Source organism: Monodon monoceros, unplaced genomic scaffold, assembly GCF_005190385.1.
Source record: "Monodon monoceros isolate NGI ecotype Baffin Bay Population unplaced genomic scaffold, NGI_Narwhal_1 Super_Scaffold_12, whole genome shotgun sequence".
Lineage (NCBI taxonomy): Eukaryota > Metazoa > Chordata > Mammalia > Artiodactyla > Monodontidae > Monodon > Monodon monoceros.
The window spans coordinates 27,088,282-27,227,498 of NW_021703768.1; the positions used below are offsets into that span (position 1 = coordinate 27,088,282).

A 139,217-nucleotide genomic window follows, 5' to 3' on the forward strand; every position below is an offset into this window, starting at 1 on the left:
GAAGAGATCGTGCAGTAAGCAAAATGAACCACCACCAACCACACCAAAGGCTGGTCTTCAACCAAAGAAGGTGATGTTGGGACTTCCCTGGTGGTGCAGTGGTTAAGAATCCGCCTGCCAATGCAGGGTACACGGGTTCGAGCCTTGGTCCGGGAAGATCCCACATGCCGCAGAGCAACTAAGCCCGTGCGTCACAACTACTGAGCCTGTGCTCTATGAGCCCGCGCACCTAGACCCTGTGCTCCACAACAAGAGAAGCCACCGCAGTGAGAAGCCCGCACACCGCAACAGAGAGTAGCCCCCGCTCACCGCAACTAGAGAAAGCCCGCGCGCAGCAATGAAGACCCAATGCAGCCAAAAATAAAAATAATAATAGTAATTTAAAAAAAACAACAAAGAAGGTGATGTGTATATGGTGGGACTGGAAGGGAGTCCTTTATGATGAGCTCCTTCTGGAAAACCAAACAATTAATTCCAACAAGTACTGCTCCCAGTTAGATCAACTGAAAGCAGCATTTGATGAAAAGCGTCCAGAATTACTCAACAGAAAACACATCATCGTCCATCAGGATAACGCAAGACTGCATGTTTCTTTGATGACCAGGCAAAAACTGTTACAGCTTGGCTGGGAAGTTCTGATTCATCTGCCGTATTCACCAGACATTGCACCTTCGAATTTCCACTTATTTTGGTCTTTATAAAATTCTCTTAGTGGAAAAAATTTCAATTCCCTGGAAGACTGTAAAAGGCAACTGGAACAGTTCTTTGCTCAAAAAGATAAAAGGTTTTGGGAAGATGGAATTATGAAGTTGCCTGAAAATGGCAGAAGGTAGTGGAACAAAATGGTGAATACGTTATTCAATAAAGTTCTTTGTGAAAATGAAAAATAAGTCTTTTAGTTTTACTTAAAAACCAAAGGCACTTTTTGGCCAACCCAATATGAATGTATCAAGTCAATAGTGAGCCATCCACTCTGCAGCATACCAGGGCTCAGTAAAGGAGGCCGGGAACATATTTCCTCATTCTAAGTTACCTAAAACCATACGGCAGTGCAATGGGATGCAATCACTTCTAATAAGGAATCAAGGCCAGGTTCTGTGTCACTGTTTCTCAATAAAAATATCTTCAAATGCTTCTCTGCTGGGTTCAGTGTTTATCAGATATTCAAAGATAATTAGCAATGCTTAATGAATTAATGGACCAAAACAACAATCATAAATGGCTGTTAACTTTAAGACGTTCAACAGGGGTTACATCTTTATGTAGATTTTCATTACTTTCATAAACAAATTTATCCCCATACTAGAATATTCATGTTATACATTCTTCTGTTAGCACCTACTTTTTAAGTACCCATGTGCATGCTTATCTCCCTCTCTAGGACAGTGTTTCTCCAACTAGGGCTTGTATCTATTAGTGGGTTGTAAATCAATTTCGTGGGTCAAAATCAAATTTTTCCATAATAAGAATAAAAAATATCATAAAGTAAAAAACTGGAAAAAGAATGACTGTTAACATAACAAAAAGAGAGGCATGTTGGCCCCCTCATCAACCTACCACACCATCTATGAAGAATTCTTGCCAAAATATCTGATCTCAATCTGCTTGAGCTGCTATGTCAACCTTCCAATTTACAGGTTGAATACCGGGACAGAGAAACATGTTAAATACCGGGACAGAGAAACATGTTAAATGACACCATGGGGATGCAACCAATCAAATCCTGACTGTGGGAAATTCTACAACACACAAGCAGCTCTGTCAACAAATAAAAATGGAATATTTTTGGTTTGTTTTGGGTAGAAGTGTCTGGTTGGCATGAGTTTTCTGAATTTGTTGATTCAGACTGAAGCAGGGCACTAGAAGAAACTTGGGTACGTCTGAGGCAGGGAGAGCCCAGACAGCCCGTCCTGAGGCTGAAGAACAAGAGCAAAGTCACGGTGTCTTCACAGAACCTGTTTTGCGTGTGGTCTGTTTTGGAGACGACTATGATTTCCATCCCAGGAGATGCCAATAAATCAAGTCTCTCTGAGGCAGCGTTCTCAAACCTGTGGAGCGTCAGATCATCTGAGGAGCCTGCAGACACTCAGGCCCCAACACAAGCCTGAGGAATCAGAGTGCGGGGGATGCAGCTCAGCCTCAGGTCTTGTAGAAGCTCCCCACATGATCCAGATGCACTGCTCTAGGTTACACAAGAGGGACTATTTTTGCATATGTAAATGCTATGAGTGTTTTGGTAACTTAGAAATTCTCATTGAGAGTTTTCACCATCTGTCATTGACAAAGAACTGAATTAAAGCACAAGTATTTTTGACAGGTTTATCATCTTTCTCTGAGGAAAGCAAAGCTATTCATTAAATGCAATCAGCTGTTAGAAAACTCTAGCAATCATCTTTAGTGCTTGGAACTGAAGCCAGCACGGAGAAGACTACCCTTCTGTTACGTCCGAGGAAGTATCATCTTCCGATAATAAAGATGTTATACTACCCCAAACTACCTACATACATCAATTCTTGAAATGGTTAGTGATATTCTTTGTTTACATTCCATAAACAAGACAATTAGGAGACATCTTTTAGAACTCTGTCCTACCCCAAACGCCCCTTCCCCAGACAACTGTCCCCTGTGCCCCACCTCCAGGAGAGAGTCACCGCCTCCCCATTACCTGCGTGGGCTAACAGACAGCAGTACCAGCAAACGGCTAATCGTTTTATCTCCCCATTAATTTGGCTGAAGGGCCAAGAGAAGCTAATCAAACTGGCTGCTTCAACTACAGACTCGCAGATTTGGCCACAAATATGGAGCCACAGAGAAAGCTGTTCTGCAAAGAATGAGACACGTGAAGAAGATACGTGGAGATAAAAGCCCAACCCAGACACATAAGCAGTCACAGCCTGGATTCCATGGCTTTCCAGGCTCTAGCGAGGCCCACCCTCGCCTCTGGCCCACAGTTCCATGAACCACACCTGTATCTTTATAAATGGATCCTCTCGTTAGCAAAATCTACCTACAGTGGTTCTGCTGATTGTCACCAACGGCATCAACTTAGACCAACTGCACTAACAACTGAGAAACCACAGATGACAGAATCACGTCATGCAGCATGTCAACGTGCAATATATCCGGGGGCCGCAGGATTAGGAATCAATGTCAGAGCCACCAATCTCACGAGTAAGACTGGCAGGGGAGAAGGGAAGCGGGAGCTGCACTGCCTGCTTCGTGAGCCTGAGTATTCGCGCCCAGGAAGGAGGCAGGGTCCCTGGTGGCTTTCCCTCACTAGAAATGGCAAAGGAAGACTGCCACAGACCTGCTCTCCATTCTAAAACACTGTCACAACATGGCATGTTCTCAAAGGGATGAAAATGAATCCACCAGAAGCATTTCCTGGGAGAAAAAAAAGGAAATGACTGGAGACATTTTCCCCACTCACCCTCGTCTTTGTAAAATGCCCCAGAAGCTTAGTACACATTTTTCATTTTAAAAGTAGGGACTCCTCTTCTCTAGAATAATGTTAAATACGTTCTGATGTTGGCAACAAGCTGCTGACCAAAAATTGATCTGTGAAAAGGGAAAACCCACCAAGCAGCTAAGTCATGGAGGAGTCACATATCTCATGAAGCGTGTGGGAATTTCAACACTGGCTAGGGTGACAGAAAAACCACCAAGATTCCTAACAGTGCTCGACTTCCTACTAAAGCTGCCACTATTCATCAGACTTCCTTCAGCTGCAGAGAGGGAAAGGAGAGGTCAGAATAATGCAGTAAGATACACACCGCTGCTGACAAGCCAGCATCCAAAAATAATCTAACCATCCAGTGCATGTGAGCCCCTGCCTCGAATGCCATGAAACAAATCACAAGACTTTACTTATCCAAAACACAGATCGTGCGGCAACCTCACCTATTTGGAACACTGCTGAAAATCACAAAGTGAAAAAGACTTCTGAGCAGTAAAGACAGGTGTGTCCAAGTTTGTGCAGAGCAATCAAAGCCCTCCCCAAGCTGTCAGTCCCAGCTTCCACTTCGACCAGACGCTTTTAACTATAGTGATAAGAGCCAGCATTTATTAAGCTCTATGATGTGCCAGGTAAGTATACTTCATTAGTACCTCATTAATCCTCACAACTCTAGGACTGGCGTTATCTCCATTTTACAGGTGAAGAAACTTAGGCTTAAAGAGGTTCAAGAACTTCCCTTTTATAGGAAAATAAGTCACTAACCAAGGGTTCGGCCCAAGCCCCGACTAACTCCAGAGCCCACATTCCTCGCTGCTGGTGTGTCCTAGTTCCAATAAACATGGTCTCCAGTTTCCTACCACAGAAGAAAAAAAGTCATCACAGCCATTGCGTATAACAGAAAACCAGTCTCCTGTTACAAAACTGATCAGAACAAATCAGAAAAATTCCCTTAAGAAAACCGTACTCCACTGTACAAGGATTTGCCTCATACAGGACAAAAGCATGTGAAAGCTAACATCAGCTACGCTCCTGAGAAGCTGCTGAGAAGCTGCAAAGCAGCCTGGTCGTTTCCATTCCACTGGTTCTCAAAAACTAGTTTCTTACCAAGTTCACATTCAGAATGCGCACATCTCGAAAGTGTGATGGACCTAGGGCCCCTCAGCAAAGGCACAAAAAGGGAAGGGCCCTGCCAGATGATCACTGACCTTGAGAAGAATGGAGCGGCGGTCTCTACAATGAAGCTCTCATAGGCCAAAATGCTTATAAATGTTCACATCAACCCTTCACTGCTTACAAGGGCTCTGAGTCAAAAACCGAAGTTGTTATTCTCGGTTTAATTTTATCCAGCCAGAAGGGCAAATTCCAAGAGGCAACGTAACATCCCTAAAGGTTCCAAAACACAATTTCCTTCTATCACATCTGGCACCAAGTGCTAAAAAGACATAACACAAACATTTTATTTCCTCCAAGTCGCTCCACTGGTCTAAAATGGACACTTAATACTCTGTTTTCTCCGCTAAAATAGAAAATCTGAGGGGAGAAATTCATTTGCATCTGCATATTAAGTGGGAATCCATGTGTATCTTTGAACAAAATTTACCTTCTTTTAAAGCAGAGAGTTGTATCTTTAACACAGCCTAGTACTGACAATTTAAGTTTTGTCTTTCCCCTGGCTTCTCCAAACTTCTCTCTGTGCATGTACTGAAAACAAATAATACAGACTTGAGGCCACAGTCCAAACCCAGCTCTGGTACCTACAGACATGAACTTGGGCTTGCCATTTAACCTGAGCTTTGATTTCCTCCTGTGTGAATGGAAACAATACCACCTCAGTATGAGGATATGAAGAGAAAAGGGTGTAAACACCTGGCATACATATTCAGTAAATGGGAGTTGTTACAATTGTTGGACCCAGCAGAATCTATGCTTCTTGATTCCTTTCTTTTTTCTCCTCCTTTCTTTTGATGACCAAACAAAGAATTCCAACATACTACTTAAGAGTTGCAATGATTCAAGATTCTGAGTAGAATAATTTCTGCTTCTCTCTCAATCCTGTTTCCCACATGAAACTAAATTGAACCACTCAGGAGGCTTCTCAATTCTTTTTTTTTTTTTTGTGGATCAGAAACTCCTGCAATTAGCAACATCCAGGTTGGTCCTAATTCCATTTAACTTGGACTGCACAGTAATATCTGAAGTCATAGAAAAAGAAACGGCACTTTTCTGTTAATAGGATTTGTTTTCTACAATGCCTTAGGTCCTGTCCTTTGGTGTCTTTTCTTCTGCAATAGAAAGTACTTTGAACCCACTATAAGACCAAAAGAGTAGGGCTTCCCTGGTGGCACAGTGGTTGAGAGCCCGCCTGCCGATGCAGGGGTCACGGGTTCGTGCCCCGGTCCGGGAGGATCCCACATGCCGCGGAGCAGCTGGGCCCGTGAGCCATGGCCGCTGAGCCTGCGCGACCAGAGCCTGTGCTCCGCAACGGGAGAGGCCACAACAGTGAGAGGCCCGCGTACCAGTAAAAACAAAAAAACACAAAAAAAACACCAGTCCTGAGAAGAGAAATAACCTAGAGGACTCCAGTAAGTCAGGGTATGCAAAGAGGAATCATAAAGAAACCCTCCCCTCAAAAAAAGTGAATGTTTTCCTTTACTTTGGGAAGCGACCTGTATGGTGGTAGGGAGAAGGCAGGAAGCACAGAACGGAGAGTACTCATCAGCTATGTCCCACAGCTCCTTTGCCTCCGTATCGTTACAGCAGCTTTCTGAACTCCACAAGAAAAACACAGAAAGAACAAATACGGAGATAATATTTCAAAGTTTTTGTTGTTGATCCGGGGAGAACGAGCATAGCTGAATGGAGAAGAGGGGAAAGGGTTAACAGTAAGGTACAGCCCACGTCTGGATGCGCTGAATCTGGACATGGATCTTTTTTTTTTTTTTTTGCGGTACGCGGGTCTCTCACTGCCGTGGCCTCTCCCGTTGCGGAGCACAGGCTCCGGAAGCGCAGGCTCAGCGGCCATGGCTCACGGGCCCAGCCGCTCCGCAGCACGTGGGATCTTCCCGGACCGGGGCACGAACCCATGTCCCCTGCATCGGCAGGCGGGCTCTCAACCACTGAGCCACCAGGGAAGCCCTGGACATGGATCTTAAAGTGGGTTACAGGACATGACGAGATTTCCACGTGTATGTTCTACTCCTGACCATGCTGAGTTCTCAATGTGTATAAGCTGTTGCCTTCATGGGCAAATTTACTGGATGAGTGATTAAAGGCTGTCCAACCTGACCTTTACAATTGGATGAGTAAATACAATCTCTTTGTCCGCCTGCTGATGCAGGGGACACGGGTTCGTGCCCCGGTCCGGGAAGATCCCACATGCCGCAGAGCGGCTGGGCCCGTGAGCCATGGCCACTGAGCCTGAGCATCCGGAGCCTGTGCTCCGCAACGGGAGAGGCCACAGCAGTGAGAGGCCTGCATACCGCAAAAAATAAATAAAATAAATAAATACAATCTCTTCCTTACTGACATCACAGATTACTACATCGTGACTCAGGGGTCACTTGCAGACTGTAGAAATCACAAGTGTCCACGCTATGAATGCCAAAGTGGCTACTTTCAAGGGCCAGCCCTTACTGAGGCTGAGAGGTGAATAATGATGACACATTTCTAGAGCCTTTGTGGCAGGCATCGTTGAAAGGGCTTTATACTTATTAACTCAGTTAATTCTCACAGCAAGCCTTGGAGTAGGGCTCTTACAGCCACTGTTACCTCCAACTCTGCAGACGAAGCAGACACCCAGCTAGAATGTGGTGGAAGCAGAGGTCAAACCTGGTAGCTGGCTCAGCCTGTGTTCTTACATGATGCCACACTACCTCTTCTGTGGAACGAACAAAGAAAGGAAAACAGGACAGAAAGATCAGTGAATGTATCTGCTAGACCCACCTGAAACCAGGTCAAAGCAAGCATCAATAAAAGAGCCCAGGGAAAGCCTAAAATTGTTTTGGAGAGGCAAACAGAGGCTGAAAGGACAGAAGCAAGAAAACAAAACACATCTACCCCCCAGGAGTATGGCCGCTACGTGGGGAAGAGCTCGGGGGCTTCCTCAACACCAGCTGAGAGTTCACCTCCTATGACTCACTCCACTGGGTCCTCCAAGGCCTTAGTCTCTGGGTGTCACCCCAACCAACCCTCGAGAGTTCAGCAGGAATCTTCGATGTACCACACTCCAGGGAAGGCTCCAACCGCAAATAACACTGCTATGTACAGTCTGGGCTACCCAGTGCTTCCCCCTTCAAGAGCATGTCATCCTAAGAGCCCCCCTTACACCTCCTTCTCCTTCACCCTCAGTACCCAAGTCCTTCACCACCAAATCCGATCAGTACCGCCCATTACATATGCCCACAACCCATGCTCCTCTCTTACCTCCACAGCACCACCCTGGTCCAAGCTACCATCATCTCCCACCCGGACCACTGCAACAGCTTTGCACCTGCTCGACCTGCATCTGCCTCTTTCTTACGCATTCTCCACCTAAAGTGGCAGTGATCCTTTCACAGCACGGTCTGCTCGGGATTACTGGTGGGAGGAGGGCAACAACCTGATAAAGCCTGCAAGGAGGCCCTGCACAGCCTGGTCCCCACCTCCTGGTCCACCCTGCTCTCCCACCAACCTCCTCCTCAGTCTGCATGTTGGCCACACTGGCCTTCCTTCAGCCTCTCGTACCTGCCAAGCCCCTTCCGATCTGAAGTCCAAGTTCCTTCTGCTTGGAATGCGTCTCCTTTCCCTCCTTGCCCTGTGAATCTTAAGTATCCATTGGACCTCAGGACAAGGGTCATTTCCTCTGGGGAGCCCTCTCTGTTTCCACGTTCTTACAGCCCTGTGTATCTCTCCCTCCTAGCACTTGTCATAATTGCAATTTCACATTTATTTATGTAATTATTTAAGTCTATCTCCCCACCAGTCTATAAACTCTTTGAGGGCAGGTCCTCTGACTGGTTTTTTGCTTGCCATATTGTCCCAGAATCCAATACAGGCCTTGCAAACAGTAAGTGCTCAGAAGATTTCGTTGAGTAATTTAATTAAGAATGGCTTTAGGTAATGAGAGGTTTTTAAAAACACTCCAGCAGGAACCAGAGAGACACATGGGAGGGAGATTACGGGACAATATCTAGGCTTGGGCTTTGACGTGGGTGGCATCACCAAATGCTCTCATCATACTGTAAAGAACATTCCATTAAAGGCTGTCATGTACATGGTATTAATCCAGAAAGACTAGAAGTCATGAAGCCTGTCCAGTAAGAACTGCAGGAGAGCAGGTGCCGTGGATGGGCCTGGCATCATCCCAGGATCTCCCAGGAAATTCAACCAGCATCCAGGGACAGCTGCCTCTGCACTAGCCCTGTTCTCTGGAGCAGCAGGAGCTTCTGAAACTGTCACCTGGTTTCGGGGAAGGGCCCGGAGTCCGCCTTAGCCCTTTGCTCCTTCTATCCCACTACCCTTCAACCCTGATCCTCCCTGCCCAGCTGCCTCATCAGGAAATGGTCACCACCGTGCTTCCAGAGCCATGACACGTGGGGCAAAAGTCCTTACTGACCCCAATTAAGTATCATGCTCAATGTGTAAGAAAAGAGCGCTAGCAAAGTACAGTTCTCTAACAATCAAGCAGAACTGGTTCCACTAGTTATGCTGACTGACAGACTTTTCTCTGCAAGAGGCCTGAAAAGGAACTCATTTGAAAATGATGCAAATTTTCAACAAATGGGGCGTTAAACGCCACCCCTGTGGTTTGTGCAGCACCTCCTGCTACTCCATCTGAGTGTGGACAAAGCTTGCTATTATGGCACAAAAGAACAGCAGAGACTGCGGGCACTGGTCAAAGAACGCCCAAGTCTTCAAAACTAGGGTATCTCAGTGGCCTGAATTCAGTTAGAACAGCGGCATGAACATAAATGGAGGGTAGTTCTGCCAGAGTGCGAGGATCAAGGTTGGGGTTTTTGGGCTAATTCCTATTTCAACATTTACCCCAATGCTATGGCTACTTTTTTATGTTTGTTTCTTTTAGCTTAAAAAGAGGGTAAAGGGCATGAACAGCAAGTCTTCCAGTTTCCGCACATTTTACCCCACAGGTCAAAAGGACCTACATCTGTTCCTGCTGCCGTGGTGAGTATCAACAATTCCCAGGACACGCAGCTGCCACTGCCCTCACATCTAAGAAACTCGCCCCGTGCGGAGCCAGAAGCACTCCTATTCTGGCCACGTCTGTGCCAGACGAGACGTGAGAACTGCCACCCATTCTCCAGCAAGCCTGTGGCCCAAAGGAGACACACCCACTGCGACCCACCTCATACAGGTGGCCCAGCAATTACGAGGTGTCCATCTGATCTCCTCTCAGAACTACGTCTCTGAGAAGGCGTGGCCCAAAGCACAGGGTTCCCATGAGCCTGTGCAGCGAAACCAGTGAGTCAACACTCGAGCCGTATGTCTGGTTACTCAGAGGTGCAAGATGATCCACTGCCAATAGATACCAATTCATTTCAACAGCTCCTGAGTAACCTAACTACCAAATGCCCGGTGTAAAAAGATGAAGAACTGACTTCTGCCCTTAAGATGTTTAGACAGACAAAAAAATAATAACTGGAAAACTGGGCATTCAGTGCAATAAACATTAGACACCTGCAGAAGGTTATCTCTACGCATCATCTCACTTAATCCTTACAACTCTTAACTGCCATTACTGTTCCCATTTTAGAGATGGGGAAAATGAGGTTGACCAAGGTTAAGTGAAGCGACACTTGAGCCTGGGTTTGCCTGTCTAGAGCGATGCCCTTCACTACAATAAGCCTGCTCCTGTCTGCCGACCATATCCTCCCCAAGGACACCGTTTCCTCTCCCTGGCCTTTCAGACACTCTTTCACTGACCGAACTGTCATTTCTTAGGCACCTGCTGTACCAGCACAGCAAAAGCAGACGTGAACACAAGGCACAGCCCTGACCTCCTCAGAGTACATGGGAGTCTGACCACAGCACAAGCAACAGTAATGACTCGTGTACACTGCTACGCTGTGCAGGAGGCCACAACAGCAACACAGCAGACACACCTATAACCGCATTCGGAAACTGCTACCCTCAGGAAGTGTCATTTAGAGCCCTGAAAATCAGCAGAAATGCGTCTGGGCCAAACGACCAACACTCTGGCTGGCTGCCCTTCCTCATCTCCTTTCTGGGCAGGGTCCACAGGACCTCTGTTCCTTGGAGAAGCTCTCCCACAACATATGCTGACAACCCTCCTCCCTTCAAATGTATCTTTACTCCAGATCTCTCTTCAGAGCTCCAGATCTGGACCCCAAACAGCCTCCTGGCCTCATGCACTGTAATGTCCCTCAGATCCTCCAAATTCACATTTCTAAGTCAGCTCATCATTTTCCCCCGCCCCTCGCCGAACCTGCTGTCCTTTGGACTCTGGCCCTACCGTACACCCAGCAGTCATTCTCAGCTATCCCCTGCCTCGCATGATCCTGTCTGCTCTGCTTCCTTAACAGTTCCAGAGTCCGTCCACGCCCGTCCTTCACTGCTGCTGCTCTTCCTTCCAGCCGCCAGCATGCACCTTGCGCACCCCCACGATCAGTCTTGCTCCCGCCATCCAGCCCCCGGCGCAGCCGCTGGACCCCACAGTCCGCTCTCCCCTGTCCCGCCCACCCAATTCGTCCAGTCCACTGTCCACATAGTTCAAGTCCTCTGCAAAGCTTTCTCGGGCCTTCCCTGGTGGTCCAGCAGTTAAGACTCTGCACTCCCAGTGCAGGGGGCTCAGGTTCAATCCCTGGTCAGGGAACTAGATCCTGAGTGCCACAACTAAGAGCCCACATGCCATAACTAAAAGATCCCGTGTGCCACAACTAAGAGCCAGCTAAATAAATAAATAAATAAATAAGTAGGGCTTCCCTGGTGGCGCAGTGATTAAGAATTCGCCTGCCAATGCCAGGGACACAGGTTCGAGCCCTGGTCCAGGAAGATCCCACATGCCACGGAGCAACTAAGCATGTGCACCACAACTGCTGAGCCTGCGCTCTAGAGCCCACGAACCACAGCTACTGAGCCCGTGCGCCTAGAGCCCACGCTCCGCAACAAAGAGAAGCCACGGCAATGAGAAGCCCGCGCACCGCAACAAAGAGTAGCCCCCGCTCACCGCAACTAGAGAAAGTCCACGCGCAGCACCAAGACCCAACGCAGCCAAAAATAAATAAATAAAATAAATAAAAATTACTACCTAAGTATGTGATTAGTGGCAGGTATTACTGACCTTTCCCACACCTCTCCGTTAGCTGGCTTCCTGAAACACATTCTAGTCTCATGAATAGGGCAGGGGCACATTCAAAGACAGACTTTAAATCGTAAGCCTTATCACTGAGGATAGAGACTAGAGACTAAGTGGATCTATCTACTGTCCTAGTCTAGGAAGCTAGAGAAATCAAAATAAGATTTGTTCCCTGGAGCTGATTCCCAGGGCTGCTGGTTCCCCGCTCCTGGCCAGGGGGCTCCGCTCCCTTCCGAGCCAGCCTGATCAGGTACCAGCTTTGCCACTGACCACAGCTCCACTCTACTAACCTTACACTGCCTTGGCAGTTGGATACAAGCAACAACTACTCTGACAATAAAGCATGTCAGCAGCACCTGAAGCCAGGGGAGCAGACATGCAGTAAGAGGCGAACTAACGATCGCTGTCTGGACTCAAGGTTCCAAGAGCACAGATGCGGAGCAGGGTTGGGACCTAGTCCTTAAGGACTCTGCTGTTTACTCATCATGCAAATCAGTTCTCAGTCACAATACATGTTCACTTCACAGGGCGAGCTGGGAACTCTCAAGAGCACTTCAGACTAAGCATGTTACCTGCAAAAATATATGTCTAACTCAAACACGGAAATATATAATTTGCTGGAGGTTTTACTATGTCCTGTTTCACATGTTCTACGTCATTTATTTTGACAACAGTCCTGTAAGGAATTTTCATCCCCACTTTACAGATAAGGCCAATCAAGCTCCAAGAGGTTAAATAATGTGCCTGGGCTCACAGGGCTAAATAGGTGGTGAAGCCAGAACTCAGGACTTCTGATACCAAGTTTAGTCCTGATTCTTAAACTGTGTTTTGTAAAAGCTTTATTAAGACATAACTCGGGCTTCCCTGGTGGCGCAGTGGTTGAGAGTCCGCCTGCCGATGCAGGGAACACGGGTTCGTGCCCCGGTCCGGGAAGATCCCACGTGCCGCAGAGCGGCTGGGCCTGTGAGCCATGGCCGCCGAGCCTGTGCGTCCGGAGCCTGTGCTCCGCAACGGGAGCGGCCACAGCAGTGAGAGGCCTGCGTACCGCAAAAAAAAAAAAAACAAAACAAAAACAAAAACAAAATATATATATATATACCATCAAGTGTCCCTTCAACTGTAACAAGTCTCCAGGACAGGGAAATAGGCAACAACCTCAGACAGCACCCTTACCCCAAGAGCTAAGCAATACTTACTCATTCTTGTAAAAAATAAAATACAGTATGTGTGTGTGAAAAAAAAAAAAAAAAACTTACTCATGTGTCATTCTAAGTCCTTTTTCTCACATTTAGATTTATTGCTTTTTTCCCCTACCTCAGATTTTTTCTTTTTGAAGGAAGAAAGTAACTGCTCACCAAGATCCAAACTAAAGCCCTCACCTGTTTTGACAGCTCATCATTTACTGAACAGCAGTGAAAGGTTTACTCATGCTTCTTAGCAAGGATCACTCTTACCAGGCATTCCCCAGGCCTTTAAATAATCCAAACACTTTAGCACATTCTCCCTATTAAGAACCTCAGGCTAGAGAGTAAATGGTAAGACCCACCGTAGCAGTGTAAGCCTCAGAACCCACAGATCTGACCTCAACAAAAAGCTGGCTTAATTCCAACAGAGAGGGTCTGCTCGCTTGTTGGAACGGAAGCTGCCTAAGGAAGCAAACAGCAGCTGGAGACACATCATGGGGAACAGCTGGGCTTCAGGTGTCCACACAGGTCACCAGTTTACCAAACTAAGCGCCACAGTGACAGCGAAAAGGGGTATTTTTAGGCAAAGCATCTCAGGCCAAAGCAGACTCTTGGGGCACAAAGACCAAGAGTAGAGTCAGCAATCACACTGAAGTTCCTCACCTAGTTCTCTACCTCAACTCCCCCAAATCACTCTGCAGGAGAAATAAAAACGACCTCTGAGTAAATGGAGTCCACAATAATGTATTTTATTTTTGTTTCTTTGTACTTCTTTGTAGCACATACCACAATCAGTGCCCACTCTCCTCCTTCCACCACTCCAGCCAGAATGCTAGCTCCTTGCAAACTCATCTCTGCATCATTGTCTGGTAAACTGCATCATGGACTTTAACTCTTTGTTCTTCTGGTAGCCAGGCCCTTGGTCATGTGACTTTGCAGGGACTTATTTTGGTTAACATTTGCCATCGTCAATGACAGGGATGTAAACAAAAATTAAAAGTGATATATTTGGAATTTATAACCCTAAGTAAGTATAAAAGAAAGTTAAATAAATGTTCAAATGTTGTATTCTAAAATGTTGTATTCTAAAACATCTAAAAAAAAAAAAAAAATGACCTCTGAGTGAAGCTCCCACCAGCTACCCACCCTCTGAGGCCCTCTCCAGGGATGGCCCTGGGCCACAGTCCATTCAGCCCTCTCTGAAGCCAGCCTGAGCTCCACAAGGCCACACTGAGTGGCCAGCACTACAGCCCTGCCCTCAAGGAGCTTACAGCTCTGTTGGGGAAATACGAGCCACAGACATAGAACAATTATACACAAAGGAGTAGAGAATAAACACTCAAATGGCATCACCAAAACCCAGAGCTACAGACAGCCTGTATCACGGCTAAAAGGAGGACGGCAGCTAGTTACGAGCAAAGACTTGAGAATGCAAAGAGGCTGAAGTAACAAGAGCCTTCGGTACTGCCTGGTCTGGGGCTTTTCACACTGTACCTCTCATACCCTCTCTCTTCTGGTCTTTCTCTATTGTGGGGTTTCCTTTATTATTTCATTTGAAATAGCAGTTCTCCACAGGGGCTGAAGGAAGAGATCATAGTTAACAGAAAGAACACAGGTCCCTGCTGCAGGTCCCCGCTCCCGCCCTGACACACACACACCCTTCCCCACCCCTGGGGCCTGTCTCAGTCTCCAGAGCAGCACTTGGGACAGTGCATTTTGAAAAAGTTGTTCAAGAACCACGCTGTTTAAAAAAAAAAAAAAAAAAAAAGTTCCTTGCACAAAATATGTTTAAAAACACTTGCCTATGGGCTTCCCTGGTGGCGCAGTGGTTGAGAGTCCGCCTGCCGATGCAGGGGACACGGGTTCGTGCCCCGGCCCGGGAAGATCCCACGTGCCGCGGAGCGGCTGGGCCCGTGAGCCATGGCTGCTGAGCCTGCGCGTCCGGAGCCTGTGCTCCGCAACGGGAGAGGCCACAACAGTAAGAGGCCCGCGTACTGCAAAAAAAAAACAAACAAACAAAAAAAAAACACTTGCCTAATCCAACTCTATAAATCAGGAAATGAGACCTAAAGAGGTTGAAGGGGCTCCCTCAAGGACACACAGAAAAGAAACAGCCAGAGCCCAGGGCTCCCAAATCCAAGCTACTTATCTTTCAACAAACCAGAAGCAGTCAGGACCTGGGGTTAGCCTGGAAAGTGCGTTAATATTTGGACCAGTGGTAGGGGCAGGGGGCATGGAGGACTCTTAATAGGAAAATGACACGTGAAGGCTGCGTCCAAAAGGAGCCTGGCCGTGATGGGAGGAGTGTCTCGGGGAGGGGGATGCAGAAGGGAGCAGTGGCAGGTGGAGAGACCAGGTAAGCAGCTGTGGTCGGTGGTCCCGGGCATGAGAGGAGATGCTAGCAGGAAGGGTGGCAATGGAAATGAAGACAGACCACCACAGAGGCCCCTCTCAAAGGGCACCCTGGGGACTGCGACTGGTTTGGACCACACGTGACTGGGGAAGGAGGGGGCCACTGGCAGCAGCTAGGAAGGTGGGAAGTGGAGCTGAACTGGAGTTTCAGGCCCAGGACCTAGCATGCTGCCCAAACCCCAGGTCCTCCTGGAAGCCCTTGAGACAAGGGAAGATACTGTTACAGGAGGACGGAGAGGGAATCCATAAAACAAGTCACTGGAAAAGAAATCGGTACCGGAGGGGAAATGGAAAGGGCGCCACTGCAGGTATGGCAGGGTCCGATAAGAGGGACAGCACCCCTGGCTCCAGACACAAGCCTCTGAGAGTGCAAGCGAAGAACAACGCTCGAAGGGAACGCAGGTCAAGTCTTGCCATTATCGGGACCTGCTCTGCTGGCCCAAGAAACAAACACATGAATGAAGACACACAGCTGCAGCTTCTGGGGTGAAGAGTAACAGCAACTACAGCAGTTAACATTTCATAAGTGTTTAGTACACGCCGAGTTGTGCTGACTTAGCAACTCTCCACGGATTGTCTCACTTAAGACTAACGTCACTTGTATGGGTTACTTTCATTCCCATCTCACAGGTCAGGAAACTGAGGCTCAGAGAAGTTACATACCCAGCTTAAATCCATACAGCAAGGGGCAAAGCTCTAATTCCAAAGCCATGCTCCTAACCCGCATATCACACTGAAAGTGAAGAGGGCAGCACTGGAATGTGCACAAGCGCTAGAGGAAAGGTGTCAGGGAGCAGTCATGGGGCTGTCAGAGTCTTATCACTGAAGCTAACTGATGGGACCAACAGCAGCTGCAGAAACACATGGCGCTGCCTTCTGTGCGTCCCCTCCTGGTCCCCCTCCAGAGCTGCTATGTAAATACCAGGTCAGCCGAGTAGCTGGCAGGGAGCTAAAAGCCTTGGGGCAGTAGCTTTTCCATCATCTTGGAGCAAGAGGAACTGGGGCAAATGAGAAGCTGCCTACAGGCTCACCGAGAGCCAGACGGACGCGTAAAGCAGCATCTACAGAAAGTAGGGAACAACAGGCGTGTCCCAGTGGTGCCCCTGGATTCTACTCTTCAGGACCTGCCTCACTTGCACCTCCGCGCACACCTTATACAAGGGGAGAGGACAGATGGTCTGACCACCTGGTCCCCACGCACCTGTAAGCCTTTCAAGTTGTGCCTCCTGCCTGCCCACTGCATCCTCCCCCACCTCCCCAGAGCGGAGCCCACGTCAACGCTGCCCTTTCCAAGTCCCACGCAACCTTCCAATGAGGCCAGATGCTGCGGAGAGGCAGCAGTGGGCCCTCCTCCGTGCCCAAGAGCGTCGTGTGCTCCCCGCTCATCAACAGGCAGCACCTACCTCTGCACGTCACGGCCATCTGTCGACCTGCCATCTCTCCAGCAGAATGTCAGCCTCCAGAGTGCACAGCCTGCCAATTTTTTTTTCACGCCTAATTCTAACACAGTGCTTAGCAAATGGTAGTGACACACTCAGTAATTCTTTTGATGCAAGTTCTTGTTAATAATAATAAAAGCACCTAGCAGTTGTTGAGTATCTGCCACGTATCACGTCCCAAGCTGGGTGTACATGGTATTTCTTCTCATGCTCAAAATAAGCCTGCCGGGAAGATGGGCATCCAGCATCACAGGTGAGGAAAGGGAGGCTCGGAGAGGTGAAGTCACACTGGGAAGTGGGTCTCAAGGAATTAAAGCAAAACATGAATTCAATTTTATATATGGAGAAAAGGTAGGAACACAGTGAGATTTTTCGTCTAAAAAACTGGGATCATTCCCTTCAAATGTATTCTCAGAAATCTTAAAAAACTCTCTCAGCAAAAGCAAAAGGAAAAAAACCCCAGCAGCTCAGGACTACTGCCTAAAACAGGGGTTGGCAATCTGTCACAAGGGAAAGGTAGACTTCAAAATATTTCACCACTGTGGCCAGCGCTTTCATACACAGGCCCTGCTTTTCTCGTGGCTGAAGCCATTCTCTCCCCCCAAAGCAAACAAGCGACGGTTTAGATGCCACCTCTGAAAGGCTGCCCACCAGCCAGGTCTACAAGGAATGACGAAGGGGCACAGGAGGGAAAAGCGTTTACATATATAATCAAAACAGCACAGTCTGGCAACTGCCTTTGATGTAGGTAAAGAGAATTATTACTCCCAGAGGTAATTTGATTTTATTTACTCGTATCTTAAGTAAGTCGTTGACCAGATGTGATGGACAAAATCTGGCCTATGATAGAGAGGCTCAGAAATGAGGGAAGCGAAAAAATAAGTCCACAGAAAGAATCTAGCAAAATGTCAAAGGCCAAATGTTAACAATGAAAAAAGTCAACTGCTAAATGTTCTCATTAGGTTTGGAATTTAAAACATAATCAAATCGGGCTTCCCTGGTGGCGCAGTGGTTGAGAGTCCGCCTGCCGATGCAGGGGACACGGGTTCGTGCCCCGGTCCGGGAGGATCCCACATGCTGTGGAGCGGCTGGGCCCATGAGCTGTGGCTGCTGGGCCTGCGCGTCCAGGGCCTGTGCTCCACGGCGGGAGGGGCCACAGCAGTGAGAGGCCCGCATACCACAAAAAAACAAAACAAAACAAAAAAAAAACATAATCAAATCATTCTCAAACGTATAAAAGAACAAAGAGAAGAAGAAAAGAAACTTTCGGAGATAGTGAAAAATACTCTAAGGAAGAGTTACCACAGTGAACTTTCCCGGCATGATACCATGGCAACAACCGCAACAACTAAATATTCCACTGTCATTAATACCTTAGCTGGGAAAGATCCTGTATTCTAAGATTGACGATTAAGTACTTTCTGAAACCATCCAGGTGGCTCCTGAGTTAACAGTAACAATGAAAGCCCACATCTCCTGAAGGCTACCCAGGTGCCAAGCACTCCGCTGAGGGCTTTGTGTGCACAGTCACAGTTCAGACTCATAAATGTTCACATATACCTATCAGATAAGATGGGTATTATTATTCCCACTGTTCGGGTAGAAATATGACCAAGGCTTAAAGGACTGGCCTCACACACAGCTAGCAAGGGAGAGCAAAGACAAGTGCTTGCTCTCCTTGGAGGGTGACGCCCAAGGTATGCAGAGGGGATTAAGGAAAGGGGGAAGCCCTGCGGCCCTTCCGGTTCTCGGGCAGCTTCGGTCCCTCCTGGAGTCCCTCTCCCATTTCCACCTCCTCTCTTCTGCCTTCCAAAGCAGCAGAATATTAGAGGTTAGCAGAATTATTCCAGTTCAGTCCTACCTCCTAATCTACCTCAAGAAGTTTACTGTAAATGATTCATTAAACTGCAAACCCACTGTTCTCCAAATAAAGCACATAAGAAGTCACAAGCTTAACTTGATGGGAAACTGAGGGAGGCTTCCTGCTGGAAAAACGACTCGAAGTTTCTGCTCTGCTGAAGCGAATCAGCGGTGCCACCTTCAAACACAACAACCGCAGGGCAGGCTATAAATTTTTACACATATTATGAGTGCAACCATATAAGACACAGATAAAGCCTAGACAACTAAAAAATGGAAATAACTGCTTTGGTTAGGGTAGCATAATTACGGGTAGTTTTATTTTTCTAACTTCCAAAGTCTGCAACATTGTCTTTATCATAAAAATAAGGTATACATCTTTTATAGTGATGAAAAAATTTTCTGACCCCCTAAAATTGAGTTCTCTCTAAAGCATGCTGTGACATAGAATGGCTTCACATGGAAGCAGTCAAAGGATATCAAACATTCTGTTGAGGATGTTCAGAGAAGGATCTAGAACTTTAAATTTCTAAGCATGCGTTCCCCACAGCCTAAGATTTTGACAGCAGTGCTGGTTTTAGCTTCAGAGACGGAAGCGGGGCGCAGAGAGAGGCTGGCTAAGACGGGGGCTGTCTGTGTGGCAGCTGCTTGATGGGCTGCAGGAAGTGTTGCTTGACAATAGCCTCATGACATCTTTGGTGCTCTATCTGCAGAAGCTGTGTGGTGTTGGATGGGACCCAGGGAGATGCCGCAGGAAGCACATGCAGGAGAGAAAAAGCGGAAGATTTGGACAGATCGTCAGGCTCAAGCCACAGCTAAGAAAGTGGTCATTTTAGGAAGAACTTTGAATGTCCTTTAATGGCCTGTTAAATCACTATGGATGACCTCTAAGCTGAAGGAGAAAATTCTGCCATTAAAAAATTAGTTTGGAATGGAGAAAAAGTTATACAGTCTTAAAGTAATGGGTCTAGATTTTGCTTTAAAAGGTATTTTTTACGGCTAGGACTGAGGAAGGAGGTCTGTTTTAGGCTAAGCCAATCTCCTCTCGTCATCGATCCATCAAAGTCATCAAAATTAGCGGTCCAATACGAGAGGGTTCCACCAAAAAATAATCTCAATCATTTCATCTGTTTTGGATCCCCAACATCTTAGAATAGTGCCTGGTACTAGTAGGTGCTGAATAAGTATCTGTTGAACAAATTAACCGTATCGCCAACGAGCCCCATATCTGCTCACAATCCCCTGGTGGAGAACCTAAAAAAGCCAAGAAAGAAACCGCTGCTAGAGAACACGAATGAGAAAGCACTCTAGCATGCAAACACCAGGCATGCCTATAAGCATGTTTCACTAATGATATTCCCTGCATTCACAAATAGAGGGATAAGAGAATGGCCCTGGAGTCAGAAGGCCCTAGTTTAAATTCTGGCAGCAACCTTCACCAGCTGTGACCCTGAGTAAGGTGCTTCTCTGGGTCTCACTTTCCACATCTACACACAAAAAAGAGAGGTAATGGTAGTATCTGCCACATAAGACAGATGAAGATGAAATGAGATAAGCAGTTTCTGGGACACAGAAGTGCCTAATGAATACCAGTGAATTCTTGGTTTGTTTATTTTGATATATACCTGCAGTCCTATCTCTGGGAAGAATTCAGGATCATGGGTTCACTTCTCCCCACCAAAAGAAATGGCCTTAAATGAGGAAGAGGCAATCGAATGCATTCTTTTCCCTGAGGGATCAATAAGAAGGAAAAAAAATCGGCTCGTAAATCTGGGTTTTTTGGACCCTTCTCAATCTTCATGTCTCTTCTTGCCTTTTCTCCCCACATCTATATAAAACCTTTCCTGAACTGCTGTGGGTCTGGCTTAGCCACAGGCACTGCTGGCCTCCAGAGACAGCTCTTAACTCTGTTCTACAATAACACTGTACCCCGGGCAGGGCAATCAACCCCGCTGGGCCTCATTCACATCAACATAACAGAGGAAGAGTTCAGGGGTGGAGTGGATCATATTTAAATTCTCTTCCAAGTCTGAAAATCCACAACTAAGTAATTAATAACTATTATTAGTGCATTCAAGTCAAGCACTGACCTAAACTCAACTAGAAAGTACATCTTAACCATATTTGGAATACCACACAAACATGGGCAGAAGTACAGCAAACTCTAAAAGCTGAATTTTTCCTGGTCTTAGTTTCAGAGAACAACACACAAGTACCCTGAGGCTTTTATTTGGCTCCCTTATCACAATGGAACCGGCTCTTATTAAATCAGAACTTTCTCTTAGGATCACCTAAGGGTCCTTTATTTACAAGCTGCCAGGTACAGACACTAAGCATTTCTAACCACTATGAATTACCAAACCCGTGCTTACAATTTCCAGGTAACTGAGCAGAAAACTGACAGTCTTAAAGAATCAGAATTGTCATTCGGCAGCAGAGAAGGTGACTAACTAGAAAACCATTTAAAAACCACACTACTGGGGTTTCCCTGGTGGCGCAGTGGTTAGGAGTCCGCCTGCCAATGCAGAGGACATGGGTTCGAGCCCCAGTCCGGGAAGATCCCACATGCCACAGAGCAACTGGGCCTGTGCACCACAACTACTGAGCCTGCGCTCTAGGGCCTGCGAGCCACAACTACTGAGTCCACACGCCACAACTGCTGAGGCCCGCACGCCTAGAGCCCATGCTCCGCAACAAACGAGGCCACCACAATGAGAAGCCTGCACACCGCAACGAAGAGCAGCCCCCGCTCGCTGCAACTAGAGAAAGCCTGTGCACAGCAACAAAGACCCAACACAGCCAAAATAAACAAACAAACAAATAAATACATTTATAAAAAAAAAAAACCACAATACTTTCTTGGGCTCTTCGCGCTACCTAACATCTCCCCATCACACTGTCTATCTCTGTTGAGGAAAAGGGGTCTAATTTAAAATGAAGTTATAGGTTAACAATGGGCATAGAAAGACATTTACAATATACATTTCTGATGAAATGGGCAGATTACAAAATAATGTGATCAGCAGTACTAGTCCCGTTTTGGTAAAAAACATATGCATACATCTACACACATATCTGACAGGATACATTCCAAGTCGTTAATAAGCTTATAATTTTTCTGTAAAAAATGTGTTTGCTTATCTATATTGTCCTATTTTTCTACAATGACCACTTCGACTTCTGAAATAATAATAATTCAAACAGGTGTTTTATTTAATAAGAAAAGTGGATCTGGCACCCAAACTATAACCAAACACCTCCCTGAAGCAGAGCTCAGCATCCAGGGTTCCCCTGCACAGAGGCACCTTGTGTCTGCGGCTAAGCTGGGGTGGAGGTGTTGAGATGTTTTTAAGTACCAGCCATCGGGTACCACCAAGATAGGCCCAGCTCTCTCCCCCCGTTCACTTCAGCTTCCAGAACCATCAGCTTCCCATTTACGCAATTTACTGATCTGCAACCCTCTGGGCAAAGCTCACAAAACATGACCAAAGATCCTAAATTACAGTTCAGGATTTTAACTTTCACATTCACTGATTTAGGAGAATCAATGACAGAAGAGCCAAGTTACTGTGGCAGAGATCCAGTTTTAACAGGTGAAGTTAACTCCCACCCCTCATTTTAGGCTGTCCAATGCCAATCCTTTCTGATCACAAGACGAAAAAAATAAGCCATCATGTTTATAAGCATCATCTTCAAATATTTTACCCAGTTAAGCCTTCTGTTTTTAATAGAAAGGGCTGGCTCTTGATAGCCTCTTTGGCATACAGAACGCAGCTGTTGATAAATCTTCTAAGATCTGATCAGCCTAGAACAAGTTCATCACCAGGCACAGGTATCATAAGGCACTTTGCACCGTGAAGGCGTGAAGGGTGTTCTGGAAGCTTAGTGATCTACCAGCAAAAAGGTGTGTGAGAAATTGCGACTTCCCAGCTAACAAAAACAAAGAGCATACAAAGAAGACAGTGATAGGCAAACACACGTGACAAGCAGTAAAGATGAGGGCAGTGTGAGGGAAAGGAATAGAAACAGCAGAATGACAGTCTTCAGAAAAGTGTTCTGAAGGATTCCTCCTCCTGAGTCAAGAGGTTACCAGACCCAGTGCTCTCAGAAGCACATAGGCTATACCTTGAAGCTGCTCACATGCATTTCCCATAACGTAATAGCTAGCAAAAGCTATACTGTACTTAACAGCAAATTGTCTCCTTACTCCCTCATTCCCTTATCTTCTAAAAACCATCCATGATTTAGGTCAGAGCCTTATCCTCTGTTACAAAATATTTTCTGAGACAGATTTCAACAAAGAAGCATAGTGTCTACACAGCACTATTTTCTTGCAAGAAAACAAAACTGCCAACTATACGGATCTGAAAAATGTGACCACTTCAGGCTTATTTTGGGGCTGAACCACTCCCCTTCCCTAATTATCCCTCAAAGGAAACATATCAGGAGCTGTGGTCAAAGAGGGTAAACATGTCTAATTACAACATGTGCTCTTGGTGGATAAAAAATCTGAACATTCTTGAACTCTGGCCACATTTCAGAAGACCTTCCACTTGTAGTTTAGTCTCCCTAAAGAGGAAAGGTTAAAAGATCAGCTGTGTTTCAACCAGGTCTCCATCAAAAAAGACACAAAGAGAAACTGACCACATTTCTTACCCTCCATACTACAGGAGAGCCTGCTGAATATGCAAGATGACCCTGACTCCTTATCAAGCACTTACAGAGGAAGTGGTTTTTATTTAAAAATTAGGACTAAAAATAAGACCCATTTCAAGAGTACTCTCCACTGGAAAAAAAGACACACATTTGAATTTAAAGATATATATGCAAAGGCTTCAGGCCACAGGTGGCCTTAGAGAAGCGGTCCTTGATCAAGCCCTCTCATCCACAGCCCACCTGCCTTTGCTCTACAGAGGTGTGAAGACAGCCGAAGAGTTTGCTAATGCTTCTGCACATTGCTGTTTAAAGTGCTGAGAGAGGAGCAGGAAAAAACCTTCAGAAATCCAAAATGAAAATGCATCTAATTAGGCATTTGGATTGGGAGCTATAGCTCAAGAAGCTCTCAGCAAGGCCTACAGGTTGTAACCTCTCTCACCTCCTCTCCTAGGACTCTCCCCCTCCTCCCCTGGATTCTGCAGGGCTGGTTTCCGTGATGGCCCTCCAACACTCCAGACTCTTCCCTCAGATCCCAAGCATCCTTCAAATCTTTGCTCAAATGCCACTGTGCAAGGAGGAGAAGGAGGTCTTTTCTTTTCCCATGATACTTTCAACTTCTAATATACCATATAATTTACTTATACCTATTTTATTCATTGTTTACCCCTCTCTCCCTCAGATAAGCTCCGGGAGAACGGGGATCTTTGTTTTGTTCATTGATGTATACCCCCAAGCAGTTTTAGAACAGTGCCTGGCACTGAGTAGGAGCTCAAAAAATATTTTCTGAATGAATGAATGAACTTGACAGTAAAACTCCAGGAGGAAAGCAGGAGGGGAGTCGAAAGGGTGATGGTGAGGGGGTGAAATAAAAGGGGGAAAAAGCGACAGAGGGGAATTTACAAGGAAGAGGTAGAGGCTGACTGAGGCCGGGACCGACCCACACTTTCTCCCTGCAGTGCTGACGGGAAGCGAGAGGCAGTGCACGGTATCCCGCCAGCGGCATCAAATAGCACTCTTAGAAGCAAGCAGCTGAGATAAGCAAGCTCTACAGACTCACTGAGAAATTCCAAGGGCAGGGCAGACCCGCCCGGACTGCAGGCTCTGGGCAGGTCCCCAAGGGGGTCCAGACGTCCCTGCGCTTCCCCTCTCTCGGTGCCCCAAACCCAGCTCCCCTCCACTGTAGCCAGGAGCGTGCCGGGCCACAGTACCTTCCCGGCTCGGGCCCCTTCACCTGGTCGCCAGCAAGCCGGGCCCTGCACTCGAGCACCTGCCTGCCCGCGTCGGGGATCCTCAGCCGGGCCCGCCGGGAAGCCCAGTGCGCCCCTGGGGGGCCTCACTCCGCTCGGCTTCCCTCCGGCACCCGGGCAGGAAGCGCCCGCGGCTCTTCCTGCGACGGGTAAGGGGCTGCAGGCGCCCCTCGCCCCTGCCGCTCCAGTAAGACGCCCCGCCCGCGCGGCGCCCCCTCACCTCGGGGCGCACGTACGACACGAAGGAGGGCTTGGGCGCCTTGGTGCCGCCGCCACCGCCGACTACCCCTTTCCCCAGCATACCGCCGCCCTGGGAAGCAGCGACGCCCGGGAGCAGAGGCGGCCGCTCGCAGCGGCCACCAGCACTGGCGGCCGGGGCTCCGCCCATCCCCAGGGCAGCGGCGGCCGCGGCACCGCCCGCATCCGGCTCCGCCGCTGACACCGCTCGCCCCGCCCAGGCACGCGGGCCCCACCCACTCCACGCGCAGGCCCAAGCAGTCAAGAACCCGCGGCCGGAGGCCACGCCTCCTCCGCTGGCGACAGGCCGGTCTGCCTGGCGGATACTAGCCTTCCGAGATAGGCTCCATTCCACCGTTTGCGGCAAAGCCCGCCCCCATGCGTTCTCTGATTGGCCAGAAGCCTCTGCCGGCCGAGCCCCACGTCAAGTCCCTTCTTGAATGAACCTGGACAGATGTTTCTTCTGACCAATCCAGAGAGCGTTCTCTCCGGACTCCCCGGCGATTGGATAGCAAAAATGTCGCCGCCGCCAAGTGATCCTGCGGTCACTAAGTTGTGGGCATTGGTTCACTGCCGTCGTTCTCTTCTTTTTCCTTGACGTTTTGGAATAAAACTTCCGAAAGTGTAGTGTATCGAATCTCACCGATTGAATGAGTGAGTTTCAAACCCCCATCAATGATGTTCGGGCTTACTATTTTAAGTGCAGACAAAAATGAGACAAACCAAGTGCTAGGCACTTAGGAATGGGTTTGAATGTTTGATCATAAAAGGCCTTGTCGACCTCATTTTCTGAAACTTTTTTGTTTTTAATCTTTCCGTTTCTAACAGAATATCAAAAGGCCTTAAGAGATTTCTTTTATTCACCCTCCCAAGTTATCGATAAAACCCTCATTTTTAGTGAAGATTGCAAAGAAAATTCATTTAAATTCGACATTTGGTACCAAGCATTATGTTAGACACAGATGAATAATACAGTTTCAGCTCTCAAGAAACTCAGTCTAGTGGAAAAAACTAATAATAAATATTTGCAGTTAACTTGCTCCGTGTCAGACCCTGGTAAGCATTAGTCTCGTCAATGGCTAATGCCCTTTACCCTCTTCATCTCCATGACCGCCCCCCCCCCCCCCCCCCCCCCCCCAAGCCAGGCCAAAAAAAAAAAAAAACTAAGGGAAAACGAATGTGCTTACTTTTTTTTCATCTCTCAAGCTTTTATATATTTATTTTAATAGATCTTTATTGGAGTATAATTGCTTCACGATACTGTGTTAGTTTCTGTTGCACAACAAAGCGAATCAGCCATATGCATACACATGTCCCCGTATCCCCGAATGTGCTTACTTTTGAAAACATAGGTCAGGACAAGTCCTGTGGTCTCATTTCAACCTGATTGCCATCCTTCAGCCTATCCAGTACAGCATGGCCGGAGCTACCAGAGTTGCACTATCCCAGTCCTCAAGAAGAGCAGAAGCAAGTAATTTGCCCCGGTCTCACAACAGGTCACTGACAGAGCTGGGATTCCAGCCCAGGTGTGTCTGATTCCTAAGCCCAAGATCCGAACATTATTATAATTACACAAATTAGGAAGAAGCACAATAAAAGAGTGGTCAATTCTATTTAGGAAGGCTAAGTCAGGCTTCATAAAGAAAGACACGCTCCTTAGGGAGGTGTCCGGAATGAAGTTATTTGTGGGGACAAATAGTAGCACTTTATATTTCACAGCAGTTTTTACTTTTCAAAGTGAAATGGCAGGGCAGATTTTTACAGTCTGAACAAATCTTTACATTCTGACTTTTCAATTTTCCATGATCTTGCACTGACCATAGTCAGTATGTTGGCGTGGGTGCCTGTGGCCAGGGCTTGCTTCCTGGCCATGCAACTAGTGCAGTCACACAGGCCCGCACCTAGAAGGGCTTGGGGCTTAATGCTCTGCGGTCGCGGCCTTCAAATTCTGAATCATTTTATCTTCAAATTTGTGTTTTTTAAGTGAGATGTGATGGGACGATGGAACAAGCCCAGGGGTCTTGAAGCCTCAGCTCCTGCACAGTCCTCTTGGGTGCCCACCCTGCCCTGGCACCCTGGCCCTCCCCAGCCAAACCTAAGTCTCCTGCTTACCTCTGTCAGGGCGGCAACCTGGCCTCATCATCAGAGGGGGAGTAGTGAGCGGGAGGTCTTGGGTTCTGCCATCGCCATCCACCCCTCCCCCCCACGGGTGCCTGGACACTGACAAGGAGATGATCAGGGTCAGGCACAGCCCCCCAACCCCTTCCCATGTCTCTGGGTGGGGTAAGCAGGCATCCCTGCCCTAGGTTGTCAGCTCCATAACTGTGCCCTTTATTATTTGTGTTCTTGGGCAAGTTACTTCATCCCTCTGTGCCTGTGATTCTGTCTGGGATGGTAATAACAACAATAATAACTATGTCAATGTGGCTGAGGACTGTTATGAAGATTAAACGAGGTAATCCAGGCAATGCCTGGTAGGCAGCAAGAACTAAACAGGTGCTGGCTGACGGTACAATCCCACCAAGCAGGACATAAATTACCCCCTTTCCAGGACTGTAGAAGGAGAAGAAAAGTAACTTCTGATGATGCTCTGTGGCACCTTGTTAAACAAAGGGGTTTTGTTTGTGTCCTTGTTTGTTTTTGTTTTTAACCTCTGGCCCAATCCTTGGACTAGAGATAATGGCTTTTATTTTTAATCCACCACATCAAATTTTCCTGAAATCATCCTGCGGTGTAATAATTACTTTATCCTGCTCTTCAGCATCCAATGGGTTTGCAATGTGACGACTCTGGAAACTTGATGCAGCCACTGTGTCCATACAGTTTCAGAAATCATAGCCAGCAAGTGAGGAACGGTGTTAGAGATGGAGGGTGGGGCTTCCCTGGTGGTGCAGTGGTTGAGAGTCCGCCTGCCAGTGCAGGGGACACGGGTTCGTGCCCCGGTCCGGGAAGATCCCACATGCCGCGGAGCGGCTGGGCGCGTGAGCCATGGCCGCTGAGCCTGCGCATCCGGAACCTGTGCTCCGCAACGGGAGAGGCCACGACAGTGAGAGGCCCGCGTACCGCCAAAAAAAAAAAAAAAAGATGGAGGGTGGCTGCTGCTTCCGGGGGCGTTTTCTGCTCACTGATGAAAACCCGCACTTTCTTTAAGGAGCAGGAAGGGGGTGAGGACAGAGAATAAGCTAACGTACATTTCCATCTCGCTCTTAAGGTTCTCCAGCTATCAGCATATTTTTCACTTGATCTTTAGGGCGTGGATCAAATCTCCTTGGGAGAGTCCCTCCCAACTGACTGAAAAATCCTTGTCATGCTGAGGTCAAATAATTCTCCATCTATTAATAACCGCAGATGGTGGCCCCTAGACCTTCAAATATTTTAATTTACACATATTAGTTTAAGGTCACTCCTTTCTCCTAATGCTGCCCTGAGCTCTCTTGGAGAATTATAAATAGGTACAAATCTTAGCTCACAAAGAAATGAGTGCCAGACCAAAGACAGTGCCGTTGCTTCCCACAAACTGAAGCCAAGTGTGTACTCCCACAAGGGGGGAACATTTTTCCTCCGGCAGGTAGTTAAGCCTGGATATTTGCATTTCCTTCTCCTGGGAGTCACTTGAAGCAGCCTACTTGTGTGTGTTATTCATCTTTATCTGATAGGTACCAGGAGCATAGTAGGGATTCAATAAATATTTGCACCTGAGTGAAAGGGTATTCGCTGAAAAGCAGCCTGGCCAGCAATTGATTAGTAAGAAGGGGAAGCAAGAATTCAAACTCTAGCATCCGGGTTAGAGCCTGCACTTTTAAAATCGCTTGGATACAAACTAAGATCTGATTTTTTTTTTTTAAGATTTATTTGTTTGTTTGTTTGGCTGCATCGGGTCTTAGTTGCGGCACGTGGGATCTTCGTTGAGGCACGCGGGATCTTTCGTTGTGGCACACGGGCTTCCCTCTAGTTGTGGCGCACAGGCTCCAGAGCACGTTGGCTCTGTAGTTTGCGGCACGCAGTCTCTCTAGTTGAGGCACGCGGGCTCAGTAGTTGTGGCACATGGGCTTAGTTGCCCCATGGCATATGGGATCTTAGTGCCCTGACCAGGGATCGAACCCGTGTCCCCTGCATTGGAAGGCCAATTCTTTACCACTGGACCACCAGGGAAGTCCCAGACTTGATTTTTTAAAAAATAAAAATGAATGAATGAATGAGTGAACAAATAAATAAAAGTCAAGGAGGACTAAAATGCACGTGTTATTTAATGGCCACGTGCCAAATTCCAATTTTAGCAAATGGCGAAGACATGCCTTCTTCTTTCACTGAAAATAGAAAATTCCTTAGCCTCTTGCTGCATCCATGTGTCTTCCAACCCTCCCCTGAAGATGGTGAGGAATAGATCTGGATTAAGAAGCATTTTGCATCGTTCTCTACCTTGTGGTGCAATAAAATGAGGACCTGCTGGGGAGACCCAGTGACTGTGAACAAGGGCTTCCTGATGATTTTTTTTCTTTCACAAACACAGAGCCTAAACTGGCCACATGGTAGGGGGCCTGATGAGCCTACTCTATGAACTGTATTCTGTCTTCTTCAAAATGAGACAGGCTGGGACCTGGGACCCTTTACTGCAGTGCTTGCACCTGGACAAGCATCTCCTCGTGGATCTGAATAAAAGAAACATTAAGGAACTAAAAACAACTACACGCATGGGCAGTTGGGGCAAATTTTGAACAACACAACAAAAAAACAAACAAACAAAAAAATTTTGAACAACATACAAAAAGGCCAAAACCCAACTGCCACTTCTGAGGTGGCAGAGCAAAAGCAGGGCTCTGCGCATGCACTCTACACACAACACCACCAACGGGGTGGGCAGACCACCCACGCTACCCCTCTGGCTACCCACCCACCCATCGCTACCCTCACTCCGTCTGCAGGCCAGCTCGCCCCGCACTCAGGGAGCAAGAAAGAGGACGTGCTACTTGCTCTCGCTCTCTCGTCTGGCCTCCTATCAACTTCTATTGCTTAAAGAGTCCAAGAACCTGGGTTGGTAACAAATACACAAGTTAACAGTCTGATTCGTTTATTTACTTATTATTATTTTTTAACATCTTTTTTGGAGTTATAGTTGCTTTACAATGGTGTGTTAGTTTCTGCTTTATAACAAAGTGAATCAGCTATACGTATACATATATCCCCATATCGCCTCCCTGTTGCGTCTCCCTCCCACCCTCCCTATCCCCCCCCTCTAGGTGGTCACAAAGCACCGAGCTGGTCTCCCTGTGCTATGCGGCTACTTCCCACTAGCTATCTGTTTTACATTTGGTAGTGTATATATGTCCATGCCACTCTCTCACTTTGTCCCAGCTTGCCCTTCCCCCTCCCTGTGTCCTCAAGTTCATGCTCTAGTAGGTCTGCGTCTTTATTCCTGTCCTGCCCCGAGGTTCTTCAGAACCTTTTTTTTTTTAAGATTCCGTATATATGTGTTAGCATACAGTATTTGTTTTTCTCTTTCTGACTTACTTCACTTTGTATGACAGACTCTAGGTCCATCCACCTCACTACAAATAACTCAGTTTCATTTCTCTTTATGGCTGAGTAATATTCCATTGTATATATGTGCCACATCTTCTTTATCCATTCATCTGTCGATGGACACTTAGGTTGTTTCCATCTCCGGGCTATTGTAAATAGAGCTGCAGTGAACATCATGGTACATGACTCTTTTTGAATTATGGTTTTCTCAGGGTATATGCCCAGTAGTGGGATTGCTGGGTCGTATGGTAATTCTATTTTTAGTTTTTTAAGGAACCTCCATACTGTTCTCCATAGTGGCTGTATCAATTTACATTCCCACGAACAGTGCAAGAGGGTTCCCTTTTCCCCACACCCTCTCCGGCATTTATTGTCTGTAGATTTTTTTGATTATGGCCATTCTGACCGGTGTGAGGTGATATCTCATTGTAGTTTTGATTGGCATTTCTCTAATGATTAGTGATGTTGAGCATCCGTTCATGTGTCTGTTGGCAATCTGTATATCTTCTTTGGAGGAATGTCTATTTAGGTCTTCCGCCCATTTTTGGGTTGTTTGTTTTTTTGATATTGAGCTGCATGAGCTGCTTGTATATTTTAGAGATTAAGCCTTTGTCAGTTACTTCATTTGCAAATATTTTCTCCCATTCTGAGGGTTGTCTTTTCATATTGTTTTTGGTTTCCTTTGCTGTGCAAAAGCTTTTAAGTTTCATTAGGTCCCATTTGTTTATTTATGCTTTTATTTCCATTTCTCTAGAAGGTGGGTCAAAAAGGATCTTGCTGGGGCTTCCCTGGTGGCGCAGTGGTTGGGAGTCCGCCTGCTGATGCAGGGGACGCAGGTTCGGGGAGATCCCACATGCTGTGGAGCGGCTGGGCCCGTGAGCTGTGGCCACTGGGCCTGCGCGTCTGGAGCCTGTGCTCCACAACGGGAGAAGCCACAGCAGTGAGAGGCCCGCGTACCGCAAAAAAAAAAAAAAGAGTGTTCTGCCTATGTTTTCCTCTAAGAGTTTTATAGTGTCTGGCCTTACATTTAGGTCTTTAATCCTCATTTATTCATTAAATAAAGGTTTACTGATGGTCTGTCGTGACTTGTCTCCCAGCCTCTCCCAATAAGACTGGAAGCTCTTGAAATCAGGGATGGTCTCCTCTGTAACTCCTGGGCAAGAAGGAGGGCAATTGTGCAATAGCCATCAAAAATTGTGTTAGGGATTTCACTTCTAAAAATGTATCGTGAAGAGCCACACATGTGAAATGCCATCTATCCAAGCTTACTCACTGCAGCAATTTTTGTAACAGCAGAAGATGGGGGAAAATCCTAAATGTTCATCAGTAGAGTTAGGTTGAATAAATTATGGTACAGCCATAGAATGGGACACTATGCATCTGTAAGAAAGAGTGAGAAAGTTCTCTAGGTAGAAGCTGTAAAGTTGAGTGGTTAAAAGCAAATATTCTGATGAAAAAGAATGTATATATATATGCATAACTGAATCACTTTGCTGTACAGTAGAAATTAACACAACACTGTAAATCAACTCTACTCCTATAAAACTAGTTTTTTTAAAAAAGCAAATATTCTGGAGTCAGACTGCCTGGGTTTAAGTCCTGCCTCCCCCAGTTACTAGATGCATGACCTGTAGGCATTTATCTTCTTGGACCTCAATTTTCTTGCCTATAAAAATGAGGATGGGCTTCCCTGGTGTCGCAGTGGTTAAGAATCCGCCTGCCAATGCAGGGGACATGGGTTTGAGCCCTGGTCCGGGAAGATCCCACGTCACGAAGCAACTAAGCCCGTGCGCCACGACTACTGAGCCTGCGCTCTAGAGCCCGCGTGCCACAACTACTGAAGCCAGCACACCCAGAGCCTGTGCTCCGCAACAAGAGAAGCCACTGTGATGAGAAGCCCACGCACTGCAAGGAAGATTAGCCCCCGCTTGCTGCAACTAGAGAAAGCTTACGGGCAGAAACAAAGACCCAATACAGCCAAAAATAAATTTAAAAAAAAATGAGGGTGATGAAGATTATAGTGGCACCTGTAGACGATGTATCATAGGCATGTTGTGGTGATTAAATAAGTTAATAAGTATAAAGTGTTTAGAAAGTTGGTACATAAGGTATGAATGCACATTCAGTGATCAAAGCAAGGTGCCCAAAAGTATACCGAGTAGGCTACCGTTTGTGTAAAAAAGAATGGAAATAAAGACTACATATACCCAGCTCTTTATGTTTCCATAGAACATCTTTGGATAGATACAAAAGGAACTATGGCATTAGTGGTTTTGGAAGGGGAAAGTGGGCGTTTGGAGGAAAGACTGAAAGAAGAGTTTTTACTGTACACTCCTTTTATCTTTGGATTTTGAACCATGAGAATTATTACCTAGTGCAACAATAAATAAATTAACACATATATATGTGTGTGCGCATATATATATATATATATGCATACACACACACAGAACTATCTCATGTAATTTTTTTAAAGTGAAAGTCCATAACATAAAATTAGCCATTTTAAAGTGAGCAATTAAAACACATTGAATTTTAATTTAAAAATAAGAGTTTTTAATAAGACCTTGCCATTTTCTGTCTCTGTTGGCTTGGCACTGGTCTCCAAATCCAGCAAGGTCTACTTCCAGTGCCACCACATTTTGACATCTTCCTTGGAGACTGCTGGCACCAGTCTCGACGTCTTCTGAATTTCTAAGCACCTGGAATCTGTATGCTGCTTTGACTTGAATATGTCCTGGAGTCAGTGCAATGGGTCCGCGTCTTTGTCTTCTTCCCTAGAGCTGTGCCAGGAGCTTGTTGCAGTCAGAGGTGGTCCCCATGCTTCTCCATATTCCCTGCAGTGCTATCCTCGGTGCTTTGACGAGATTATTGGATGGATGGATGGATGAATGGATGGATGGATGGAAGAGGCTTCAGGACCTGGCTGAACCCTGGCAGCCTCTGGACAAGGAAACTGTGCCCTCTACAGGACTATTTTAAAAGTGGTGATGAGGCAGGTGTCCTCAGCGCAGGGTGGGGAGTTAACGTCAGCTGGGGAGCTGGGGCACGGGCTGAAGGGAAATGACAGAGGAAGAGGCAGAGCCCCCGAACTCGCTGTCCTCCTCCACCGGTGGACTCATTTTCCGAATCCACGACCGCATGAAACATGCAGTAGAAACTCGGCTTAGGTCAGCGGCTGGGCCACCCCCAGAGGCTGTAGAAAGACTCCCAGAGCTGGAAAAATTTCATTTTGAAGAGTCATGGGGTTCGGGGGTGGGGAGGAGTTGTCACAAAACCCAGAGAGGGCTTCACTGGTGGCGCAGTGGTTGAGAGTCCGCCTGCTGATTCAGGGGACACGGGTTCGTGCCCCGGTCCGGGAAGATCCCCCATGCCGCGGGGCGGCTGGGCCCGTGAGCCATGGCCGCTGAGCCTGTGCGTCCGGAGCCTGTGCTCCGCAACGGGAGAGGCCACAGCAGTGAGGGGCCCGCGTACCGCAAAACAAAACAAAACAAAACAAAACAAAAAAGACCCCAGAGAAATGAAACCACCTGCCCGAGGTCACACTGCTGGTCAGTGCCGCCCTGGGACTGACTTCTGTCACGCAGGCTGATTTCTGAACATGAGTTCTAAACCACAGCGCTCTGACGCAGGTGACTTAATCTGGTCATTACTGACCTTTATCTTTGCCACTTCAAGTCCGTCTCAGAGCTCCGTTCCATGTTTCTCCCCTGCTCTCTGGCCTGGGTTGAAGCTCCGGGTGCACAAAGCCCCAGGCAGGCCTGGGGTGGGGCAGGGCAGGCTGCCCATCTCCTGACCTGGTCCCATTGCGTGGCCTGTGTGTCCCTGAGCACGGAAGGTGCCTGGTTCAGAGGGTGTCAGCTTGGGGCTGCAGTCACTCCATCCTGCCCCTGCGCAGGTGGCTGGCACGGCGATTCTTCAGAGATGAAGCTAAGTTCTCATCCCTGGGATGGTCTGTGCCCTATCCTCGAATGGGGGTGCCCGTTTCCTCTGCTGGGCAGCCTCCCAGCAGCACCTTGGCTCTCTCTCCTAATTACTTTTTAGGTATCACTTGGGAGCCATGGAAAACTGTGGTCATTTCCAACCCCCTTGGGAGACTAGAAGAGCCAAGCGGCTTCTGCAAGCTCTCCAGCACCTGGAGAGGCCATGCCACCATTTCAACTACCCCATTCCCTGGGGTCAGGGGAAGGGAGAGCATCAGCAGGGCTTCCACACGCCAGAAGTCCCATGCAGGGTGGCTGGACCCAGGCCCACTCTTCTCTCAGCCCCTGAATGATAGGGTAACTGGGGCAGGGGGTGGGCTGGGGGTAAGTGCAGGGACACTTGGCGCGCTCACTCTGCCCTTTCACTCCCAAGCTAGTCTCTTCCCAGCTCAGAGCTCTGGTCTGTGTGTGTGTGTGTGTGTGTGTGTGTGTGTGTGTGTGTCTGGAGTGGGAGGGAGGAAGCAGCAAGCAGAAAAACCTGTTATTTTGGTTGGCTTTTCGTTTCAAATTTCTCTTGACTCATTCCAGGATAGTAGAAATCAAGATCTGGCATCTGATTCAGGGATGATCTCCAGGAGAGAACAATGAAAAAAGCCTGTCGGTGTCTCAAAGGCTGGATATCACAAAATCAAAAATGTGTTATTCCTTCTTGAATTTTAACTGAGATCAAAGTATCAAGTTTAGATCTTAGAATTTCTGCTACTTCAGAGCTGGTTGGGGAGAAACGAGGGACCTGGCATCCAGGCTGTTTATTCTCTAATTTGAAGGGAGATGGCACTGAGAGAATCTTCTCTTCCTTCCAAGTTTTGTTTGGGGCTGAATCTGGTTTGAAAATCTGGTTGAACAGTGGGAAGACACCTCTATTCCACAGAGGAGGGCCACTCGCATTTGGAACCTCATGATCTCAGAGGGAAGAAGGAAGCTGTTGCTGTCCTAAGGGCCGGGAGAACCTTCTCAAATAAGAACAGGCAAGAATGCTTCCTCAATGGGTTATTTGAGCTTTGCTCACAGTGCAGCCAGGCCTCTTTTGAGCTTGGCTAACCTCTCCACACTCACTGAAAACCTGAAAGGCATATTGTTCAGGTGCCGTAAAAGGACACAGAGGGTGTGAAAGGCCCACTGTTTTCTGTTGGAAATAGTCATCTGTCCCAAGGTTAAAATGTAATCAAAATTGTTTTTAAAAAATCCTTTTTGTCCAAAGGCAACAAGAAAATAGCATAAGGAATGGAAATGGCTGAGCTTCAAAAAACATCTCAATATTTTTTAGAGTAAATTTTCTGCTTGAGTACTGTTAATAATCGGCCATTTCCCCATTTCCCTCCAGAACACTGGAGTCTATTCACCATTCATTCACTTGGTCTCTGGAAGAGAATCTGAGGGCAGCCAAGTAAAGCACCAAGCGAGGCAATCTCAGACTTTGCAAATATCTGACGCAGGTTTAAGAAGCCTGAAAAGAAGTTTTGCAGCTCAGCTGAACGGGGGACCCAGAAAGAGAGGGCGAAAAAAAAGCGACTCATTCTCTCACCTCATGTGAAACAACATCAAGTAAAGACAACATACGAAGAGAAACTTAATTTGGAACCACTTATGTGCTCCGAAAAATAGTCAATTCATTTTTAGAAAGAAGCTCTCTGCTCTGCCTTTTTCCTGGTTTGCTCATATTACCAGGGTGACACCTTCTGCATCCCAAAGGAAGGGCTCTGTCCCTCTCGGTCATAGAAGGAGCCCCTCATAAGCCTATGAAGGTGACCTCAGAGGAAGCGGGACATGCACTACATGGAGAGGTGAGAGCAAGCGCTTTGCTCCGCTGGTGACAGGGCAGGTCCTGGTATGGGGAGTGACGGGAGAGGAGGCTTGAGGGACAGGCCGGAGGTATAGTTTATGGGCCCAATGCCATGCTAAGGACTTCAGCATTTATCCTTAGGCGTGTGGAGCTAATGGGGGGGCGGCGGTTTACACCATTTTTTTTCTTTTTAAAGAATTATTATGTAGTAATTATTTAAGAATTATTAAGTAATCATTTCCTATTACATAGTAAAAGTTATAGAAATATAGAGAGTAGCAAACCTCCTAATCAAATAGAAATAAACCCCCCAAACTGAACAGACCATAATCATGCTTCACAGGGATAACCACTGGAAATATTTTGAGGAAGAACGGCCTATATATACACGCTTTTCTATTAAAACAAAAAGGAATCATTCTTCACACATGGTTTTATAGTCTGAGTTTTTTCATTAAACATTATAAAGTAACTTTCTTTATGTGTTAGGCTCCTACATAGTTATTTTCAGCTTTTTTCCTGACCTAACATTCTTTTTTTTTTTTTCCGACACGCGGGCCTCTCACTGTTGTGGCCTCTCCCGTTGCGGGGCACAGGCTCCAGACGCGCAGGCTCAGTGGCCATGGCTCACGGGCCCAGCCGCTCCGTGGCATGTGGAATCTTCCCGGACCGGGACACGAACGCGTGTCCCCTGCATCGGCAGGCAGACTCCCACTGCGCCACCAGGGAAGCCCCCTGACCTAACATTCTTGAGGGAACTAACACCGTCTCATGAGTATCATGAGTAGCAGGGGTTGAATGAGTGGTTTTTAAAATAAATTTATTTATTTATTTTTATTTTTGGCTGCGTTGGGTCTTCGTTGCTGCGCGCAGGCTTTCTTTAGTTGCAGTGAGCGGGGATTACTCTTCGTTGCCGTGCGCGGGCTTCTCATTGCGGTGGCTTCTCTTGTGGCAGAGCACGGGTTCTAGGCGCGTGGGCTTCAGTAGTTGTGGCACGTGGGCTTCAGTACTTGTGGCTTGCGGGCTCTAGAGCGCAGGCTCAGTAGTTGTGGCGCATGGGCTTAATTGCTCCGTGGCATGTGGGATCTTCCCGGACCAGGGGCAGGGTTCAAACCTGTGTCCCCTGCATTGGCAGGTGGATTCCTAACCACTGCGCCACCAGGAAGCCCTGAATGAGTGGTTTTTAAGGAGGGGGCACTCCTCTTTAGAATCACTGGTCTAGGGACTTCCCTGGTGGTGCAGTGGTTAAGAATCCACCTGCCAATGCAAGGGACACGGGTTTGATCTGATCCCTGGTCTGGGAAGATCCCATGTGCCGCAGAGCAACTGAACCCATGCGTCACAACTACTGAAGCCCGTGCACTTAGAGCCTGTGCTCTGCAGCGAGAGAGGCCACTGCAGTGAGAGGCCCATGCACTGCACCAAAGAGGAGTCCCCACTCGAGGCAACTGGAGAAAGCCCGCCTGCAGCAACGAAGAACCAACGCAGCCAAAAATAAATAAATAAATAATTAAAAAAAAAAAATCACTGGTCTATAACATCACTTAGATGATTGAGCTGTATTTCATTAAAATACTTATTGGACATTTTGTTTCTAATCTTACCCACTTGCCAATAATGCTTCTGTAAATATATTTGAATTTATAGTTTTCTATACTTATCTGGTTAGGTTTAATTCTTTTTTTTCATGAAAGAAGTGGAAAATTCTATTCGGGCCAAATTTGAGGATTATAAACCACGAACAGCATCTCAGAAAACTCCGAGAACTGTTCCCTAGATTTCATACTTTAAGATAACTTCTTTTGTTTGTTTGTTTTGTTTTAAGAAGATGTTGGGGGTAGGAGTTTATTAATTTATTTATTTTTGCTGTGTTGGGTCTTCATTTCTATGTGAGGGCTATCTCTAATTGTGGCAAGCGGGGGCCACTCTTCATCGCGGTGTGCAGGCCTCTCACTATCGCGGCCTCTCTTGTGGCGGAGCACAGGCTCCAGGCGCACAGGCTCAGTAGTTGTGGCTCACGGGCCTAGTTGCTCTGTGGCATGTGGGATCCTCCCAGACCAGGGCTCGAACCCGTGTCCCCCACATTAGCAGGCAGATTCTCAACCACTGCGCCACCAGGAAAGCCCCAAGATAACTTCTTTGCAGTTCAGTTGCTGGGTCAAAATCTCTCTCTGTACATTTGCATTTAAAAAAAAGATAATTCAGATGTTGACTGAGCTGGTGCCCTTGCCTTTGCCTTTGAGATCTTGGTATTACTTGATATTTTCAATCTTTATAACCTTTGTCAATCTGGTTGACAAAAGCTTATTATTTTTTAAAAATTTCTATTTATTTGAATACTAGCAAGTTTGAAATTTTGTTTTCATATGACTATTGGCTATTTATATTTCTTTTGAGAATATATATTTCTTAAGAATTGTCCAGCCATGTACATTGCCCACTTACCCTTTTAAAGAAAGATTATATCTTATAATTTATTACCAAGGTATTCCATATTCATTGTCAAATCATCTGAATCAGTGGAAAAGTCACTCAAGATCTCATAATCCAGAGATAACCAATGTTAATAGTTAAAAAAATGTTTTTATTTTATATTGGAGAATAGCAGATTTACAATATTGTATTAGTTTCAGGTGTACAGCAAAGTGATTCAGTTATACATATACCCAATGTAATAGTTTTGAGTTAGGACTTTTTCTGTGTGTGTGTGTATGTGTGTGTCTGCATATGTGGATGCATGTATCACAAATGTGGACTTTTTTTTTTTTTCGGTACGCGGGCCTCTCACTGTTGTGGCCTCTCCCGTTGCGGAGCACAGGCTCCGGATGCGCAGGCTCAGCGGCCATGGCTCACGGGCCCAGCCGCTCCGCGGCATGTGGGATCTTCCCAGACCAGGGCACGAACCCGTGTCCCCTGCATCGGCAGGCGGACTCTCAACCACTGCGCCACCAGGGAAGCCCCAAATGTGGACTTCTTTAAAAAAAATCAATTTATTTATTTTTAGCTACGTGTGTCTTCCTTGCTGGGTGCGGGCTTTCTCTAGTTGTGGCAAGCAGGGGCTACTCTTTGTTGCGGTGCGTGGGCTTCTCATTGCAGTGGCTTCTCTTGTTGCAGAGCATGGTCTCTAGGCACACGGGCTTCAGTAGTTGTGGCTCGTGGGCTCTAGAGCGCAGGCTCAGTAGTTGTGGCGCACGGGCTTAGTTGCTCCACGACATGTGGGGTCTTCCTGGACCAGGGCTCGAAAACGTGTCCCGGGCATTGGTAAGGGGGTTCTTAATCACTGTGCCACCAGGGAAGCCCACAAATGTGGACTTTTATACAGATATTGGTTTTACATATATGATTTATGAAAATCTCAGTATGTCAATAAACACACAGCTATATCATTATTTGTAATGATCCACTACACAGATGTCCCATTTTTCTAATTCTTGACAATTCAGGTAGTAAATCTTTATGCCTGTGTCCAATTCTTTTCTTAGTGGAATCAGATTCAAATGATTTGAACAGGTATTTCCCTGGTGGCGCAGTGGTTGGGAATCCACCTGCCAATGCAGGGGACACAGGTTCGATCCCTGGTCTGGGAAGATCCCACATGCTGCAGGGCAACTGGGCCTGTGTGCCACAACTACTGAGCCCACGTGCTGCAACTACTGAAGCCCACGTGCCTAGAGCCCGTGCTCCACAGCAGGAGAGGCCACTGCAATCAGAAGCCCACGCACTGCAATGAAGAGTAGCCCCACTCACGGCAACTAGAGAAAGCCTGCATGCAGCAACAAAGACCCAATGCAGCCAAAAATAAAAATATATTTAAAAAATGATTTGAACATATTTATTAATATCAACTCTGATATATTATAATGGTTTACCCAGTTGTCTTTAAATTTTATAGTTTTATATTTTTAGTACTAAAATTCACATATTGATTTTCATATTGAACCAGCCTTGCACTCCCAAGATAGACTCCACTTGTTTGTGGTGATTATTCTTTATATATATTGCTAGATTTGATTTGATAAATCTTCTGTTAAGGATTCTTCAGTCTAATTTCATCAGGTATATTGGTCTGAGTTTCTTTGAACTGTTTCTACCTAGTTTTGGTATCAGGGTAATGTTGGCCTCATAAAGTAAGTCGGGGTTGAGCTCCAGAAAAAAAAATTACTGTAATTATTATCGTATTATTCATAAATAACTTTATGGGGTCACTTGCCCTAGCTCCTTCCTCTCCCCAATCTGCCCAGTGTGTTCAGTTCCCCAGGACTCCCTTTTTCAATCCTCTGGCCAGAAACCTGCAGCTTTAGTTACTGAATTCTACCAGACACTTCTATGGCTGTATTCACGTCCAAGGCTAAGCAGTGAGTTTACTGCTGGAGGGGGAAAGATGGCAAAATTGTCAGTTTGATATACTTCAGTTCTGGTCTTCTCCAATATGCCTGCTACTAACTATGGTTCAGGGTCCTCAAATTGCTGTTCTATGCATTTTATCCAGTTTTTATAGTTGAATTCCGAGGAAGAGACGGGGAGGAGGGTGTTTACTTCATCTTATCAGTACCTGGAACTCATAAATTTGGTTTCAATTTAGTTGTATCTCCCCTTCCACTTCACCATATACTAAGCCGTCTCCTTTTTTTATCTCTTTTGATGTGCACTATTTCATAAAAAGGAAAAAATTAAGAACACATATAATTAAGAATTTTGCCATCTGAAATCTTCTCCCTCCTTCTCTTAATCCAACCAAAGAGCAGACAGGAAGACAGGCAGGCTGCTCCAATGTTACTGTGAGATTTTTAGGAGATAGGTTTTAATCTCTGCTCTGAAATAAAGGATTCCTTTGAGGCTGTAGCTTGCTTCAATTTCAGGCCTCCTTCCTGACATTTCTCTTGAAACAGTCAATGAAGGAAGTGCATCAAGTGTTTCTTTACGACTGTCCTTTACATTAGCTGTGGGAGACATCACGTATCCTAGTATATAGGAGAGAAACACATGATTACAGAATCAAAGAATTTTGGAATTGACAGTAATTTTAGAGATGGTCTGCCCCTCAGTTTAACATATGTGGTTGCACATGCAGATTGGAAGAGTCCATAGGTAAAAAGTCCACGATCTGAAATATAATAAAACCAAATGCCCACAGGGCCAGCCTGGTAGACAAAATAGGGAACAGTAGAGGCTTTGGTAAACTGTCCAGAACAGGCTTTGTCTTAAATTTATCCTCTAGAGGGAGTAGCCATTACTCTCATCATAGGAACACATGCTCTATGTCATCAGATCTTCCAGTTTTTCAAGAGAAGTCAAATTGGGATTTTCATGTGAAATCTTTACTATTGGCTCAAAGTTTCTAACAGTCTTTGGGCCAAATGAGACACAGCTACATCCTGGGTACAGTATATTAGATGTCATTTTTGACTCCTGGCTCAGGTAAAAGTTGTCCTCCTTTTTTCCTACCCTTACTTAAGCATTGACCTTTGAAAGAGCTATAGCTTTGTAGGTTCTTTAGAATTACAAGGAGAAGAAAAGGCTAATGGGCAGGTCTTTGGAGTGGACCAAAATTGGGATACTTAAGATCTATTTGTACATTACGTCTTAAGCATTAAAATTCTGCAGAAAGAGGTTTGACTAAAGCAAAAATTAACATTGTAAATCAACTATACTTCAATTAAAAAAAAATTTTTTTTTAAGGGACAAATCTATAGGAGGTACATAGCATAAAGGTTAAAAGTTCAGGATTTGAAGTCAACAGGACTCTCCAAGTACACAGCTTTCTGAAGACCGGACACATTCAAGAAGAGATTCAAATGATCTTTATTATAGCAACAGCAAAGTACTTAATCTCAAAACCCTGGTTTGCTCATGTGTAATGAATACCTATCACCTAGTGATATCCCAAGGATGAAACCACATGTACCATTTTAGCACAGTGATGTGGAGCTGCTTGAAGTTCTTTTGAGGAGCAATGACATGATCAAATTGGTGCTTTAGGAAAAATATTCTGGGGGCTGTAGGTTGAATAGTGTAGAGACTGGAGGCAGAAAGAAAAAAGGCAAGACTGGAGTTTGGACTGAGAGGATTTGGAAATAAACGTAACAAAAGGAGACCTGATGAAACATGGAAGGTGGATGAGATTATCAATAGCATGTACACATAAGATGCCAATGATAGAACCATGGAAAGTGCTACAGCTGACCCTTGAACAACGTAAGGGGTCGGCAACAACTTCTCTGTTAAGTAACCCCGTTCATTTTACTGTTGCAGTTAATATTTTTAAAAATGCCATTTCTTCAATTGTTCGGTTTTTTCCTATAGCTATTCATATTAGAAGGTACTTATAATCCTTTCTCTCTCCCATATCATCTTTTGTCCCTCCTGCTCTGTGGTTCCAACTACATGCCATGATTTTGAACAAATTCACTATCTTGGTCACTCTTTTTTGAATATCACATTAAAATTAATGCCCAGAACTGAACACCAGATTCCAGATATGGTGTGACTAATGCCTAGTGTAGGAGGACTGTGTATCTCTCAATTTTGGATATCACTAAGACAAAGGATACAAGGATGCGCCTTCGCTGTTAAAAGGCTTGCAGGGCTTCTCTGGTGGCGCAGTGGTTGAGAGTCCGCCTGCCGATGCAGTGGACACAGGTTCGTGCCCCGGTCCGGAAAGATTGCACATGCCCCGGAGCGGCTGGGCCCGTGAGCCATGGCCGCTGAGCCTGCGCGTCCGGAGCCTGTGCTCCGCAAACGGGAGAGGCCACAACAGTGAGAGGCCCGCGTACCGCAAAAAAAAAAAGGCTTCCAGTGCTCACTAAAATTAGTTGTGATTGGTAATGCAGGTTTTAACTCCCTTCCAGCCCTCCACATTATGCATTAGCAAAAGGCAGGCCTTCTGTTTTTGTCTACAGTATAATGCATACTATATCACACTGAAGTACAATTTGCTCTTTTTAAACAGCTTATGGCAAAGCTCAAGGTAAATTACAACGCTCTGGACTTCTTCCCATCAGGAACCTGTCGTACTGCATTATCCTGTATTTATTTAATATAGGGCCTATATTGATCCAAGCCCTAGTTATGTTCTCTGCCATTTTCCCTTTCTACTTGTGAACTCTCTTAACATTAACGTATTTTATGAGTGATTAATTAGCTGGGATCAACTTAACTGCCTTTTCGTACTTTCATGCAACAGATTACTTACTTTAAAAAAAAAAATTTCACATTAGGTTACTGATTAAACAGTCCTTTCCAAACTGAAGACCCTTTGTTTCTAGTACCACTATCTTACTATATTAAAGTGAATAGAGTAGCTCTGTATTTAACATGGAATCAGTTTAAGCATTGTTCAAAAATATTACTCAAAGTTTTAATTTAGTTACAGAATTGTTTCCTCTTTGCAGATTTTATTTTACATCTACTATTATTACACTAAGCAAGATAAAGGAGGACTAACGGAACGTAGCGCCTGTGACTGCCGGGACGTGGGTGGTGTGGGGGGAGCAGTGTGAGTACACACGTTATGGAGCTGTGCGCTGCTCATGTGCTTTTTGGCCATTTGACTCTGCACTTGGGGTTGGTCTGTACTTGTGTCATTGTAATGATTTCACGCCTGCCTGTGACATTTTTATCAAATGTATGAATGAATAAAGATTACTATGAAAATAAAAAAGATAAAGGAGGACTAAAATTAACTAGACTATAGCTTACTAAAATTACCTAAACAACTAATCAATAAAATTGCTTAGGGAATAGGGATATTATGATTTGCTAAATACTGCAATAAACTTATTGCCATATTGTATAGCTGATCATGAAATACATTTAATACTAAACTTAAAATATAATTCTGAACTGTAAAGCATGTTTATTAAAGCATGATCCATGTACAACTTGCATCAGAACCACCTATAATTGAAGAAAAAAATTGATTTGGCATGATCCTACAGTGCTTGTTAAAAATGCAGTTTCCCTATGTGTACTGATACAGAACAACCTCCAAGACTCCAAGATACATTAAATGAGAAAAGGCAAGGTTCAGAACAATGTACGCAGTATCCAGCCATTTGTATAAAGACAAAGGGGAGCACATGTTGATGCTGACATGTGCACAGACCACGTGTGGAAGGATATACAAATGGGTAACACTGCCTCTGGAAAGGGGAACCACGTAATGGGAAAACAGGGGGAGGTAGAAGGTATTTTATGCTGTAAACCCCTTTACAATTTTTGACTTTTGTAACATGTTATGAACAATCCGTTCAAACAACTAAGAGAAAGTCCATCTTAGAATGCACATTCTCAGGCTTATTCTGGCCCTCCTTAGAATTTCTGGAATTAGGGTTTAGGAATCTTAATTTCTAGAATGGTCCCCACATGACTCTCATGAACAAATTTGAGATCACTGCTATGAATATTATCTATGACACTATAAAATTTGCCCTTTATTGGGAAAAAAATTTTAAGTTAGCTCTGCCAAATTCAGTACAAAAGATGGTGACTCCATTAAAGTAACTGTTTATAACTTAAATTCACAACATATACTGACAACATAATAGCATAACCATGCAAAAGATTTGATGCTTTGTCAATAAGCAAAAAAAATTATTTAAAATACTGTTGACTTAAAATAATCAGAGATCCTTTCTTATGCTGTTTATGCAAGTTTCCTTTTCCTTTTTTTTTTTTTTTTGGGTGAAGTAGAAAAGGATAGCTTTATTTCTTTGCCAGGCAAAGGGGGACACAGTGGGCTCCTGACCTTGAAGAAAACTACATTTCTCTGTTCGAATCTGCCCTTTGGAACTCAGGGAAGGTCATGGAGGCTGGAGTCTTGACTACAGAAAATGGGGGACAAAAGGGCCTCCATGCCCGGGAGCCCTATAGGGCCTCACTCAGTTTCACTCCACCCTTTTCATTGATACTCCTCAATCTTGAGGACAGATATTGGACAAGAAAGGGAACAATCATTTTGGATAGAGATGAAGTTTTCATTTTTAATACTAGCTTATCTAAAGAAATAGAAGAAACAATAGTGGTGAAGACAAAAATCCAATTTGTAATGCATCATGTAATTGTGGGATGGTTGAATTAATTTGTTTTATCTGGGTTATCATTACTGAAACATAAGCATGCACTATAATAACAAAGAGAGCTAGTTTGAGATGCAGAGAAAACTGATAAGTAAATTAGTTGCCGAAACAACTGGTTCAAGAACGCATTAGCATGATAACCAATGCTTCTTTTGACTAGAAAGTTTATAATTTTCTTTAAAAACTGTCAAAGCAGAAGAGATATTAACAAATACTCAAGTCAACTTTATTTCATATAAGATGGTTAATGTGAATCTAGCTACAGCTGTGAAAACCATTAAGCCATGCAAAAAATAAATAATACTGAAATAATTATCTTCGTAAAAAAAATTTAAGTGGCACCACTTGTATATCTGGATGAAGACACCTGAAACTAAATGCAAAAATTTGGAACTTGGGCTGAGAACATTTTTAGAACATAATTAATTGCAAGATGAAGGGAGCAGGCTGGCAAAGTGCTGAGCATAAACTTTGATACCTGACTTTCAATTTCAACTCTGTCACTAAATTGATGTACTAACTTTAATTAGCCACTCTGGGCTTTAGTTTCCTCACCTAAAAAATAAGAAATACAGCACCTTCACTTATTCTTAATTTGTTATGATAGTTTTAAACAGGAAAACGTGTGAAAGACCTAGCATGGTGTCTGTCATTAGTGAGTGATAAATGTCAGTTCTTTTCTTCTCTCTTAAGTAAGAAAACTGTGAGAAACAAAATTCCAAATTTTTTTTTACTGGGTGACTAAAATGAGACCCGGAAAGATTAAAAAAAAAAAAAAGAAAGAAAAGATGCTTGCTCGAGTTACAAAGATAGTATGTGACAAAATCTGGGAGAAAAAACAGAGTCTCCCGTGCTACTTCCCCAGCGGTTGTCTCCTACAGTCTCCTGGTCCTCTAAGAGCCTGGGGGAAGATTCTGACCCAAGAAAGAAATTGAACGAATATGGTATTGAATTACACAATTTTCTGGAAATTATGCGCCCAGGAAACATCATTTGTCAGAAATAACAAGATGTAAGTAGCCAATAAATTTGAATATGGTTTTACTGAAGCATACGTCATTTCAAAGCAGAAGTATTTATGTCAATTCTAACATATAATACAGTTAAGTCATTATATGAATTTAAGTTTTTATTTGTGTATTTCACTGTAGTGCTGTGACAAAATGACATTTGTGTACCAGAGCATACATATATCAACAGTAAGATGTAACTTTTCATTACACCACTGCTAGAATATTTAGCTTTTTGTAGGACACATAAGCAGGTAAGATGGCCACACCAAATAATTTTCTGGTTTTTTTCCTTAGATAACCTTAATTTTTAAAAATCAGTAATACTCTATCAACCTCACTGTTAATAGAACTGTAAATTATTTGGGTGATGGGGTGTGGGGACAGGGGGGAGGGATAATTCAACTATTATACTGTAATAGTCGCTAGAGTAATCTCACACACACCAATAATGAACTGTCTTCATAATTAAGGGCTAGTTACTGTTGTTAGTTGCACAATGATACAGTTCCTTTTGAAAATATTGGTTAGCCCACTTATATATGAAAAATGCCCTTTCCACTTATGCAGAAAAAAAAATATTCAGAAAGTTATTTTTGGCCTTGCTATGTCAAAAAGTCAACTGTACAAAGATCTACGTGTCAAACCTAAAATTATAATTTTAAAAGTATTAAAAACAAAAATGTCATGCATTTTTATTATCAATTATGCAGAGGCTTTAAAACTGTCGCAAGACCATATAGTATATATTAGCTTTTATACTGCTAATGCACAACTAACAGCAAACTTGATTAGATTAACAGAAATCTGTCTTAATTACACCTTTATATATCACACTAGAGAGACAAATGCCACAAGATCTGCAGAAACATTGAGTTCTGAGCACTTAAATGGCAGGATAACTTTTTTGTGTTGTAATCTATCACATAAAGAATAACAAAAGGAAGAAATTCTGCAGTCTCACGTTACAAAAAAACGTACTGCTGTAAAATATTGAGAGGGTAAAGGATATCTGTAACACAAAGTAACAACTAGTATCAAACAGCAAACAAAACCTCTAAATAAAAATATCAAAATACACATAGCAACTGAGCACAAATACTGCATTAAATATAGTAAAGATTTAATAGGACTAGTTAATAAAAGACACAAATATAGGGGGAGCTAGGGCAACCAGTAAATAAAACCAAAAATAATGGGGAAAAAAATCAGAACAATTGTTTTTCCCCTAGTTGGAGCACAATTTTGGGGGGGTGTCTTTCCATTCATATAATACCTAACACTGTACATTAAAAGATTTTAATATCATAGAAAAACTTGGTTCTTCCATGAAATTCTTTAAATTCTTGATAATTTTTTCAAAGTAGACATCATTATGAATGAAAAACAGCCAACAAATGGGCACCTGTTGCCTTTTAACACTGCAGATTTTACAGAAACTTTTTAAAAGTTATCATAATCCTTTTTGTCTTTTTTCCCCTCAGCTTCAAATCCATCAACTCCATCACTATCCCTTCTGCGTTTCCTGTTGTTGTGGATGTTAAAACGTTGGCTCATTTGGGGTAGTGGATCCATGCCCAGAACTTTGTGTATCTGGCGGAATGCAAGGAGTCTCAATGCAAACTACAACAACAAAAAGAGTCAGAATTTAGTTAATTTAAAAAACCAGTATTAATTCTTATTAGATTTATAGCCCCAAATGACAATATAAAAAAGCATGTTTAATGAAAGAAACATCTTGAACGATATTAAATTTCACAAATGAAATACTCCATATGTTCTGATGTTTTTATTTTCAGGCTTTAATGTGTACATGCTGTTTTGTTTTTTAAAGCACAAGTTAAAAAAATAATTCTTAAAAAAAATTAGTATAATGTTCATTTAAAAAATCCTAAAACAATATACAGCAAAAGAAAAAGTGTCTCACTTATTGAATGAACATCTCTTTGGTTCATATTCACTCATCTTCCCACTTTTCCTGTGGATGCCCACGTACACAGGCTCAGGCATGGGGTACACGTGTGCGCGCACACACACACCTCCCCCCAGGTTTACAAAATGAGGATTATACTTCTACAACTTGTTACTTCATGAACTAAAAAAAGATTTTTCACTATGTGGCTATGTATACATAGGAATATGTTAGGCATCAATGTCACAAGACCTATGTGTCACAAGGTATTTGAGACATAATTCCCCAGTTTTCTGGGGGATATATACCCTTTAAACTAATATAAGGAAATTTTACAGTCATTTGATCAAATGGCAATTTTCACTACATAGTTAAACCTTCAATATAACTGTTTAGACTATTTCTTGATATAATTCACATATAAAATTTGTCCTCTTAAAGTGTACAATTCAGTGGGTTTTTTTAGTATACTTACAAAGTTTTTCAACCATAACCACTCTCTAATTCCAGAACATTTTCATCACCACCTCTCACCCATAAAAAAACCCCATGGCCCAACAGCAGTCATTCCTCAATTCCTCTACCCTGAGGCCCTCACAACCACTAATCTACTTTTCTATCTTGATAGATTTGTCTACTATGGACATTTCATATAAATGAAATCATACAATATGACTTTTTGTGTCTGGCTTCTTTTACTTATATTAAGGTTTTCAAGATTCATCTACATTATATTATGTATCAGCACTTCATTCCTCTTAATGGCTGAGTAATTTTCCACTGTATGAATATACCGCATTTGTTTATCCACCTATCCATCAACTGATATACACTTGGGATGTTTCCACTTTTTGGCAATTATGCACAATGCTTCTACGAATACTTATGCATGAATGAAAAAAAATTATTTTTTATTTTTTGTGTATAACTTTTTAATGAACATATATTTGCAGTTCTTTGAATATACTTAGGAGTCAAACTGCTGAGTCATATGGTAACTCTATGTTTAACTTATTGAGGAAGTGCCGAACTGTTTTCCACAGTGGCTGCTATTCAGACTATTTTTAATCCCTGTTTATTTTCTTCAGCTGAGATACAGTTATTGACTACAATCATCCAAGTGAGAATTTACTGTTCTAAAACTTTTTTCCAGATTAGATGATTCTAGTTCCTTAGAAGTCTCCTCATACATTGATTGGCTTTTCAAACCTTGAAAAGTCCCCAAATCATCTTGGTTGGGACTTGATACAGCATTCTGTGTAAGCCTGCAGTTCTGGATCTTTGGCAGTACTGGGTACTTCTCTATCTCATCTAAGTTATAAGGCTGTTAACTTTCTGAAGTGAAACTAGGAACATTTATCATAACAGAATACTGATTCTTTATTTAGAGATACTTACAAAAGGTCCTTCCCAAAGATAAACAGAATAATGTTTTCTTCTGTATTAAAAGAAAATATCCAAAGATATCTGGTGTATAATAAGGAATAGTAATACACTTCTACCACAGACATATTGCTACTGATCATCAGCTTTTTCTAATACTAGGAGTTTCTAAATAGAAGAGTACTCCAGTAAGGAAAACTAAAATAGCATCTGAGGATGGAGTGCACACTGTAAGCTCTTGTTCTGCATGTGATTGATATATATTCCTAAATTCTAACAAGAGGAGAGATTTCTACTGTGTAACTGTAAATTATTTAGCAGCAAACAAAATTTGAGGATACTGAAATTATTCCCATAAAAAGTCATCTTGGAATTTTTAAACAATATCAAAGGAGACAAGGTTTACTTAATTCCTTTTTTGAGGGGGCGGATTAACCTTATTCTCCTCTTCGTACACTTCTGGACTCAAAAAAAGAAAGCAATAGCAGTTTTAGACTGACTGGAATATTAACTTATTTAATCTTCCCAACAATCCTATTTGAGACAGACACTGCTCTTATCCCTTACAGATGAGCGGGCAGAGCTGCTATTCAAACTCAGGGAGTCTTGACTTCAGGGCCCACACTTTTAATTACCACATTCGCTGGCTTTTTCAGTGGCAGGAAAGGCTAAATCATAACAAAAATTTCCATAAACCATACAACATATCACTTCTGTACATACAGAGGACATAAATAGCTTCTCTACTGACCTTGATATACAACGTAATACCAAGATTTAGAGACACTGAAAATACTGCTGTATTTTTATATTTATATAATACACTTAAAGAGACACGCACATAGTTAAAATAATAAACCTGAAGATTACATTGATGAAATCTAGTTTAAATTATATCCTCTCTAAGGGTTTACTTACAGTGATTTTTTCTAAAGGACAATTATAAAAAACCAAAACTTTAAGGGCAGTGATAGAACAAAGCTTTGGGATTGGGAACACACTGGTACCTGTGCACTGGATGTGATGTCTTCACGCTGCTGGTCAGTCATTGTTGCCAAGGTATCAAAGGGATCCTTCTCACAAGGATCCAGAAGTCCAGGACTACCTACAGCAATCACCGTAGGGAGAAAAAAGCATTACCATCATCCATTTGTAAAATAAAGAAGAGTTCTCATTCAACCATCAAACACAAAAACAAACATTAAAAATGAAGTAAAACTTACCTTTAAGAATAATCCCTGAAGAAATGCACTCAAACACTCTTCTCAGTGCATCTCCAGGACTCTGCGGACTAGAAGCACTACTGATTGCTTTCTCTACTAGTAACTCCATAGCCTAAAAACAAAAAAATAAAAATGTGCTTAACAGCTTACAGCCCAAAGGAATTATTCATTTTCAAATACCAGAATGACAAACTACCTGCAAAACTGTCAATAAAAAATTTAAAGATTGAAAAAGTTACATAGACCGAGTCACAAAATTAGAAAAAAATTACACATAGTATAAAAACACTCAAAATATTAAGTAATGAACACAAAAATAATAAGACTATAAAATTGACATCTTAAAAATATTTTATAATTTATGCTAAATGAAAAATAGATTAATAGGTTTTTGGTTATTTTTAGTTGTTATCCTTTCCTATTAAAATATGACAGTCCTTAAAATTCTTTCGATATTTAGGACTCACATACATATGTTCTTTAACACCTACATACTGATGATACTAAGTCGTTAGAGCAAGACAGTATTCTACTAAGTAAAGAAGACTTTTGTTTTCTTTACGAACAATTATCTAATTTTCATTTACCATACAACTGTACTTCTATTATCCTTAAGGAAAACACAACTTATGCTTTCACTATAAATTACATTTGAGAGACTCAAAATCTAAACCAATGAATAAAAGAAAAAGTACAGATTTAGATCCAGAAAGTGTTTTGAAGGGTCTATTAAAAAATCTGTTTCCACTTAGAGTTTAAAAATTGAGATATAATGTACCACTCAGTGGTTTTTAGTACATTTACAAAGTTGTTCAACCATAACCACTCTCTAATTCCAGAACATTTTCATCACCCCCCAAAAAAACTCCATACCTATTAGCAGTCATTCTCCATCCTCCCTTTCTTCCATCCCCTGGCAACCACTAAACCACTTTCTATTTCTATAGATTTGCCTCTTCTAGATACTTCATATAAAGAACCATATGTGACTTTTTGTATCTGGTTGGTTTCTTTCACTTAGCAAAATGTTTAAGGTTTGTCCAAGTTGTAGCTTTTACTTAAATGATAAATAAAACCACCAATAACACTTCAAAGAAATTAAATAGATTGCAAACTAGAATGAAATCCTTAAAATGATACTGAAACTGAAAATACCTTAGCGAGAATCCATTTTTAGCTATATACTTAAAAAACTCAAATTTAATCAGAGGTAAAAACTACATCCACCTATTCACCCCGAGGCCATTACTAAGATCTCTAAAGTTAGAATAATTCTTAAAAGGCTGGACATTTGGAGGCTTCAGTCCCAAACAAATTAGGAATAAATTGTAAGAGAGATGTGAATTAAAAGAGATAGTGCACATTAAGAGCTATAAAAAATGATAGCTGGAAGCAAGAAGTTAAAAAAATCTGAGAATAATGAATGTTAATAATGATAAATGTAAATTACAACAAAAAAATTAAGATGGTTCAGTTTATTCAACTGAAGAATGCAGTAAGATGTTCAAGACAATTTTTAAGGATTTTCATTTAAAAATTTTAGTATTTTAAGGAATCAGCTTCACTTATCTAGACAACTCTATGAATGTAGAATAAACACCTTTCCTTTCCAGACAAGTATTATTTCAAGATGTCCAAAAGACTGAAATCTTTGAAGATTAAAGGACTTTCAAGTGTCATTTATTTTGGATTTTTAAAAATTTTACTTTATTTTTTTGGCTTCGTCAGGTCTTAGTTGCGGCACGTGGGGTCTGCGTTGAGGCACATGGGGTCTTTCATCTGGGTGCAGGCTCTTCATTGTGGCGTGCGAGTTTTCCTCTAGTTGTGGAGCACAGGCTCCAGGGCAGGCGGCTCCAGAGTGCGTGGGCTCTGTAGCCTGCGGCACGCGGGCTCTCTCATTGAGGTGCACGAACTCAGTAGTTGTGGTGCCAGGCTTAGTTGCCCCGTGGCATGTGGGATCTTAGTTCCCCAACCAGGGGTCAAACCTGCGTCCCCTGCATTGGAAGGTGGATTCATTACCACAGGACCACCAGGGAAGTCCCCCAGATGTCATTTATTTTGAACCCCTCTGCCTAACCTAAGTGGCCAGTATGTAGAAAATACTCAATAGGACTTCCCTGGTGGCACAGTGGTTAAGAATCCGCCTGCCAATGCAGGGGACACGGGTTCGAGCCCTGGTCCGGGAAGATCCCACAGGCCACGGAGCAACTAAGCCCATGTGCCACAACTACTGAGTCTGTGCTCTAGAGCCCGCGAGCCACAACTACTGAGCCCGCGTGCCACAATTACTGAAGCCCGCATGCCTAGAGCCTGTGCTCTGCAACAAGAGAAGCCAACGCAATGAGAAGCCTGTGCACAGCAATGAAGTAAGTAAATAAACAAACACTCAATAAATGTTTATGAAACAGAATACTTTTGGAAAGAAATATGAAAATAATCCTGCTAATAAAAGAAATCAAGGCTTATAATTAACAAGTTACTAAAATACAAAATTGATGTCCTAAAATATGCAACTTTCCCAAAATACTTCAAATTTATAATAAGTACTTTTAGAGAATGTTAAGAGAAAAATAAGTATTAAATAATCAGCTATAATATAGCTATGCCAAGATATAAAATGTTACAAGTAATTCAAAGCTTTTTCAAAATCTGCTTACTGACTGACCTTAGAAGTGGGAATTTGTAATTTAAACTTATATATTAAGGTAGAAACTAACTAAAAACCAAGAAAGAAATGAATGATTTATGGAATACAGAAAGTCCGTATATTTAATCACACAATAAAACTAAGTCAACTATCTGCCTTGACATCGTTTGCTCTGAAGGAAGCAATTAAAAAATGTTAATTTTCTATAGAACATGGTTGTTCTCCAAGCAGAGGTCTACAGTTAAGAAAGCAACAAAAGTAGAACACAAGAGGTTGATATACTCTGAAATGTACGCATTCAAAAGTAAAAGGACAGAAAACTAGGGCACCTAACAGGCACCTGTGAGGGACCACAGACACCTAAGGGAACGGGAGGAACCCCCAGCAACTGGTTGCTTCAATTATATTTTTATTTTTCCTAATTTTTTTTTATCTTTCTGATTCTGTTTTTTATTCTTTGTTATTGTATTGCTTCTCTCTCCCTCCTTCCCTCCCTTTCTTTCTTTTTTGGCATGCTACACAGCTTGTGGGATCTTGGTTCTCAGGCTGGAGGTCGGGCCCGAGCTCCTGCGGTGGGACCTCCAAGTCCAACCCGCTGGACTAACAGAGAACCTCAGACCCCAGGGAATATTAATCCGAGTGAGGCCTCCCAGAGGTACTCATCTCAGCAGGAAGACCCCGCTCTATCCAACGGCCTGCAAACTCCAATGCTGGACACCTCAGGCCAAATAACCAGTAAGACAGGAATACAGCCCAACCCATCAAAAACAAAAAAAAACCCAAAAAACGAAACGACAAAAAGATGTGTTACAGATGAAGGAGCAAGGTAAAAACCTACAAGACCAAATAAATAAAGACAAAATAGGCAACCTAACTGAAAAAGAATTCAGAGTAATGATAGTAAAGATGACCCAAAATCTTGGAAAAAGAATGGAGGAAATACAAGAAACATTTAACAAGGATCTAGAAGAACTAAAGAGCAAACAAACAGTGATGAAAAACACAATAAATGAAATTTAAAATACTCTAAAAGGAATAGCAGAATAACTGAGGCAGAAGAACGGATAAGTGAGCTGGAAGATAAAATGGTGGAAATAACTGTGAGGGAGAATAAAGAAAAAAGAATGAAAGGAATTGAGGACATTCTCAGAGACCTCTGGGACAACATTAAACACACCAACATTTGAATTAGAGGGGTCCCAAAGAAGAAGAGAAAAAGAAAAGGTCTGAGAAAATATTTGAAGAGATTATAGTCAAAAACTTCCCTAACATGGGAAAGGAAATAGTCAATCAAGTCCAGGAAGGACAGAGAGTCCCATACAGGATAAGCCCAAAGAGAAACATGCCTAGACACATTAATCCAACTATCAAAAATTAAATACAAAGAAAAAATATTAAAAGCAGCAAGGGAGGGCTTCCCTGGTGGTGCAGTGGTTGAGAGTCCGCCTGCTGATGCAGGGGACACAGGTTCGTGACCCGGTCTGGGAAGATCCCACATGCTGCGGAGCAGCTGGGCCCGTGAGCCATGGCCGCTGAGCCTGCGCGTCCAGAGCCTGTGCTCCGCAACAGGAGAGGCCACAACGGTGAGAGGCCCATGTACCACAAAAAAAAAGAAATGAAAAAGGAGAGATCACAACTGACACTGCAGAAATACAAAAGATCGTTAAGACACTACTACAAGCAACTATATGCCAATAAAATGGACAACCTGAAAAGAAATGGACAAATCCTTGGAAAAGTAGAACCTTCCAAGACTGAACCAGGAAGAATTCGAAAACATAAACCGGCCAATCACAGGTAATGAAATTGAAACTGTAATTAAAAATCTTCCAACAAACAAAAGTCCAGGACCAGATGGCTTCACAGGCGAACGCTATCAAACATTTATAGAAGAGTTAACACCTATCCTTCTCAAGCTCTTCCAAAAAATTACAAACTCCTTCTACAAGGCCACCACCACCCTGATATCAAAACCACACAAAGAGGTCACAAAAAAAGAAAATTATAGACCAAAATCACTGATGAACACAGACGCGAAAAACCTCAACAAATACTAGCAAACAGAATCCAGCAACACATTAAAAGGATCATACACCATGATCATGTGGGATTTATCCCAGGGATGCAAGGAATCTTCAATATAGGCAAAACAATCAATGTGATACACCATATTAACAAAATAAGGAATAAAAACCATATGATCATCTCAACAGATTCAGAAAAAGCTTTTGAAAAAATTCAACACCCATTTATGATGAAAACTTTCCAGAAAGTGGGCACAGAGGGAACCTACCTCAACATAATAAAGGCCATATACTACAAACCCACAGTAAACATCGTTATCAGTGGTGAAAACCTGAAAGCATTTCCTCTAAGATCAGGAACAAGACAACGATGTCCACTCTCACCACTCTTATTCAATATAGTATTGGAAGTCCTAGCCACAGCAATCAGAGAAGAAAAAGAAATAAAAGGAATACAAACTGGAAAAGAAGAAGTAAAACTGTCACAGTTTGCCGATGACATGACACTATACATAGAAAATCCTAAAGATGCCACTAGAAAACTACTAGAACTAATCAATGAATTTGGTAAGGTTGCAGGATACAAAAGTAATGCACAGCAATCTCTTGAATTCTTATACACTAACAACGGAAGATCAGAAAGAGAAATTAAGGAAACAATCCCATTTACCATCGCAACAAAAAGAATAAAATACCTAGGTATAAACCTACTTAAGGAGGCAAAAGACCTGTACTCAGAAAACTATAAAACACTGATGAAAGAAATCAAAGATAACATAAATTGATGGAGAGATATTCCATGCTCCTGGACAGGAAGAACCTATATTGTGGAAATGACTATACTACCCAAAACAACCTACAGGTTCAATGTAATCCCTATCAAACTACCAACAGCATTTTTCACAGAACTAGAATAAGAAATTTTACAATTTGCATGGAAACACAAGAGAACCCAAAGAGTCAAAGCAATCTTGAGAAATAAAAACGGACATGGAGGAATCAGGCTCCCCGACTTCAGACTATACTACAAAGCTACAGTAATCAAGACAGTGTGGTACTGGCACACAAAAAAATATCTAAATCAATGGAACAAGATAGAAAGCCCAGAGATAAACCCACGCACAGATGGTCACCTCATCTTTGATAAAGGAGGCAAGAATATACAGTGGAGAAAAGACAGCCTCTTCAATAAGTGGTGCTGGGAAAACTGGACAGGTACATGTAAAAGTATGGAATTAGAACACTCCCTAGCACCATACACAAAAATAAACTCAAAATGGATTAAAGACCTTAATATAAGTCCAGACACTATCAAACTCTTAGAGGAAAACATAGGCAGAACACTCTATGACATAAATCACAGCAAGATCCTTTTTGACCCACCTCCTAGAGAAATGGAAATAAAAACAAAAATAAGCAAATGGGACCTAATGAAACTTAAAAGCTTTTGTACAGCAAAGGAAACCATAAACAAGATGAAAAGACAATCGTCAGAATGGGAGAAAATAGTTGCAAATGAAGCAACTGACAATGGATTAATCTCCAAAATATATAAACAGCTCATGCAGCTCAATAGCACAAAAACAAACAACCCAGTCCAAAAATGGGCAGAAGACCTAAACAGACATTTCTACAAAGAAGACATACAGATGGCCAACAAACGCATGAAAAGATGCTCAACATCACTAATCATTAGAGAAATGCAAATCAAAAGTACCATGAGGTATCACCTAACACCAGTCAGAATGGCCATCATCAAAAAATCTACAAACAATAAATGCTGGAGAGGGTGTGGAGAAAAGGGAACCCTCTTGCACTGCTGGTGGGAATGTAAACTGATACAGTCACTATGGAGAACAGTATGGAGGTTCCTTAAAAAACTAAAACTACCATACAACCCAGCAATCCCACTACTGGGCATATACCCTGAGAAAACCATAATTCAAAAAGAGTCATGTAGCACAATGTTCACTGCAGCTCTATTTACAATAGCCAGGACATGGAACCAACGTAAATGTCCATCAACAGATGACTGGATAAAGAATGTGGCATATATATACAATGGAATATTAGCCATAAAAAGAAACGAAACTGAGTTATTTTTAGTGAGGTGGATGGACCTAGAGTCTGTCATACAGAGTGAAGTCAAGTCAGAAAGAGAAAAACAAATACCGTATGCTAACACATATATATGGAATCTAAAAAAAATAGTTATGAAGAACCTAGGGGCAGGACAGGAATAAAGACGCAGATGTAGAGAATGCACTTGAGGACACAGGGAGGGGGAAGGGTAAGATGGTACGAAGTGAGAGAGTGGCATGGACTTATATACTGCCAAATGTAAAAGAGACAGCTAGTGGGAAGCAGCCACATAGCATAGGGAGATCAGCTTGGTACTCTGTGACCACCTAGAGGGGTGGGATAGGGAGGGTGGGAGGGAGACGCAAGAGGGAGGAGATATGGGGATACACGTAGGTGTATAACTGATTCACTTTGTTATAAAGCAGAAACTAACACACCACCGTAAAGCAATTATACTCCAATAAAGATGTTAAAAACAACAACCACCACCTACATGCACCACAATGTTCACTGCAGCTCTATTTACAATAGCCAGGACATGGAAACAACCTAAATGTCCATCAACAGATGACTGGATAAAGAACGTGGCACATACATACAATGCAGTATTACTCAGCCATAAAAAGAAAAGAAATTGAGTTACTTGTAGTGAGGTGGATGGACCTAGAATCTGTCATACAGAGTGAAGTTAAGCCAGAAAGAAAAACAAACGGTGTATGCTAATGCATATATATGGAATTTTAAAAAGCAGTACTGATGAGCCTAGTGGCAGGGCAGGAATAAAGACGCAGACATAGAGAACAGGCTTGAGGGCACAGGGTGGTGAAGGGAAAGCTGGGATGAAGTGAGAGAGTAGCCCTGACGTATATACACTACCAAATGTAAAATGGATGACTAGTGGGAAGCTGCTGCATAGAATAGGGAGATCAGCTTGGTGCTTTGTGATGACCTAGAGGGATGGGATAGGGAGGGTGGGAGGGAGGCTAAAGAGGGAGGGGATATGGGGATATACGTATACATATAGTTGATTCACATTATTGTACAGTAGAAACTAACACAACATTGTAAAGCATTTATACTCCAAAAAAGATGTGGAAAAAAAGAAACAAGTAAAAGGACAACATCAAAGATGAACAGAATCAAATTAAGAAAATGATTATTTACGTTGCAATGTGAGGCATCTTGGTGGCTGAAGTTATTTAAAGGAAATATCTTAAATATTACCTATTAAATGATGTGAAACCTAGGATTATAATATTTGCTTAAAAAAACATTCATGTGTATATATTTTTCTTTCCCACCTTTAATAGTAGTAAGAAGAACAATGCTTAGTAAGGGGCAGGCACCATGCTAAGCACTTTTAAATAAATGATTTCATTTAATTTCTCATGACTAGATGCCACTATACCACAATTTTAAAGATTAAAAAACAGAAAACCTTAAAGAGGTTAAAAGGTCATACAACTAGAAGCTTAAGGGGCTAGGATTTAAACCCAGGTCTTACTGACTCAAACCTGGTTTTTTGTTTTTTTTTTTTTTAAAGACAACTGTATTTCAATAAATATCCTTTACAATTGATCCAGACAGATAACATTATTAGTTTCCTTGGATAGTAGTTTCTAGTTCTGATAGAGGTAAAGGGCTATGAATAAAAAAATACTTTGGGAGATTATGGTAACACAGGTACTTTCATTTGGTGGTAGTGTATACCTGTAAAACCTTCTTTAAAAAAAAAAAAAATCACACAGTTGGCAAGTTCAAAACCACATACTAATGAACCCAGTAATGTCAGTACTGAAGATTTACAATAGGGCTCTTACACTTAATGAAAACACAAAAAATATTCAGTGAAGCTGTTTATCTGCAATGCACTGGAAACCATCTAAATATCAAAGCCTAGGAAGTTTGGTCAACTAATTGTAATAGTAGTGAAGTTAGCCTCTTCATCATTATATAACTAACACTTACTGAGTGAGTGCTTATTAGATGCTAAGCACTGTTCTAAGCCTTTACATACATTAACCAATTTTAATCATAATCACCTCTTGGTGGTAGATACAACTATTATTCCAATTTTACAGATAAAAATGTTTATGCTACTAAAATAGGATTTTATGAATACCATTACAAGCACTTGTCTGTATAAAAGCCATTTCTGTATTCCAGTGGACACAGGTGAAGGCTGATACATGCATGACAAATTTCCGACTCCTAAGTCCATGTGTAGGATGTTATATTTTTGCACATGCACAGCACTTTATTTCATACTCATACACATGTTGATGCACAGCACTTTATTTCATACTCAACAATTCTTAACAAAAACTGTCAAGCCTTCTTTTTTTTTTTTTAATTTATTTATTTTTGGCCACATTGGGTGTTCGTTGCTGCACATGGCCTTTCTCTAGTTGCGGCGAGCACGGGCTTCTCTTGTTGTTGAGCACAGGCTCTAGGCACGTGGGCTTCAGTAGTTGTGGCACACAGGTTTAGCTGCTCCGCAGCATGTGGGATCTTCCCGGACCAGGGATCGAACCCATGTACCCTGTGATGGCAGGCGGATTCTTAACCAGTGAGACACCAGGGAAGTCCTTTTTTAAAAAATTTTTAAATTTATTTGGCTATGCTGGGTCTTAGTTGAGGCATGCCGGATCTTTTAAGTTGTGGCATGTGGGCTCCTAGTTGCAGCATGTGGGATCTTGTTCCCTAAGCAGGGATCAAACCCGGGCCCCCTGCATTGGGAGCACAAAGTCTTAGCCACTGGACCACCAGGGAAGTCCCAGAACTGTCAAGTCTTCTTAAAAAAAGTTTACTAACAACTTTTGGTGATTCGGGGATGTGTATGTACTCAAGTAGATGGTTTCTGTTATGGGGTAGCTAAGTGCTGAGTTATTATTTTTAAGCTAAAGTGAGTGAGATGATACAGTCCAAGTACAACTTGCTGATTCTCCTGCAAGCTAAAAGAATGTTAGTTATTTGCCCTGTGATGTCAGTGTTCTATCACTTAAAACATCTTTTATACAGACAAATGCTGGTAATGGTATTTACCAAGTTGAAGACTCTTTGTGGAAGACAGGAAAGGAAGAGTAGAAAAATTCCAATTATCCACATCTAATTACATCTAATAATAAATAGACATTTGACTAACATGTGGATAAAAGAAAAAAATAATGTAAGATCTTCCAAAGGAGTAAGATGCAGGGGAAAATTAATATCAAAGGTGGCTGTGAATTCTCTACACAAGTGTCCCAAAGAGGCTTCACATACCCAAAACCCTCTGTTGGTTCAGGGAAATAGAAATTGTTCTTGAAAGGAAATGGTAAATAGGTTTAGGAAACAAACAGAGCAGATTCTGCATAAGCAAAGCCTCTAGGAGGCCATCCTGGGTTTGAAACCTGAAGCATAAAGGTGTGCCAATGGAATCCACCTCACAGACTATCACAGCACATTCAATCAGGACACAGGAGAGACAAAGCCCATCTCTGGGAATTCCCTGGTGGTCCAGTGGTTAGGACTCAGTGCGTTCACTGCTGGGGCCTGGGTTCAATCCCTGGTCAGGGAACTAAGATCCCGCAAGTCATGTAACGTGGCCAAAAAAAAGCCCAAGGTTTACATGCAGCCAAACCCTACTCCTTTCCATAAGCAATCCTCAAAGCAGAGCTCATGGGGGAAGAAAAAGGAGAAGTATTTTAAAAGGTGTGGATACATTCAAAGACAGTTCTTGTTTGGTTGTCTCAGCATAAAAGGATGATTTTGTAATGGAACTGACAATGCTAAGCACTAACGAGATGAAAAAACTGAAACAAACCAGACACAACATCTGTGCATTTGGGAGGAACACAGCATGAAAAATAGAGTTGAAAAATCTATTCTTGGGACTTCCCTGCTGGTGCGGTGGTTAAGAATCCGCCTGCCAATGCAGGGGACATGGGTGTGAGTCCTGGTCCAGAAAGATCCCACGTGCCAAGGAGCAACTAAGCCCGTGCACCACAACTACTGAGCCCACGTGCCACAACTACTGAAGCCCTCATGCCTAGAGCCCATGCTCTGCAACAAGAGAAGCCACCACAATGAGAAGCCCGTGCACTGTAACTAGAGAAAGAATATCCCCCGCCTGCCACAACTAGAGAAAGCCTGCGTGCAGCAACAAAGACCCAACCCAGCCATGTGGACTTCGAGCAATAATAGTATGTCACTGCTTGTAACAAGTAGTATCACTTGTTACAACAAATGTATCACTCTGGTGCAAATATTGAGGGGGAGGCTATGTATGTATAGTGGAGGAGGGTAGGTGAGAACTCTGTATTTTCTGCTCAGTTTTGCTGTGAACCAAAAAGTGCTTTAAAAAATATCTATTAAAATATAATCTATTCTGGAAGAATCTTAATTTAAGGAAATGAAGATATAACCTGCTAACATTCTGAGTAATCGAGAACTTGATAAATACAAAAAGCCAATAAAATTAAGAGCTCAAAGTTGAGATGAAAAGGAAGACTGCAGAGTTAATTAAGCAAACTGAAATGCAAAATAACATTATTATAGAATAATGAATTATAAATAACAAAGAAGATTAGGACATAGTTGGAAACTAAATTACTGCCAAAGAGACAATAATAGGGGACAAGAGAGGAAAGAGAACAAAGATTAAAACAATCACAAAGATAACAGATACGTAGGACAATGGCAATGCAATATAAGGATAATTGGTGCCCCTGAAAATAGAGAATCATATTAATAATTTGTCAAATCTGCAGGGCAAAAAGGACAAAGTTTTCAATGAAATGCTGATATTGAACAACAGATTCCAAGACGTAATTTGGTTAAGTTACTAAAATTCAAGGATAAAGAATTTTTCAGCAGCCTGTAGAAAAAGTAAAGGCAAAAAAATTAGGCTGGACTTAGATTTAGTAATACTCAGTGGTGGAAGATAATGGAGCAACACCAATAAATGGAGGAGGAAAAATTGTGACCTAACAATATATTTCTCAATAAAGTAATGGTAACTGGCAAAGATTCTCAAACATGAAAGAAATTTTAAAAACTTAGAACATTTTTTGATAAAAACTGTATGATGATATAATGCAGTCAATCAAGAAATAAAAAGAGGAAGCCCCAGTAAAAGATCTAATGGTTGGCATCAAACCATTCAGATACAGAACATTAAACAAAGGGAATATGACTACAGAAGGTAAATGTAGTTATTTTTAAACCTTCAAGGTTTAAAAAAGCATTAAGTGTAAACTTTCCTTGTTTTCTAAGTGGAGTCAGCATACATTAAGACATAAATCAAGAAGCATGTTTTAATACATTCTTAAAGGAACGAATGAAAAAAAGAAAATAAAAAACGCAAAAGAGGATGTGAGGAGTACGAAGAAGTGATAATTTTCTCAGCTTTTATAGATGAGAGGTTAACAAACATTACCTAAAATGGTTAAACAAATAGATGAAAATACCACAAAAAACTGTAAATAGGGCAACAACTAATTGTATAAATAATCAGAGGGAAACCCATTCACACATAAAAAAGAACAAGAAAAGGATAAGAATTATGGGAAAGGGCAGAAGAAAACAAAGGAAACAAACAGAATCATAGCAGACAAATGTTAATATAAAAAGCTAGAGTTTAGGAGGCTGGGGGTACAGACAAAATAAGTGAAGGGGATTTAGAGGTACAAACTTCCAGCTTTAAGGTAAGTAAGTCAGAGGGGAGGTAAGTGCACATAGGGAATATGGTCAATAATACTGTAATAACTTTGGTAACAAATCATAACTGGTCATTATTTCAGTAATCATTTCATAATGTATAAAAATATCAAATCACTATGTTGTACACCTGAAACTAATATAATATTGTAAGTTAGTTATAATTCTTTTTTTTTTAAAGCTAGAGGGTTTTTTTTTTGCAGTATGTGGGCCTCTCACTGTTGTGGCCTCTTCCGTTGCGGAGCACAGGCTCTGGACGCGCAGGCTCAACGGCCATGGCTCAAGGGCCCAGCCGCTCCGCGGCATGTGGGATCTTCCCGGACCGGGGCATGAACCTGTGTCCCCTGCATCGGCAGGCAGACTCTCAACCACTGCGCCACCAGGGAAGCCCAAAGCTAGAGTTTTGATATTAATAAATGGACAAGGCTTATTAACTAATAGCAGAAAGTATTAATTAAATGGCCTTTATAATGGCAAAAGGTTCAAATTCACAATTACGACATAGTTGTATTAAATGTCTATGTCCAAAATACTACTGCAACAAAACAATAAAGAACTGTAGAAAACACAACAAAATACCAGACTTTAATTTATCTTTGTCAGTCCATGGACAGATAAAGTAGACAAAAAATATGAAGCAAAGGAGATAGAATGTATGAACAGAATTGATGAAGTTGAACTAAGGGGTATATATTAAATGCTATACCTTGCTGAGAACACATTTTTTAAGTGCCCACGCTTCACAAAAACTGTACATATGAGACCACAAAGAAAACTTTAAATTTCCAAAGTTGCAAATAGTAGAATATATTTATTGCATTATTTTTATATGCTATAAAAACTAGAAGTTATTTACAAAAACAAAAGCAACTCTTCTTCAGTCATGTAGAATTTAAAAATTCCCTCAAAACTACTCTTGGCTTAAAGACAATATTAAAATGAATTTCGGACTGCATAGAAAAAAAAGAAAAAATATTATACACACACACACACACACATATATATACATGTATATATGGCCAAAACCTATGCCCAGCCTTAAACTACAGCTTTAAAACTTCTATAATTAAAGAGTGAGTGAATGAAACAAATATCCAACTCATGAAGTTTGTAAAAGAACAAAAATAAACCCAAGGAAAATAGAAAATTAGAGATGAAGTAAGAAATTAATGAATTACTTAAGAAGGAAAATGGCAGATCTGGCAGCTAAATCCAAGGAGCTGGCTCTTTTGAGGGGAGGAAAAAAATAATAAATTGGATAAACTACTGCCTAAAGAATATAATACTAGGAGAGATTTTTAAATGTCAAAATACTGACATTTTGGTGTGCTTTAACCTACCAAAATACTTGTGTATTTTATGTTATATGTACATGATTTCAAAGATCGGCCAGCGGCTTTGTTTGCCCTCCCTGATTCTCCCATCATTACCCTGTCATAGCCTATCTTCCCTCAGTTCCTTTCACCTGTGCATCCTCTCTTCCACTCAGTTCTTAGATCTCTGCACCCTCAAAGGAGAGAGGGTCCCTTGAAGTTTATGGCTCTGATAAAGAGGAAAAGTTAGGCGTAGGCAAAGGGCCATCTGTAGTGTTGGACTTCCAAACTCCAAGAGTAGCCCAGGAGTGGCCTGAGAGTTCAGTCTCGAAAGTACTGAAGCTTAGACTTACTACAAAAGAAATAGCCTCAAGGCCACCTGGGTTGAAGGGACTGAAGTTGAAGGAATCAGGAAGTAAAATGATAATGCATAATGCTTATATTTTTGAACATTAAAAAAATTTAAAGTTATATAATGCTAATAAATTTTTGTATTTAAAATCTATTAAGAATTCAGTGAATTCTCATCACAAATAAATACTGAACACCCATTTGCTATTTTGTTCTTATATAGCAACTGCTATTACTGGCTAGTCTAATCAAAGAATTAAAATAAAAAAGATGCTACAGGTATTTTTAAAACTCTAAAAATCTGAGTTATCTGGCTGAATTGGTCAATTTTTCTAGGAAAAGATAAGTTGCCAAAAATTACCCCAAGAGAAAGAAAAACTAAACAAACCGATTAATCACAATAAAAGAAACCAAGAAAGCGTGACCCCTTTTATAAGTGACTGATGATGTCACATGAATTTTATAAATTATCAAAAAACACAGTTTTTTAAAAGACTATATATATATATATTTTTTATTTATTTATTTTTTGGCTGTGCTGCGTCTTAGTTGAGGCACGTGGGCTTTCTAGTTGAAGCGTGCAAGCTCAGTAGTTGTGGCTCATGGGCTTAGTTGTCCTGCGGCATGTGGGATCTTAGTTCCCTGACCAGAGATTGAACCTGTGTCCCCTGCATTGTAAGGCGTATTCTTTACCACTGGATCACCAGGGAAGTCCCAAAAAACATATAGTTCTGATGCTACTAAAAACTGTTTCAGAGTTTAGAGAAAGAACGAAAGCTTCTAAATTATTCTTATAGAGTTAGTGTATTATTGATCCTAAATCTAACAAAGAAGACAAAAATAAAACCACAAAAATTTCCTTTATGTCACTGCAAAATTCCTAAACAGACTATCAGCAAACAGAACTTAACAGTTCATTAAGATTATTCTCAAATGTAGGAGAATCCATCTCTGGAATGCAAAGGTAGCTCAATATCAGTAGATATATTTGTAAATATACAATATTAACAGGGTGAAGGAGAAAAACTATACATTCATGTCAAGAAACCTTGAAAAATTATCGATCAAGTTCAATTTACATTCCTGATTCAAAATTACTTAGTAAACTAAGAGAGGGTTGACATTTCTAACATTACAAAGAAATAAGGATCTCAAATAAAAGGCTATACCACCATGCTTAACAGACTTTACATACTAGAAACATTTCCAAAGCAATTAAAACATAACATGCATGTAAAGTATTATTTCTTTTATTCCATAATTATTCTAGGAGTATCAACCAACTAAATTAGGAAAGAGATTGGTAGATATGATTCTAAGCCAAGAGAATCACATGAAAAAAATTACTACAAATAAAGGAATGCAGTCAGGTGGTGGGTTACAAAATTAATATATTTAACATATATAAACAATAACCAGAAAATGGTATTTTAAAAAACTCTAAAAGATAAATACCTAGGCACAAACAACTATGCTCAGAACCCATTCAAATCTAAATAAGTGTGTAACATTCATTCCAATAAGTAGGACATCCCATAAAGAAGAGTCAGTATTATAAAAGTGATGACATTCCACCAATTATTAATTCAATACAGTGCTACTTAAAAATCATCAAGAGAACCGGAGAAACTGAACAAAACGGTAGTCAAGTTCTTTCAGAAAAAGAAGCATGAGAAAAGCACCACCCCCCAAAAAATCTTCTGTGTAAGATGGTGTTTATAATGAATAGCAGAGAATGAAGAGGGAAGACTTCTGATGAAGAGGACTATCAAAATTTTAAAACACACTATGAAGCTTTAAAAATTAAGAGTTTGGTACTAGAAAAGACCGAGCAATGAAAGAGGGCTGCAGAAGTAGGCCTGCAAAAAAGGAACTTTGGTTTGTGACAGGGTTTCTCTTCCTCAGTGCTACTGATAACCAGTTTTGACAACCAAAGTTATCCCCAAACATTGCCAAATGTCCCCTAGAGGGCAAAACTGATGGTGGCTGAGAACCACTGGTTTATGATAATGGTGATATTTCAAAGTGGGGGTTGGGAGAACAAACATCACTACTAAATAAAATGTTAAATGGTACTGGAATAATTGGTAATTGGTCTGGAAAAACATAGCTGGATCCACCTTTAATCCATGTATGATTTTTAAATTAATTTTTAATTATACAAGTAATAAAATATATTTCATCCTAGTAAAATCCAAACATTACAGATCTCTACCAATCTCACTACTCACTACTGAGAGATAACCACTGTTGTAATATGAAATAGATCCTTCCAGGAGGTTTGCCATGTATTACGACTAAACAACTAAATAAACAAGCAAGCAAGCATCTGTAGAAAATATAATATGATGGGGGAAAAAAAAGCTCTAGAAGAAAGCATGTGTGAATAATTTATAACCTAAAATATGAAAGAATCTTATAAGCAGAAATAAAACCGTTAAGTCATAAAACATTAATGGATTAGAATTTGCAAAGATATTAAAGCTTTTATAAAACAGCAAAAATTAAGTTGAAAAGCAGATGAACAACTGGAAAAAATTATTTTTTAATACAGATAAGAGTTAATTTTTATAGAGTTATAAATTGAGAAAACAAATAATAAAGGAACTGGCAGTTAAGAGAAAAAGAATTACAAATGCCAATAATCACGTAAAGAAATCTAAATAAAAAATGAGACACCATTTTTTTTAACCTATCATGTTAAAGAAGCGTGATGATATCCCAAAGTTAGCGAGGGTGTGAAGGAAATGATCAGTTCAACGATTTTTGGAAGTTTTAAATGATCTACCTTTCTGGTAACAATCAACACATGTCCTTTGACCTTGGAGTTCTATAGCAATTGACCCTAGCCATGTATCACATGTATATAATACTCATAAAAGCCTGATAACAATACAATGAAAATTTAATAGCAAAAGACTGCAAACAATGCAACTGTCCATTAAATGGATACCAGTTAAATAAAATACTGCATGTCCATACAAAGGCAACACCATATAGTCAATACAGCTCTCAAAGAGCTCCAAGATGCATTTTGTTGAGAAAGATGCAAACAATGTAAACAGCATGACCCACTCCAGTGTTAAAAAAAAGAATTAAGATAACCCTGGCTATTCAACTCTCTCTAACCCAACTCTGGATTCAGTAGTTTCAGTTATATTTCTGAATGAATCCCTCTCTATCTGAATTCTTATAGGAACCCAAACGGTTCAATATCAAAGGGATTTATGTACATAAATAATAATAGGAACATACATGGGACTTCCTTGGTGGCGCAGTGGTTAAAACTCCATGCTCCCAATGCAGGGGGCCTGGGTTCGATCCCTGGTCAGGGAACTAGATCCCACATGCATGTTGCAACTAAGAGTTCACACGCCACAATTAAGGAGTCCACGTGATGCAACTAAGGAGCTGGCGTGCTGCAACTAAGGAGCCGGCAAGCCCCAACTAAGGAGCCCGCTTGCCACAACTAAGACCCAGCACAACCAAATAAATAAATATTTTTTTAAAAAAGGAACATACACGATATATATGCATGCATTTTTTTCCCCTAGGAAAAAACCACAACAAACTGTGTCAAGATGGCTTGCCTTTAAATGACGAGAAGACTTTCATTTCTACTTCATGCCTTTCTGCATTATTTGAATTTCCTTATTTTATGCATTTTTGAATAATGTATATTTCTAAATCTTAAAAATTCCTTTTACATTATTTTGTTAAAATGTCAACAAAACCTTGCATAGGTAGATTAATAGCTCACTTTTAGTTTTCTTTGTACCTTTATGTATGTACAACTCATAATCGGTCCTATTTTAAAGAAAGTAATAAACACTGTGAGAAGAGTTAAAAAAAAAAGGAGAGGAAAATACAGAAAGAAAATCAAGTGGAATTCTCAGAAAATTAAGACCCCAGGATTTCTCACTAGAAGAAAAAAACTACATTTAGGAAATGAAAAGAAAGTTGATAATTAGATGTAAGATGAGTCTATTAAAAAACTGCATAAATATTTCCTATATGTTTATTTTTCACACCATACAATTACATATTACTCACCCAGCTTGGAAAATCAGACCAAGTTGGAACTCGCTGACAGAGGTCCCGAAGAATACGTATGATAATCACACAGGACTGCAGACCATTAGCTCTAGCCTTGAGAGCAACACAAAAACCAACTGAATTAATCTTAGAAATACTGAAAGTATCCCTTGATGAAAAAAAAGTTAAAATACCACTGTTCAATGGAAGCTCAGATAAAAATAAAACAAAAATAACCACGCTTAAAATTGGATTCAATGAGCTGCCATTTACAGCAGTATTTTATGCCAGGGTTAGTATTTAAAAGCTGATATTTTAGGTCAAAGTAAACAGATTATACAAGAATAATTGTTCTTGATCCCCTGTGAACCTTGACCTGTGTTCATTTAAAACAGTAAACTTCAAAAAAAAGTCTGCCTACATTAGAAATAAAAGAAAAAGTAAAGAGCTAAAAAGTTTGTCTAGGGACTGAAAGATTAAGGAAATCTGTTTGGTTTCCTTTCTGTGCCTTTGCATAACTGCAAAGTCACTAAACCAAACAGCTGCTTCCTCACCTTTCATTCCCTACACTTATTAACTTAGAGAAAGAGGGGGGGAAATCTTAAAACTATACACAAAGCTTTAAACACATATTCCATTATTTAAAGCAAAGTTAATCTGCAGCCTTATGGAATATAATATATGTACACAAACTTGTGATGTTCCTAAACAAGTCAACTTTAAATATAGCCACTAAAAATAAAAATAAAAAAACCCAAACTACAAAACACCCCCAAAACCTGAGTTTATTGTCAAATTAATAGTAACTGCAATATGCAGATCTTCATACCCAGCTTTCTATGTTAACATTTTCTGATATTTAATTTAAAATAGTATTGCTTGGGCAATCTTTTGAAATGTTTAAACACAGTTAAACATGTTGTACTGAACTACTCTCTCATAAGGCTACAAGAAAAAAGTAAAATGATGTTCCGAACCTGGAACCACTTAGCGTGGCGTAGAGCAGCCAGAGCGTCAAGGCATTTTTGCCTGTCCAAGACGTCCGGTGGGTCTTTCACCATACCCGAGGTTACATCTAAAATGGATTGAATTGGCAAAATGCAGTGAGGAATGGGTGTTTGACCAGGTGAGCAAGACACTTCCTTAAAGTAGCATCAGTGTCACATGAGCCATTTGAGAGTCTGTCAACACTTTAAAGTACCCAGGGAGTTATTTTCAACAAATTCACATAATCTAATATGAAGATCAAGATGAGAATTAAACTCTTTATTTTAGAAATATAATAAATAATTTCTGCAAATATAAACCCTACCCACCAAAATAAAATCAAAAGGAAGGATTACTGGACACAGCGCACCAGCACAAAGACGACAAGACAAAAGGGAACACAAAAATCCACCTTAATAAATGAGAATGTACAATAAACTATTGAGTTTGTTCAGTATTTTAAATGGTCATAGGTTATTCTCGGGCTAATATGTCAAAGAACTAACAATAAATATGGGATGATCAATGAAGTAATAATCATAGAAAAAAATAAAGAGCCAAAAATAGGCATTTCTAAGAGTTCAATGACTTCTCTTCCACAAGAGAGTTTTAGCTTTAAGAATTAAGGGAATATGAAATGCCCTTTAAAATTCAAAGTTCCCATGAAGTATTTCAAAGAATAATTGGAGAGAAACAATGAGTAAAGTAGAAAAGGGCAATAGGAACTAACATGGTTAAATAGAATAAGTATAGAAATAGAACAGATGCAGTAAGCAGAATGGTTTGATGATATATCTGTAGAATCTTTTAAGTTGCAAAGTCAGTTATAATAACTGATTTTAATCAGATTATTGTATTAAAACATAAATGAGCTATATAAAACTTATGAAAATCTGAACCTAAATCAGGACAAGAAGTTAACTTTTCATTCATAAAAGGCCAGCTTTACGTTCATCTAAAACATATCTGTAAACTGTGTATAAAAGTTGCTAATCAAATTTGCTAATCAAACTATTCATAGGTATAAGTCAATCTAATTCACAACTCTTGGTGATTTTAAAATATTTTCTAAATATAGGAAAATTACATACCAGGCAAGTAAGCTACTGAAAACAGTCTTCTAGATAAAAAGCACTAAAATTATGGGACATTTAGGATATAGTTTTATAAATCATTGAGGGCACCAAATGAATATGTGGGACAAAAGATGAAATATACGATAAAAGAAAACATGAAGATGATTTTACTTTAAGAGTATTATTGCAACGCTGGGCAAATTATTTGATTGTCTATTTTTATATGAGCATTCAGAAATCTTAAAAGATATCTGTCCTTATTTTGAGTAGATGACATATTAAAAAGCATACTTAAAAAGTAATAAAGAATTCCATCCCTTGTCTGGGCTTTTTATTCTTAGTTCCTACTCCTTACATAATCAGATGGCACAGATTTTCAGAATACATATTAGAAGGGAATTTTACAGATAATCAAAGAACACTGTGTGGCATTCTGAAAATGAACACTGAAAGAGGAATGTGGGTACTAAAAAGAAAAGTATCAAGTCAGAAATGGTAGTAATTTTAAAAAACTAATAAACAATCTCAAAACCTGAAAAACCAACTACTGAATCCAGAAATATAATGAACATAAGAAATGGGCTATTCTGAGAGAAGGAAAAGGAACACAGGAAAGCACAGCTAATTAAAGAAGTAAAAAAAAGAAACAACAACAACAAAAAACCACTCCCCAAAGCAAGGTTACAGAACATGCTGAAGAACCCTTTCCATGTCCCTTATTTATTTACATTATCTGCTAAAGCTAAAATGCAAATAGGTGATAATGTGCAATCTCTTTCTAAAAGTTTCTGAATTTTTAATGTTAATTCATGTTTTAATTTCCTCCAATACGGAAGAAAAGTTTTCCTTTTGCACACAAGCATTCATAACTTTGGAAATTTAAATTAATGATACAATTTCAAAGATGCCAAGACACCTATTGCAATTTAAAAACAACTTAAGAGCTATAAGTAGGAAATTTCTGTCAAATTTAGAGTGTGGATTTTTGCACCCATTCTATATTTCAAGTGGATTAACCCCTTAGATATATTGTACTAAGATCATACTTTCTTCCTAACACCCAGTTAACAAAACAAAACCAGTTAATTTATTTAAAAGAAAGCAAATTCTTACCCTACAAAAGTGTGTTTCATAAATTTAAGGGGTTAATCACCAGTTAGAAGACATGCTGTGTCCACACTATTTTATGATTAAAAGTTAATGGGAATATATTAATTTAAATTAACATGGTTATGTAAAATATGTAATCCACCCAACAATTTAAAAACTAGTGTGAACACTGCTCAATTCTAGGAGAGACAAAGACAAAACAAACAAAACAGCCACACAAAGGACAATAAATGCCAGACTCTGCATCCAAAATCCCTCCTTAATCAAATGGCAGGTGTGACACTGAGCTTTTGAAAACCTTGGTCAAAAATCCTTCCGATGTCTTGGCAGCAACCCCTGACAGGAATCAATTCCCTCTGCTAGAAGGCTTTGGACCGGGCCTGATAAGCTAAAGGTGGAAAAAAACACACACAATACTTGACTTGCTACAGAAGAGACGCTGTAGCAAGGGTTAGAGCATTTTGTACATTTCAAGCTTCAAGTCAATTAAATGTTTACTTAATGTTTAACTGTCAAACACAGTAACGTAAAATAGATCTGTAATGTGTTTAACAGTTATTTGGGCAATTTAATCATATCCTTTAAATAATTTTTGGTATCAAACAGGACCATTACGCATTAAGAGGCTACCACAACTATGCGCAAGTCGCCAGTCTCACGATTTACAAGTGCTCTTCCGGCAAAGCCTTCCTTACCCCTGGTACTAACTCCCCAAAGCAAGCTATAGGCTTTAAATGATTTTAAGACACAGAGCATTCAGAGCTGCAGTGAGAGAGAATACATACCGTTATTCTGCAGCAATCTTCATAATGAAGCTAAAGACATGATTTACTGCAGTTATCTGCAGCAAAGAACACTATCAATGTTTCTACGCTTTTTGCACATCCAACTTTTCAGCTCAGTGTCTTGAAGTAAAATCTTTCAATTTTGGACTGACCACTTCTCTCACCATAATATTTATGAAATTCAGAACAATAACTCAAGTCTGGGTCAGACAAAAATATAATTTTGTTTCCTTTAGAAGGGATAGATTATTAAAGACTACTACAAATATGATACTATTAACTTTAGACTTTTGCAACAAAATAAAATTACTTGATACTGCACCAATTTAAGCAAGCCTAAATATAACTGGACAAGATGTGCTCTGAAATACAGTCAAATGGTTATATGAGTATAATTTCATATGAAATACAGCAACTATTATTTATAACATAATCTCGAAGATTTCTTTTTCAAATCCTAAGAGTCATATGCTGCATATGAATTGACCAGATTGACTCAGGAACTGTTTTTCCAGCAATATCCACAGCCAGACCTTGAGTGGGAACTCATGCTCACATAAAAGATCCTCTACACAAACCCCATTTATTTTTAAGATGCAAAGCTTACACAACATACAAGTCCTGATATATGGTGTATATATAATGTATGCAAAGTTAGACATGTCTCCCAATGATCGCATTTTTAGTAAAAATTATCTTTTCCTGGGTTGTGGAAAGCCCAGTGCCTTAAAAAAAAATTGCTTTGCTGTAAAAAAACGAATTTAAAGGGACAGTAATTGAGAGCCTACTTATGCTATTAGACAAATTAATTTTAAGTATTCTTTTCTCCTCTATCTGTATCACAAAGAAATATTAGTGTAGACTATAACTCCATATCAACAAATTAAGATGTACAAAAACAACATGAAAGGAAACAAAGTAAATTTTATCTGACCCATAAAACAACAGAACCAACATACGGCAGACACTGACCATGCTTTTTGGCTTAAAAGCTTTTGAAGCTTTGAAAATGTTACACAATAGTCCCTAAAGCAACATTGCTGGCACCAGCAGGATTTCATATTCTACAATTGTAAAGTAAGTTTAAAAACCCTGAATTGTGCTATAACTCACTAGCTATGCCAACACCATTTAGTTTTCAGTATCTCTAGTATAATAGTGGGGTCAGATGCCCAAATCTACGTGCATTAGGATGCTCTGCATTTATGAAAACGCTTCAAACCAAAGAGCAACCTCAGAGAACCAGAAATATTTACCTCAGGACAAGCCAAATCCATGATTACATATATAACAATGCCTCTTAAACTGTGTTATGAATATTTAACCAATTTTATTTATGGAACTCTCTTGTCTTTTTTTAAGACAAGAACAAGAACTTAAAAGAAGTTAAATTTGTGGCCCCTCACTAGCAACATTTCTTTAATTTGTTCATGGGTCAACTATGCTGGTAAGAATAATTTTGAACTTTTTTTTTTTTTCCAGAAATCTGAGGTTAGCAAGAAAAGAAAAAAAAAAATCAAGAAAATCAATAATACCATGAGTGTTTTATATAAAAGTACATTGCTAAAAAGACATCAATAAAAGATCTGGGAAATGATCTTAAGCAAAACTGGTTGCTATATAAGTCAAATCTATCAAATTCATATGTAATGCCAGCATGTTGCCTTCTAGGGCTTAATGCCATCTTAAAGAGTAGGCAAATGGGAAAAAAAAAGTTAAAAAAAGTAGAATGTTTAATGGCTTTCCAACCTCCTTCCCTCATGTTCTCTTCTCGAATAATTGGAGACGTCAGGGTGATAGTGACTTGCATTTTGGGTTCCACACATGAGTTCAAAATTATTGCCGCTTCAGAAATTGCACATTTTATGTCATACTTCTCAGGACTTATAACCTATGTAATGAAGAGTACAGGAAATTAGATGGACCTTTTAACATTATCAAACAAAGCAGTTTCACTATGGCTCTTTCATTTTCTCACTACCTTAACCATTTTATAAGGACTAGATCATATATTACTCCCGCCAAGAAGCCTTGTAATACATGCAAATATTATAAATCTCTTGCTCCTCTTTCCTTTTAGAATTTTGTTGAACTAATATTTACCATCACTTGTATAATATGAGTTATTTGTATGTGTGTATGTCTCTCTTAGATGATGAGTTCTTGGATAAAAGAAACACTGCCCTATTTATTACCGTACCTTCCTAATAGCATCTTGGGTAGTTAAGTACTTGCAGAATATGAATGAGACTAAAATAGATATCTGAAACTAACAGGAGCCATAATTCAAACATTCCCAGTGTACCTTGTCTGTGAACTCAACAGATCTACATTTTATCAGGGAGCAGAAAGTCCTGATCAACAGAAGAAAAACCAGGATTCACTGCAATTCAGTACACATGAAATAAGTCTCAGTATATATGAACAAATGAAGACTCCATAGAAGTTACACGGAGTGTTTACAGCATAGTATCTAGGTTCAAATCCTAGCTCTGCTACTTTACTAATGATACGAAGATGGGCAAATTATTTAACTCCCCTTTACCTGTTTTTATAAAATAGGGACAGTAATTTTATCCAACCTATAGGATTGTTGGAAGAATAAATGAATTAACTACATAAAGCACTTAAAACAGTGCCTGGTACATAGTAAGAATTATATAAACGTTAACTATGACAATGATGATGACGATAATAAATTCTATTTCTCTTGCTTATCCACTTGTACAATAAGTACATAGAATGATTTGGAAAGAGTATGCTGCTTTTAGTGTAACTGTTAATTATTTAGTTAGGATATAGTATTTTCTGCTTTGTAGTTTTTTGGGGCTGTGTTGGGTCTTCATTGTTGCGCGCGGGCTTTCTCTAGTTGCGGTGAGTGGGGGCTATTCTTCCTTGTGGTGTGCGGGCTTCTCACTGCTGTGGCTTCTCTTGCTGCAGAGCACAGGCTCCAGGCGCGTGGGCTTCAGTAGTTGCAACATGCGGGCTCAGAAGTCGTGGCTTGCGGACTCTAGAGCGCAGGCTGAGTAGTTGTGGCGCACGGGCTTAGTTGCTCTGCAGCATGTGGGATCTTCCCAGACCATGGCTCGAACCCATGTCCCCTGCACTGGTAGGTGGATTCTTAACCACCACGCCACCAGGGAAGCCCCCCTGCTTTGTAGATTTACTAAACACCACAATTTAGGATCAAGATGTTTCTTGCAAATTATATAATTTTTTCAAAGTCCTCAAACCTCTTCTGAGTCTCCTCCCCTTCATTGCTCTAGCAGCCTCAACGAAGGGTAACAAGTAGACACACAATGACAATTCTCCTGGCTCCTAATACTTAAAAAGACTTATCTACAATAAGAAACTTCACATCTGGAACAATGGTAATATAAAGCAAACAACAGTAAGTGCCACAGTCGCCAGAGCTCAAGTTTATTTATTTATTTATTTTGGCCGTACGTGGGCCGCTCACTGTTGTGGCCTCTCCCGTTGCGGAGCACAGGCTCCAGACGCGCAGGCTCAGTGGCCATGGCTCACGGGCCCAGCCCCTCCACGGCCTGTGGGATCTTCCTGGACCAGGGCACGAACCTGTGTCCCCTGCATCGGCAGGCGGACTCTCAACCACTGTGCCACCAGGGAAGCCCAGAGCTCAAGTTTAATAGCATGCTTCACTATCCCTTTTGGTATCGGATGCTCTGCTGTGGTCAGGTACTATTTATTCTGACATTACTGTGGAATACATATTACCAATGAAATGTCAATTCTTGGATTTCAAATATCTAAATAAGTTTTATACATTAAATTATTCAAGAAATCTTTATTTTAAATCCCAGTCTGTGATTCTGACAAGATACTATATAAAAATTTTAAAAATTCAAACTTAAAAAAGTTTTTTTTGTAGGACCAAAAGGGGATATTCTACTAATTGTGCATTGCCACAATTTGCTGAAGAGAGACAGTGAGAGCTAAGACCTACGACTATAACACGTAGAAAACTGAAAGTAATCATAATAAAACTGGGGAAATTCAAATCAGAAAGAGTCTCTATTTTAGTTACTATATTTTATTAAAAACATATATTCAACTAAATAGGCAAGAAGTTCATGAATTCTAAAAATTTAAGCTTGCTTTATATACATGGGCTTTGTTTAAAAAACAAAACAAAACAAAAAACCCCCATTTTTTCCCTAAAGTCTCATCTCTTAATGATTCAGCTCTTGGAAGAAAGAGCAGGAAGAGGACATGTGCTGCAAATTTATATTTTAAAATAAATTAGCAAGATGGCTTCATGCCAAAGAGGAGCACTATAAAACCTAAAAAGACAAAGTAGAAAACAGTTCTACCAATTTGTACAATCAAGGCAAAAGTTCAATTTGGAAAGTCAAACCAAAACTTTAAAGGCAGGCTTAAGATTAAGCTGAAGCACAGTTAGTCCCGCCAAAAACTTTTGAACCAGACAAGGGGTAAAAATGAACATTTCCATAATACTTACAGCAAGCTGCTTGGGTAGGTTTTCTGCAATACGGCTTAATAATGTCTTTGAAGGTTTCTCTGAGCACAGCAAAACAAGGTTGACATTTCTATCTCCTCGGAGAAGTAATCCTTTTGCCAATACTCCCACTCGCAAAACTCCTTTTAAAGCTCTGCAGTGAAGTCAAGTTGTATTATGACATTTCCCTTCTCAACCAGAACCACGATAATCTCTCAACACACAATAGTAAATGAAATAACTTTTACACCGTTAAAATTCTCAATCAACTACAGTATAAAAACATTCAATATTTTTAGAAGTATCCTTCACTTAGATAAGAAATATGGATAAATTAATAAATCAAGAGCTAAGTTCTCACAAGGACAACTGCAACGCAAAGGCCATTAACACTTTTCTGCGTCTCACTTTACAAATTAGAACAAAAGTCATGTTCAATATATACAAAGATATTTCCAAAGGGTTAAGGGGAAAATGAAAAGTTATAGATCATAATGCAAACTTGATATGAAAGATGTTGCTAAAGCTTGAGCTTATTCACTTATGGGTCAATGTGTTAAGGAAAAATAAGCTGCTAAAACAAAGAGTAAACAGATGCAACAGATAAATAAAAACTGAATAGCAGCTAAATGCAATTGAAAACTATGAAGGCTGCTTTGAAAACAGACCTGAAATAGTTTTATATAAGTTTAAATAAAATGAGTAAAATTACAAGGTTGGAGACTGTATGAAATTCTGTTATTTTTCATTTCAGCAAAAAACAGCTGAATACATTAAATATCTAACACAAGCATAACACATGTAGACTGACAACAGAGAATTTTCAGTCTTTGTAACTTTTATTTCAAGTATAAGAAGTCCACATAAGGGAAACCAAAATTAAACAAAAGTAAAAAACTCTGAAAACACACCTGTCTTTACCTCCCTCTTTCTTATCATCTCCCTCTTTGCTCTTGCTCTTCTCATGCTCAGACAAGCTGTCTGAAACAAGTTTTAAAGCACGTTCAGTGATAGAAACAATTTTCTGAACTGCCTGTAACTCCTCTTCAGTTGGATAAATGGTTGCATGTTTTGTCATTACATAACGATCATCAGATGAGTCAGGACGACGTAAGGGCTGGAGAAGACAAAAAAGATAACTTCATTAAAAAAAAAATGCTTCCCAAGCAAAAGTAAATTATTATTTTTCAACTATACATATGTTTGTCACATCTTTTCAATAAAAAAGTCAATTATGCAAAATGTCCATTTAAAGCTATCTTCTCCCTTTTTTCCATCTCAGTAAAAACCAACACGTAAACTATGGAAAGTTACACTATCAAAAATGAGTATGCATCTATGTATATATGCATTCTTTGCCTCAAAACAAGTAAAATTATAATACACACCATCTAAGGTTATAAAAATACCTTCTACTCAACTTTAACAACCAGTGATTCTGAAATGTTTTGCTTTTAATAAAACAAGTTTCACAAATACTTATTCTATGCAAAGACAAATGAGAAAGAATAGTTTAAGAGCAGGAATTTGTTGCTGTTTCCTTCTAAGTGCCCTCTAGAAAACAGAACAAAGAATAAAAACATCTTGTTTTCTGCAGTCTGAACTTATATGAAATATTCCTCATAACCCAGGTATGTCTTCTTTTTTTTTTTTGCGGTACGTGGGCCTCTCACTGTTGTGGCCTCTCCCGTTGCGGAGCACAGGCTCCGGACACGCAGGCTCCGCGGCATGTGGGATCTTCCCGTACCGGGGCACGAACCCGTGTCCCCTGCATCGGCAGGCGGACTCTCAACCACTGCGCCACCAGGGAAGCCCAGTATGTCTTCTTTTATCTAGCTTCCACAGAACACAAACTCTCAAGATGCAGCTCTTGCCTACAGTTCTCCTAATACATCCACTGTGTGCTCATCTTGGACCATTTACTTACCCCTTGTCCTGCACTTAATTTAGAAGTAGTGTAGGTTTTTTTCATTATTTGAAAAGGGAAAAAAGACTCTAAACCACTGGTAATGGGAAGATAAGAATAATTCTGAAAGCAAAGCAACTGCCTTCAAAATTAGTTGTTCTTGACAATCTAAAGAACAAAGGCAAGAAAATCTCTTATGTGAAAGAAGAGTTGGCAAAAGAAGCTCTGCTCCCTTAACTCATAGTGAAAGTAAGAAAGATGCATGGAAATTCTATGAAGTCCTCATAAATAAGGACACGAGTTGAGAACCTGTAATAAAAGGAGGGAAAATTCTAAATCAGATGAAAAACTTATATTGAGACTTGGATATTATTAAGTCTAAAAATTAGCTCCCCAAACTGTTATCTTCCAATGCTGAGCCAGTCTTACACTTTCACCCCCTATGTAAACAAAGTGGACACTCACTGCAGGCCCCTGTGGCTGAGGAGGCATGCCTGGTCGGACTCCCAGGAGGCCTAGTGGGCCTGGGGGACCATGAGGATAGCCTCCATCAGGCATTCGGCGGCGATCATCCCAATGATGCTGTTCTTCCTCCATTCTTCTCCAGTACATGTCCTCTTCATAACGTCTGAAACATAGAGAATGATACTATAAGTCTATAAGAAAAATACAACCCAAGAATTTAAATCAATAATGATATAAAAAGCAATTTAAAAAATAGCCCAAATCAGTCTAGCTTACATCTCTTTTCTCCTACTGTATCTGATTACCTTTATTTGCTTTAACTAGCAGTAAATGGAAGTGAATCCCAGTGAAAAGAGAAAATAAGTAAACAAAGATAAAAGCAAAACAAAATTTCACAGCCTGAAGACAGGGTTGAAAGAACAAGCACCAGAAACCTCAGAGTTCCTTCTAACCTCTCCCTCTTTACAGGAGACTGTAAACTTAAATGCCTACCTAATGTGGCCAGACCAACAATGTGTGTGAGTGAAAGACTCAAAGCATACATTCAGAAATTTTCTTCATGTCTCCGAAGAAATGTGCTCTCTCCTATTTTTTTCTAAGAGAGAACTTCTGAAGACTACCTTTAATTTCCTCAACTGATACAGGCAGAGAGACAAAGACACTTCTCTACAATGAGGAAAAACAACTGAGATAAATGGCAACTCACATCGTGTTTCACTTTTGGGGACATGTTAAGGGTGGCAGGAACTATGGTAAAGAAGAAAGCACATGCTCTGAGCCACAGCACAGCTATTAATTATTGCCGTAAGGGAATACAGATGGTAATCCCAAGGTCATCAGCATTTTTGTGAAATCTCATGGTCTTTAAGTGTTGGTTCATGTTGGTATCCAAAAAATACCACGTGTACCAAATGAAACACCCACGGACTGAACTTGGACTGTGGGCAGCTAGTGTGTAACCTCTTAATAGTCAACATTTTCAGAATCTAATTTCTTTTTTACCATGTGACTCTCTCCTTCTCAGTTCTATCTTCGCTTTCAGCTTCAAACTAGGATACCAATAACTCCCAAGGTAGTCCTGTCTTTATAGTAAATTTTTGTAACAATTAAGTTTTTAACCAGACAAATCTGTTTAACACAAAACATAAGAAAGAAGTATGTTTCTCAAGTAGCACTGTAGAAACCACCAATTTCTTCAGTCGGGAATAAGCAGTGCTTTTTAGGTCATCCCACTAAGGACAGGAAGAACCATACTTCTATGTTATTTAGGTCTTGAGCTTAAAGGCTCTGGAAAACCATGTTCATTCCAGTACTGAATACTTGGTTATTACTAAAGATGTTTAAGTTAAATAAGGGCAGGGACCTTTATCCATTGTTTACCAATTCATACCTGGTGTCTAACACACTACGTGCTACTTCCTGGCAAACTGTAAGTGCTTAATAAATATTTGATATAACAATAAAAGAGGAAGTAACTGTGTAATCTAGGTATAGAGAAAAATTTCCAGTGCATTACAAAGGCAGAAACTTCATAAAGAATAAGAAAAATAGATTTAGATACCTAAATAAAAATCGATACATACATAACAACAAAGATTTAAAGGTAACATGTTAATAATGTGTTAATAGCTATAATATAAGAAGTATCTGTACAAATCAACAACAGGTAAGTTAAACAAATTCACCACAGAAGAAATGTAAGTGGTTAAGCATGAAATAAAAATTTAATTTGCCTGCAATACAAACAAAGTTGAAACAAAACTGTCTTTCATGTTTCACTCTCTCATTGGCAGAGATTTTAATAAGTTATAGAAGCAGTTCTCAAAGTGTGGTCCAGGGACCCTAGGTGGTTCCTGAGACACCTTCAGGGGGATCCATGACATCAAAATTACTTTCATAATAATAACAAGACATTTGCCTTCTCCATTCTCATTCTCTTATGAGTGTACACTGGAGTTATCCAGAGGCAAAATGTGTTATCACAACCTGTTGCGCAGAGAAGTAGATAGAAAAATCAGGCTACCTTAAGCTAGACATTAAAGAGATTTGAAAAAATATAAAACAATGTCATTCTCATTATTCTGGGGGAGAAATATAGTTATTTTATAGTTAGCATATTATATTTATCCACATTATATTAATAAATATGGTTGATCTAATACTATAATTATCAATATTTAACTACATTTTAATAAACATAAAGTCATTTAAAAATTAATTCATAAATATTTAAACTTCTCAGTTTTCATTTCTAATACAGTAAATGTTGACAGCTATAACCCATATACACAAAAGCTCTTTGGAGTTTTGTAATTATTGAGTATAAAAGGTCCTGAGACCAAAAAGTTTGAGAACCAGTTAAACTATCCAGTACAGGCAAAACGTATGGGTATCTGCCAGTCAAACATTTTCGTTTCTGAGATTTTATTATTAGCAACTAATCATGATTTATGCAATAATATAGCCTCAAGGATGGTCAATGTAATAATTATAATAGGGAAATACTGTAAAAAACCTAAATATCTAACAATATGTAATTGGTTATAAGGAAAATTTTACATCTGCACAAGAGAATACTATGTAGCCATGGAAAATAAGATAAAATAATTCTAGCTTACTTTTAAAAAGAGTTGGTATGTAAATGAAAAAAGTAGGTTATAAAATACACATACATTACACTTGTTTATATTTATCTTAATTATATTTTAAAACTTGTACACAAATCCTCATAGCAGCAGTATTCATGATAGCCCAAAAGTGGAGATGACACAAATGTCCATCAACTGATGAATAAACAAAATATGATACATACACACAATGGAATATTATTCACCTATAAAAAAGAAGTGCTGATATATGCTATAACATGCATGAACCTTGAAAACATTATGCTAAGTGAAAGTAGCCAGACACAAAAGACAACATATTTTGTGATTCCATTTATATGAAATCTCCAGAATAGGTGAATCCATTGAGACAAAGTTTATTAGTGGTTGCCTAGGGGGTAGAGGGAGGAGTTGTGGGGGGGAATAAGGATTGACTACTAATGGGTTTGTGGTTTCTCTTGCAGGTCATGAAAATGTTCTAAAATTGATTGTGGTAATGACTGCACAACTCTGCGAATATAATAAAAACCAGTTAATTGTTACCATTTAAAGATATGCCAATTACATCAGTAAAACTAAACATTTACATATCTCTTGAACATGTTTCTCATTTCTCCTTCCCTGGAGCCTCTAAAGTTTTTATAATAGACGTTTCCTGAGATACAAAAACAAAAACACCCCAAAACCCACACATTATTAATGTCTAGAAGCTACTAAATCTGATATTCTGGATATGTTTATCATGTAACTAAATGTTCTATTTTGCTTGTTTTAAACTGACGCACTTATTTATAGTATTAAACTATTTATGTATTTAAATATATATAAGATACCATTTCCAACTTAATTCCTAATACCAAGGACACAGTCAAATATTAGAATAGCCAATAACTTAGTTTTAATGCATTTCTCTCCTAGACCTAAGATCTTCCTGAGAAGTGAAAACTAAAAGTATATTAAATAGGGACATCCCTGGTGGTCCAGTAGTAAAGAATCCGCCTTACAATGCAGGGTAGGCAGGTTCGATCCTTGGTCAGGGAACTAAGATCCCACATGCTGCGGGGCAATTAAGCCTGCACACCACAACTACTGAGCTCACGCGCCTCAACTACTGAGCTCGCGTGCCTCAACTAGAGAGCCTGCGTGCCACAAACTACAGAGCCCACACGCTCTGGAAACCGCGTGCCACAACTACAGAGCCCGTGTGCCCTGGAGCCTGTGTGTCACAACTAGAGAAGAGAAAACCCACATGCCACAACTAGAGAGAAGCCTGTGCGCCACAACGAAGATCCCGCGTGCCACAACGAAGATCCCGCACGCTTCAATGAAGATCTTGTGTGCCACAACTAAGACCTGACAAAGCCAAAAATAAATAAATAAATAAAATAATAAATAAATCTAAAAAAAAGTATATTAAATAAATCTGGATTGCTTTGAATGGATGTCACATACTCAGAATAGCTACGTTTTTTAGAAAGGCTAAACCACTTATCGTGCTATTAAAGTTAAAGATACTAACCTCATTTCCATTCTCCAGCGTTCCTCTTCTTCTCTTCTTCGCCAATACTCCTCTTTCTGCATTTGCTTCCTCATTTTCTCTTCTTGAATCTTTCTTGCTCGAATACTGGGTTTTACTTCTACTTGCAGATCTGGATTTACTTTTTTCTGTTAATACAGACAAGATATTTGAAAAACCAGCAACCCCTCCAACAACCTACACGTATCTTTAAATCATACAATCCCACATACTCTTTCATCATAGGGGCTTTTATTTGCAAATTTCCTATTTTAAGAGTAAATGCAGTAAAATAAGTTGAATCAGAGGAAAAATTCAGAATACATTCATAAACATTCTTCTTTCCTTCCCACTCCCAAAATTCTTAGTTGTTAAAGTTTATACATTTAGTATGTAAAACGTACATAACTTAGTGCTAACCAATAAAAGAAATCCTTAGAAGACTGATAGATATTAATTTTCCTTTGTTTGTAAGTAAATGATTCTAGATACCTGAGTGTGGGGTTAAAAAGTTTCTTTTCATATAAATGTATTGCCCTTTAACAGACTATTATTTTAACTTTCACTTCTGTGTTTAGAAAACATGAATCTAGTGCATTAGTCCAACCTAATTAAAAACTTTGAATACACTATTTAGATTTAACTTATCACTTGAAGTGTTTTCAATGAAGAATTCCTCATCTCATAATTCATTTTAGTGGGGATTCTGCCAAGATAAAGGAAAAGAATGGAGACCTGACACTTCTTTCAAACACTTCCTGTGATGCAATTATCTTTACATGATTACTTGATCCAAATAATGTTATAGCTTTATTTTGCCACTACAAGTAATGAAATATGATATCATTTTTTCCTAAGTATAACAAACTAGTCAATAAAGACTAAACATCTGACTCCATGTGAGACATTACATGCCAATTCTGGAGTGGGAGTTCATGGACTTAGGGAGTTATTTTTAGAGGCCTTGTTTTTGAATCTAGAATGTTCCAAGACATATAAAAAGAGAAAATAGCTGAAATTTTACTCACTTTATATTGAAGTCTGTGTCTTCGCCCTTTTAAGTGCATCTCCTTAGCATTGGGATCATTAAAGCTGCACTCGCACAATTTGCAATGGAATCGAATTACTTTTCCTTCATCATTTCGTACCTTGATGTGGAAAAAAAAAATTCAAGAATCACAACAGGAATGTTACAGTTGAAGATTTCAATTATAAACCCTCATGGGTTGTAAATAACTTTTAGAATTTGAAGTGAGAAAAAAACAGGGCAATGTCTATACTTTTTAAAAAGGATAATCTACAGAAATGAACTAAAGGTTAGAATTTTTAACTGTAGCATGCAAGACGTGTTAGCATGTATTTGGCTCTTGTAATTAACTTTTAATACTTGTGTCTATATATAAACATTTAGATTTAAATGCAATTAGATACCTTAAATTCTATAATAAATATTTACTCAATACTTGCTACTGGCCAGGTACTGTTCTTGGAAATGGAGATAAAGATGATGAAAGGCATTATTCACATCTATTTCTATAAAGCCCAAGACTTTATACATGTAACTTTACAGAAAACCAGTATCAATTTTTTTCTAACTGCACAACCAGTTAGGAAGACAAGTAGGCTAGAATGTTATTAAAAAGTCTACAGTGAATTCTAAGTTCAAACGATGCAAGTTTTAAAAATTGGTTCTGAACTCAATTCTCTGAAGTTTAAGATGATTTTACCCAACATCACTGGCAATTAAGGTGTTCTGGCTGTACATTTTTTTTTTTTTGACAACCAAGTCTTACTCTTTTAAGAGCTATAACTTTAATTAGTTAATTTATTTTTAAAGAAGTTTATTAACCTTTAAATGTCCTTTTTTTTGGCTGCGCTATGCACGGCATTGTGGAATCTTAGTTCCCCAACCAGGGATCAAACCCATGCCTCCAGCAGTGGAAGCATGAAGCCTCCATCACTGGACCGCCAGGGAATTCCCAAGAGCTATAACTTTAAATTAAAATTGTATATGAACTACTTTCAAACTGCATAGCCCAGTTTTCCACCCTGTAAACAAAGAACTCAATATGTAATTTTTCTTGATGCGGAAAAGGATGAAGGAACAAATAAATACTTGCTAAAAATCTGTAGGCTAGGCACTGTGCTAGGTACTTTATTTCATCTAAGCTTCGTAACTTTGCTAGGAGATAACCAAATTTTATAGATGTAGACACTGAAGCTCAGAGAACTTGTTCTCTACAATTGTTCTACAATACAGCAAAAGTAAAGAGTAGGGCTACACCACTGTATGTTAGTCTTTCTGCTAACAGCAAATATTTATCAAGCCCCTTTGACGTTCCCTCATCCTCCATTTATTAAGTTAGTCTGTAAAACAGGAATAGTTTTCTAATCAGCTTGGGAAATCAAATAAACAGTATCTGTTAAATCAGCAACCTTAATTTTACACATGAAACTGACTGTTCGGAAGGAAATATTTGCTGTCTTTGTCATTTCTGCTGCTCACAATTTTTATTACTTTTTCTGTTCAGAAGAACAGTAGAAGGGTTATATTAAAAGAATGCCTGCCAGATAGATGGAAAGTTACTTCACACCACAGTGATGGCTGTCAGCAGGGAAAGAGAGAAGTTAACAAAAAAATTGTGATGTCACTTAGGCAAGCTTAAAAAAAAAACCTTCAACGAAGATGCCTTTGATATTCCTTTTTAAGTAATCTAAACCTAAAATATAATTGAATATAATTTAATTATACATGTAAAGCATGCTTGTAACAAAGACACACGTCTTCCCTTTATCTGATCTCACAGCAGTAGTATTCTCAAATCAATACCTCCTCCACATAATCATGGCCCACCGGCTGCACATCACTCTGCAAAGCAGCAAGGGACGCAGGTGTGACTGGTTCTGACACTGTGTCTGGCTTTACTTCCGGGATCTGTACAGCAGTGACAGGAGTGCTTTTAGCACATTCGGTTCCTTTTAAGTCTTCTGTTTTACTTCCTGTTGATTGCAGCTTATTACCACCTAGAAGAGCATAAAAGAATTATAGTGATTTAAATTTTCTTTTTGTATAATGTATGGCTTGATACAACAAGAACTTCAGATAAAGTTCTGATCTTTTCTACCAATTGTCAAACTCCTGCCTGACACAGAGCAGGTCAGAAGTTTGAAGAGCCACGTAAACCACTTGGCTTTTTTATCTTATTAATTAAATACATGTCTGAATTTTCTTTCCCGTTCTCTACGTCCCAATATCCAGTGGTGCTCTCTGTCCCCACCATGGCTCTTATGGGATGGAACGGGTCACTGTCCTAAGTTCTAGTAATATAATAAGAATATGACAATGTGGCTGTCTTTGAGGTGCCAACAATTTAAGGGAATATATAAGTCATTAGAGTACAATGTGGCAAGTGCTGTTTAAGTATTAACAGTATTGTGGGAATGTAAAGGAAAGGAGCCACAACCCTTTAAACTGACCCAGTTAAGAATGGCTTTACGAAGGGTGTGACACTTGAGCTGGGCTTTGAAAGAAGAGCAATGAGTATGAACTGTCAGGCAGAAAAAAAGAGAATGATGTCTAAACAGAAAGAGTAGCATGTACAAGAAAAGCACAAAGACATGGCGTTAAAAAGACTATGGGGCTTCCCTGGTGGCGCAGTGGTTGAGAGTCCACCTGCCGATGCAGGGGACACGGGTTTGTGCCCCGGTCTGGGAAGATCCCACATGCTGCGGAGCGGCTGGGCCCGTGAGCCATGGCCGCTGAGCCTGTGCTCCGCAACGGGAGAGGCCACAACAGTGAGAGGCCCGCGTACCACACACACACAAAAAAAAACCATGGCAGTGGCTCTGAAGAGGAAACGACACTTTTTGGAGAAATGCTGTAGTGACAGAAACAAAAGGACTAGATAAACGACTGGAAGAGGCAATAAGAAGAAATGATGTCAGTGAAGTTCTCCATGTGAAAAAGCAGCAGTTTTATGAATTATTTCATGGTACTCTTGTGATGAGACAAAAAGTTAGAATGAGACACTAGTAGGCATCAACAGAACCATACAGATAGTGACCAGTAAATACCTAAAATATGGCTCTAGAACTCAGGTGGGGGTTTTGAATGGGCCCAACTGATTTTAAACTCACTGCATACACAGTGTTATAGATGAGACCACTCATGAATACTAGGTAAGTGAGATGAGGGCCAAAATCAGAATCTTAGGAACACCACCAGTTAATGAACATGAAGGCAGGAGAACCAATAAAGATACCCGAGGAAGAGGTGAGTGGACATGGAATAGAGACAGAGACATGTCTTAAGCTTTAAGGTATAGCAGTCAACTGTGCCAAATGTTAGAGAGGTCAACAGCATGAAACAGAAAACCGGCCACTCAATCAATCAGGCAAGTAGGTCTTTGGTGACTCCTGAAAGCAGTTTCAGAAAAGCACAGAGTTGAAACACTGTAAGAGACTGAGGACTGGATAGTAAGTAGAGAAAATAAGAATTAGGTTAGCAGCCTGAGAAATGGGAAAATATATACATATATTTTCTTAAGATTATGAAAGACACAGGTATACCTGCTGGCTGAAGAAAAGGGAACTGAAAAAATTTCAAGAAAAAAATACATATATATGATTGAATAAGGTCCCAGGAAAGGAGAAGACTGATAAAACAGCAAAAGTAGAAGGGTTAGTCCTGAAATGGAAGAGAAACATCACTTTAACAGAGTTAGAAGGAACACAGAGAATCTTCAGTACTTGCCAACAAAGTTTATTTTGGGTGTAGATGTTTTCTTGGCAGCCATATTTGCAGGCACTGCTGATACTTTAGTGTTGGCTGTGCTATTAAGAGACGAGTTTCCTGTAGTTGTAAGACCTTTCACTGAAGAAGTTGCAATTGATGAAGTATTCACAGTACAATTGCTTGCTGCAACGCTTGAAGGAGAGGCAGTTGGTTTTGAAGCAGACACGGCTGTTGAAGAAGTAGCTTGGCTAACAACGTTTGGTTCTGTTGAAGGAATGGGTTTGCCAAGTTTTGTGTGTAATTTAACCACCTACAAAATAAAAGCATATTTATTTGTCAGGAAACTCAGGGAATGTAAAATCTTTTTAAAAAGTTTGTCTAAAAGACACTATAAAATGAAAATCTTAACTATATTTTTCTTTGTTGTATTTTTTGTTATACATTTTTAGATAAAAACTTATTACTTTCAAAATAATCTCCGTGAAGCAGATATGGATACATATCCCATCTACCACCAGGTAAGGAAATGACTTGGCCACATGCTTACCAACCTAGTTGTAAGCATGACAAAAGGCAGAAAACAATCACATGACTCAATTTCCAGTTGGTGGAAAAAAACGATCTAGTTAAATTTAAAGAAGAAAGGTCTCCAGTCTTTCCTTCCTTAAGCAAAGAGTATTTGATGTCACCTTTATATACATGTAAGCAAGGTGTATAATGCACTCAAAGTTTTCAAATTTTGAAGCCACCTTTACTTTAAACCCCCCACTGAAAAAGGAAAAGAAAACAGAGTAAGACATAAGGGTGTGTGGGAAAAAAACACCTACTTTCTGATGCTTAGCACCACGAATGTGGGCAGCATACGCATCTGCTCCTGTACAAGACACATCGCAGAGCTCACAACGTAGCTGATTTTGAGTCCCACGAGTGGAGTTGTTGCTGCTGCTGGTATTCTGTGAGGCTTTCAATGCAGCTTCTTTTTTTTTATGTTTCTGCCCTTCTAAATGTTCTTTGTAAGTCTGTTTCAAACAAAAAATAAATTTTGCTTCACTAATTTTCTATCTACATCATTTGAAATTATTCAATTCTCAAATCTCTAATACTCATTAAAAAATCAGCACTACACATTTTTTAAACGCAACTGAACAACAGCATGTGGTTTCCCTACATATATATCAGTGGTTCTCTGTACCCTTGTTTTCTAAGAATACATTTGCCTAACACCTTCTTTTATTTTTCAAACACAGAATGCATTTTCACATAGGATCTGTGTTAGAATCCATGCCACCCTAAACAAAAGCCTATCTAAAATATTTAACAGCCAAAATTTTATCTCTTTCGAAGGAAAAATAGTATTATTGTAATACTAGCCATCAAAATAGTGAAATTATATATTAAAAATTGTCTTCAGGGCTTCCCTGGTGGTGCAGTGGTTAAGAATCCACACGCTAATGCAGGGGACATGGGTTCGAGCCCTGGTCCGGGAAGGTCCCACATGCTGCAGAGCAACTAAGCCCGTGCACCACAACAACTGAGCCTGCGCTCTAGAGCCCACGAGCCACAACTACTGAGCCCGTGCGCCTAGAGCCTGTGCTCCGCAACAAGAGAAGCCCACGCACTGCAACCAAGAGTATCCCCTGCTCGCTACAACCAGAGAAAAGCAGGCACGCAGCAACAAAGACCCAATGCAGCCAAAAATAAAAAACAAAACAAAAAACCATTGAAAAAAATTGTCTTCAATGCAGATGACTGAAGAAGGTAGCTTTATTAAAATGAGAGGAGGTCAATAAGGACTGCTGGGTAGTTTGTTTTTTCTTGAGTGGGGCTAGATAGTTACTCTTTCCTATATTATTTAAAAAATTGTTTTAATACAGACATATGATTAGCATAAAATTATATATACAGCATAGAATCTCAGAGCTCGATGAGACTTTGGAGATTAACTAAAACAACAATTTTCTAAATTTTCAACAAGAGAATCCCTCCTCAAAATGAAATCTTGTTCACAAGTAAGGAAAGTTACCGTTTTTGAAACAAAAGAGGAAGGCATAAGACCTAGCCACCTGATTCTCCTCTCACTATCTGCGGCAGTCTAAAGTGGCCCCGTGAAGCAGTCTGAACCTCAATTATTTAGGACAAGTCCTTATTACAGAACTGAGGAAACAAAAGCCCAAAGAAGTTAAGGTCTCCAAGTTGCCCAGGGCCACAAGTTACTTGCAGAGAGGACTGGAACCACAGTCCCTTATATGTGAACCAACTTATTCTCCCTCCTTATGTCTACACTAGACTCCAACTCACCCTACCTCACCACCTCAATGGTATTTTTCTCTAAGGCTCGTTAATCCCTTATGGCACTGCCTCTGACTTGCAGAAGTACCCTTGGCCTGTTCTTGTGTAACCATCCAGCTCCCCCAGATCAATGGTCAGCCTTATATATATACTCATTTTAAATGCTGCAATTAACCTATCACCCTACAGCCATGGTCTATCCTTTTATATGATACCACATATTCAACAAGTCTCTTATGGTTTGCATTTGCCACTCATAGCATCATTACCTTTAAAACAGTCACTACTAAGATACACTCCTCAAATCCTAAAACCAACATTCTTGTTCCCGTTCAGGTTTGATCTTGGGTTGCTGCAAACATTCCCCACCTGTCTCCTCTCCCCCAACCAAGTAATCACAATGAACCTGTTTCCTATCATACTGAAAATAGGAAAAAAGAAGGTTTTATGTTACTAGCCACATATATTAAAATATTCCCTAATTTGGTGTAACTCAGCAAATGCTGGAAACTGAAAATACCCTACAAATTCTGTTTTGAAAAGTAGAAGAACTAATCTAGTAAATTAAAAAGAAGGTACACAGGTTGGGCAAGGGTGGGAGTGGATATAACTGGAAGAAACTACTAAAGAGTCAAAATCTGATCTTTTCAAATACTATGCCTTTTGTCCACCAAACTGCTTATCAAAGTTTTATACGAAAACTAGATACTCTTAAATAAAGTATTAACAAATAAAGTTGGGAAGGGAGCTGAACTCACTAGATTTTATAAATAGACTCTTCCCTAAATCACTTATTTTAAGTTTAGCAACAGGAAAAAAACCAAAAAAACAAAAAACCCAACCACTGAAGACTCATGGTAAAGCATACAACATAAGTACCTGTGGTCCAGCACAGCTGATCTTACAAACATCACAATAGTGAATCTGGGGTGGTTTGGGAGGCTGTTTTGGTTTCAGTTGTTTATTTTGGAATGGTGCTTTTTTAGTGAAGGTGGTCCCTGTCCAAGCAGCTGTTGCAGCAGCTGCCGCCGCCGCCGCCGCTGCCTGCTTCTGTTGCTGCTGCTGTTGTTGGTAGTAGGAGGACGCAGCTGAATAGACGGCTGCTTCGTAACCTGAATAAGATGTACCTTACAGATAAAATCAAACAAAGGTTATATTACATAATTATAAAAGGCCAAGATAAATGCTATGAATGTAAATCCAATAAATGCTGCTAGTAAAGGGAGGTTTTCATGTGCCTATTTACAAAATTTACAAAACCTGGGGAAAAAAATCTCACTTATCTTCCTTTTAATGTAAGTCAACCAACATAGTATTTACACAATACGTGCCAGGTGTCATGGAGATATGAAGTTAAGAATAAGACTTGGACACTGCTTTCAAGAAGGCTTATAGTTCCGTCGGAGGGAAGTGATAGGCTTGATAAACTTATGTGGTTATAGAACCTGTTATTAGTATTTCCCCAAGCAGAATTCCTCTGAATAATTTGGGAAGTGCTGGATTTGAGGAAGAGTCTGAACTAGGATACTAGAAAGGAAAAAAAAAGAAAGTCATGAAAGTAAGATTTTACATGCTTGGTGGCTTAGAGGATAAAATATGTGAAAGAAGAGGAAAACACACAAAGATGACACCAAGATTCTGAATCCCAGGGACTGACTGATGGGTTGTGCAACCAATAAAAGGAAGGAGCTGATAGAAGCTGGTCTGGAGAGGCAAGGTGAATAAAGCTTAGCAGAAGTCCATAATATGGAGTTGGAGTTCAAATGAACATCTAGGACAACAAAGAAAAGATTTTGAAATAAAGAACCAAATACACTGGTTCTCATCTTCCAAAAGGTGAAAAAGCACTGAATTTTCTGCTTAAATGTATGGATTCTATCCATTTCCATTGTTCAAAGTCTTTGATGAATAACACATTAGACTAGTTATTGATATAATATATACATGCTGTAATGTTATGATTATGTTATCGCAAAACTGGAAAACTGAATGCTTCCTAAACTAAGATCTCTGGAAATTTGTTGGACTCCCTAATTATCATCCTTTCCCCTAAAGTGGAAATGAGTGGGCCAAGAGTTAAGGGTCAAGAGAGAGATTCCTAGTTGCCATGATGGCACAGGAGAACGACTTAAGGAAAACTGAACTTTTTGGTATCTCAAATGCAGGCTGCTATACTGAGGAGTAAAGACTTACGACACATTGACTCCAATATATCTTACACACACAGGGGAGAAAATAAGAATTGGAAAGGTGAAGTTTAAGATGCATGGGAAATCAGAATCATAGGAATCTGAAAGTGGAGAGAGAGAGAGAGAGAGAGAGAGAGAGAGAGAGAGAGAGAGAGAGAGAGAGAGAGAGAAAGTAGTTGGGCTACTTATATTATATAAATGCTTATGAAGATATAAAGAAAGAAAATGTGGTAACGGAAGAAAACACCTAAAAATGAAAGCAGAAAGAAGCAGGTAAACACATCAATAATAAGCATATGATCAGAGTTCTAAAAATTAGAAAACACTTGGTATAATTGGTTAAAAGAAAAATTCTATAAATCAATAAATTCTTTGTCAGTCCTACAAGTGGCCTCTATTACTGAAGTTTGTGATAAAAGAATATAATTAAGCTCACAGCCAAATACTTTCACATTTATAGTCAGAAACACGTACAGTTTAAATTTCGCTCTTTAAACAACACCATAAAATTGTCTGATTTTTAAAATAACAAAGCTACTTGTGGATTATTACTGGTTAGGACCATAATTTCTATATAAAATCTTTATTAATATAAAATTTCCAAATGACTAGTTGTGTGTAGGAACTGTAAACATGCCACTTAAAATATAACTTCAGGAATTATGTATCAAGAAAATAAAAAGGAGAATAAGGGCAGCAGCATCCTACAATGCTGGATGACCAGGACTTCTAGCGGTTTTTTTTGTTCCTTTGGCAGCACCTCACGGCTTGCGGGATCTTAGTTCCCCAACCAGGGATTGAACCCAGGCCTACAGCAGTGAGAGCGCTGAGTACTAACCATTGGAAATGCCAGGGAATTCCCTAGGTTTAAAATTGAGAATCCACAATATGGGAAGCAGTGTTCCAGACACAGTGAAGTCTCACAACAGAACTGTAAGTTAGGTATTGCAGGTATTACTATACTTACTTTAGAGATGAAACAACTGAGGCTAAGAGATCGTAAGGTCCTCTGTGTTATTTAAACAACAAAAATCACTAGGTTAAGCAAAATATTTACAAAATAACCTCCTTCATTTGTACACATGTAGTCTAAAACTAATAAAAAGGTAAGCTTAATTATAGCTTACTACTTAGCTTTTTAAAAAAAAAAATCAAAGCATAAACTGAAAGGTAGGCTGAAGGTTCTGGAATTCTGCTAAGGAATACCTTTAAATCTCCTATAACTACTAGGAAACAAACGTACATTTCTTATATAGCACTATGGGAAAATAAATATAAGGATGTGTCTCTAAATTAAGTAAAAGCTCAATTTGGAAATGCTAAAACAGTTTCACTTAAAAAGCACCTTTATTATAAATACCTGTCAATTAGAAAGTTGCATAATTATAGCAGTTAAAATATAATTTTTAAAGGTATGGTATCAGAAACAAAAACTATCACTTCAACAGTAAATGCATCATACTACAAGTCATCATTTCGTAGGTACCAATACTCTAGAACTCATTTTTAATGAGATAAAAAGAATAGCTGACTTAAGTTGTAGCTGATATAAAACTGCAGATACAGAATTCAGAAGCCCTAATAATGATCTCTCTGGATGGCAATTTCACATTGTGTATCACATGTTCCTTAAAAAGTGTATACTCTGATGTAACAGTTCCAAATCTAGGAATTTATCCTAGGGAAACAACTGGTAAACACACAAATCTTTACATAAAAGGATGTTTATCTAGTGTCGTTTCTAGTTTTTCCTTAATATGAAACTAAGTGTCCCCAAAAAGAACCTTTAAAATGTGGTACATGCATACAATAAGACAGTATTAGTCATTAAAAACTATGTTTTTCTAAGCATAGGTCTTGGTTTCTAAATACCAATGCCATACAGAAACCAAGGCGCTCCTTTGTGAAATGGCTAATTGTGAGTCTAGGGCAGGAAAGGCTCAAAGTTTGTTGTGGTTTTGCATTTTATTTATTCCTTAATACACTGTCTTATTCTGTGCAGGATTTAGGATGATATGGGCAATTTCAGTTATCTCTTGATGTTTTGTTGCATCTTGGCTGTTAGAAGCCTAGCTACTGAATTTTTAAAATATTTTTTTATTTCTCAGAGGTTTTTTATCTCTTTCCCTATGTCAAATGCTATGCTGGATGCTAGGGGTACAATGGTGAATCAGGCAGAATAACATCTTACTGTGCCAGAAAGGAAAGAAGTGCTCAAAGACAAGTGATGCCAAATTCAAAAGACTCAGAGTTGGTTTGAAAAGGATCTCACTGGCCAAATTTGGGACACTGTGTGCCTCAGAAAGAAAAATGAAAGCAATGGATACTACATTGAATAAAAAAGGAGCCCACAGTAATACTAAAAAAGAAGGGGTGAGGGGACTCCTTTTTAGGGAAGAATGTCTAAGAATCCAAATCCTTTTGCATTGATTCTTAGTAAAAGGATTTTGCATTCACCATTGGAGAACCTGATTCAGTTACTGAGATTTTCATAGGATCTAACACCTTAGAGAGAAAGGTAGTTGAGTAATAGGCCCACAGATTACTTGGTTAATTATAAAATGGAAAAAGGTAACTTTACAATGGAAAGATCTGGTAGTCACCACTTTAATCAGTGATTATACTTGGCACCATCAATAAGGAATAAACTGACATTTATTTTGTGCACCTGATGTGCTGAAATGTAATGCTCACATAGGCAGTTTAATTAACTAAAAAGCTGCCAGAATCTAAACATAAAAGAAATCAGGTAAATCTAGATTGTGGGATATTCTACAAGACTGGTCTGAACTCTTCAAAAACATCAAGGTCATGAAAGACAAGATAAAAACAGGGGTTATTCTACATTAAAGGAAACTGAAGCTAACAACCAAATACAACCCATAATCCTTGACTGGACCGTAAATTTAAAACAAAGCACAAACACAAATACATTAACCACAGAGAAAGCCCAGCCATAAAAGACATTTGTGGACAACTGGAGAAAATTTATTAGATAATATCCATGTCCAATTCCTTATCTGAATTGTGGCTATATAAAAGAATGCCCCTATTCTTAGGAAATACATGTGGAAGAATTATAGGCAAAGCACCATGTTGCCTGCAACTTACAAAACACTGCTAAACCATTTGAAAATATGTTTAAAGAGAGGCGAGATAAAGCAAATGTAACAAAATAATACTTGGTGAGTCTAGGTAAATGTTGTGCGGGCATTTGTTGTACTATAATATTTTTTCACTTTTCTGCAGAATTAAAATTTTCTAAAATTGGGGAAAAAACATGAATCCAAGGAATGGTGTATCTCTATACTTAGAAAGAACATTCACAATGAGGAAAGGAGTTTACACTACAGTAGATACAAGACAAATTCATTTTTATAAAGAAACCATGATGTTTATATATGCATATTCCCATGGAAGAAAGTCTAGAAGGACATGCACTAAAATGTTAATGGTAATTAATGTCTAGGGGTAGATGTCTAGTAATTTAATTTTTTCTCCTTTTTAATCCATACTTTCAAGGTTTAAAATGATGTATTACTTACATAATAAAGCAGTACATAAAAATAATTATCTTCATTCTGTGTAAGGTATATTCGAGCAACTGAGAGAGACAAACACTGAGACAGAGAAAAGATAATGGGAGAAGGAGCACAGGCAGGAGAGAAACAAGGAGTAGGAAAGGATACTATCGTATTCCTTATTTTGTTAAAGCTAATGTGGATTTTTTTTTTAGTGTCCAAACAGATTTCATTGAAATAACTCCATTTACAGTTATAACTAGCTAATCAGAGAAAGGCAGAAAAGTTGTATCTGGGCAATCCTGAATAACATCTCCTCATGCCAGTTCATTTCCACATGGCTGTCTTAATTAACTTATAAATGTGTTCCCATTGCTCCCCTTCTTGAGATCTCCTCTTTAGCACCCTGTCTGCCCACAGGATAAACACAGACACCACAGCAGACCCTACAAAACTTTCCACACTGACATTTCCAGCCTCAGCTCCTCATAGTTACCCCATGTATCCTATATTCCAGCCACAATAACTGTTGATCCCAAATACATCATGCCTGCCTGATTTCTATCCCTAGCACCAAGCACAGGATTTGACATAGGGTAAGAGATTAAAAAATCTCTAAAAAATAAAAAAATAGTTTAGAAATTCAGTAGCTAGGCTACCACAAGAACATCAAGAGGTAAGAAATGCAACGGCCTATGTCACCTTAAATCCTCCATGGAACAAGACAGCATATTAAGGAATAAATAAAATGCAAAACAACAACAAACCATACAGTAATACAAGGCTAAGTGTCTTCAAAAAAGCCATGTGTGACTTTCATCACTGCAACACTACAAAGTACCTCAGCTGGAAATTAGGAAGAGCAGTGGGCACAGCAAGAAGGTTTTAGTAATTATTCTTCTCCAGGGAAAATATATGATTATTTAAGGAAAATAAATCTGCTCTGTCCTTCCAAGAGATGTGTTATATAACCATAATCTTATAGATGTTTATAAAGGCCCCCAATATTTTCAAGGTTACTTATTCCTGAGGATAAATATGAAAATATAGCTTCTTGAGAGATGAAAAAAATATAAAGAATCTGTCAGTGGTTATTTCCTGAAGTTAACTTTGAACTTTCAAACTCATTTGGAAAAGTCAGACAGGAAATGACCCTGTAGAATACTAGGTGTTATTTTATCTAATTAATAAAAAACAAACAAACAAACCAAAAAAACCCTTACAACTTCGATTATGGTTCATTTGTCACATTATGCACATATATTTGTATTAACGCCTATCAATTAATCCAATTCTTGCTACTGGGAGTAAGATCATTCCATAGAAAATCAAGATAGTTTCTTGGTGAGTCTCTTTTTAATTTGCTTACTCATTTAAACACAGTTTATCAGCCTTACCAGAATAAGTAACTGCCGTGGTACTATAAGTAGCACTCTGGGTATAGGACGGCACCACAGTAGCTGCAGCTGCTACTGGCTGTACGGTGGAGGATACAGGATAAATGGAGAAAGTAGTGGTAGCTGGACTTGGTGTGGCTGGTTTTATGGCTGTCACTTGTCGAGTTTGCTGGGCTTGTGTATACTGAGTTGCACCTTGGCTATAACCTGCTTTAGGGGCTAAATTGGGAAAGAGACATCAGAAAATTAGAAGGGTGAACCACTATAGTTACTGTACCAATATCCTAGAAAAAAAAAAAGTAAACATCATGAACTGTAAATTTTATGTTAGCAATTTCTTCTTGATAAAATTCTTATCACCAACTTAATAAAATATAGCATCTGTATAAATTTACTATCCCTCCACATATGCTTTTTACATATTTCCAAAATGACATTTGTCAAAACTTCTCACTAACTAAAACACCAGCACTATTTAAAACATGTTAGCAATAAACAAAGTTTTTAGAAAAGGGTATGTGTGTGTGTGTGTGTGTGTGTATTTGGGCTAGTCAGTCTACTTGAGAGTTATGCTTAATATTGGGAACAGAATAGAGAGAGCCTCAAAGTATAATTTAAGTCACAGTGAAGTTTTCAATGTTTAATTACATGGAACTTGTTCATATACTATTCATGGCATTTTACTGATTTTATCCATAGTGAACTTCAATCTAATTACAACCCACAAGGTGCTACTGACTTAATTCTTCAAATGTCAATAGCATGAGTGCAGCTGTTCTTAAATGGCTAGCATTAATGTCTCTGCTAAACTTTCCACTGCCCTTGAACATATTAAAACAAATGTATACTTTAAGAATCTGAGACTTATTATCACTAAATTAATAATTAATCTGTTATTAATAATCAGTAAAGCATACAAATGTAATTTTCTGAGAAAGGCCCAAATATCAGGGGCCAAACTCATTTCATGCCTAGTTAAGTAAAGGTATTTGAAATAAATAGCACTTAAGAGTTTATAAAACTTTTCCTACACATAGTATGAAATTTGATCCACACAACATATAGAAGAGTACAACATTTTACCAAAAAACCCTGATGTCCAGGAGCTAAATGATTCACAGAAGTCACATGGTCAATGTCAGAGTTCAGACTACACCAAGGTCTTCTGACTCTTAGATCACTTCAGTACTCTTAAGCACAATCTATCTAACCTTGGTAACTAATCAGGAAGTTCATTATAGTTCACTGTACCCACAAATCATTAGAAAAGAGACGATAAGAAAAGTCAGGGTCATTATAATGCAAAATATTTTTAAACCACTTTTAAGGGACTCATAAAATCAATCTTAGAACTAAAAGTACCCTAGAAAGATCTGAGTCAGGACTTCCCTGGTGGCACAGTGGTTAAGAATCCACCTGCTGGGCCTCCCTGGTGGCGCAGTGGTTGAGAGTCTGCCTGCCGATGCAGGGGACGCGGGTTCGTGCCCCGGTCCAGGAGGATCCCACTTGCCGCGGAGCGGCTAGGCCCGTGAGCTGTGGCTGCTGGGCCTGCGCGCCCAAAGCCTGTGCTCCACAACGGGAGAGGTCACAACAGTGAGAGGCCCGTGTACAGCAAAAAAAAAAAAAAAAAAAAAAAAAAAAAGAATCCACCTGCTAATGTAGGGTACATGGGTTTGAGCCCTGAGCTGGGAAGATCCCACATGCTGCGGAGCAACTGAGCCTGTGCACCACAACTACTGAGCCTGAGCTCTAGAGCCCGCGAGCCACAACTACTGAGGCTGTGCGCCACAACTACTGAAGCCCATGCGCCTAGAGCCCACGCTCCGCAATGAGAAGCTACCACAATGAGAAGCCTGTGCACCAAAACGAAGAGCAGCCCCCGCTCGCCGCAACTAGAGAAAGCCCGTGCACAGCAACGAAGACCCAATGCAGCCAAAAAATAATAAAATAAAATAAATAATAATAAAAAAGTATTACTCAAAAATAAATCAGGGCTTCCCTGGTGGCGCAGCAGTTGAGAGTCCGCCTGCTGATGCAGGGGACACAGGTTCGTGCCCCAGTCCGGGAAGATCCCACATGCCACGGAGCGGCTGGGCCCGTGAGCCATGGCCACTGAGCCTGCGCGTCCAAAGCCTGTGCTCCGCAACGGGAGAGGCCACAACAGTGAGAGGTCCGCGTACCGCAAAAAAAATAAAATAAAATAAGATATAATTAAAAAAAAAAGATCTGAGTCAACTACCCCATTCACAGATAAGAGAACAGAGATGAAATGAGGTAAAAAATCACTTGCCCACACTGTGGTAATGCCAGTGCTAGAAACCAATTCTACTCTTTCCTAATCCAAGGCTCTACCCACACACTCATGGTCCTTCAAAAATAATTAAAGTAGGGCTTCCCTGGTGGCACAGTGGTTGAGAGTTCGCCTGCCTATGCAGGGGACATGGGTTTGTGTCCCGGTCTGGGAAGATCCCACATGCCGCGGAGCGACTAGGCCCGTGAGCCATGGCCGCTGAGCCTGCGCGTCCAGAGCCTGTGCTCCGCAAAGGGAGAGGCCACAACAGTGAGAGGCCCGCGTACCGCAAAAAAAAAAAAAAAAAAAAAAAAAAATTAAAGTAAAGGAGTTGCTATTTTTCAGAACTAAGAGAGCTTTGCTTTAAAAGTTCTCAATTAAATATGAAAAAAACCCATCTTTTAAAGACTACAAATATGTAGGCTTCTTTGCAAACAAAATACTTCCTGCATTCAAACCATTAATACATACTGTAGTATGAGTGGCTGGTAACGGAACCAACTGTCATTACAGATCAGAGAAAGATGAGTTAAAAGTATGGGTCCACAGGAATTCCCTGGCAGTCGGAGTGGTTAAGACTCCGAGCTTTCACTGCTGAGGGCCCGGATTCAATCCCTGGTTGGGGAACTATTAATCCTACAAGCTGCACGGCACAGCCAAAAAAAAAAAGGGTCCACAAAATGGAAACCATACTAGGGCCTCCACTAGTTACAAAGGCAGTCAGCAGTTATGTCTGGACATTTCAGACAACGAGAAGAAGGTGGCCAGAAGTTATGGCCACAACTTCTTTTGTACAGCTTATTTCAACAGGAAAAGAACTATAATCTGAAGAACAGATATGAAATACACTTCCAGGAAGGAAGGACATGATTATGAATTGCCTCCAAGGTCTTCTCTCTTTGGGACTCAAAGGCATTCTTGTGAAAAAAGAGAAGGACGTGGTTAGAACCTGCCCCTCAAGGTAATATAACACAATGAGTTTAGATGGATTCAAAAGCATATTTTCGTTAAAAAACACCTTGAATAATATGTTTCAATAGTGCACAATGAAAGGGCATATGTTAATAAAACCCACCTGTCTGATAGTAGGTCTCAGCAACAGAAGGCTGAGGCTGGGCGGCAGCAGCTACAGCAGCTGCAGTTGCTGTTGGTTGTTGGTAGTACTGCTTACTATCATAAGCTACAGCAGGAGCTGTGGATCTTACATATGAGTACGAGTCCTAAAGAGAGAATGAAAGAAAATCTTGCTATGAGTGAAGCGGCAGACGGAAAAAACCCTTCATCTTTACTATATTAAAAACGCAATAAAAGAAAACAAAAGCCTAAATATGTATGAACAGAGACAGAAGATTCAAATTCAATACAAAGGGCATTCATTTTGGACTTCATCAAATAAGGTCAAAACCATTTTAAGCAGTATGCTTAACTTTTACAATCGGAAAAATCATCAAAATTTTAAAATAAGGATTATTTTTTTTAAAAATTAATTTTATTAAAAAATTGCTTGGCGAATCTGCCTTAAAGATGGATGCCACAGTAAAGAACACCTGGATGTTCTAAGCTTTGTGACTGTTCCAGCTTTCTTTTCATTCTTCCTTATTTACTACTATTCATTAACATAATGCTGAGTAGGAGCTTCCAGGTGGAGGAAAGGGGAACAGAGGTTCCAAGGGAAAGGAACGCTAAATATAAATCTCCAAGGCAGTGAAGATCACGGTGAGCTGGGTGAATTCTGGCACTGCATATAGTGAGGAGAACTGGGGAGGTACACCTGAGGTATGCAGGAGGAAAGGCAGAAAGAGTTGGCAGGGCCCAGAAAATGATGGGCTTCATACATCCTATCAAAACCAATAAAATTTATTATATTCTGTCTCTGGACAAAATGAAAACAATCACACATGTTAAAGTAATCCTGAGTTTAGTAACCTACTAAATATTAGTAGCAAATACTAATAATGCCGATTCATGTCAGTTTCTTAGTTAACAAAATAAATCCCCGTATTTTAGAAAGAATATTTAAAAACCAGGCAAAGTCCAGAAGGACCAAAGTTTAAAAAACAGATCCTAAAAGCAAACAAACAAAAAATGGGATAAAGGATTAGGACCAAATTTAATTAAATAAGCAGGTAGTAATTTAGTGTCATATCAGACATAAAGAGAATTATATTACCATAAACAGACTTAGATCTTTATGTCCCTATAAACCTAACAAGAAGCAATTAGATGAATTAAGAGCAGGATCAATTTCTATTACAAACTAAGAAAGAACACCTTGAGGGAAGAATGTACATTTAGGCAACAGAATTTCCACCCTTGATAAGTTTCAAGAAGACACTATGTAATTTGTCCTATTCAGCTGAGGCTCATGGTTCTCAAAATAGGAGACACAGGTGTGTCCCAAGTGGATAAATAATGCCATAGTACCAACAAGAGGCAGAAGACCCTAAAATAAATAAATAAAAATTTTAAAAAAGGGGCAGAAGACCCTATATGTCTTAATTTTTCTCAAAAACTTGTAATAAAATTAAAATACTTAACCAGTAATTAATGTATCTTTTTTTTTTTTTTTTTTTTTGGCCACGCCATGTGGCATGTGCAACCTTAGTTCCCTGACCAGGGATCGAACCTGCGCCCCCTGCAGTGGAAGCGCAGAGTCTTAACCACTGGAGTGCCAGGGAAGTCCCAATTACTATATTTTTTAAATTAAAGCAAACATATATATAGAGTGGACTGCAATGCACTGGGGGATTATTAATATAAAACTCACCACAAGGAAACTTAATGCTTGGAGTACGCCCCCAAATTATAGGAATACACACTCACTTTTCTGTATCATTAGAGGTATATTTTGGAAGACCCAAATTTGAGAAGCATTGGCTTGGACATTACATTAAATACTGAAGCCACTGAACCTATATGTTAAGGCTAATGAAAGTAGTTTTCTTACCTGGTAGTTTTGTGTAGTAGCTGGGGGTGGTGGTGGAGGTGCTTCTTGTTGCCTCTGTGTGTAACCATAGTCAGTCGCTGTGTGTGCAGTGGGGTACCCTCCATATGCAGCAGCTGTTGCAGCAGCTGCAACAGCTACTGGAGCAGGCCTGGCAACTGCAACTGTGGCGGCTGCTGGTGCATAGGCAGCAGTAACTGTGTGAGCAGCTACTGGAGCCTGATGGACAGTGTAGCTAGCAACCGTAGTTGGATGAGAGTAGGCTACACCCGAAGCTGGCTGCTGGCTATATTGTGGAGTAGAAGAATAAACATAATACAATTTAATTTTTAAAATCTAGGAGTTTAATCAACTTAAATCAAAAGCACATTTCCCAATAATTTAATCATGGACTACAAAAGAACGGGTATTTGAGCTTAATAAACCACCTAACCAACACCCTATTTTTTGTTGTTGCATAACTTTCATTCCTTAATCTGAATAAATTAGATAGTCACACATATGTTTCAGATCAAAGATCATATCACAAAGCAGGGAGGACAAACTGGGATAAGAAGTATAAGGAAGAAAGAAAAAAACCGATCAACCTAGGAACTTAAAAAAGTATTTGTTATATGTATAGTTCTTTATCATGTACTATAGTTAAAAAAAAATCTCTACAAGGAAATCATATCAAGAAAAATATTGTAGTCTAACTCCAATTATGGAAAACATTTAAGGTAGAAACTATTACCAAGATGACTTAAATACTTCTGATGCTGTAAGGCAGTGGTTCTCAGCTAGGGGAGATTTTGCCCTCCAGGAGATATCTGGCCATGTCTGGAGCTATTTTTGATGGTTAAACTGCGGAGGAGGTGGTGATGTGTGCCACTGGTATTTAGTGGGTAGAGGCCAGTGATGCTGTTACATAAAGGACAGCTATCCACAACAAAGAATTATCCAAAGAATGTCAACAGTGCTGAGGTTGAGAAATCCTGCTCTAAGGTACAGAATTTACAATGGAATATCTATTATTTTAGATAAATTTTCCAGGTTTCAGGCAGCAATTCATTATACACATTTCTTTTTCTCTTAAAAAGTAGCACATGTTGCAAAAGGAGACCTAAGTCAGGTGCTTTGCAATCATAACATTTAAACCTCAGAGAGACAAAAACAGTTTCTAAAACTGTAAATCAAATGAATCTTCAGCTAAAGTTAAAATAACATTTACTTTAATTTTTAAATTGAGAGCCTATATCACATAAAACCAGGCCCACAAATGTTAGCAAATGAAAACGTTTTTGTTGTTTTAGGTTCTCTTGAGTAAGTAATACATTCACATTCACACTTGCTAAAGCTATATTACCAAGGCAGAAAAATGCCTTCTTAAAAAAAGGAGAGCCCCAACAGTTATAAGTTTTTTTTGACCATAAGTTTTTTTTTTTTTTTTGCGTTACGCGGGCCTCTCACTGTTGTGGCCTCTCCCGTTGCGGAGCACAGGCTCCGGACGCACAGGCTCAGCGGCCATGGCTCACGGGCCCAGCCGCTCCGCGGCATGTGGGATCTTCCCAGACCAGGGCACGAACCTGTGTCCCCTGCATCAGCAGGCGGACTCTCAACCAATGCGCCACCAGGGAAGCCCTGACCGTAAGTTTTAGTATGAGCCAACAGTTAAGAATAGCTAAGAAAATACCTGACGTAAGCTGAAGCTGCACGAATAAACTAGAGTGTTTGATTCATGGGTTATAGTACAGGGTATTCTTCACTGGTATGCACAATACCAAAAAAAAATATGGCACAGAATTAAAATCTGGGGCCATCATATTTTAACTGTATTATGGAAAACACTGATAATTAGGATGTGTTCAAAGGGAATCAATATGAAGTTTATAAGTATGGGTATTATTTCACATAAAAGTAGAGGACTTAGGGACATTCAGTCTAGAAAAAGTGACCTTGGAAGATATGATAGCTGCCTTCTAATAGAAGAGACTTACTCCATGCTGCTCCAGAGAACAGAACTAGAACCAATGGATGGAAGGGTGGCAGATTTCAGCCCAATATGAAAAAGAAAAAAAAAACAAAAACTTAGAACAGAGTCCAAAGAAACTCTTATAATTTCTATTTGGATGAGGTTTTCCACATTTTGATACTAAAATTAGCTAACATTTCCTACATATATGCCAATTATAAGAGAGGAAAAGGGAAGTTTAAACGGTAATAGCGGGAAATTGGTTGGGCATTGACATTTTCTATGGATAATTCCACGTCCTTAAGAAAAATTCCAATAACATATACTTCTTCAAAATTCCTAGAACTGAGAAAAAGAATTATGTTTAAAATATAAATACACCAGTTCTGTGAAACTTGTATTTAACATTTACTGATAAGATTTCCCACGTAGAGGCTACATGGTTATGTAAAATTCAGTCTTGAATTCCTATACTGTTTCCATTCATCCCACTGCTCTTTATCGAGTATCTGTTCACATTTCATGGTCCCCAAAACATGTCCTATAGGACAAAAAACAAAAGTTGGCGTAGAATAGGAATGTCAAGTACACTAGGCAGGCAATTTGACTTATACTGCCACTGATCTTTTTTTTTTTTTGCGGTACGTGGGCCTCTCACTGTTGTGGCCTCTCCCATTGCGGAGCACAGGCTCCGGACGTGCAGGCTCAGCGGCCATGGCTCACGGGCCCAGCCGCTCCGTGGCATGTGGGATCTTCCCGGACCAGGGCACGAACCCGTGTCCCCTGCATTGGCAGGCGGACTGTCAACCACTGCGCCACCAGGGAAGCCTGCCACTGATCTTTAAAAGTCCATGCGACTCATGAAGGGATGACCTTGTGCTCTGGTTTATGCCTATTGCCCCAGCATAATTATTAATAGTATTCTCACTCTCCTATGTGTCTCAGTTTGAACAATAAATTTTATAGTCACCCTTCCCAGGAATCATATAAAAAGATGCCAGTGCATTTAGCAATTACCATAGACATCCCTAGGGCTGTCTAACCTAACTTGCTCTGTAGAGCCAGGTCCCTAACCATCATCTGGGCTGGAACCACATGCTCCACCAAAGCATCATGAAGAATGATGATCCAGTCCCAGTTCCCAGGGGGTCAAGGGCTAGGGCAGCTGACTACTATTCAGAATAAAGATTCTCTGATTTGTTATCTTAGACCCATCTGGGAAATTCTCTTCCAATTTCAAATACCTTTAGGAAAACTGCCTTTCACATGACACAGATGACTAGACTGGACTATAGCCGTTCAATCAAGTATCAAGTAGCTAAGTCTAAATAAGTAAATTAATTTTTAAAAATTCAGGTCAAGTTCAAATTAGCTTACATAAAAATTAGTCTTAAGTTGAAACAGTTCAAACCAAGGTTTTTGCCTAGTCTGGGGTGTGAGAATAAAAGGTGTTAAATTATATCCCTACATAAAATGTAAGACTTTTAACTGTCTTTAAATAATTTCTTAAATAGGGAATTCCCTGGAGGTCCAGTGGTTAGGACTCTGTGCTCTCACTGCCAAGGGCCTCAGTTCAACCCCTGGTTGGGGAACTAAAATCCCACAAGCCGTGTGGCCAAAAATAAATAAATAATTTTTTTAAATTTAAATAGAACAGGACATAAAATCCCAAATCTTGTGCCATAAAAAATAATTTGTGAAATATGAGAAGATTTTCATTTACTAAGCATCCAGTAGAGCAGAAGCTTTTACTTAGGTGGTAATATCCTTTGTGAATAAATTAAATCTAATCAGCTTCAGTCAGTTTTAAACTGGGACAAATTAAATAATAAATTATGAAACAAACATATAAAAACAACACGGGTAAGAAAGTTTAAGAAACAATCAGACAGGGACTTCCCTGGTGACGCAGTGGTTGAGAGTCTGCCTGCCGATGCAGGGAACACGGGTTCGTGCCCCGGTCTGGGAAGATCCCACATGCCGCAGAGCAGCTAGGCCCGTGAGCCATGGCCGCTGAGCCTGCACGTCCGGAGCCTGTGCTCCGCAACAGGACAGGCCACAACAGTGAGAGGCCCGCATACCACAAAAAAGAATCCACCTGCCAATGCAGGGGACACGGATTTGAGCCCTGGTCCGGGAAGATCCCACATGCCACGGAGCAACTAAGCCTGTGCGCCACAACTACTGAGCCTGCACTCTAGAGCCCGCAAGCCACAAATACTGAGCCCACATGCTGCAACTACTGAAGCCCGCATGCCTAGAGCCTGTGCTCTGCAACAAGAGAAGCCACCGCAATGAGAAGCCTGTGTACCGCAATGAAGAGCAGCCCCCGCTCACCATAACTAGAGAAAGCCGGCGTGCAGCAATGAAGATGCAATGCCACCAAAAATAAACAAACAAACAAACAAAAAGATACCAAAAAGAAAAAGAAACAATCAGACATAAAATGGAAGGGTATTTCTCTTGGCGGTGGGGGGGAGAGTATTTAGGAAATTATTAATATTGAAGAGTAAAAACATCCTTCATATTTCTGAACTTAAGCTGGAGGTTAATGGTCTGCTCCCTACTTGCTTACCAAAAAGTGAAGCCAGCCAGAAGCCTTACCGAAATAAACAGCCAGCTAAAATCACCAGATGTTTAAAGAAAACCTACTATAAACTGCAAAAGAAATAAGAATGAACCCATGGAAAATGGATATCTCAAAGCAACAGATAAGAATTTTAAAAATCTCTAATTTGTATCCATAAAACAAGAATTTTACACTAGTTAGAAGATAAAGTTGAAGGACATGGACAAGATAAAGACAAAAGAAAAGAGAAAGGATAAATATAGCAGGTCTAATATTCCAACAAAAAGGAATTCTAGAGTAAAGAAAAAAAGCAGATGGAAGAAATTAAGAAATTTCCCACTCTTGAAGGGAGGCCCGTATTTTCAAATTCAAATATCTACGGAGTATAAAACAGAAATGAAAGAACAACACTGAGAGACATATACTGATAGCATTTCATAACACAAGACAAAAAAAAGATCCTTTAAATCTCCGGAGAGAAGAAAAACAGATCACCTACATACAAGTAAATGAAAATCAGACTTACTGATAACACCAGTGGCTGGAGGACAATAGGGTAATGTCTTCAAAATTCAAGGGAAAATGATTATCAATGTAGAATTCTGCACCCAGTTAAACTATTAACACAGAATAATGATTTTGACATTCAAGGTCTGAAGGAGTTTACCTCCCACATGCCTTTTCTTAGGAAGCTACATGAAAATGTACTTCAGCAAAAAATAAAACAAGAAAGATATCATGGGATCCTACAAACAGTGGACTCAAACTCAGGAGACAGATAAAAGCCCAGGTCGGCAGCTATGCAGCAGGCCCAGAAAGGCAGTAAGTTTATGAGACTGAAATCAAAGGAAGGACAGAAGCCTCCAGGAGAAGGATGTCTAGGAAAACAGATGACTGGACAATGGACAGTAGACCAAGAGCCTGGGAAAATCTCATGATATAATCAAGGCACCAAGAAGATTTGTGTGAAAAAAGGGTAATGAAAGACTTCAGGAAATATGAAACTGCTCAAGAAAAGTCATGATCTCAGTTGAGCAATTAGTAGGGTGTAAAAAAGGAAAAATCTGTTTGAAATTGACCCTGCAAAGATTCTCTATTAAGTGATACAGGGTTGTAAAAATGGAATACATGAGGAATTCTAATCCTAGAACAGTACTTGGCTCCAGAGTAAATACTATTTACAGTCATAATAATGAAACAGTTTTCTGCTTTAAGGTTTTAGAATCAACCTAAATCACGGAAGATAAACTATGATTACAGAACACAATGTAAGTGTTATCACAAGGAAAACGAGAGCTGAGTTGGGGGATGGGGAGGAGAAAGAGGGAAAGTAAAGCACAAGGGTTTCAAGATTCTTAGAGAGTACCAAGATACTGTCTACCTTTGATGGAACTAGAATTGGTGTGTATTGTTTGAAGTAACAGAAATAGTCATATCACTGAATCTGGGAGGAGAAATGAGAAGCATGAGAGAGTATGTATGAAATCCTAACCATGATTGTAAGAAACCAAACTATAATGCATAAAGTTGATAAATTAAGACATAAAAAAGCAGCATACTATTTAGTGATATGGAGGTTAGAAATAAAACCAAAATGCGTTAAAGGTGGGGAACTGGGAGGCAGGGAGAAGGAAAATAAGGGACTGTTGTTTTCATTCAGCCCTTCTATACTATTTTTAATTAATTAATACATTACTCTGGGAGTAATGAAAGATAAGCAGAAAGATATCAGAATAGAATTCTCAAGCTGGCAACTTCAATGACCAACAAACCAACCCCGAATTTAAATACTCCTTTCTAGTTATCCCAACACAACTCTAATATCTACATTTCTGGCCTCAACCCTAATCTATATCCAACTTCAGGCCCATCTTTAAGTGCTTTTGAATTCCATTAATATGACCTGGCTTCATACTACACTACTAAATTTATAGTCACTACTGAAATTAAATAACTTATGTGTACAAATGACTCATCCGCATAAGCGGCATCCTACACCTCTGTTAGTTTCTATACAACAGTGGTTCTCAAAATGTGATGCAAGGACCGCTGAGGGTCCCTAAGACCGTTTCAGAGGGCTCAGGAGGTTGGTTCTCCCTTTTCAATTACAGATTGCCTTCATATATTTTAATCCGAACAATTTACTTCAACAGACAATGCAGAAGCAGGTATGAGAATCCAACCATCTTAATTGAGATATTAAAAAGATTTGTTTGCTTCCCTGGTGGCGCAGTGGTTGAGTCTACCTGCCGATGCAGGGGACACGGGTTCGTGCCCCGGTCCGGGAAGATCCCACATGCCACGGAGCAGCTAGGCACGTAAGCTGTGGCCGCTGAGCCTGCGCGTCCAGAGTCTGTGTGTCCGGAGCCTGTGCTCCACAACAGGAGAGGCCACAACAGTGAGAGGCCCGCGTACCACAAAAAAAAAAAAAAAAACCATTTGTAGAAATGTTAAACAATGCTTCTCATCTTACTACTTTTTCAGTGGTTGGAATATAGTTATTTTTCATAAAGATATTTCTGGTTAGCATGTAGTGGTATTTTTACTATTTTAAAACAATTTAATAAATATTTTAAAAATTTCTAAAATAGTAAGTATTATATAATCCGCATAAACAAAAGCTTTTGGGGGTTTTTAATAATTAGAGGTTAGAAGGGTCCCCAAACGAAAAAGTTTGAGAACCACCATTTTACGATACAGAACATTAACTTAGAGTCTGTAATGGTATTCGCCATTCATTTTCCTGCTCTTTACTTACTGCCCCTTTAAACAAAATGTTTCCTTCTATCTTATGACATGGAAACAGTACTTGTTCTCTGGTAAAATGAGCACTGAAAAAGTGGCCAGAGCCCCAAGTCTGCTGCCTACAGCTGTGTAATAGTCTTATCTAGGGCTCCAAATCTCCTCCCAGTTTACCTGGTGTGCTGCTGTACAAATATTTTCTATGTTAGCAGAGACATCAAAGGCATAGGGAAGTAATGGCTTAGAATTTTGGAACTCCCACACAAAACTAACAGAAGGTGAATTAGGAAAAAGCTCACTTCCCCCTTTAAGGGAGAACTGTAAGGAAACTTTCCTGTCTCAGCCTTGGCTCCAAGTAAAAGAGAGAAGCCTCTCCTGACAAGTCTTAACAAAAAGCCAGCACTCCTCTACTTTGGGCTCTGGAATTCACATTAGCTGACCAGGAAAACTAACTACTTGGTTTGGCGTTTATTTATTTATGTATTTCCTTCCAGGTACCACAAAATGCTCATTCCTCTCTAATGCTACCATGTTCCAAAAAAGAGGAGATCTCAATCAAAAATCACAAACAAAACCCATAAGGAAACAAGATACTAGGAGCAAGGGTTTGAAAAAAAAAAAAAAAAAAAAGACTACAAGTATTAGTATTGGATACGAAATATAAGTACACTTAAAGAGACTATGAAAACCAAGACCAAGAACTAAGAGTTCAATCAAAAACAACCAGATGAATTAAAAAAAAAAAACAACAGAATTTCCAGAAATGAAATACAGTATATAAAAATTATAATCAGACACTCAGAAAGGCATTACATAACTGATTAGACATAGCTGGCAAAAAAAAAAATCTATAAAAATTACTCAGAAGGCACACAAAGAGATGAAAGATATTAAAGAGGTTAAAAGACCAGGAGAAAAGAATAAAAAATAGTAACTTACAACTACTGGAGTTGCAAATGAAGAAAAAGGGAGAGAGGAAACATCTAAATAGAATGTCTGATATAACAATCCTCAGATCCAGGAGCCCCCAACTAACCCTAAGTAGGATTAAATAAGGAATTCTCACCAAGACGCATCTGAGTGAAACTGTAAACACCAAAGAGAGAGAAGCACAAGTAGCTTGAGGAAAAAAAATCCCTAGAAACTAAGTGATGACTTCTCAAGAATGAGAAGGGTGAAATGAAGATATTTTGAGATTAAAAAAGAGAGAAAAACCAAAAAAACATTGTTATCAGTAGACCCACATTAAAGGACATTCTCAAAGATTTACTTTAGGAAGAATGAAAATGATCTCAGAGGGAATGAATATTAAATAATAATAAAAAAGTGGTAAATACGAAGGCAAATTTAAATACTCACTAGCTATATAAAACAATAATTTTGTTCAACAACGGTTGTGGGGTTAAGAACATCTGAAATATAGTACAACAAAAGCACAAAAATCAGGAGTGGACTGACCAAAGTTAAAACATTTTAAGTCCTGGTATTGTTTAGGAGAATAAAGGTGATGATTAACTTTAGACTAAGTGAAATATGCTAAATTTCTAAAGGAACCACTATAGGACAAATGCGGAATGTTTCATTTCTGAAAGGCCATCAGGGAAACAAGTCTCAGGCAAGAAAATGTAGGCAGCTCCTGTCACTTACATTATTAAATGTGCTTTTTCTCCCCTGGAAAACATACTTTGTTATGTGTTTGTTTCAATTTTGCATAAAATGGTAAAGTAACTGATAAAACTTTTTTTTCTGTCTTTCTCTTGGCACACAAAACAAATTTTAACCTTTCCATTAGTCCAAATTTAATGCTCAACATTGCTGGACTTTTCTAGGTCAAATTATGGCATTTTACGTATCTACAAAATCACTGACAAATTTATCTTTACATTTAGTATTTTATAATGTTGAGAATGATGCAAAATTAAACTTTCTCATGGAATAATCCCAAAGACAAACCACCTTTAAATATTCCCTAAACTTGTTATTGTAATGTCATGCTCTCATTAACCTTCACAGTCCTATTAAAACAATAACTGCATCATTGTAGAATTATAGAAGAAATTTAAATTCAGGCTCTATTTTCTTCTTAAAAACTAGAACAAATAAAATAACTAATCCTAAAATTTCTACCAACTCTTTAGATGGGTAGACTACAAGGGAGGGAGGGTGGTTAAACATATGAAAACCGTTGACAGTTTTCTTGACATCTTTTAACTCTCAACATACCAGGAGAAATATCATTTGGGTCCATTGGACCTCTTACATTTTCTGTATTTTTGAGGTCATTTGACAATTTACATAAGAATAAGGGATAATGAAAATACTATTAGAAAATTTTAAATACAGAGTACAATAAACCCGAATTTTTATTCCACATATACACAAAATGCACCATGTTCTCTGAACATAACTGCTTATCAACTTTCATGCATGAACATGGAACATGTCCATCCCATAAATGCTAATTCCACATTTCAAATATTTTTCTCATAAGTTCTAACCTACCATTACTTTTGGTTCATCTTCCTGCATTTGAATTGTCAAAATGCAATGCTTAAAAAAGTTTTGAAATGTTTTATGGCTCATATTTTGTTGAAGAGAGATGGTCATCTACTTTGCTCCATAACTGTAAAACATTATCAGTTTTTTGCTTTGGAATGATCTAAAGAATCTTTTAAATTCTACACCATCTATTTCCTTCCAACTACCTTTGTATACATATCTGCCTTAAGCATCTGTCCACTAATGAATCATATCGAGTAAATTTTGGTTCACAAACATCACAAAACATGAAAGATTTCTGCCACAGATACTTTTAGCAAAATGGGATGTTCTGGAACTTGTCACAGAATATTACATAATGAAGTCCTTCCTGTTAACTAGATGAGAATATCTTACTTTCCTTTTTTATCCTTATAAATATATTTTTCACTCACTGATTCTTCAGTTTGAAAAAAATCATCTAGGACATTGTATCTATAGACTCTTAGGCTGAGATTTTGCTTATACAATCAATTTCACCATTATCATTTGTCTAGAGTGGTGCTATTTTTGTATTATCTTATTTAGCTAAGAGTTGTCAAATATCGTCTTGTGTTAACTTTCTTCTCTTTGCCAGTATGAACAGAGAATTAGTAATTCTGACTCCTCAACTGTGTTGAAGGAAAGCTAAAAGCCAACTATTAAAGACAGCATCTCTCCTTTCTTTCATACCTTCTTGAAAGACAATGCAATACTTTAGACAATGCAACATCCTCCAATTATTTCACTATTTTACTATCCTTTTAGGTCAGTGGTCCCCAACGTTTTTGGCACCAGGGACTGGTTTTGTGTAAGACAATTTTTCCAAGGATGGGAGGGGGTGGTTCAGGCACAGTATCTTTTCCCAGAAATAAAAAATGAATTAAAAATTTTATTTTCATTTAATCGATCTTCAAAAACAGTGCTTCCGAATACTTTAAGCCCATTTAACCTCTAGGACCCTCAAGAATTTATCTGTGGATAAACAACTGTATAGCACAGGGAACTACATTCAATATCCTGGGATAAACCATAATGGAAAAGAATGTATACATGTGTATAATTGAGCCGCTTTGCTATACAGCAGAAATTCACACAACACTGTAAATCAACTACACGTCAACAACAGCAACAAAAAAATTTATTTGAATACTAAATTCGACTACAAGACCTATCTTATGCAAAATTTTATGCTTATCTTTCTGTAGCTCCAAACGATCAGATTCTAGTTTTTCTATACTGGCTGCCCATGAAAATTACACCGAAGATCTTGCTAACTATCAATCCTTTATCCAGCCTCTCTAAAACCCTAACATTGCTGATTACTCCATCTTCTTTTGGTTTTTATGAACACTACATTCTCCCAGCTCTCTGCCCACCCCGACCCTGTCTCAGTATTTGCTTCTTTCTTTGGCCCTACTTTAAACACACATGTCCCCCAAGTTTGTAACCATGGCTTTGTTCTATTTTTTTTCCCACTCATTCAAAAAACGTTTACTAAATGTTTGATGTATGACAGGCACTGTACTTTCTCTGGTTTCATCCATGCTCACACCTATAACGGTGAATCACCACCATACGGATGATATTCGGATTTACACTACGACCCTTATCCCTCTTCTGAGCTCCATTTCCAAATGTCTACTGAATATAACATTAACATTGATGGAGATATATGTATGCAGGGGCTATTCTGAGCACTTTACAAATTTTATCTCATTGAATTCTCAAATCACAATGGAGACTGTAGAGGCCTCCAGGGATGCTGATAGTGTTTTTTTGATTGGGTGCTGGTTATACAGGTGTGTCCAGCTTATGACATTTCATCAAGCTATATTCTTATTATATGTGCAGTTCTTTTTATATATACCATACTTCGACGGAGAATTTTTTTTAAATTTCAATCCTATGAGGTAATTATTAGTATTATCTCTAATTTATAGATGAAGAAACTCAAGTACCAAAGGACTGTGTGCCCAATGTCACATGACAAATAGTAGAGGGATCCTGGATTCAGCTCAGCTAGCCTGACTTCAGAACCCACCAACTATCAACCATACCAAGAATTTAATTTAGGTAATTCCCTGGCAGTCCAGTGGTTAGGACTCAGCGCTTTCACAGCCGAGGGCTAGGGTTCAATCCCTGGTCTGGGAACTAAGATCCCACATGCCACACAGCGCAGCCAGCGGGGAGGAGTGGGGGGTGGATTTAATTCATTCCTATCTTGGCTCAACACATTTTGTCTAAAATGACCTTCCCTCCATTTTCAGAATTAAAGACCATGAAGCCTACCTCAAACTCCATAGTCAGAATCCTCCAATTCCCCATTTTAGTATTTCATTAAAACTCAGTTATGATCGCTATCATGGCATAGTTACCTGGAGGTATACCTGCCCCTACCCTCATCCCCCAGGAGTGTAAACTCCTTGAAAGCAGGGACTATGCATACTGTAAGTTACTCCCTATGAACGTATTTTAATACATATATTATTACATGAGGAGACTAATACTAAAACAACAAAAAAGCCCAGTGTTCTTTGCTTCATTAATTCGCCCTCTGTAAGGATGAATTAAGAGCTGCACTGCACACAGCTTTCACAAAACACTAAGAAATGTTATACTCGGAACAACGACCCTAATTCTGATAGAGTGATGCCAAGGACAATGTTGTTGGCGCACTCCTCACCTTTAATCTCATTCTAGTAATTCTAACATACTTTGTCAATTACTACATTTATAAGCCCAAGGACTGTCTTCTGATTATCCTGATGGTGTACTTCTGAATAATAATTTGGTTGATTTGCTTTTTTTTGACAAATACCTCTACTTAAACAGCTATATATTCTAATCCAACTGCCCATAAGCATACATCTATTTCTGGGCTATTTTAAGCCAACGATCTATTTGTCTATCCCTCTACCAATACCACATTTTCCCGTTTAATAACATCTTTTGGTCCCTGCTAATACAAGACCTTCCTTATGATCTTACAAGACTGTCATGACTACTTTTGGACAAATACTCTCTTCACTATCAACATGAGAACTCCTTTATCAAGTTACCCCAAAAAGCCTGTTGTGATTTTTATTGCAATTACATTAAACATATAGAGTACTTAGGAGAAAATCGACAACTTGATAGTATTGATTTTTTTTCACTGCATGAACACAGCCCATCTTCAATTATTTGTCTTCTTTTATGTCCTTTATAGCCTACTGTATTTTTTTCTTAAAGTGTTTTGTATATCTCATTAGTTTTATTTCTACTTAATAGATTCTGTGGCTATATAAAAAGGACTTATTTGAAATTTGATAATCTAATTAATTCAACATTGCTGAAACAGGAGTGATCTTAGATCCAGAAAATTTGAACTCTTATTATTTCTCATATTAGTCTGTTGATTATAATCATGTTGCTTGCAAACAATTAAAAACTTGGAGGTCCCTATTAAACTGACACTGAAACTGAGGCCTCCAATTGATACTCAAGTACCTACTTTTAAAACATTTGAGATTATGAAGCTCTATATATTAAGTGTATGATAGCCATCAACTATGGAGAGCTTTTAAAACCCTTTTAGTATTATTATACAAATCTCTATAGAAAACTAGCACTGGTAAAATGCCTATTGAAAATCAAGCACTAGGCTAGGAAGGTTTATATTTAATAACTTCACCTCAAAGCAAGTTAGTTGAGGAAACTGAGTTGTAGAAAGATTAGGTGACTTGCGTAAGTGTCTAAAGAGATAGAGTTGAGATTCAAATCCAAAGCCTTTTCATTATAGTATACTGTGAGGAACGTTATAAAAACAGTCAAGCATACACCTTAAGCATTCTATACAGGGCTATTCTCCCTCATCCTACTCTTAAGGCTATTAATAACATATACAGGATATATCATCATTGTAAAAGCACTAATCCTTTTGGAAAGAAAATTTTCATTATTTCAAATTCATTCATGCAATATGAATCCTAAGATCTCTGATTCAACAATGGAGGAGCTGATATAATTAGCAGTTGCAGTAATTTTTTTTTTGGTAGAGCCAGTAAATTTCCATCACTAAGATCGGTTTCAAAAACCTGTTCACCTGGTTTTCTCACCATCTCAGTTAGTGATTACTTCTTTCTACCTTACTAGTGTTACTTTTATTCTTTCCTTCAAGATACAATACTCTTAACTCTACATTCAAATAAAAAGCAAAAAAGAGGAGGAAAATTCACTGGCCAATCAACCTACCCAAGTTATCTTAGTGATGTGAAAAGATACTTATCCTTTAGGAACAGATGTCCTAAAGACATCTCAAGAATCACTAGATGAGATGCCTTCTTTTGACTAACAGATGCTTAATTTAAGCTAATGTCCAGACAACAGTCGAAATCCACTTAAACATTTATTATTTAACAACATTTGCTGAGATCCTAAGAATATGGGGGCAATTGTTTTGTACCTTTATACAATCATTACTCTATAAAGTTTTTGAACTCAATTAATTCTAGATATTAAAAGGGTAAAAAAAAGTTGGCGAATGATTATTTTAAATAGCTAACTTTATTGAAGGTAGAATAACATTCAGATACCAATGATACACTAAGAGCTATAGATAGAACAAAGAAAATTAGTTTAAGCACAAGCTAAACATTTAGGTTATGCAGGTTAACAGACAAGCGTCTTGAGTAGATAGAAAGGTGACAAGAAAGATATGACCAAGGCTTTTCTAAAGAATACAAGAAACTAGCTGTTTAAAACTCTCCAAGAAAAAGTTATGTCCTATTCATAGTGGGATATAATGGGATTACTTTAGTTTATATTACATATACATAGCATATTTGTTTATGCCACAAATCCCCTTCAAAAACTGAAGAACTCCTATGAGAACTTCTGTAAAACTGCCAAAGAAGGAGACAAAAAAACTCATTTGATCCTATGATAGTTAATTAGAAAGTTTTTTCCACTGAGAATTATCTTTCTCACATTCTTTGCTACCCTAAGTTCTTACAACTGTTGAAATCATTTTTTTCAAGATTTATTATAAAATTAACGTCTGTCTAAAAGTTTTTAAATATATCTTCTCAAACAAAAAAGGTACTCTACTGAAGTAGGTACCTATCTAACCAAGTTCCCTTTCTGCCATGAAGCCATTCCTGTTTTTTCATCATGCTTGAGATCTGCCTTGTCCTACACACCCCAAATTAACATTCTACCAGAAATATATACTTATAAACACAATAATTAATACTTAAAACCTTTCTGATTTTGTTGCTGCCAAGGGGAAAAAAGCACATGAAAGGTAAGAAAATGAAAAGATTACATTTGCAATAATGGCAAATGGCACCAATAGGTTTATTTACTAGCCTTAAAAAAATAAAGAAGCAGAAGAAAAGCAATCAGTAGCTGATGGAACGTGTAGCACAAAGACTGAATAAATGCTTACCACAAAAATATTTAATATGTATTATACAAAAGAAAAACATGGTTTATCTAAAGGTTATTAGTAGTAGAACTTATAAGAGATCTTTACAACATCTCTTAAAGAACTTTGATACTTAGTATGCCATTATAAATCTCAAATATTAACAAGCAAAAAGAAAGTCTAAATTTAAAATAAATTTAATCAAATACCTCACATAGTGGTAACCAAGAAAACTAAGAACCGGAATTAAATCTAGACTTAGAATAGTTACTCTCAGTTATCTGCACTCAACGACAGGTGAAGCAACTATTCACCTAATCTACAGGTAAATGTTTAAGATCTCCTTAAGTTTACATCCTCCAAAAAAAATTCTTTTTTGCAAAGTAAGGCTTGGTCTTCCATGTCTCAAAGTTACATTTTAATGATTTCTAGACAGGAAGAAAGATGAGCACCATCACTGCATTTTTTGCATATGCTTTTATTATTAATGCTATTTGTTCATCTTCCTTGAACCAAGGTATTAGCATTACTGGACCTGATTTCTTTCCATTAAAAACAAACAATTCTATATAGTATGTTATATACAAGGACAGAGCAACTTAACAATTAGTTTTGCCAATACATGCATAAATAAGTAATGTCAAAAGACTAGTCTTTTCTCCTTAGACACACATATTAACAAGCAACTTAATATTTTGGATTGCTGTTACAGTTTACTGAAACTTTATAAGATTCAAAGCCAAAGAAAAACTAAGTACAGAAATTCTGTAATAGCTTCCTATACTGGGATAAAATACATACATGCAAATATTTGATCAAAAAATGATTATCTTTAAATTGGCATTTCCTCCCCTCATTTCTATCTATAGGTTTGCATTCGAAAAAATATTTCAAAACTGCCACAAAGAATAAACCCACTACATTTTCAGTAAACAGTTAATAATCCAACAAATCTATCACTCTGCCCACAGTAACAGAAAAATACTGTGTAAAACAATTAAAACTTAAATGGTTAAATACAGCCTTGTGTAGGACACACAGTACTTGCTAGCAGTAGATTTACAGCACAGTGCTGATTAGCTGTATCTTGTTTCCCAGAAAAAGAAAATGGCTTGATTTTTCTCTCCACGAAAATTATTTGCTCTTTATTAAAGTGGCTGTGACTTTGTTAGTTGTTTAATTATCACAATTTGTAAGTAAAGAATTTTTTAAAAGTTTGAAAAGCCCCAAGATCATGCCCCAATAATTTGTCATCTCAGTTCTTTTTCTGGAAATAAGCTTCAAGGTAAAAGAGACTTGTAAAAAAATGCCACATGCGTTCAACGCATTTGACAAATAGTAGAATATTAATTTCATCAATAAAACACATTTACACATTTTAATATCTCTTAAAAATCAATGGGGTCTTAAGCATTGAGTCATATTTTAACTGGTGGTGATTTTTTCAGTGATACATAAAATAATGATACCCTTCCTTTATAATAAATGCTATCTTATAATTCCATGAAATATGGCAACTCTGTTCCTCAGAATTACACGTTTTAACCAAAAAAGATAGCCCAATTTTACAGATGAGGAAAATGAAAGACCAAATAAGAGATGTCCCCAACATCATTAAAATCCGGAGCAAAAAAGACTGGAACCCAGGTCTTCTGGTTCCCAGTGATGTCCTTTCCATTAGACAACCCGCCGCCTGAAGTGAATGAGGTGAGAAAACTACCTGGGTTTATTAACCAATAGCTAATTTACCTAGTACACAGATATCTAATATAATCTCTCTCTATAAAAAGCTGATCACTTAGGAGCCCTGAACGCTTACGGCCTGAGTCTAAAGAGACTGTCTCAGACTGACTCAAAAGTAACAACAACAGAATCTAGTGTTTTTCTTTCTTTTGATAAGACATATAACGAACTACAGAAACTTCAGAAATTAGAGCTTCCCTTAGGTAAGAGATTTCATAGGGTGCATTTCACGGCACCTCACTTGCACTTTTCATTTCCCTGGAGGGGAAAGACCCGCCAAGGGAAATTACTGGCCCACCTGGAGCCTAAACGCAACAGCTAGAACAAAGCTGTGGACTCATTTATCAGCACTAGAAACTTCGCACATCTCTTCCAGCCTACCAGCTACACAATTCACAGGTGGTTGGTGTGTTTACCTCTCTCCTTGAAGGGAGAACTAAAGGAACCAAACGAATGCGATGACACCCACAGTCTGTTTGCGGGGATCGGGTGGAAGGCCAGGGGAGACCACGGGACGCAGAAGAAGGCACCCAAGAAAACAACACGTTATCTGGGCTCGGGGGGCCGGAGCACCGGGCGAGGACCGGTGCCCGGGCGGCGCGACTCCGCACTCCCCGAAAGGTGCCCTCGCCCACCGTCTCTTTCCCCAGGTGGGAGGGATATCGGAGGTGGGGACCGGCCCGGCGGGGGCGGGGACCGGAGGCACCGCAGGGGCCGCGGCCTCGGCTCCCTCCCTCCCAGCCCGGCGGGGGTGGCGGCTCGGCTCCGAGGCCGCGGGAGGCCATTTTAGCTGCGGGGCCGCCAAAGGCCCGGGAGGCCCTCCGCCTCACCGTCTCCCGCTCCCGCCCCCACCGGGGCCGCTGCCCGCCCCGGGCCAGGCGAGGCCGCGGGTCTCGGCCTGCCGCCGGCCGGCGCTCGGAGAGGGGGGGCACGGGGGGGCGGCGGGCGTGTGGGCGTCGTGTCGGCGGGATCCGGGCGGAGGGGCGAGCAGGGGGAGAGGAGGGAGAGGGCGGGGAGCCGTTACCTATACTGGGCCGCAGCCGCCGCCGCCGCCGCCCCGCTGTGGGTGAATCCAAAGTAGTTGCCGGTCGCCATTTTGGCATCTTCCCCCAGCCGGCTGGGCACTGCGACGGGCACGGAGAGTCGGGTCCCATGGCGGGAGAAGAGGCGCGGAGGAGCAGAGACGCCGAGGGAGGGAAGGGGAGAGAGAGAGAGAGGCTCCGTGAGAAGCCGCCCTCGCCGGGCCGGGCCGCGGCCGCGCCGCCTCCCCCTCCCGCCTCGCACTCCCTCACTCACTCGCACGCCCGGGTGGCGGCCGCCGCCTCCTCCCCAGAGCCTGCCCCAACCCCCGCGCCTCCCCGCCGCCCCGGGCCGGGGAAGGGGCCACGCGGGGACCCCGACGGGGCACATTATACTCACCATAGGTGAAAGAAACTACAGGGCATATGGGAATCATGGGCTCGGGCTGCTGCTGCTGAACTCTGAACTCTCACCCGCTGCCTCCCTCCTCTGCCCCGCTCCTCCTCAGCGGAGAACAGACCGCCGCCTCCCGCCGCACTGCGCAGGCGCCCCCCGCGCTCGGCACCCTGGGAGCTGTAGTCCCGCCGCCTTCGCGGCTCCGACGGGCGCGTGCCGGGCCTCGGCTGAGGCGGGCCTGGGGCGCCCTCCGGGGAAGGCGGGCTTGGTCTCCTCCGCGTTGGTGGCGAAGGCGAGACGAGCCGCGCCGGCCGGGAGAGGGAGTCGGGGAGAGTGACCCGAGAGAGTGACGTCTACCAGCCTTTTCTTCTTACTTTTCACTTCTTTCACTTTTGCGTGTGCATTTGTTCTCTCCCTTTTGCTCTTCTCCATCGTGCACTTTTCACCAGGACTTGAGCTGGACTAATTTGGATTTTTCCTTATTTCTCGCATGCCCGGTTCTTGTCCTTAGCCTTTAAAGTGGAGAAGGAAAGACGGGGAGAAGAGAAAGAGAAAAAGAACGGCAGGTGTGCTATTGCGTTGGATACCCCTTCCGAGCACTTGTCTTCTGGTCCCTTCTCCCACCCGCACCCACCGCTTGATTCCTACAGCGTGTACGGAGCCCTCACAAAGCGTCAGGCCCTCTTCCGGGTGCTGGAGATAGAGCAGTGAGCAAAACAAAGTCCCTGTTCACACGGAATTTACCTTCTGGGAAAGGGGAGGGGGGGCGGCAGGAGGTTCAGACAATAGCCAAATAAATACGATGTCGGCTGGTGACTGCAGCTTGAAGAATAAAGCGTGGTAAAGAAGTTAGAGAGCGAGAGAGGTGCTACTTTATGTAGGGCGTGGTTAGTGCAGCCAACGGGTAGAGTTGTGAAGGAGGTGAGGGGGCAAACCTAGTTGACAGTCGGGGGGAAAAGACAGAAAATGGAGGGTCCTAAGGCAGGCGTGCTCAAGAACAGCGAGGAAGTTAGACTGACTGGAGTCGAGTGAAGGGGAGTCCAGATCACAGAAGTCCTTGGTAAGAGTGGTGAATCTTTCATGGTAAGGACAGAAGGATACTCTCCCCACCGTGGACAGAAGGATACTCTCCCCACCGTGCAGCCGTGTCTTTGTTCCCTCTGCTTTCTCACTGTTTTGTCTTTACTTTCCCTGTGCATTTTCAACCATTCTCTTTCCTCCTGCAGTCCCTCTTCTGACTATTTCTCCCACCTTACATCTTTCCTGCCTTCCATCAGTGCCTAAGTGATCCATTTCACCTCTTCATCACCTAGTCCACAGCCATCCCCCCAGACCCTCTGCTACTCGCCTCTCTGTATTGAGCTGGATATGAGCATTAAAAAGAAACACAAAAGGTGAATCAGAACTGACTCACTAAGTTTAGGGCCTTATCCCACCTTCTCATGCCAGAGCAGAGACAGTACCTCAGTTCTTATTTGTGCCAACCCTGCTCCCCCATACCTCCTAGAAAGGTACAGTTTCTAAAATCCTGTCTGAATTATCCTCTTATTCATTTCAAAAGAGAGAAAGTGTAGACTATTTGAGAAAAATCAATGTCATTGTTTTTCAGAATACCGATGTTTCTCCAGGCAAAAGTTATTTGTGCTCCAAGTGTGTTGCTAGGAAAAAAAAAAAAATCTACACATAAGATATTAGAACTGCATTTTAAAGGTAATTTGCCTTGAACTTCACGGAGCAATCAAGCCTTCAAGGCGCTGACTGTAACTGCTTTGATAAATTTGCACTGTTAGTTACTAGGCTATTTGACTAAAACTGGAGGAGAAAAGTCAGGTGTTAATCACCCGCCCAAGAAGATTCTTTTCTGGCCAATTTTGTGCTTGGTTGCTTGGCAGGTATTTAGAGGATGGAAGAGGACTGGGCTGCAGGCACACCCCAATGAGCAGTCAGGTAACTAGAAAGAGGGAGGCATGCCTCTTCTCTTTGGTAACTGTTCCCAGAGGTAAGGGTAGGTGTGGCAGCAGGAATGGCCTCAACCTGCCCCTGATTTGGGATTATTTAAGGAAGGAGTTTTGGACAGGGCTTGGAATCAAGAAAACTTGGGTCCTTTTCCTGGGCATTTAGTAGTGGAATGACCTGGGTACATTATTTAACCTTTCTGAACCTGTATGACAGGAATAACAATAATGCTCACAGGATTGTGGTGGGGATTAAATGAGGTAGCATTTCTGTAAAACAACAGTCATTCATACTTCAGCCAGAGTGATGAGTTCAAGATGAAAATCTGATCAAACGCTTCTGTGCTTCTCCCTCTTAGCATAAAGCAAAACTTCCATGTGGTCTACAAGCCCTGTGTAGTTTGTCCTCCCCACCTTTTCAGCATCTTCCTCTTTATTCTCTCCATTCCAGCTTCCTTGGCCTCCTATTTACCATGCACTGTCCCACCCCAGGGCTTTGCATGTTCTCCCTGCCTAGAATGTTCTTCCCTCCTCTCTTCACCTAGTTGACCCTTGTGCTTCAAGATCTCCACTCAGGACTTCTCTGGTGGTGCAGTGGTTAAGAATCCACTTGCCAATGCAGGGGACACGGGTTCGAGCCCTGGTCCCGGAAGATCCCACATGCCGCAGAGCACGTAAACCCATATGCCACAACTACTGAAGCCTGTGCGCCTAGAGCCTGTGCTCTGCAACAAGAGAAGCCACTGCAATGAGAAGCCCGCGCACTGCAATGAAGAGTAGCCCTTGCTCTCCGCAACTAGAGAAAACCCGTGAGCAGCAACGAAGACCCAACACAGCCATAAATAAGTAAATTTATTTTTAAAGAAAGATCTCCACTCAGTCAACTCCTCAGCCTCAGTCAATTCCCTGACCCCCTGAATGGATCAGACCCTTATTATGCTTCACACTTAGTTGCCTTTGTCACAGTTACAATCTTACACTTATTGCGTGATTATTTGATTAATATGTACTTCCCCCATCAAGCTGCAGCTTGTTGAAGGCAGGGCGCCAATATTGGGTGCCTGGTGATAGAACTTACTTAATGAATGAACCAGGCTGCGCACAGCTTAATCTTTCTTGGATGACTCAGAAGGCAGTTCAGGAACCTGTAGTACCTGCCGCAGCATCATCAAGAGAAACCTTAATTAGCATCTGAGGCCAAATGAGGAAATGTCAATTGGCAGAGACCCAGAATAGGTGGAGCCAGCCTGAGAAGGCCTGCACCTAAACTCACCCAAAATATATCTGTTTGCCTTTCCTCACACCTTTGAGTCAAGAACTGGTATCCTGAAAGGCCTTCTTACAATACAAACATGTCAGCCAGAAAGAATAATATATAAGCTACTCTGTACTATGAGGAGTATGGCATAGTGAAAAAGACTCTGAGGCCGGACTCAGCTGGCTTCAGATCTCAGCTCCGTCACTCAGTGCTGTAACTCACCTCTGTCACAGCCTCTTTGTGCCTCATTTTTCTCCTCTGTAAATAGAGATGATGAAAGTACTACCTACAGCAGGGGGTTGTTGGTAGGGCTTAACATCATCCTAGATGTGAAGCTCCTAGATTAGTGCCTGCCCACTATAAGCACTTTGTGAGTGTTGGCTATTATTCCAACCACCACCCATTCTTATTACAATCAAAAATGAGCCAAATGCAGGGGACACGGGTTCGTGCCCCGGTCCAGGAAGATCCCACATGCTGCGGAGCGGCTGGGCCCGTGAGCCATGGCCGCTGAGCCTGCGCGTCCGGAGCCTGTGCTCCGCAACGGGAGAGGCCACAACAGTGAGAGGCCCGCGTACCACAAAAAAAAAAAAAAAAAATGAGCCAAAGGATGGGAATATTTTTTGTAGGGGGAGGGAGAGGCCAAGCCCACAGGACATACAATGGGAGGTACCTAGACAGTGAAGCGTGAAAGGGGAGGTGAGGGACGAGCAGCTGCTGCTTCCTCCTTGGTCCCGGAGCCCAGGGACAGAGAAGGAGGCCAGGAAGCTCAAGTGGAACCTGTGCTCCTCTCCCACGAGAGATAATTACAGTCACTGCACTTGGGACTAATAAATAAAAGTAGGGAAATGAGGCTCAGACTCCAGGCATTCTGGAACCTTACCAGCACAGGCAGGTGGTAGCGGGGGAGGGGGTAGCATGTGGAGGACAACAGGGCCAGGCTAGGGAGCTGACCCAGCTGTCCGATTAGTTCCTAAGGGCCAAATGGGGTAGGATGGTGCTCACAGTTCAAAGGAAAATCTCTGACTCTCTTTAGGAAATCCTTATCAGAAGGACCCATTCCAGCTGGTGGGGTGTGAAGGTGAAAGACCAGGAAGCAGGCCCATCTAGATTCTTCCCTCCCCACCCCTTCTCTCCTTCTCTCCCCTCCCTTCCCCTCTGCTCTCCTCCTCTCCCTTGGAGGAAAAACTCTGTGGTCTGGGAGACATGCTGAGAGATATTCTTTAGAATCCAGTTGAAGTTTTTTCTTGAGTTTTGGCCAATGGATGTTGGATGGTGGATACATTGATGGATACATGAAGGCCTTTAAAAGAATTAAGGAACAAACTGAGAACCGTGATCCAGGATCAGATAGTAGGGTAATCCACAGAGATAACATGTATCCTTGATAAACACAGCGACAGCTGCTGTTGTGAAAGGGAAATTTAGTGCAGAAGATGACGTATTTATCTCAGTAAGAGAGTTTATGATATAGTGGTTTCTTCTAGGGCCAGGTTTTTTTTTTTAATAAATATATTTATTTTTGCCTGCATTGGGTCTTCATTGCTGAGCACAGGCTTTCCCTAGTTGCGGTGAGCAGGGGCTACTCTTTGTTGCGGTGCGCGGGCTTCTCATTGCGGTGGCTTCTCTTTTTGTGGAGAACGGGCTCTATGCATGGGCTTCAGTAGTTGCGGCACGTGGGCTCAGTAGTTGTGGCTCACGGGCTCTAGAGCACAGGTTCAGTAGTTGTGGCGCACAGGCTTAGCTGCTCCACAGAATGTGGGATCTTCCCAGACCAGGGCTTGAACCCATGTACCCTGCATTGTCAGGTGGATTCCTAACCACTGTGCCACTAGGGAAGGCCCTAGGACCAGGTTTTATGGGGTCAAATCCTACCTGCACCACTTACTAGTTGTGTAGATCTAGGGCAATTTATATAACCTCTCTGGACCTCAGTTTCTTCAGGAACTAATGACGCCTACTTTATATGATTGTTGTGGGCATTACATGAATGAATACATGTAAAGTATTCCTGGAGCATTACTTGGCACATGGCAAGTGCTCAATGCAATCCTTTGGTTAATACCAGACAGAATAGATATTAAAGGATTTCTTGGCATAAACAGTCAGTCTCTGATTTCTCTCACCCTATTATACTAATTTTTTTCAATTTAATTTTTTGAGATATAATTCACATACCATAAGATTCACCCTTTTAAAATATTCAATTCAGTGGCTTTTTGTAGATTCACAAAATTGTGCAACTCTCACGACTGTCTAATTTCAGAATATTATCATCACCCCAATAATAAATCCTGTACCCATTAGCAGTCACTTCCTATGCTCCTCCTCTGAGTTGCTGGAAACCACAAATCTACTTTCTGTCTTTGTGGATCTGCCTATACTGGACATTTAATATAAATGGACTTATACAATATGTGGCATTTTTAGCTGACTTCTTTCATTTAGTCTTATGTTTTCAAGTTTCATCTATGCTGTAGCATGCATTAGTACTTCATTACTTTTTATGACAATAATATTCCATTGTTTGGATATACCACATCTTGTTTATCATTCATAAGTTGCTGGATGTTTGGTTTGTTTCCACTATTTGGCTATTAAGAATAATGCTACTAGATTGGTTCAAGATGGCAAAGTAGGGTGACGTGTGCTCAGTTCCTCTTGCGAGGGCACGAGAATCACAACGAACTGCTGAATAATCACTGAGAGGAAGACACTGGAGCTCACCAAAAAGATACCCCACATCCAAAGACAAAGGAGAAGCCACAATAGACGGTAGGAGGGGGACAATCACAATAAAATCAAACCCTGTAACTGCTGGATGGGTGACTCACAAACTGGAAAACACTTATCAGCCTTCCCAACCTGGGGGTCTGGCAATGGGAGGAGGAATTTCTAGAGAAGCAGACTTTGAAGGCTAGCGGGATTTGACTGCAGGACTTCGACAGGACTGGGGGAAACAGAGACTCCACTCTTGGAGGGCACACACGAAGTAGTGTGCACATCGGGACCCAGGGGAAGGAGCAGTGACCCCATAGGAGACTGAACCAGAACTACCTGCCAGTGTTGGAGGGTCTCCTGTAGAGGCGGGGGGTGGCTGTGGCTTACCATGGGGACAAGGACACTGGCAGCAGAAGTTCTGGGAAGTACTCCTTGGCATGAGCCCTCCCAGAGTCCGCCATTAGCCTCACCAAAGAGCCTGGTAGGCTCCCGTGCTGGTTTGCCTCAGGCCAAACAACCAACAGGGAGGGAACCAAGCCCCACCCATCAGCAGACAAGCAGATTAAAGTTTTACTGAGCTCTGCCCACCGGAGCAACACCCAGCTCTACCCACCACCAGTCCCTCCCATCATGAAGCTTGCACAAGTCTCTTAGATAGCCTCATCCACCAGAGGGCAGACAGCAGAAGCAAGAAGAACTACAATTCTGCAGCCTGTGGAAGGAAAACCACATTCACAGAAAGATAGACAAAATGAAAAGGCACAGGACTTTGTACCAGATGAAGGAACAAGGTAAAACCCCAGAAAAACAACTAAATGAAGTGGAGATAGGCAACCTTCCAGAAAAAGAATTCAGAATAATGATAGTGAAGGTGATCCAGGACCTCGGACAAAGAACAGAGGCAAAGATTGAGAAGAAGCAAGAAAAGTTTAACAAAGACCTAGAAGAATTAAAGAACAAAGACCTAGAAGAATTAAAGAACAAACAAACAGAGATGAAAAATACAATACCTGAAATGAAAAATACACTAGAAGGACTGAATAGCAGAATAACTGAGGCAGAAGAATGCGTAAGTGACCTGGAACACAGAATGGTGGAATTCACTGTTGCGGAACAGAATAAAGAAAAATGACTGTAAAGAAATGAAGACATTAACAGACCTCTGGGACAATACTAAAAGCAACAACATTCGCATTATAGGGGTCCCAGAAGGAGAAGAGAGAGAGAAAGGACTCGAGAAAATATTTGAAGATATTACAGTTGAAAACTTCCCTAACATTGGATAGGAAATAGCCACCCAAGTCCAGGAAGCACAGAGAGTCCCGTCCCAGGCAGGATAAACCCAAGGAGAAACATGCCAAGACACAGAGCAATCAAACTGACAAAAATTAAAGGCGAAGAAAAATTATTGAAAGCAACAAGGGAAAAAAGACAAATAACGTAAAAGGGAACTCCCATAAGGTTAACAGCTGATTTCTCAGCAGAAACTCTACAAGCCAGAAGGGAGTGGTATGACATATTTAAAGAGATGCAAGGGAAGAACCTACAACCAAGATTACCCTACTTGGCAAGGATCTCATTCAGATTCGACGGAGAAATCAAAAGCTTTACAGACAAGCAAAAGCTAAAAGAATTCAGCAACACCAAACCGGCTCTACAACAAATGCTAAAGGAACTTCTCTATGTGGGAAACACAAAAGAAGAAAAGGACCTTCAAAAAAACCCATAACAGTTAAGAAAATGGGAATAGGAACATAAATATTGATAATTACCTTAAATGTGAAGGGATTAAATGCACCAACCAAAAGACACAGGCTCGCTGAATGGATACAAAAACAAGACCCATATATATGCTGTCTACAAGAGACCCACTTCAGACCTAGGGACACATACAGACTGAAAGTGAGGGGATGGAAAAAGATATTCCATGCAAATGGAAATCAAAAGAAAGCTGGAATAGCAATACTCATATCAGATAAAATAGACTTTAAAAGAAAGAATGTTACAAGAGACAAGGAAGAACACTACATAATGATCAAGGGATCAATCCAAGAAGAAGATATAACAATTATAAACATATATGCACCCAACATAGGAGCACCTTAATACATAAGGCAACTGCTAACAGCTATAAAAGAGGAAATTGACAGTAACACAATAATAGTGGGGGACTTTAACACCTCACTTACACCAATGGACAGATCATCCACACGGAAAATTAATAAGGAAACACAAGCTTTAAATGACACAATAGACCAGATAGATTTAATTGATATTTATAGACATTCCATCCCAAAACAGCAGATTACACTTTCTTCTCAAGTGCACATGGAACGTTCTCCAGGATAGATCACATCTTGGGTCACAAATCAAGCCTCAGTAAATTTAAGAAAATTGAAATCATACCAAGCATCTTTTCCGACCACAATGCTATAAGATTAGAAATCAGTTACGGGGAAAAAAACTTAAGAAACACAAACACATGGAGGCTAAACAATATGTTACTAAATAACCAAGAGATCACTGAAGAACTCAAAGAGGAAATCAAAAAATACCTGGAGACAAATGACAATGAAAACACGATGATCCAAAACTTCTGGGATGGAGCAAAAGCAATTCTAAGAGAGAAGTTTATAGCAATACAAGCTTACCTCAAGAAACAAGAAAAATCTCAAATAAACAATCTAATCTTACACCTAAAGGAACTAGAGAAAGAAGAACAAACAAAACCCAAAGTTAGTAGAAGGAAAGAAATCATAAAGATCAGAGCAGAAATAAATGAAATAGAAACAAAGAAAACAATCACAAAGATCAATATAACTAAAAGCTGGTTCTTTGAGAAGATAAACAAAATTGATAAACGTTTAGCCAGATTCATCAAGAAAAAGAGGGAGAGGACTCAAATCAATAAAATTAGAAATGAAAGAGTTACAGTGGACTCAGGAGAAATACAAAGCATCATAAGATACTACTATAAGCAACTCTATGCCAATAAAATGGGCAACCTGGAAGAAATGGACAAATTCTTAGAAAGGTATAACCTTCCAAGACTGAACCAGGAAGAGATAGAAAATATGAACAGACCAATCGCAAGTAATGAAATTGAAACTATGATTAAAAATCTTCCAACAGGGCTTCCCTGGTGGCGCAGTGGTTGAGAGCCCACCTGCCGATGCAGGGGACACGGGTTCGTGCCCCGGTCCGGGAAGTTCCCACATGCTGCGGAGCGGCTAGGCCCATGAGCCATGGCTGCTGAGCCTGTGCATCCGGAGCCTGTGCTCCGCAACGGGAGAGGCCACAACAGTGAGAGGCTGGCGTACCAAAAAAAAAAAAAAAAAAATCTTCCAACAAACAAAACCCCAGGACCAGAAGGCTTCACAGGTGAACTCCATCAAACATTTAGAGACGAGCTAACACCCATCCTTCTCAAACTCTTCCAAAAAATTGCAGAGGAAGGAACATTCCCAAACTCATTCTATGAGGTCACCATCACCCTGATACCAAAACCAGACAAAGATACTACAAAAAAAGAAAATTACAGACCAATATTACTGATGAATATAGATGCAAAATTTCTTGACAAAATACTAGCAAACAGAATCCAACAACACATTAAAAGGATCATACACCACGATCAAGTGGGGTTTATCTCACGGATGCAAGGATTCTTCAGTATATGCAAATCAATCAATGTGATACACCATACTAACAAACTGAAGAATAAAAACCATATGATCATCTCAGTAGATGCAGAAAAAACTATTGACGAAACTCAACACCAATTTATGGTAAAAACTCTCCAGAAAGTGGGAATAGAGGGAACCTACCTCAACATAATAAAGGCCATATACGACAAACCCACAGCAAACATCATTCTCAATGGTGAGAAACTGAAAGCACTTCCTCTAAGATCAGAAACAAGACAAGGATGTCCACTCTCACCACTCTTATTCAACATAGTTGTGGAAGTCCTACCCATGGCAATCAGAGAAGAAAAAGAAATAAAAGGAATACAAATTGGAAAAGAAGAAGTAAAACTGTCACTGTGTGCAGATGACATGATACTATACATAGAGAATCCTAAAGATGCCACCAGAAAACTACTAGAGCTAATCAATGAATTTGGTAAAGTTGCAGGATACAAAATTAATGCACAGAAATCTCTTGCATTCCTATACACTAACAACGAAAGAGCAGAAAGAGAAATTAAGGAAACAATCCCATTCATCACTGAAACAAAAAGAATAAAATACCTAGGAATAAACCTACCTAAGGAGGTAAAATACCTGTACTCAGAAAACTATAAGACACTGATGAAAGAAATCAAAGATGACACAAACAGATGGAGAGATATACCATGTTCTTGGATTGGAAGAATCAATATTATGAAAATGGCTATACTACCCAAAGCAAGCTACAGATTCAATGCAATCCCTATCAAATTACCAGTGACATTTTTTACAGAACCAGAACAAAAAATCTTAAAATCTGTATGGAGACACAAAAGACCCCGAATAACCAAAGTAGTCTTGAGGGAAAAAAATGGAGCTGGAGAGATCAGACTCCCTGACTTCTGACTATACTACAAAGGTACAGTAATCAAAACAATATGGTACTGGCATAAAAACAGAAATATAGATCAATGGAACAGGATAGAAAGCCCAGAGAAAAACCCACGCACCTATGGTCAACCAATCTATGACAAAGGAGGCAAGGATATACAATGGAGAGAAGACAGTCTCTTCAATAAGTGGTGCTGGGAAAACTGGACAGCTACATTTAAAAGAATGAAATTAGAACACTCCCTAACATAATACACAAAAATAAACTCAAAATGGATTAGAGACCTAAATGTAAGACCAGACACTATAAAACTCTTAGAGGAAAACATAGGAGGAACACTCTTTGACATAAATCACAGGAAGATCTTTTTTGATCCACCTCCTAGAGTAAGGGAAATAAAAATAAACAAATGGGACCTAATGAAATTTAATAGCTTTTGGAAAGCAAAGGAAACTACAAACAAGACGAAAAGACAACCTTCAGAATGGGAGAAAATATTTGCAAATGAATCAACTGACAAAGGATTAATGTCCAAAATTTACAAGCAGCTCATGCAGCTCAATATTAAAAAAACAAACAACCCAATCAAAAAATGGGCAGAAGACCTAAATAGACATTTCTCCAAAGAACACATACAGATGGCCAAGAAGCACATGAAGAGCTGCTCAACATCACTAATTATTAAAGAAATGCAAATCAAAACCACAATGATGTATCACCTCACATCAGTTAGAATGGGCATCATCAGAAAATCTACAAACAATAAATGTTGGAGAGGGCGGGGAGAAAAGGAAACCCTCTTGCACTGTTTGTGGGAATGTAAATTGATACAGCCACTATGGAGAACAGTATGGAGATTCCTTAAAAAACTAAAAATAGAATTACCGTATGACCCAGCAATCCCACTACTGGGCATATACCCAGAGGAAACCATTATTCAAAAAGACACATGCAGGGCTTCCCCGGTGGTGCAGTGGTTGAGAGTCCGCCTGCCAATGCAGGGGACACAGGTTCGTGCCCTGGTCCAGGAAGATCCCACATGCCGCAGAGTGGCTAGGCCTGTAAGCCATGGCTGCTGAGCCTGCGTGTCTGGAGCCTGTGCTCCGCAACGGGAGAGGCCACAACAGTGAGAGGCCTGTGTAACGCCAAAAAAAAAAAAGACACATACACCCCAATGTTCGTTGCAGCACTATTGACAATAGTCAGATCATGGAAGCAACCTAAATGCCCATCGACAGACGAATGGATAAAGAAGTTGTGGTACATATATACAATGGAATATTACTCAGCCATAAAAAGGAACGAAATTGGGTCATTTGTAGAGATGTGGATGGATCTACAGACTGTCATACAGAGTGAAATAAGTCAGAAAGTGAAAAACAAATACCGTATATTAACGCATATATGTGGAATCTAGAAAAATGGTACAGATGAACCAGTTTGCAGGGCAGAAATAGAGACACAGATGTAGAGAACAAACGTATGGACACCAAGGGGGGAAAGTGGGGGTTGGTGGTTGTGTGATGAATTGGGAGATTGGGATTGACATATATACACTAATATGTATAAAATACATAACTAATAAGGACCTGCTGTATAAAAAAATAAAATTCAAAAAATAAATAAATAAAAATAAAACAGAAGCAATATTGTAACAAATTCAATAAAGACTTTAAAGTGGTCCACATCAAATAAAAAAAAAGAAAAAAGAATAATGCTACTATGAACATTTATTCATATGTGTCAATTTTTTTTAGTTTTATTTTATTTTTTTGTGGTATGCAGGCCTCTCACTGTTGTGGCTTCTCCAGTTGCAGAGCACTGTATCCGGACGCATAGGCTCAGCGGCCATGGCTCACGGGCCTAGGCGCTCCGTAGCATGTGGGATCATTCGCGGACCCCGGCACGAACCCGTGTCTCCTGCATCGGCAGGCGGACTCTCAACCACTGCGCCACCAGGGAAGCCGCCGTATGTGTCAGTTTGACTGAGCTAAGTGATGCCCAGATAGCTGGTTGAACAGTTTTTTTCTGGGCGTGTCTGTGAGAGTGTCTCTGGAAAAGATTAGCGTTTGAATCAGTAGATGCCCTCACCATTGTGGGTGACCACCATCCAATCCATCGAGGCCCTGAATAGAGCAAAAAGGTGGAGGCTGGGCAAATTCCCTCTCTGCTGGAGCTGAGACATCCATCTTCCCCTGCCCTCGGACTTGGAGTTCCTGGTTCTTAGGCCTTTTGGCTCCCACAGGGACTTACACTGTTGGTTCTGATTCTCAGGCCTTTGGTCTCAGACTGAATTTCATCACCAGTTTTCCTGGTTCTCCAACTTGCAGATGGCATATCAAGGGACTTCTCAGCCTCCGTGACGGCATGAGCCACTTCCTGTAATAAATCTCTTATACATATCACTGTATATCTCATTGGTTCTTTTCTCTGGAGAACCCTGACTAATACAAGTTTTTGTGTGGACATATATTTTCAATTCTCCTGAATGGGATTGCTGGTAAATACGGCCCCCTTTCACCACCACTTTTTTAAAATGTCTAATTCTCTTCCTCTTCACAGCTTCTTGCCCAGAGCCACTTCAGCAGCCCACTAATTGGTCTCTCTTCCTAAGGATCTAACTCTCTCAAACCCATCTTCTTAAAAATTATCAAACGATATAAAATTTTAAAAGTAGTAGTAATAGTAAGAAGAACATCAATGTACATTACAATCATTTATTCTTCATAAAAACCTATGAGAGAAGAACCTAGGAGCAGGACGGGAATAAAGACGCAGACCTACTAGAGAATGGACTTGAGGACATGGGGAGTTGGAAAGGTAAGCTGGGATGAAGTGAGAGAGTGGCATGGACATGTGTACACTACCAAATGTGAAATCGATAGCTAGTGGGAAGCAGCCGCAAAGCACAGGGACATCAGCTTGGTGCTTTGTGACCACCTAGAGGGGTGGGATAGGGAGGGTGGGAGGGAGGGAGATGCAAGAGGGAAGAGATATAGGGATATACGTATATGTATAAGTGATTCACTTTGTTATAAAGCAGAAACTAACACACCATTGTAAAGCTATTATACTCCAATATAGGTGTTAAAAAAAAAACCTATGAGAAAAAAAGAAACCTATGAGGTAGGGACTATTATGTTTATGCCATTTAGAGATGATAAAACTGAGTTCATGAAGTTAATAAGTGGTAGAGGCAGGATTTACATCTTGGCCAACATGATCCCAGAATGCCTAACCTGCATGACACACCACCTCCCTAGAGCACCTCTGACCAACATGTCACTACCTTGCTGAAAATGTTACAAAGATTCCTACCTGCCTAAAGTAAGAACATGTCCTATTAGTGTACATGGCTATTTCTCATTTATAAACTACTGGAACACTTATATTATCAGCTCTTTAATTACTTCATCCCAAAGTATGCCATACTTTGTATTTCCTAACACACATCAGACTTGCTATTTCTTACTCAATGTCTTTCTTTCCCCAAGGAAAGAACATACGTTCCATAGGGTCAGGAAGTTTGTTTTATCAGCCACAAAATTCCCAATGCCTAGGACCATGACAATAACATAGTAGGTCCTAAATAACAGTTTGTGGGATAGATGAGCTTAATCCTGTGTCCTTCATTTCCTGAGAACAATGGTTTTATGATATATCTTTGGTATCTTCCTCCACCCTCTTCCAACTGCCACCCAGCATGGTACCAGGCACATAAGCAAATGCCAACCTATTTTAGTCCTCCCAGCAACCTTGACCCTCTAGCACATGTAATCGGCTGCCAGGTCTCAACACCTCACGCCAGTGTTGTAAGCGTTTCTTTGTGTCAATAACATATTCTTTGGAATCCGAAGAACCCGCAGAAATCAAGGCAGCCACAAGGAATAGCTATTTAGGGGACTGGAGAAGAGTCCGAGCCACACTGTGACCTGGTTTAGAGATTGATATGATCATTAATGGGAGATGCTGAAGGGCACATTGGTTTAGAGCGTACACTCTAGAGCAACACTGCCCTGTAGAAATTTCTTCAAAGATAGAGATGTTCTATATCTGTACTCTCCAATAGGGTAGCCACTAGCCACATGTGGCTGTTGAGCGCTTGAAATGTGGCTAGTGGGACAGAAATTAAAATTTTAATTTTCTTTAATTTAAATCTAAATACACATATATGGCTAGTGACTACCATATTGGATAGTACAGTACTAGAGTCAGATGATCTAGGTTCAAATCCTGGCTCCACTGTTTACTGAGTGTATGACTTTGGCCAATTTACTTAAACTCCTTATGCCCTGGTCTCCTTATCTATGAAATAGGAAAAATAATAGTAGTATTAACTTGTAAATTTGATGTGAGGATTAAATGACTAAATATACACTTTGTACATGGGTCTATCAAGCTAGCACTTGGGTGGCTGGGGAAAGAGGCTGACCCACATCCATTAATGGGTCATCTGTCCCCCTGGTTAATAGAGTGCCTCGTCCTCTGGGAACACCCTCTGGTGAGCATTTCCATGATGTATTAGTTTCCTATTGCTGCTATAACAAATTACCACAGACTTCCTGGCTTAAAACAACACATTTATGCATTGTAATGATGTAGTTCAGAAATCTCACTGGGCCGAAATCAAATTGCCAACAGGGCCACATTCCTTCTGAAGGCTCTAGAGGAGAATCCATTTCCTTGCCTTTTCCAGCTTCTAGAGGTCACCTACAATCCTGGCTCACGACCCCTTCCTTTGTCTTCAAAGCCACCGGCAGAGCATCTTCACATCTCCCTCTGATTCAGACACTGCTGCCTTCCTCTTATAAGGACCCTTGTGGTTACATTAAGCCCACCCGGATAATCTAGGATAATCTCTCCATCTCACGATCCTTAACTTCATCACATCTGCAAAGTTCCTTTTGCCATGTAAGAGAACATATATTAGGTTTGAGGGCCATTATTCTGACCGCTGCACGTGAGGTATGAACATTTTCACATTCAGTGACCATTCTGGAAGGTCTATCCACGTACCTCTCCTCCAGACCTTCATGTCACATTTTCTAGCCTTGTTCTTTCCCAGTCCCTGATCAGCTATGAGTGCTTATTAATAAGTATAGATCTGTACTCCGTCTATCTTTACTTACGTATGAAGTAGACAATAAAGTGTACAACCCAAATCCTGCCCTCTCACAGGACTTCTCTTTTCCACCGTATTTCAGGGTCACCCTGAGTGGGACAGTAGAGCAGCAGTTGTCCAATTTCAGCTGGAACTAGTATACCATGCAGATCAATCAATGACTCTTCCTTATTCGCTTCCTTCTTTAACTGGTCGTGGGGAATTCCCATGGGCTATAAGGATGGCTGGAGGGAGAGAGTGCAAGCTAATGGGAGCAGGTAACATGGGATTCTGGGCCACCAGCTTGTGAGAGTTTATTTGTGCCTACTGGACTACTCCAGCCTGGTCTCATATATATATGCTGCTTCTGTTTTGGAAGACTGCTGTATGGGTTTAGTTTTACGGCTTGGAAGGTAAGATAATACCCAGTTCATGACAGACAGTTCTCCTAGTCAGTTGGTGTCCCATGGTCACGTGTTCCATCTTTACCAGGGCCCGGAAGGCTCCCAGGCTAGAAGTAAATTTCTAGATATGGTGTTTAATTGATTCCAATCTGCTATAGATTGTGAAAGCAGCAAAGAAAAAAATTCTGCCAGTAAGATTTGTAAGACACCATTGATTATAAGATGCATTCCAAGTTCAGAGATGTCAAAACATGAAAACAAAACAAAACAAAATCCAAACTATGTGTATACCTTAGAATCATTAATCCACCCTTCCACCGCATACATAAGCAAACAGGTCTAGAGAATTAAGTGACTTTTCCAAGATCACACAGCTCCTTAGTGCCATATCCAGATGTATCTCCTGACTTTCAGCCCAAAGCCAGTTTCATTTCACCATATAAATGTATTATTCATGATTAGTATGAATAATAAACCCCCAACTTTTCAAAATAAATGTTTTAAGTGCCCTTATTTTGCTTTATGTCAGGGATACCAGGAAAAATAGGGGCTGGATCTTTAGGGTTGGCACCCCTCATCCCCACCACCCCTTTGCCCCAGGCAAAACCAAGTAAAATTACAATAAAATTACTCTAAATCCAGTGTTCCCCTCAACTTTCTGATAATAAGAATCACCTAAGGAGTCTTCCAATAATTTAAATTCTTGGATCCAATTGCAGACCCACTAAATCAGAATCCCAGGACGTGTGGTCTGGGAAACTATACGTTGAACAAGTTTCCTCAGGTGATTCTTATCAACAAGGAACTTTGGGGAACACTATGCCCAACCTCTTCACGCTAAGGATGAAGGTGATGAAGCCCAAAGAAGTTGAGTAACTTATTGAAGATAGCTCTGTGTCTATTCTTGTGTAAGCACAGGCTGCTTCTGGAGGACCATACCTTTCTTTGGGGAAGGGGCCTGGAGGATTGGCAATCTAAGAGACAGAAGAGACTTTTTTTTAACATGCCTGCTTGTGGTGGTTGGAAAAAAATGTTTTCCCTGTATAGTGAATTAACTTTTCAATTAAAAACCTAGTTCTAAGTTATATCTGATTGGCAAACACCTTGGAAATGCAGCCATTTGTACCCTGACTTCCCCCACTCCCACCTACCTTGAGTCTGCTTTCCAGCTGACAGGCAGCCTGCTCATTTCCCTTCCCTCTGCCTACTCCATGCTCCACCTGCGCAGCCCAACGAGGCTGGAGGCCAGGGGCATTCGAAAAACTCCTTCTCTGCCTCAAGGGCCTTGGTGTGAAGTCATCCTCCCCCTGAGATGCAGTGGGAGCTCCAGAGCTCCAGAGGTGGCGAGGCTTGGCTGTCACTCAGCCAAGGCCTTGATCATAGCACTTGCTAGCTATGCCCCTCAGCAGCACTCAGCCTTGAGCAGATTCAGAGAGGGAGGTCACCTTCCTACCTTGCTAGTTGCTCAAAGCCTGGAGGGCAAGATTCTGTGTCAGGTGGGGTTAGAAGAATATATTTAAATGTCTAGATATGAGGATGTAGAGCAAGTGGAACTGTCATAGCTTCAGAGGGAGTGCAGATCATTTCAACCACTTTGGAAAACTGGCAGAATCCATTAAAGCTCAACAAACTCACACTTACAATCCAGCAATACTACTCCTAGGTACACTTACAGAAATGTGTATATATATATATATATATATATATATATATATATATATATATATA

General features: G+C 40.5%; 2 protein-coding genes across 6 annotated transcripts in view; both read right to left on the minus strand.

Moving 5' to 3' along the window:
- Positions 1-24,950, minus strand: part of MTMR12 (myotubularin related protein 12) — a 65,791-nt gene extending 40,841 nt beyond the window's left edge. The window contains exon 1 of one of the 2 annotated variants that reach the window (XM_029217328.1): positions 24,787-24,950. In XM_029217328.1, the coding sequence (XP_029073161.1) occupies positions 24,787-24,867 (81 nt within the window). In that variant the 5' untranslated portion in view covers positions 24,868-24,950. The remainder of the gene's footprint in view (positions 1-24,786) is intronic. The other variant, XM_029217329.1, reaches the window with a different exon arrangement.
- A 21,237-nt stretch (positions 24,951-46,187) lies between these two features.
- ZFR (zinc finger RNA binding protein) lies at positions 46,188-121,630 on the minus strand. 4 transcript variants are annotated; one of them, XM_029217104.1, is made up of 21 exons: positions 121,491-121,585; positions 121,096-121,195; positions 105,116-105,139; positions 103,143-103,425; positions 101,271-101,415; positions 97,906-98,124; positions 91,678-91,925; positions 89,337-89,528; positions 88,528-88,819; positions 86,605-86,798; positions 84,803-84,922; positions 83,778-83,923; positions 79,653-79,815; positions 78,193-78,398; positions 77,285-77,435; positions 74,554-74,695; positions 69,824-69,921; positions 68,865-68,960; positions 50,695-50,806; positions 50,479-50,576; positions 46,191-47,799 (listed from the first exon to the last, which is right to left on the minus strand). In XM_029217104.1, exons 1-21 carry the CDS (start codon positions 121,525-121,527, stop codon positions 47,620-47,622), a joined length of 3,246 nt encoding a protein of 1,081 aa, XP_029072937.1. In that variant the 5' UTR covers positions 121,528-121,585; the 3' UTR covers positions 46,191-47,619. The 4 variants fall into 4 exon arrangements, 3 of the variants coding, with proteins under 3 accessions (XP_029072937.1, XP_029072938.1, XP_029072939.1); XM_029217105.1 differs by lacking the exon at positions 105,116-105,139 and having other exon boundaries at positions 121,491-121,623; XR_003792698.1 differs by lacking the exons at positions 69,824-69,921; positions 105,116-105,139 and having other exon boundaries at positions 46,188-47,799; positions 121,491-121,630.
- Between the last annotated feature and the right edge of the window lie 17,587 nt (positions 121,631-139,217).

Excerpts from the sequence above, each read along its gene's own strand:
- ZFR (XM_029217104.1), bottom strand. The coding sequence starts at position 121,527 with ATGATTCCCATATGCCCTGTAGTTTCTTTCACCTATG. Across the intron at positions 86,799-88,527 it reads ACCCAAAATAAACTTTGTTG|GTGGTAATAAGCTGCAATCA; the intron begins GCAAGTACTGAA and ends ATGCTCTTCTAG. Across the intron at positions 68,961-69,823 it reads GCCACGCTAAGTGGTTCCAG|GCTAGAGCTAATGGTCTGCA; the intron begins GTTCGGAACATC and ends GTTGCTCTCAAG.